Source organism: Mustela erminea, chromosome 6 (genome assembly GCF_009829155.1).
Source record: "Mustela erminea isolate mMusErm1 chromosome 6, mMusErm1.Pri, whole genome shotgun sequence".
NCBI lineage: Eukaryota > Metazoa > Chordata > Mammalia > Carnivora > Mustelidae > Mustela > Mustela erminea.
Genome location: NC_045619.1, coordinates 10,142,855 through 10,264,855, shown reverse-complemented (window position 1 = coordinate 10,264,855; position 122,001 = coordinate 10,142,855). Strand labels below are relative to the sequence as shown.

General features: G+C 56.5%; 5 protein-coding genes across 7 annotated transcripts; all 5 read left to right on the top strand.

Moving 5' to 3' along the window:
* The first annotated feature begins 4,952 nt into the window (after positions 1 to 4,952).
* NOL12 (nucleolar protein 12) lies at positions 4,953 to 11,492 on the top strand. The gene is made up of 6 exons (XM_032346333.1): positions 4,953 to 5,109; positions 6,653 to 6,758; positions 7,084 to 7,132; positions 7,657 to 7,799; positions 9,413 to 9,510; positions 9,909 to 11,492. Exons 1-6 carry the CDS (start codon positions 5,027 to 5,029, stop codon positions 10,072 to 10,074), a joined length of 645 nt encoding a protein of 214 aa, XP_032202224.1. The 5' UTR covers positions 4,953 to 5,026; the 3' UTR covers positions 10,075 to 11,492.
* Positions 11,493 to 19,821: 8,329 nt separating this feature from the next.
* Positions 19,822 to 71,696, top strand: TRIOBP (TRIO and F-actin binding protein). 3 transcript variants are annotated; one of them, XM_032346332.1, is made up of 22 exons: positions 19,822 to 19,968; positions 24,430 to 24,569; positions 25,882 to 26,077; positions 27,063 to 27,231; positions 30,920 to 33,833; positions 38,459 to 38,573; positions 39,262 to 40,437; positions 43,022 to 43,099; positions 45,185 to 45,322; positions 54,291 to 54,347; positions 56,883 to 56,951; positions 57,077 to 57,166; positions 57,533 to 57,642; positions 59,108 to 59,633; positions 60,259 to 60,369; positions 65,378 to 65,525; positions 67,208 to 67,310; positions 67,862 to 68,021; positions 68,089 to 68,202; positions 69,192 to 69,278; positions 70,056 to 70,219; positions 70,973 to 71,696. In XM_032346332.1, the coding sequence occupies exons 1-21, from the start codon at positions 19,855 to 19,857 to the stop codon at positions 70,215 to 70,217; spliced, it is 6,777 nt and encodes a 2,258-aa protein (XP_032202223.1). In that variant the 5' UTR covers positions 19,822 to 19,854; the 3' UTR covers positions 70,218 to 70,219; positions 70,973 to 71,696. The 3 variants fall into 3 exon arrangements, with proteins under 3 accessions (XP_032202223.1, XP_032202222.1, XP_032202221.1); XM_032346331.1 differs by lacking the exons at positions 19,822 to 19,968; positions 24,430 to 24,569; positions 25,882 to 26,077; ... (4 more) ...; positions 43,022 to 43,099; positions 45,185 to 45,322 and adding an exon at positions 47,369 to 47,514; XM_032346330.1 differs by lacking the exons at positions 19,822 to 19,968; positions 24,430 to 24,569; positions 25,882 to 26,077; ... (4 more) ...; positions 43,022 to 43,099; positions 45,185 to 45,322 and adding an exon at positions 49,235 to 49,438.
* Positions 71,697 to 99,265: 27,569 nt separating this feature from the next.
* On the top strand, positions 99,266 to 101,497 carry LOC116592796 (histone H1.0). Its single transcript, XM_032346329.1, has one exon. It carries the CDS (start codon positions 99,577 to 99,579, stop codon positions 100,159 to 100,161), a length of 585 nt encoding a protein of 194 aa, XP_032202220.1. The 5' UTR covers positions 99,266 to 99,576; the 3' UTR covers positions 100,162 to 101,497.
* Positions 101,498 to 102,019: 522 nt separating this feature from the next.
* On the top strand, positions 102,020 to 108,074 carry GCAT (glycine C-acetyltransferase). Its single transcript, XM_032346326.1, has 9 exons — positions 102,020 to 102,301; positions 103,813 to 103,943; positions 104,981 to 105,082; positions 105,567 to 105,713; positions 106,219 to 106,373; positions 106,504 to 106,586; positions 106,780 to 106,951; positions 107,358 to 107,479; positions 107,750 to 108,074. The coding sequence occupies exons 1-9, from the start codon at positions 102,106 to 102,108 to the stop codon at positions 107,899 to 107,901; spliced, it is 1,260 nt and encodes a 419-aa protein (XP_032202217.1). The 5' UTR covers positions 102,020 to 102,105; the 3' UTR covers positions 107,902 to 108,074.
* Positions 108,075 to 111,144: 3,070 nt separating this feature from the next.
* Positions 111,145 to 114,238, top strand: GALR3 (galanin receptor 3). Its single transcript, XM_032345585.1, has 3 exons — positions 111,145 to 111,195; positions 112,112 to 112,489; positions 113,101 to 114,238. The coding sequence occupies exons 2-3, from the start codon at positions 112,131 to 112,133 to the stop codon at positions 113,867 to 113,869; spliced, it is 1,128 nt and encodes a 375-aa protein (XP_032201476.1). The 5' UTR covers positions 111,145 to 111,195; positions 112,112 to 112,130; the 3' UTR covers positions 113,870 to 114,238.
* The last annotated feature ends 7,763 nt before the right edge of the window (positions 114,239 to 122,001 follow it).

The window sequence follows — 122,001 nt, the reverse complement described above, 5'->3', positions numbered from 1 at the left end:
GTCTGGAAGCTGCTGGTTCTGTTACCATGGCAGAACCCTCATCCCGACATTGGGGAGAGGGGCTCAGGCAATGATGCTGGCTCAACTCCTGGCCCGTTCCCCCACCCACCCAGAAGTTTGTTCATTTGCTTATAATCGCTGTACCCAACCTGGGGCTTGAACTCATGACCCCAAGATCCAGAGTCACATGCTCTGCGGACTAAGCCAGCCAGGCACCCCTGTTGGCCAGGTTCTGTATAGGAGGAACTGCGGCATGGAGTGTGGGGGGGACATGCCAACCCCCCTCCCCCACAAGGAACTGGGTAGAGGCAGGCAGTCTTCCTGCTCCCAGAGGTCCCTTTCGTGCAGAGCAGAGGAGTTCAGGGAAACTCAGTTGGCCTGGGAGGAGGTCTCCAGGAGCCCCTCCTCTCTTGGATTCCAAAGAGGACATGCCTTGCAAGACCCACCACTCCCCCAGAGGGCATTGATTATTATTTTATTAAATATTTTTATTTATTTATTTGACAGACAAGAGAGGGAACATGAGCAGGGGCAGAGAGAAAGGGAGAAGCAGGCTCCCTGAAGAGCAGGGAGCCAGACGCGGGGCTCAATCCCCGGACCCTGGGATCATGACCTGAGCCAAAGGCAGATGCTCAACAACCAATCCACCCAGGCGCCCCAGAGGGCAATGTTTAACCCAGCCCAGCATACTCATTTATCATAAGTGATGGGACCTGGGATGAGGGCCAGGCAACCCGGCAGACTGACCATCCCCTGGCTCCTTTTTGCTTCCTGCTCCCTGTTCCAGAGCCCCTACCTCCCTGGGAAGCAGCCCCTAGACCTGAGCCAATGTTCAGGATGACTTAGTATGAAAACGTCCCACGGGCTCCCCCCAAACCACAGGGCACTGTCACCTGACGTGTGGAGGGTGGGAGCCTGGCCAATTTCGGTCTCCAGGAGAGCCAGCACTAGGTGGGACCTAGTGTGGGACCTGTGGGACCCAGGGTGGCGCTCCTCTACCCACCCCCCAGCCTTAGTTTCCTCATCTGTAAAATGGGGGTCGTTATTTGCACCTGGGCCCTTTTGGGTGGATAATCCCCATCTCAGTGGGAAGCACATCTCTAGAGGAGAGCCCAGGAGGATGGAGTGTACACGCTGGGAGCTACCCCGAGCCTCAGGCAATCTCCAGGCTCTCCCAGGGCGGGCCAGAGAGAAACGGCTTTGGAAGTCTGGCTGTGACGGAGCGCCCTCTGCTGGACGTCGGATAAAGTGTCTCTTGGACCTCCTTTCTCTGGTCCTCTTGGTTCAGCGCCACAGATTCTGGACAGACCCGTTGAACTCCCACAATACTCCAGGACTGGGAGGGACTACAACCCGGCAGAGGAAAGTCCTGGGGCAGAGAGGAAAGGAAACCACCGTATCTGGGCTCGAGTCAAACAATCTTGTGTTCAAACCCCAGCTCCATCCCTGTGTGCCCCTGGATCAGTTAGGAGAGAGCTCTCTGAACCTCAGTTGCCTCAACATCATGTTGCATGAATACTCTTATCTACCCCATGGGGCTGTTGCAAGGATTAGCTGAGATAAGGTGGAGAAATGCCCAGTTCCTAGCACACAGTAGTGAAGTAGGAAAGACGTTAGAGTTTGAAGCCAATGGACAAGAATTCTTGAGATGTCTTTAGTGCAAAAAAGGTGTTGGTTTTTTTTTTTAAAAGATTTCACTTTTTTATTTGACAGACAGAGATCATAAGTAGGCAGAGAGGCAGGCAGAGAGAGAGGAGGAAGCAGGCTCCCCGTTGAGCAGAGAGCCTGAAGCAGGGCTTGATCCCAAGACCCTGGGATCATGACCTGAGCTGAAGGCAAAGGCTTAACCCACTGAGCCACCCAGGTGCCCCCAAAAAGGTGGTTTTATTAAAGCACAGCGACAGGACCTGGGGGCAGAAAGACCTGCACCGGAGTCATAAAAAGTGGCCCACTATATACTTTCTAGTTGGAAGGGGGTTAGGGAAAGCTTAAGTCTCTAAGGAACTTGGAAGCAAGGTTTCCAGGACCTTGAGGGGGCTAGCTATTATTAGGAAAAAGGTCATTTTACTGTCTAGTAAAACCTTAGTCATGAGACTCTCCAGATGTATACCGGTGGGCCATATGCTTGGGGATGATTGCCAACACATATCTTGCGGGTTTAGAGATAAAAGAAATTTCTTTTTTTTTTTTTTTTTAAGATTTTATTTATTTATTTGAGAGAGCGACAGTGAGAGAGAGCATGAGAGGCGAGAAGGTCAGAGGGAGAAGCAGACTCCCCGTGGAGCTGGGAGCCTGATGCAGAACTCGATCCCGGGACTCTGGGACCGTGACCTGAGCCGAAGGCAGTTGCTTAACCAACTGAGCCACCCAGGCGCCCAAGATAAAAGAAATTTCTAAAGGAATTTTTATATGTTAAAGTAGACTTATAGGTGGGGGAAAGAGTTGGGCTAAGATTTTGTCCTTAGCAAAGTATTAACATTGAGTCCCTAGGGAACTGTCACTCTGCCTGTTCCAAGGACTTGTCAATGGGCTGTACCTAGTCAGCAAATTTAGTAATTTTTTTCTTGTGCCTTTATTTCCCACATCAAGTAGATGCTCAATAAACAAAGAAGTGATTCAAGGTGAAACCAATTCATAGAATTATTATTAAGATTTATTAATTTATTTGACAGGGAGGGGCAGAGAGCCAGGGACAGAAGCAGACTCCTGACTGGGCAGGGGTCTGACCCAGGGCTCAACTGGGGCTCCCTCTCATGACCCTGAGATCATGACCTGAGCCCAAACCAAGAGTCAGACACTTGACAGACTGAGCCACCCAGGCGCCCCCAAAGAGTGGTGGGTGTTTCAGACCATGAGCTGCAGTGTCTTTCTGGAGTCTGGAGTCTGGGTGTGGTCCCAGTCCCTTGGCTCCTCTCCTGGGGCAAGGGGATCTGAAATCCCCTGGGAAGTGTGAAGCAATGGTCCCTGCCTGAGGTGGAGGGCTTCACGCTGCACTGGGTGGGGGCTTTTGCACAGGAGGCCTCCCGGAGCGCTCTGCAACCCCCACCCCGGGGGGGAGGGCAGGCAGGCAGCGAGGGCTAGGTGGGCTACAAGGGCCAACCAACCGCCCAGAGCTCCCCGATCTCCCTAGCCTGGAAGCTCAGCGAGGGCAGCAGCCCGAGAACGGCTCCGTACACCGCTTACCTACTGGGCGACTTCCCCGCCTGAGCCTCCCTTTCCTCACCTGTATAACGGGCTTGGAAACAGCACCAGGAGGGTCAGTTGGCTGGCTCGGGGCAGCACGACACTCTTGATCTCTAGATGGTAAGTTCAAGCCCCACCTTGGGTGTAGAGATAGCTAAAAAAAAATAAAATCTTTAAAACAAAAGAAAGAGGGCTGCCTGGGTGGCTCAGTCGGTTAAGCCTCTGCCTTCAGCTCAGGTCATGATCTCAGGGTCATAGGATCGAGCCCTACATGGGACTCCCCGCTCAGCGGGGAGCCCGCTTCTGCCTCTCCCTCTGCTTCTCCCCCAGCTCCTGCCTGCACACTCCCTCTTTCTTTCTTGCTCACAATTTCTCAAATAAATAAATAAATAAATACCTTAAAAAAAATAAAACGAGAGAGAGGAAGGAAGGGAGGGGAGGAGGGAAGGCACAAGCACCGACCTCACAGGGCCCTTGTGAGGATTCATTGGAATAATCCACGGGAGACCCTGAGAACATTCCTCAGCACAGGAGGAGACAGACTAGTCCTGTAACCCCTGACAAGTTGCCTCCACTTTCTGAGAGAACAGGTAGGTCCCTTCTCTGGGTGCCTGGCACACAGTAGGTGCTCAATACATGTATACTTACTTATCTCCCGGCCCCAGTCACTTGTCCAAGGAGAAGGGGGGGGTGGTGCTTTAAGAGTCTGATAATCTTCAGATATTCCTACTCTCAGCCCGTTCTGGGGTCACTTCCTCTGGTGGCCCTCCGGCAGCCTCCTGGGCTCCCCGCGGGAGAGGTACCAACCCCTGCGCTGTAATGATCACCAGCTCTGCCAGACTGGCCAGTCTTTCAAGGCGAGGGCAGCTGTCCCACCGCAGCGTCGCTGCAGGGATGAAAACTGAGAGTGGGGCGTTCAGGCATACGATCCCCGTTACTAAGATTCCCCTTCAGGTGGTGGTTTACTGAATGCCTTCACACGCCCGCGCTCCTCTTCCGTAAAGGTTGTGTTATTATGACACCCCCAGGCCACACCGGGGGAAACGAAGGCACAGAGAGGGGAGATGGCTTGTGTAGCAAACACAAGTGTGGCACTTGTTACTTACACACAATGTTACACAACTCACGTGTCCTCCTCATCGTGGTTCTCACAGTGTGGTCCGTGGGCCAGGAGTTCCAACATCCCCTGACAACTTGTTAGCGTTGCAGATTACGGGGTTCACTGTAGACCCGCGGAATCAGAAACTCTAGGGTGGGGCCGAGCTGTCTGGGTTTCAGCAAGCCCTCCAGGGGATCCTGATAAACGCCGAAGTTTGAAAACCATTGTCTTGCACAACCCTACCAAAGTCACTATAATTATCCCTATTTTACAAATAGGGTAATTGTGGCCAAGCTAAGGCAATCAGTGCAGAACCACAGCTGTAATTGGGAGTACCAGGATTCTAATCCAGGGAGTGTGGCGCCAGAAATGGGTTCTTGGAGACCACTAACGATTTGACATCAGAATCCGAAGTACGATCAGCAATATTTGGCCATTTGCTAATAATTCCGTATGGCGCGGCTACTGCGTGCCCAGGCACCGTGCTAAACTCTGGGACGTCTCTTTCTCCGTTGCTGGCCTAGGAGGGGTACTGGGGTTAGGAATCACCGAGGAGGGTAGGTATCTGATTGTTACACTCAGAAAGTAGGCACCGGGAGGCGGGCTCCGCGGCCCCTTTAAAAGGCGGGGCCTGAGCAACGGAACTGAGGAACGTAAGTGCGACACGTGCCCGAGAGGCTAAAAAGGATACACCCGGAAGTTTCTGAGGCGTGCTGGAACCGCGCCGCCGGAGGCCTCGCCGCTATGGGCCGCAACAAGAAGAAGAAGCGAGATGGCGACGACCGGCGGCCGCGGCTCGTTCTCAGCTTTGATGAAGAGAAGCGGCGGTGAGTGTCAAGGCTGGAGCGGATCTCCTTGGGACCGCTGGCCGGGGCGGGCGGCTGATGCTCACGCAGAGGTCCCTTCCGGCCCCTCCCTCCCGGCGTGGCCCGGCTCCCCTCCGACATCCCCCTCCCCTGCGGAATGGAAGCGGCCGCGCTCGGCCCCCGCGCCCAGGGGATGGAATCGCCCGCCCCACCCTCCCTTCGCTCGGTCCGCGCTCGGGCTGGCCTGGCTCCTGCTGCGTGCGCAGCGGGAGGGCGGGTTTGGGGTCCCGGAGCTGAGGCGTCGACGTCCCGGACCCAGCCCGGCGGCGCCCCACGCGGTAGACTCAGCTGTTGTTGATGAATGAGGAGGGAGTGAGATGAGCGTCGCTTAAGTTGATTTATGCCCTCATCACACGTGTCCCGAGTTCCTTCGGTGTGTGGGTGCCAGATCTCAGGACGCCCGAGCTGCACCCCTAAGCCTCAGCGTCCGGTCCATCAGATGTTTCCCGCTCAGAGCGCCACTTTGCCATGTGGTAGTCAGCGAAAAGCCTCGTGTTGGGGCCCCAGAACCTTTGGAAATGGTGCGGCCAGCACTAGAGAGATGAGGAGCCCCGATCAGATAGGGGAGGGGAATGCGGGGTGCGGGGGCACCCACGGGCCCTACAGATGGGTCGGGGGCAGGTGTCCTGGGGAAATGTGGTGCCAGTCCAGTGGAAAGTTTGTGGACGTCGGGGTGAGGGTGTGCCTTTTTTTTTTTTTTAATTTTATTTTTTTTTTAATTTTATTTATTTATTTGACACAGAGAGATCACAAGTAGGCAGAGAGGCAGGCAGAGGTAGAGGGGGAAGCAGCTCCCCGCTGAGCAGAGAGCCTGATGCCGGGCTCGATCCCAGGACCCTGAGATCATCCATGACCCGAGCAGAAGGCAGAGGCTTTAACCCACTGAGCCACCCAGGCGCCCCGTGGGAGGGTGTCCTTAAGAGCCTACTAGAAGTGGCTTAATTGACTGGGTCAAGGAATCTGGCAACATAGAAGGGGCCCCACCTGTCCTGCCTACATACCTGGCCCTGTTACCTGAGGCTGAGAGCCCTGGAGGGAGGTGGGTGGAAGAGGCAGCATCTCCCTCTTTCTCCTGACCTTACACTCTCTATGACTTACGGCAAACAGCCTCGCTTCTCTGTGCCTCAGTGGCCCCATGCGTGAAACGGGGATCGGTTACCTACCACATAGGTTGTTGTGAGGAATACGTGAGGTAAGACACACACTTTTAAAAAAATTTATTTGAGAGAGCAAGGGAGCACACAGAAGCAGCATGAGTGGGGGTGAGGACGAGCAGAGGGAGAGAGAGAAGCCGACTCCTCGCTGAGCAGGGAGCCCGATATGGGACTCGATCCCAGGACCCTGGGACCTTGACCTGCCCAAAGGCAGACGCTTAAACGACTGAGGCATCCAGGCACCCCTGTGTACATTTTTGTACCGTACAGTATTAGGGGTTTTTCTCTTCCTGGCATGAGCCTTTCTTTCCTTGTGTCTCCTCCTGACTCTTCATGCTTCTCTCCTGCAGGGAGTACCTGACTGGCTTCCATAAGAGGAAGGTAGAGCGGAAGAAGGCAGCCATTGAGGAGATCAAGCACCGGCTCAAGGAGGAGCAGAAGAAGCTCCGGGAGGAGGTGCAAAGGGCGGGGAAGGGTGCGGGAAGGGGGGTAGGGAGGGAGAGAGAGTGTGTGTGTATAAAATCTGACTCTTAAGGGATTTGCATCCTTGGATGGCCTTAATAGGGGCGTCTGCAGGAATGAGGGAAGGCGTGGGGAACAGTCTGTACAGGTAGAATCATGGTGGGCCCTGGTCTGGGGAAGGTTGAGGATGGAATCTTCTGGTGTTTCACCAGGAGTCAGTCCGTCATGGTCTCACTCACCCTGGAGACGAGCAGCGCTCCTGCCTGGGGTTGGCAGGAGAGGCCACACTCAACTGTGTTCCCTTCCCTTTTGGTTTCAGCGACATCAGGAATACTTGAAGATGCTGGCAGAGAGAGAGGAGGCCCTGGGTAAGTCCCCTGACCTTGGGGGTCAGGGCAACAGGCCTAGGCTCATTTATCCTTTGGTGGGTGGAAGCGGAGAGGTGTGGGGGCTGGTCAGAAGCTAACTTCCCTAGCTCTAGGGGTCTTGGTGGTGAGGCAAGGGCCAGGGGTGGTCTTCACTGACCTCTAAAAGTGAGTGGATCAGACAGACACAGGGAGGACCAGCCTCTTGGTGAAGTGACCCTGAACAGAAAGCCCAGTTCTGGAGGCCTGGACGGACTAGGGATAGAGGGGAGGAGGCAGCAGCAGCTGCTGGGGTCACACCGGGTTTTTCCTAGATGAGAACCAGATGGTCTGAGGTCTCCCGGGAGCATCAAGGGAGGAGTTGAATCATTTACATTTGTCTGCAGGCCAGACTCTGGAGCTGGTGACTTCCTGGACAGTCTCCCATAGAGGAGAGGGGCCACTGCACTCTAGGGCTGGGCAGGGGGTGAGAGTCCGGTTACGTGCGCTCTGAGGCTGAGACCTGGTTCTGTGTCCACCTTGCGCAGAGGAGGCAGATGAACTGGACAGGCTGGTGACGGCAAAGACAGAGTCGGTGCAGTATGACCACCCCAACCACACAGTCACCGTGACCACCATCAGCGACCTAGACCTCTCGGGGGCCCGCCTGCTGGAACTGCCTCCACCAGAGGTGGGTATAACTTCCAGCCCTAGGGAAGATGGGTCCCAGGTGCAGACGGCCTGTCGGCAGTGCTGAGTGCTGCTCCCCGTTACGGGGATTCCAGTGCGAGGGGCTCTTTCCCTTCTGGGCACTCTTTCCGGCCTGGACAAAATCCCTGACCCTGGGGCTTGTCGAAGCCGGTTCTATGACTCAGCGGCTTTGGGCACATGGGCAGGTATCTTCGCCAGTAAGTTGGGAGGGGGTGCAGCGGCGGAGTCCTGGGTGATAACACCTGTCTTGTGGCATTGCTGAGAGTGTAAAAGTGGTCCATCCAAGGGAAGCACTGGTGATAGTGGTGTGTGGTGGTCACTCCAGTACGTGGGCACAGCAGTAACACGGCCCGGCCACGCACACGAACGGTGAGTTTGCAGCTGTGAATGGGGAGAGACTCACAAATTGCAACCAACATTTATTTACTTAAGTAGGCAGAGAGAGAGGGAGGAAGCAGGCTCCCCGCAGAGCAGAGAGCCTGATGTGAGGCTCGATCCCAGGACCCTGAGATCATGACCTGAGTCGAAGGCAGAGGTTTTAACCCACCGAGCCACCCAGGTGCCCCTGCAACCAACATTTAAAAAAGAAAAAAAGGATCCCCCTTTTATTTATTTATTTTTTAAGATTTTATTTATTTATTTGATAGGGAGAAACACAGCGAGAGAGGGAACACAGGAGGCAGAGTGGGAGAGGGAAAAGCAGGCTTCCTGGCAAGCAGGGAGCCCAATGCGGGGCTCAATCCCCAGACCCTGGGATCATGACCTGCGCCGAAGGCAGACGCTTAACTGACTATGCCACCCAGGTGCCCCAGGATCCCCTTTTTAAAAGCGCTCGGTGGGCCCTGATCGGGAGCCACGGAGCCTTCCAGAAAGGGCAGAGGAAAGCACTGCTTTCAGGTGAAGCAGCAGCGTGTTGTGTTGTTTTGCTTGAGTTGGTGTGACCCAGTGTTCCCCCTCGGTGGCGGGGACGAGCTGCTGGGGAGCATGAGCGAGGGAGAGGCTTTGGGAGCGCGAGGCAGTCAGCACTGCCTAATAAGCTCTCAAAACAGCAACAACAACAAAAACAAAATTAAAAGGTCTTAAAAGTTAAAAAGAAAAAAGGAAAGAAATAGAGCAGAATGTCACTAAAATAATCAGAAAGCCTCCCAGTGAAGTACCGTCTCTTGAAACGGTTGTTTCCGTCGGAGCAGCGTCCGTCTGGGTGGGGTGGGCCCTTCAGTCCCTGTCCATCCCCAGTCCACGCCAGAGCACGTCTCCTGCCACGGGGGAGCCCGGAGCCAGCGCTTCTGGCGTCCCTACTGCGCTCCCGCTCCTTCTCTATCTCACACTCATTCTTCTGAGTCCTCCTGGCCTCTGCAGCGGACGTGCGGACGCTCACAGCTGAAGGAAGGGCACGAGGCTGGGAAACTCGGCTCTTCCTGCGTCATCTCTGCTGCAGGGCTGTGCGTGGCTTGTCCACCGTGGTCTTCTCTGAGCCCTGAGCCAGGCCTCCAGGCAGCAGGACGTGCCCCTCCCTGGCAGAGCCGGGACAGCTGGTGTCAGGTCCTTTGATCTACCGCTCTGTGTGACAGTCCTTGTTCTCTGCTTCTTTAGCAAGGGACTGGCCACAGGCCCGAGGAAGAGGTGTCCTCCACGGAAAAGCCGACCAGAGCCTTACCCCGGAAATCCAGAGATCCCCTCCTGTCCCAGCGGTGAGCCCTGGCCTGTCCTCCCCTAGGCTTCTGCTTCCTCGTGACTGACAGTGGTGACGGGGCCGGTGGAGCCACCTCTGGCTGGCCGGTGGCGGGTGGCGGGTGGCGTGGGGCAGCGATTCTGCTCTGCCTGTTGAGTGTCCCTCCTCCCCAACAGTGGCCATCCATGGGTGTCCTTAGTGCCTGTGGTAAGGGCGCTTTTTATGAGCCGAGGAACGGGCAGGCCCTCTGGGATCAGAGCGGCCGCCTTTGGCATGGGTTTGGTGTTCCCGGCATTCCAGGCCTGTATGACTTCCTCCGCGAGTCAGGCGGTCCGTCGTCCTCCCGAACCCAACCTTCCCCGCACGCCCCGAGAGTAAATGCGGCCCCAGCCTCACCAGCCTCGCACCCTCCCACAGGATCTCTGCTCTCACGGCGTCACTGCACGCACACAGCCGCAAGAAGACCAAGAGGAAACGTCCCCGACGGGCCCCGGACTCCACCAAGAAGCCCCCAAGTGCCACCCGTACGAGCAAGACCCAGCGCTGCCGGCTGACAGGCATGGCCCGGCACGGCGCAGAGTGAGCCCCGAGAACCAGGCCGTGCCCAGCCCGGGCTGAAAGCTTGGCTGTCCCAGGAACCCAGCCCCGAGGGGGCGATTCTGCGGCCCAGGCCTGGGAGGCCAGCACCTGTGGCCCGGAGCTGGGACTCGGGAGGGGGCAGGCAGCTGAGAGGTGGCTGGCAGCTGAGAGGTGGCTTCCGGCGGGAGGAGCCTTCAGAGCCGAATCGTGGGCATCTTCCCATCTGTGTCTGCACGGAGCCGTCATCAGATTTGTGAAGCTGAGCACGCTCTTGGTCTTGTTTGTCCCTGACCCTGACGCCACGTGCCAGGGGCCAGCTTCTGAGGTGCATGAAATGGTCAGGCGAGGGGGTCCACCCTCACGGTCCAGCAGTGTCCGTGTGGGTGTGAGAAAGTGGTAGAATCCAGTCACCCCACCGCTGCGAGAAGCCACTGCTGGGCCGGGGGCAGGGGGCGCGGTGCCAGACTCCACCTTTTACTGGCTGCGACTCTGGGTTTGTCCCTTCCTGGCCTCACTGTCTCTTCAGCCGGAACTGAAGTGGTGGGAGCAGGTGAGTTCCAGGAGTTCTCACTGGTCCCCACCCAGCTGGGGACCAGTGAGAGACAGGAAGGTGACAGGAGAAGCTACATGTCCCACCTGGCCCCGGGGTGGGGGTGGGGGTGGGGCTGCTGGCAGGAGGGGAGCTGAAGTCCCAAACCCGGCTTCTTTCTGCTCAGCCCAGGCAGGGCTGCCGTTGGGGAGGCTCAGGAACAGGGGCTCCGTAGGCTGTGTCTCGGGGGGACTGGCACTCTCCCGTGTCACCATCCAGACCCGACATCTGGTGCCTGCGTGAAGGCCACACCTGGACATGGGAACGCGAAGCTCAGGGCGTATGGGTGGGAGACACTGTGACCTGGCCCTTTGGCTCTTCCACTGGCTCTTCCTGCTAGCTTCCCTCTTCTTGGGGTGGAGTGACTCGCTCTGCTGGGCTGCATCCCTCCTGGGCAGAGGCTGGGGCCTGCTAGCAAGCTCACCCGGTGCTTCTAGTGCTCAACCCGGGGTGGGGAGTGTGAGCCTTGCCCTCACCCGCCCCCCGGGAGCAGAATACATGCTGGGCCCAAGGGATTAGTGCACAGGGGTGGGCGTGGGTTTGAATCCTCACTCTGCCACTTGGCCTCTGTGTGGGCACTTTGCTGTGCTGACCTCTCTGGGCATATCCCCACAAGTAAGAAGTCAAGACACCCCCCTCCTAGGGCTGCCCCAAGGCTGCCAGGAGCCCTGAGCACGAGCCACCTCCTGCAGCCCCTGGCATCCCGGCCTCTGCTGACCCCTGCGATGGCTGACCCACAGCTCTTCTCCCGTCCCCAGTGCCACAGGGTCATTTACCATTTAGATCTACACGTTGTGATGTTTAAAAATATTAAATTCTCATTCGCGCTCTTCTGTGTGCACCGTCAATTCTCATAACAGCCCAAGGAGACTGAGTCTGCGATTTTGTCCATCTTGCGATCGGAAGTGGCGGAATCAGAGCCCTCTGGAGGACTTGCCTTTTCTCCCCGGAGCCTCTCTCTCCGTGCTCCACACCAGGATTCTTTCCTCACCGCTCTCCCATCTGGTGGGCCTCCTGGCCTTGGGGCTTCTAGGAACAGTGTAAAGAAGGATTCAGTTTAGCTGTATACAATAGAAAACAAATTTTAAAAACAACAGGCTTATATCAGAGGTTAACAGGGAAATAACTAGCCTGGAGCTGGGGGCATGGGGACTTGGGAGGCTGGGATGGCAGGCTTTTAGCTCTTTGTTTTGTGCCATTTTCAACCTGTGGCTTCCACCTCATGGTCCAAGATGGCTGCTTGAGCTCCAGCCGTCATACTTGCCTTTCAGCCAGCAGGAAGGAGGAAGGGTTGAAGAACATTTGACGCTTGTCTTGTGCCATGGATTGGGCAGAGGCAAAGACAAGGGGTAGGAGGAAGAGGGAGCTCCTGGCTATGGGGAAGGCTGGGTCCTGTGGTTCATTCTGGGGAACCATGTTCCCAAATAAGAATTGAGGGTTGTGTGGGGCACTTGGATGGCTCTGGTCATGACCCCCTGAGTCCTGGGATGGAGCCCTAGGGAATCTGCTTCCTCTCCCTCTGCCCTTCCCCACTGCCCGTGCTCTCCCTCTCACTGGCACTCTCTCTCTGCCTCTCAAATAAAAATCTTGGATACAAGCAGCAGAGTCTCCCGCAGAAGCCTGATACATAAGGAAAGGACTGTCATGACCCAGCTGTACGGAACCAAAGCCACAGCAGACACTCGCTTTTCTGTTCCTTGGTTACTGTGGTGAACTTCCCCGATGCTACTAGAAGGAGCAGGCCCTCTCAGCTCGTAGAGGAAAGACCCTCCCGGTAGGACAGGATGTATTTTCAGGTGGCTGAGTCCTCCGCAGGGGGATGAGTGGGGATCCTGCTGGCCCTGCCCGCCTGGGCCCAGAGCTACAGAGAAGAGGGTTCCATGCCAGGGAAGCTGAGGCTTTCCTCCTCTCCGAAGTCCCCCGGACCTCAGAGGCTGGGAGCCACCAGGTTTGAACTGTCGACCTCAGTGGCTCTGGCCTGGGGTTCCCAGTTCGTCCTGAGCTGGAGACCTTGCTGCCTGTTCCGTTGTGAGCGTGAGCGGCGCCAGCATGACAAAAGTCTCCCAGGTCTCAAGCTGACACCTTGCAGATGTCAGAGACAGAGACACCCTTTAGATGTTCACGGGCTGCTCACGCCTCGCTCTGCCTGTGAGCCACCTCCTCAGAGAAGCCTTCCCTGACCCCTCCTCCAGCCCTGGGAATCGATCCTTCCCAACCCCTCCCCACATGGGCTCCAGTGATACTGTGTTTCCTTCTTGTGAACACTGACCACATCTGTAACCCGCTTATGTCTGTCCCCTCTGTCCCCACTAGCAGACCATGAGCCTTTTTTTTTTTTTTTAAAGATTTTATTTATTTGACAGACAAGAGATCACAAGTAGGCAGAGAGGCAGGCAGAGAGAGGAAGGGTAGCAGGCTCCCTGCTGAGCAGAGAGCCCGATGTGGGGCTCCATCCCAGGACCCTGGGATCATGATCTGAGCCAAAGGCAGAGGCTTAACCCACTGAGCCACCCAGGGGCCCCCAGACCATGGGCCTTCTGAGTGAGAAGTTGGGTCTCTCTGAAGTTGCTGTGTCTGCTCCTGGCACAGGGCCCATCTCCCCATAGGTCCTGAGCCGGTCCTGGCTGAGTGACATGGGACCCAATCCCCCACCCCACAGGTGCTCCCAATAACCCTTGGAATAATCTGTTCTAGAATTTTCTTGGCTGCACTGCCATGTTTGCCTGTCTGCAAGCTTCTGAATCTGTTTTTTCTTTTTGTCTTTCCCCTTCCCTTCACCATATATCCATCTGTCCTGGGCGAACTCTGCCCTCTCCCTTGCACCCTAGTTAGCACGATTGCCAAATAACAACCAAGAGAAAGCAGATGGGAAAGTAATTTATCAAGCACTTCTCATGTGCCGGTCACATTATTAACTCAGAAGCATTGCAAAGTGGAAATTACCTCCATTTGACAGGTGAGAAAACTGAGTCTCCACTTACATAATGTCAGAAGTTATCTGTCACAGCTAATAAGACATGGTCCTTGCATCCCACGGAGGGACAGACACATGGACGTCCCTCTGGAGGTCAGGGGTTCAACAAAGTGTCAGAGAGCAGGCATCCTTACAACCCAGAGGCAGAGAGGAAGGCATCCAAGAAGGCTTCCGAGAGGAGGTGAGCCTTGATCTGAATCTTGAAAGATGATCTGGGTTGGCCAGGCAGCTGAGGGAGGGGATGGGCAGGTAGAAGGCCCTGGTGAGCAAAGGTGGGGAGTAGCCAAAGGTGGGGAAGCCAAAGGTGGGGAAGCAGCTGCAGAGGCCTATGGGCCCCAGACCCTGAAAGGCCTCAGACTTGAGCTGAGGACCTAGACCCTTATCCTGTGGGCAGTGGGAGCCCCTGAGGTGGGGCTGGGGAGTCGCCAGGGGCAAGTCAGGGTCAGTGATTGATTTAGAGAGATCTCCCTGGTGGCAGTGTGGAGGCTCCAAGACACGGTTGTAGTTATTCCAGGAGAGGCTGGGAGGCCCTCCTTTCATGCAGGCAGCCATTCACTCTCTTGCCAAGTATTTATTGAGCACCTCTGAAGTCCCAGTCACTGGGGTACATTGATGAGCAAGAAGGGGTGGTCCCTGCCCTCCAGCCACTTATATTTCATGAGCTGTAGCTGTAGGGACTCAGTGGAGGAGAGAGGATAATGGTAGCATTTATTGAGCACTTACTGTATACCAGCCACTCTTTTTTTTTTTTTTTTTTAAGACTTTATTTATTTGTTGCGGGGACATGGGGGGAGAGAGAGAGAGAGAGAGAGAAAGCGCACGCAACCAAGTAGAGTGCCAGGCAGAGGCAGAGAGAGAAGCAGGCTCCCCGCTGAGCAAGGAGCCCAATGCAGGACTCAATCCCAGGACCCTGGGATTATGACCTGAGCTGAAGGCAGCAGCTTAACCGACTGAGCCACCCAAGCATCCCAGTATACCAGTCACTCTTTACAGGGTTTAACTCTGAATTCTCACAGTAACCCCACAGGCTACGCAACTCCATTAAGCCCATTTTGCAGTTGAGGTACATGGAGGTGGCCCCCTCAGGAAGCAGGTCACTCCCTAGATACAGACATTAATACTGTCTGGCGAACAAGCTGAGTTTTACCTTCGAGGGGCGCCCTCACAAGGTCCAGAATGGGAAAGACACCCCAGGAGCCATGTGGGTCCTGCACAGGATCTCTGCTCAGTGCAGTGAGACCTTACTTAAGGCTGGGGAAACCAGGGAGGGCTTCCTGGAGGAGGTGGCATTTAAGTTATCACTAAGGGAATGAAAAATCTGTGATTTACCATTTCAGAAACACTGCATAGGATAGAAGGCCTGAACATTAGTTTGGTTTGACTCACAGAGTATTTAAAAACAGCTTGACTAGAGGCACGTGGGTGGCTCAGTCCATCGAGCATCTGCCTTTGGCTCAGGTCATGATCTTGGGGTCCTGGGATCGAGCCCCACGTCGGGCTGCCTGCTCAGTGGTGAATCTGCTTCTCCCTTTCCCTCTGCCCCTTCCCCTACTCATGTTCTCTCTCTATTTCTCCTCAAATACATAAATAAAATCTTAAAAGAAGAAGAAGAAGAAGAAGAATTCTGTGAAAGGCAACGATTCTGAATGTTTACCCAATTTTTTGAGGCGAAAACCAAAACCAAAATAGGTTGACTTTGCCATATTTTCAGATGTTGCGATTTCATGCGGAAGTTCGGGTTTCTGGCTTCTTCAGTAAAAGTAGGCCTGGCTGCACCCGATCACCACTTCCCAGTGTCACCGTGCGCTGGAGTCAGCCCTGGTGACCCTGTGAGACACTTGGGCCTTTCTGCTTCTGCTCTGTGGGGCCACCGCCCCCCCCCCCCCGGCATGTCTACCTGGCCCGCACACAGCGTGGGATCCTCCGACAGGCCTGTGGACATGGTGGGCTGGGAGGAAACTGAGGTCAGAGGGGTGGAGTGGGGCTAGAAGTGTTCGTGATGGTTCAGCCACCACCATCCCACCCGCGAATCCTGGCCACGGGGAAGAGCATGAGAAAAGGTGCAGGTGAGCAGGCGCAGACCCTGCAGGGAGCAGAAGGGGGGGTGGCGTCACCAGAATAAATGGTGACAAGGGTGACACACTGCCCTGGCTGCCTTGCGTCCTTAACCCTGAGTCATCTGAGCCACCCCACAGGACTCCGGGAGTGTGTTTTTTAGACCAGGCTCTGTCAACAAGTAACTGAGCAGCTTCGGGCAACTTGCTTCGGCCGTGAGTTTCACTGCTGCATGATGCGGATGGTGACAGCTGTCCTCTTCACAGGGAGGTGTTGGGAGAAACCCGACTGTGTACGCAGAGAGGCCGGCTTTGCCCCCTCGGGGGAAAAGGAGGGACTGTTACCCTCAACCACTCTTAGAGCCACTGTCCCCCCACCCCCAAGAGGGCGACCTCTTCCAGTAGTCCCCGGAGCTCCCCGGCCCCTCCTCCTGCCTCCTTCCAGTCATCCCTCCACTCTGCTGGCTACTGCCCACCTCCCTGCTGTCTCCTCCTGCCCTCAGGGCCCAGCCAGGCGGCTCCAGAGCTAGGGGCAGCCCTCGGGACAACCCCTGGCTTGCCCCTTGACTTTTCCCTTCCCCTCTCCCCCTCCTCAACCTCACCACTTGGTCCCCCTCTACCAGACTGTTTATCCCCCGGGGCCGGCAGCCTCACTCCCTCTCCCCCAGGGCTTTGCTCGGATGTCACCATCTCAGCGAGGCCTTCCCTGCCCCCCTTATTTCAAGTGAAATACCCGCCCCACACCAGCCACTTCCACCCCCCTTCCTGGCTTCGTGGTTCTCCTTAGCACCTCTCGCCAGCCTTCATACTCCATATCTTGCTTATTTAATCTTGTTTGGCATCGGGGCGCCTGGGCGGCTCAGTGGGTTGAGTTCCTGACTCTTGATCTCGGCTTGGGCCCTGATCTCAGGGTTGTGGGATGGAGCCCCGAGAAGAGCCCCACATTGTACTGGGCTCCCTGCTGAGCGGGAAGTCTGCTTGGGATTCTTTCTCTCCCTCAGCCCCTCCTCCCCCTCCCTCTCTCTAATAAATAAATAAATCTTTATCTTTTGGGGGGTCTGTTTGTCTCCGCTAGAATGTAAGCACCAAGGAATCACGAGATTCAGTCTTTTGTTCACTAAGTATCCTCAGTACACATCTAAGTAGGAGCTCCGTAAGTATTTAATGAATTGAAACGTCAAGAGGGCCACCCTGGGTTAGCTCCAGGTTTTACTGATTGGTGGGAGCAAGAGGGTGGGGGGATGTGGCTAAAGTGCCCCAGCCGTGTCCTGACCCTCAAACTCAAACCAAATGTCTAACTCACACCAGGTTCAGAGAGGTCAAGTAACTTTCTCAAGATCACACAGCCAAGAAGTGCTAGCTAGATCCAGATGCCAAATCTCAGTCTCACAACTTCCTGTTTTGCTCACGGTAACTGGGATCAAGCCAAAAGCTCATTATCCTTGCTACTAAACTTGCTACTAAACCCATTCCATCCTGGGCCAGGATGACCTGTTCAGGGGCTATCTCTTCCACCGGTCAGTGGGGTTCTCATCTCAGGAGGCACATTTTATCCATGTTGCCATCTCCCCAATGCCCAGCAGATATACGTGTGAAAGTTTGAATTAGTGAATAAAGATGTTCTGTGGGGCTAGTGGAGTCAGACACACCAGGGTTTTAGTCTTGGCTCTGTCTCGTACTAGCTCTATGACCCTGGCAAGTTAATTGTCCTTAGCTGTAGTGAAATGAAGATCTTGGTACTTAACTCTTTGGGTTACTGTATCCCAATGAATGTGAAGATTTTAGAACAGGGGCCAGTACATAGTACAGAATAAATGTTATCTTAAAAAGGGGACAGATTTAAAAAAAAAAAAAAAAAAGGAGAGTTGCACATTTTGTGAGTGAGTTCTGCATCAGTGGAAGCGAGCGAATGGAGGCTGAAAACCCCTGGGCATTTCGTTTCATCCTGGCAGGTACTACTACTCTTCCCATTTTATAGATAGGAAAACTGAGGCACAGAGAATTTAAGTCTCTAGCCCAACATTTGGAGTAAGGCCAGTGCAGGGAACTGTATCGAGAATGCACCGGCGGGAAAGAGATCAGAGGGAGCCAGACCCATCACTGCCAGCCCTCTAAAGGGTCCCTTGGGAGCCCTGACCCAGCAGCGGCTCAGGCTAGACGTGCGGCGGGTCCCGCGCTCAGAGGCATCTGGGCGCCGCCCGCCTCCGCCCCGCCCCCTTGCCCTCGGGTTGTCCAATCCCGCAGCCTTTATGTAAATGAGGCTCCTAGATCGAGCCTATGCAAGAGCGGCAGGGGAGTGGTCTTCGTCCACCTCCCGGGCGACGTTCTGATTCATTGTTAAAATAGAAGCTGTGACCCCCAGCACCCCACCCCGGTACCCCCTGTGTATGGAAACCGGAGCCGAGGTCAGTAGTACTGCGCGGCGGAAAGGGGGGACGGGGGCGGGGAGAAGACGCTACTGGGGTAAGGTAGAGGGGCGAGGCATACGGAGAGGGACTGGGTGACCCTCTGGAGAGGTCCAGGAGTCCATTCTCCGGGTGGGGCATGAGTGTCCGCCGAAGGTTTTTCATTGTTACAGCCACACCTAATGTGCATTTTAGAGGATTCTGCCAATTGGTTGGGGAAAAGGAGAAGGAGGAAGCGGGAGCAGTGAGGGACACGTGAAATAGAGCCCCCAACAGCCCCCAGGGAAATGAGCCGCCCTCTCTGTCTCAGGCGATGGTCCTTTATGTGGTCAGAGCAGGAAAGAACCGCCCAAGCTGGGCGGGACCGGTGCGCGCCCCGTTCCACCGATGGGGCAGGGTCGTCGCGGGGAGATGATGGCCCAGGGAGGATTAAGGGGCCAGTGGGTACCCCTCTCTCTCTCTCTCTCACACACACACACACTGGCTCCTGCCACCTCCCCAGGTCTGATGGTGGAGAAGCTGGGAACCTTCGCCCTGGCTGCCCCAGGGGAGGATGTGAAATTCCGCAGGTCTCAGCTGAGATTGGCCACCAAGGCCTTATGTCCTGGTATGCTTTGGAGGAAACTCACCAGGTGAGGACCGGTGTGTGGGCAGATGACCTGGGGGCACCTCAGGGTGCTTGGGGTTTGGGAATATGAGTTCATCTTCTGCGCCACTTGCCTCCTGGGGCTCTCTGTGAGCAAGGAAGCATCTTCAAGTCACTCTTTTATTGGGGTCTACCCCTTCTCCCCCATCCCAGAGCCCTCAGTGGCCTCACCCAGATGGGAGGGCCCCATGCTCAAGTCAGAGCACCAGGGCTCCTTTTTGGCTAAACCAGGCTGCCTCCTTGCTGTGTGACCTGAGGTGGTTCACTTTTGGCCATGACTTTGTCCTCAACTCTGAAAATATCTGCTGGCCTTTTGCTTCACTCCCAGCGTTGCCCAAGGAACTTGTGTGAGCTGGCAGTGTGATCCAGTGCCCCTCATTTCCACCTCCGAGAGGGTGGGGAGGGGCACAGACCTGGGCTGGAATCCAGATCAGCCCCTGGGACCTAGAGCAAGGTGTGGACTCTCGGTGAGCCTTAGTTGCTTCGTCTGAAATTGGCTTTGAATTCATCTACAATGTGGTAACTTTGAGACCAGGGTCCTCAAACTTTGGGGTGCATTACATCGCCTGGGAAACTTGTAAATGCACAACTGCAGACCTCCTTCAAGAGATTCTCACTGAGTGGCTCTGGGGAGGAAATTGGGAATATGTTTTTATTTTTATTTTTATTTTTATTTTTTTAAGTAATCTCTTTGCCCAACTTGGGGCTCAAACTCACAACCCCCAGATCAAGAGTCGCATGCTCCACTGACTGAGCCCGCCAGGAGCTCTAGGAATGAGTATTTTATGAGCAGCTCAGCTGAGTCTAATGCAGTGTCCTTGGAACACACTCTGAATAGCACTGCAGTGATGACTAGAAATCTCGGGACAAGTGCTTGGTAGAGTGCCTGGTGCATAGTAGGTGCTTAATGAGTGTTTACCAAGTGAATGAATGAACAGCTACATGAATGGATGGATAACCTTATTTCCTTAGTCCTTATCTGTCTGGGGGCAGCTAAGGCTGGGTTCTGGGGGACGCTGCCAGCCAGTTACCTGGGCCTTGCCCTCTCCCCCCGCCCCATTCTTCCTAGGTCCCCCCATAGGATCGCAGGAGCTACTTAAGCCTGACTTAACCAATATGCAGGAAGACACTGGGAATGCCCCGTGTGAATACTCTGAGGTCAACGTGCTTGCCCAGAGCTGCTGTCAAAGCTGCTTCCACCCCGAGGAGGCCCACAGACCAAGGCAGGAGGTAGGCCAGCTTTCCTGAGAGGTTGTGGTGGTCTGGGATGGGGATGTCCGTGACAGGCTGCGCCTTGTGGGCCACTAACTTGTTGCCGAACACAGACACCAAACCAAGAGGTTCTGCCCTCGTACAATGAGCTGGTGAGACCACGTTGTGTTTCCCAAGTGCAAGTCATTCTCCTTCTGCTTTTGCGATTTTTTGCCATGGCCTCATGTAATCTAGTACTTGTTTTATTCTCCTTCTTTTTTTTTAGATTTTATTTTTATTTATTTATTTGAGAGAGAGAGAGAGCATGAGAGGGGAAATGTCAGAGGGAGGAGCAGACTCACTGCTGAGCAGGGAGCCTGATGTGGGACTTGATCTCAGGACTCCAGGATCATGACCTGAGCTGAAGGCCATCGTTTAACCAACTGAGTCACCCAGGCGCCCCTTATTTCATTATTCTTAAAATAAACACCACTCCTTTTTTTTTTTTTTTTTTTTAAGATTTTATCTATTTATTTGACAGAGACCACAAGTAGGCAGAGAGGCAGGCAGAGAGAGAGGAAGGGAAGCAGGCTCCCCAGTGAGCAGGGAGCCCGATGCTGGGCTCGATCCCAGGACCCTGGGATCATGACCTGAGCTGAAGGCAGCGGCTTAACCCACTGAGCCACCCAGGCGCCTCAATAAACACCCTTTAAAAAAATTTATACTAAAATAAAACTTTATGTCATCACCATAAATAGGAGACTAGAAGTATATCCTTTATATAGAAGGTGAAAAGGGAAGAAAGAAAAGGAAGAAAATCAGAAAGGTTATTAAATTCTAACTAGAGAGTATTGTCAGCTGAAGGCTTTAAGCCTGAGTCTTGCTGTCTGTCTTTATTTTTTTTTAAGATTTTATTTATTTATTTGACAGACAGAGATCACAAGTAGGCAAAGAGGCAGGCAGAGAGAGAGAGAGGAAGAAGCAGGCTCCCGGCTGAGCAGAGAGCCCGATGTGGGGCTCGATCCCAGGACCCTGGGATCATGACCTGAGCCAAAGGCAGAAGCTTTAACCCACTGAGCCACCCAGGCACCCCACTGTCTCTCTTTAAAAAGAGAGACTGGGGGCACCTGGGTGGCTCAGTTGGTTAAGCAACTGCCTTCAGCTCTGGTCATGGTCCTGGAGTCCTGGGATCGAGTCCCTCATCGGGCTCGTGTTTCCACCGGGAGTCTGCTTCTCCCTCTGACCTTCTCCTCTCTCATTGTCTCTCTCTCAAATAAATAAGTAAATAAAATCTTAAAAAAAATAAAAAGAGAGATTGGTAGGTGTTAGGGAGGCATTAAAGGTACCCCAGCATCTACGGGAGACTTGTCCCTAGAGGTACTGAAAGAGTGAAAGGGGAGAGGTTTTCTCACTTTGCCATCCTCGTGGTCTTAGGCCAAGCCCCGCTGTGTGTAAACCCAGAACTCCAGGTACAGAAGCTACAAGAAGCATGGGAGTGTGAGTCTCCATGGACCCCTTCAGGCTTGATACCCCCCCTCCCGCCCATGGCTCCTTCATTCCCAGCGGGTCCCAAGGCTCCTCCTGATCCTGGCAGGCAGCTCCACGCAGGATGTTAGGCTCCACGAAGTGGTCTTCGTAAGGAAGATCCTGTTAGCTTCAGAGCCAGGCAAGCCAGAGTCCAGGCCTAGGTTTGCCATTTACCAGCCGTGTGACCTGGTTCTTACTGTCTCTGGCTTCCCTCTCCTAACAGGGGAAGTGGGGCAACAGAGCCTTCTCACTGTGGCACCGTTTAGTCCAAGGACATGTGGCTAATTCAATACACGTTAGTTTCCTCTCTTCCTCCCTCCCGACCCAAAAAATAAACCTGGGAGAGAATTTTCTACACGTCCTGATCCCTCCAAGAATAGCTCTCTCCCCTTAGTGCCAAGTTCAGAGAAACATGCCCCGCCAGTCCGTCTCTGAGGCCTGTGCCCTTCTGCAGCGGGTGGGGAGACGCCAAGTGTGGAACGGGGAGAAATTTGGATTCAGACAGGTCTGAGTTCTAGTGTCAGTCCGGGCTGAGACTTTAGGCCAGCTCGTGTGTTCGCACATAAGGACCAGGTGCCTAAAATGTGCTAACCAGGAATGTGCAGACGTGGGCCCAGGTCCCAGGGCAGCCCTGAGGCTTTCTCTAGCTCCCCTAGGAGTCTGGGTGCTGGATGCCTCCCTTCTCTGCTCTCAGCAGAGCCTCCCCCAGGCCAGGGTGGTGAGTGGTTATCCCTGGAAATCAGGAAGCCTGGACCAGACCACAGACAGGATCTGTAGAGGGAGGATGGGCTAGGGGGGAGGGTCCTGCTGTCTGCCAGGCACCACATATCCCTTTTCAATGGATTTATTCTTTTTTTTTTTTTAAGATTTATTTATTAATTTGAGAGAGAGAGAGAGAGAGAGAGAGCATGAGCTGGGGGAGGGGGAGAGAGAGAATCCCAAGCAGACACCCCACTGAGCTGGTAGCCCGACCAGGGGCTTGTCATGGGGTTCTTCCAGGGGTTCGATCCCAGGACCCTGAGATCATGACCTGAGTCCAAACCAAGAGGTGGATATGCTCAACGGATCGAACCACCAGGAGCCCTTTCAATGTATTTATTCTTAAACGTATTTAACATTCTATTGATTCAACACTAATAAAATTCTATTTAATGTCTTCACATTATTTATTATATTGGAGATGTGCAGACCAGGCACTGTTCTCCGTCCTTCACAAATGCTGACCTATTTAATCCTCCTGACGTCCCTAGGAGGGATCTTATCATTCCAGTTTGGGAAATGAGAAAACCAGGCTCAGAGAGGGAAACCACCAGGCTGAGGTCACCCAGCTGGGAAGTGGAGGCGCCAGGATTGGGCCCGATGTCTGTCTGAGGCCAGAGCCCGTGCTGACCCGCCAGACGGGAAATCAGAGCCAGGGACTGGCCATGGGGCTGGCTCAGGCGGGCAATAAGCAGCGATGGGGGCTGCGGGTGGAAGTAGGGAGGAGGTGCCGAGACAGGCTGGGGGTCCTCCTTGGGTCCAGCTGGGCCGGACCCCTTGGTGGTACCCAACCAGCTGCTTCCTCGCTCATGTGGCAAGGTCCCCAGGGCGGCCAAGGCGCCAGGCTGGGCTGTGGATCTGACACCTCCCGCTGTCGAGCTGTGATCAGAATCTGGCTCCAGGGCAGGGGGCGAAACTGAACCCGCACGGGCCTCCTCTGGCTTGGAGGGCCCTGCAGACACCCTGGGCCCACTCCTTGGCACCGTCCAGGGGTCCGCTCACAGGGGCTTTCTCGGAACTCAGGGCACCGGTGCCCACCCTGCCCTGTGGCCGGGCTGTGGCCTCAGCCCTGAGCGCTGAGCTCCGGGGTCCCTGGGGAGCCCGCGCCCAGTCTCCCCCCGCACCCCACGCCGGGCTCTCAGGTGAGCGGCAGGGATCATGTTCCTGCGGTTTCATGTCCCGCATTGTTCTTGGCTGGGCCCCGGCTTATGAAAGAGTAATGAGGGGCCCCTGCTCGCAGCCGGCCCCCTCTAAGGTTTCCGCTGCCTCGGCTGCCGCCGCCACGGCCCAGAGTCGGGGCCTGGGAGGGCGGCAGCGTGGGGGCCTGAGCCGGAGCCCCCCGGGGACGAGGGTGCTGACAGCCGCCAGCCGCCACCGCCAGAGCCCGCCGCCCAGGTAACCTGAGAGGAGGCGGGGTGCAGGGTGCCTCGGCCACCGGCTCCCACCACCAGGGAGGGCCCGCCACCCCGGCGACGTGGGGAGGAATGGGGGGGCCCTCCCGCAGGTGAGCTGCCGCCGTTCCCCCCGGGTGAGCCCAGCAGGTGCCTCTGCAGGTGTGGCCTGGCCGAGGGCGGGCAGGGGAGAGAAGGGCCACCGACTCAGGGCCCCACCTCCACCCCCAGGTCCTGGACCCTCCTGCGCTGAGCCCCCTGTGTCCCCCGCACCCCCTGGAGCAAGGCCAACCGCCCCTTCTGAGGTCTAACTTTCCCGTCCCCTCAGACTTCCTCTTTCTCCCTCAGACCCTTTCCTGAGCTCTCCAGGTGGGCTTCGCCCCTCCTCCTCATGCTCTGCCCTTGACCTTGTCTTCCCGATGCAGAAGACCCGTTTGGGCCCCTTTGTTTCCTTCACACCCTCTGGCACACACGCACATGCACCGACACACATGTGGAAATAAGCTCATGTGCATTAATGTGCTCCCCCGCCGCCTTGCAGACACATGCACATGTGCACGTTTGCACACCCACAGGCCTTTCTACGCACACCTACCTGTACACACACGTGTGCTTGCACACACTCTGTGCCTCTGCTAGCCCCTGGCTTGGGTCCCCAGAGGCGCTGCCGGCCTGACGGACAGCTCTCCTTGAGAAGCCTGAGATCCCAGGAGGAGATGCCCGGACACTCTTCTCCGTGGCCTGCTGGGGGGAGGGGCTGCCCAGGGGGAGGGGAACCCCCACGTGGGCCAGGAGCTGCCTCCTCTCTCCAACTCTGCCCCAGGAGCCAGGGAACCCTCCCAGTGCTGAGCCGCCTTACTGTGACCTGCCTCGCCGCCCACCTGCCTCTGAGGACCCTCCCCGTTCCTCAGCCTCCGGCTGCCCGTCGGTGGTGGGCCTGGGCCTTGGGCCAGGGCTGCAGAGGTAGGTAGAGCCGCCGGGCTTGGGGAGGGGCTCCCTAGAGGAGGATGCCCTCACCCATGCCACCCTTCACCCTTTCGTGATGGTGGCGGCCGCGCGCATGGGTCACATGGGTGGGTCACGCAGCCTGGGCATGGGCCAGCAGTGGGCATGGTCCTCAGGCCTTAGCTGAGTCTGCCCCGGGGAATGGAGCAGCCCAGCACCCATCCTTCAGGGGGTAAGGTCCTCGGCCCGCTCACATTTCCTGGTTCCTTTGGTACAGCTTTAAAAGATCAAACAGGTGGGCGCCTGACCGCGAGGTGCTCTGGGCTCTGGGATTCCCTCCACTCCAGGCCCGAGCTGAGCTGAAGTCACGGTGCCTTGGGAGGGCATGGCCGAGGGCCCAAAAACCTGGGTTCCAGCCTCAGCTCCATTCCTGATGGCCTAAGGGAATAAGTGAGTCCCTCCTTGATGCCTCAGTTTCCCTGTTTATCAAATAAGAGGAATTGAATCAAATCAGCTTTGCTTTGGGAACATGTATGCCTCACAGACAAGTATTACTTAAAAAAAAAACGAAACCAGCTCTGCTATTGAGTTTGTTTCAGAAAGGCCAGGATAAACTAATTTGAATATCTTTCTTGCAAGACTTGTCGGAACCTTTAGTTTGCTAGCAGGCCTTGTGCTTTTGCGTAGGGAGGTAGAAGTGTGCCGTGCGTCGCAAACTCATCTGATCACAGACCTCTTTTGGGGGGCCCTCATCCCTTTCCATCTTGTAGGTTGACCTGTGGGGACACTGCCATCTGCCTACCTGGGCCTGTGGCCATCCTGACTGCCTTCTCTAAAGCCCTCTCTAAAGGGCTTTCTATTGCCACTCCCTCCCTTCGCATACAGACTAGTGACCCTGTCATTACCCCCGGAGCTCTGCTACCTCCTGAAGCCCCGCTTTAGCCCAGTACACTTGTCATCTCACTTTTACTGAGCTGGGGGTGGAGGGTCCCACTCCTGCTCCAGTGACAGAGGATTAGCTCTGGGATCACAGGTATGGTTCACCATGTGTAGCTCTCCCCCTTCCTAGCTCTGTGACCTTGGCCAGTCCCTTGAGCTCTCTGAGCCTCAGTGTCTTCATCTGTAAAATGGGTGCCATGACACGTATTTCAAAGGGACCCTGTTACAACTGAATGAGGCTGTCCGTATGAAGTGCCCAGCACAGCGAGGCCTGAGTGTTTGCTCCCTCCTTTGGTCTAGTGTGAGGTGTGTGTGTATCTGCCTGGGGATATTGGTCCCTAATTCCCCTGACTTTTTGGGGAAGAAGTCATAGGTCTGTCTCTTCTCCCAGGGGTCCGTCAGCAGGGTCCTCAGCAGAGGTCCCCACCGCTGCCTCCGGGAGCCAGAGCCAGGAATTGGAGGCAGGACCCTCTCTGGAGGATCTGGCCTCCTGCCTGGGTGGCAGCTTTGACGAAGGCCTTGACTCTGGCACCAGCTCCAGCCCTGACCACGACACCCCTGATGATACCAGCGACTCGTCCTCCGTGGTGAGCTGGGGAGGGCAAGATCGCCCCTCCGTGCCAGCCCTGGGGTCCCACCCAGACCTCCAGACAATCCTCTTGCACCAGGGAACTGGGCCACGGCCCTCGGAGACTTAGCCGTCTCCTCGGGCCGCCTGGACCAACTGCCTGGGAGGGGCAGGGGTCTCATCCATGAAAAGACTGAAGGAGTATCAATGGGCAGGGAGATCCGCGTCAATCACCAATGGGGTCAGGCTGCCAAATACAGCGGGCCGGGATGTTGGGCGTGTTGTCCAGAGCGAGGATGAGACTGGTTCTGGGCTTTGTTCTGGCCACACACCTCTGAGCTCCATGACCTGCCCTGGCATAGATCTCTGGGGGACAGGGGAGAGGGAGCAGGCTGGGGAGCCTAGGCTGGGGGCCATTTGGCTGGGAGAAGAGAAGATTCGGGAACTTCCTGGGGGTATTCTCCCCTCAAAGGGCTGTTGCAGGGCAGGAGAGGCAGGTTATCTGTGAGACCTCCGAGGGAAAGTGATGGGACGGCAGGCGTGGGCTCGAGAAGGCTCACCACCTGCTCTGAGGTAGGGACTTTCATGGCCCCATTCCAGGGCAGGAAAACTGAGGCTCAGAGAAGGGAAGCAGCTTACCCGAGGCCATGTGTCTGGGAAGCAGAGAAACAAGGCTTTGAACCCACTTCTGTGTGCATCCTGGGGATGTCTCTGGGGACGCCTTTCTACCGCAGGGAGTCCAAATGCCCTGGGTTCAAGTTCCCTCCTGCCTAAACCCTTTCCCAGCTGCATGACTTCGGGCAAGTTCTTAGCTCTGACGTACATGCCTGCCTCAAGGGTTGATGGAAGATTAGCTAAGTTCAGCAAAGAGCCCCTCGGGGTCCTGAGTATATAGCAGGTGCTCCTCAATGTCAATGCCTTCCCCCTTATCTACCTATCTCCTGCTGGGAGCGCAGGTCCTAGGGGCTCCAAACACGCTTTCTCCTCCCTTCCCCCTCCCGCAGGACTGGAACACTGTTGCAAGGCAGGAGGAGGCCCCCAGCTGGGACGAGCTCACCGTGATGATCCCGAGGAAGCCCCAGGAAGGGCTAAGAGCTGACAGTGCCCGAAAGGCTCCATCTCTCCTCACCCGGTCTCCCGTGGGAGGGGATGCTGCAGGCCAGAGAAAGGAAGGTGAGTCCTGGCTAGGCCAGCTTGGTCACTGTGACCACAGGTGTGGTGATGGCCTGGGGCCTGGCCAGATCTCCCTGGCCATCTGGGTCCTCCGGCACTTCTTACTTTGGTGACCTGAGTAACAACAGTACAGTCCCCATGTAATTATGGAGCAGCCACAGTGTGCCATGTGACCTGCTTTAAATACATCATCTCACAACTGGTTGGTTAGGATCAGGTTGCAACTGACAGAAACCAACTGAAGATAAATGAAATGACTCACAGAAGTAAAAAAATTAGGCAGCTGTGACTAAAATTAGGCAGCTCTGACTTCAGGTATGGCTGAATCCAGGTGTTCAAATAGTATGAGAAATCGGGTCTCTGCTGTGTTTTCTTCTGCTTTGGCTTCCTTCTCAGCCAGACCTTACTCCTGGTCTTGGCATGATGAGCCCCAGCAGGACTAGGCCATATCGTACCTACAGATCAGCTCCCAGGAAAGAGGGTACAGTCTTCCCAGTAGGGTTTTCCCTGGGACCCAGCGTGGGTCCTATGCCCAACCTGGTAATCAGGGATGGGGTCAGACCCCAGCGCATACCTCATGGCCTGATAGTGGGGGAGGAGATTGCCTACAGGAAATCAGGGGGATTGTTTGCAGAGAAAAGGAAAAGGCCACTGGGCAGGCCAAGCCCCTAGATGCCCTTGACCCATAATGTGAGCCCGGTATGGGTGATGGGAGCACATGGAACATGGGAGTCCTGGGGGAGAGAGAAGCCTAATGTTGGGGGGCACCCACACTCTGACCCTCCCTCCAAACCTGTTTCTCCTGCTGTCTGTTCCATGTCACCACCATTCTGATGACTTAGGCCCCAAGTCTTGTGTTCACCTGATTTCTCCATTTCTTCACCTTTGCATTCAACCCGCAGTTCTGGTTAGCTTCACCTGCAGAGAACACCTCAAATCTGTCTCCTTTTTGCCATCTGTACAAGTACTCCCTGGCCAAGCCACCAGTGCCCCTGCTGGGATTGTCACCAGAGTCCCCTCCAAGCCTCCGGGTTCTGCCCGGCCTTCTGGGTCCATTCCCCTCAGCAGTTGGAGCCATCTTTAAAAACGCTAGGGGCACCTGGGGGGGCTCAATTGGTTATGCATCTGAGTTTTGATTTCGGCTCAGGTCATGTTCTCAGGGTCATGAGATCGAGCCCTGCATTGGGCTCCGTGCTGAGTATGGAGCCTGCCTGAGGTTCTCTCTCTCCCTCTGCGCCTTCCCTGCTCACATGCATGTGTGCTCCCTCTCTATCTCTAAAAAAAAAAAAAACAAAAAAAACAAAAGCAGGAATCAGATCTTATCACTGCCTCACCCCCATCGCCTGGCCCTCTCAGGCCCTGGGGAGAGGGTGCGTGGGAAGAAGTAAGATCACAGAGGAAAGAGGGAGCCAAATGTCTCCCTGGAGTGAGAGCGGCTAATAGGCAGTTGGGATTTTGTATGACATATCTGCTTTCTTGCTTCTCATGCAGGGCAGTGGGGGGGGGGGGTTGCCCGTCACTCTGAGCCCTGCTTGATCAAAGGTAGCCTCAGAGGGACAGGCTACACAGAGTCCCAGCACATCTGTAGAGCCTGCCCTGTGTGCACATAGGGGCGCTGCGGGACAGAAGTCAGATCCTGGGGGGGCGCTGGGCCGAAAGGGATGCTCGAGATGGGCAGGCAAGGAAGAAGGGTGGCGGGGATGGTGACCCAGCGGTGAGGCCCTGGGAGCTGTGGGAGCCCTGCTCGGCCAGCCCTGCCTCAAAGGGCGAGGCAGACGCTACAGGAGGATGGAGCCTTTCCAACGTGCTCAGCACTTCCCTCAGCCTAGGAGACGCAGTGGAAATCGAGAAGGCGGGCCCCCCCGATGGAGCAGGGATGCCCTTAGGGGTGGCCAGAGCCTCACCAGCCTTGGGAAATCCCCGGATTTTCTTTGAAATGCCGCTGGGAGGCCCTGAGGTTTTTGCCATCTTTGATTTAGAGATAATTTTGGATTTATAGCAGAATGGCAGAGAGTCGAGAGAGAGTTTCCATGATACCCGTTGCCCGGTTCGCCTAATGTTGACATCTTACAAAAGCAAAGTCTGACTACCAAAATTAAGAAATGAACATCGATAGAGCACCGCTGTCTAAACTATAGACTTTATGTGGGTTCGCCTGTCTTTCCCACTAATGCCCCTCTGTGGTCCTGAGCACCCATCCAGGACCCCCACTGCGTGGACACACCGTGTCTCCCAGTCTCCTCCAGTCTGATAGCTTTCTTGTCCTTCCTTGTAAGCAGGGGCGATCTAGCTGGGCTTGCTTTTGGAAAGGATCTCCCTAAATGGGACAATGATCCAGGGCCCCCAGAGCAACCATCTAGTCAAGGGATGCAGGTGGTTGATGGGATTGGGGAGGCTAGGAGAACAGGATTTGGAACAACATGGGGCGTCAGTTCATCAGACAACAACGAAAACCTGAAGTGCTACTCTGTGCTTGGTTCTGGTTCCTTGCTAGGTGCTGGAAATTCAGACTTCGGGGACAGCAGCTCAGAAAGTCGGGAGGAAGCAGAGCTTTCCAAGCAGAAGGGAGGCCATCTTAATCATGGCCTTTATTTTATTTTATTAAGATTTTATTTACTTATCTGAGGGAGAGAGAACGTGTGAGAGAGCTAGCCCAAGCTGAGGGGGTGGGGGAGGGGCAGAGGGAAGGGGAGAGGCAAACTCCTCACTAAGCAGGGAGCCCAACACGCGGCTTGATCCCAGGACCCCAAGATCATGATCTGAGCCGAAGGCAGACCCTTAACCCACTGAGCCCCACGGGCGCCCCTTAAGCAAGACCCTTAATGAAAGCAGTCGTGGCTCCTTCTGGAGGAGGCCACTGTACTCTTTACCCCTCTCCTGAAGCTCTGGCCCAGGGACATGCACACAGCTGGGGGCCACCCCATGCTGGGTGACCAAGGGCTGAGGGGGCTGGAGGGCGACTGAGGTCATGGTGGTCCGTCCCTGGGGATGGGAGTTGGAAGGGGTCCCTGTTTAGGGCAGTTGCAGTAATCTCTCCGACCAGGGCTGCTTACACTGTAATATGCTTGCAAATTACCAGGGAATCTTCTTAAAATGCAGATTCTGCGCAGTGCTCCCAGGGGTGGGCCCTGAGAGTCTGCATTTCTAGCAAACTCCCAGGTGAGGCCTACAGGTTCACAAAAGCCCATCCCAGGCTCATGGCAGCCCTGAGAGCCTCTGGGCCAGGAGCCTGTCTGGGTTGAGGAATGGGAGCTCTCTAGAGCTATCGCACATGATGAAACCTCATTAGAAGAGATATTGGAGGGGGGTCACAGAACCCCTTTGCAGGAAGTAGGCTAGGGAAAGGGAAGTTGCTAGGTAGCTGCCACCAGACCCACCTCTCCTGCTCTTGGGTCACATGGGCAATTGTCTGAACCGCTCTGGGGACCCCCAGTCTATGTGCCCTTCCAGATCTAAGAGCCTACGTCCCAGTGACCAGTCAGGCGGGGTTTCCATTTCCAATTCTGAGCCTCAGCTTAAGAGAGGCCTTGGAGCTTTCTCCGATCGAACTTGCTCCAAGGGGTGGGGTCACTTGGCCTGGACAGCGGATCCTCTAAGAAGGGGCTCTGGGCTCTGCCTTCCTCATCTGTCCCAGGGGTCGTGTGTGAGGCCCCTCCCCGTACCTTGAACCAGCCTCTCCTCTCTCCAGACCCCTGCAGTGGGAGCCGAAGTGCCGGACAGCACTGGGCGAAGCTCCGGGGAGAAAGTGGGCACTTCCTGGAGAGGCATCGGTCGGCGCTAACCCAGGTTTCCCGTGCGACACTGCCGGGCGGACCTCGTGGTGCCAGCCCCCAGGCTTCCTCTCTACATCGTTCTGCCCAGAAGGACGCTGCCCAGACTGCTTCCACACAGGTCGATACCCCCCGAGCCTCCTCTCCCACACAAATCGCCCAACGGGAGAAGCCCAGGACCTCGTCCACCCAACAGGACATCCCCAGGACCGCCTTCACACAGCACAACACCCCCAGAGCCTCCTCTCCCTCAAGAATCACCCAACGGGATGACCCCAGAACCTCCTCCATCCAACGGAGCAACCTTCGAGTTTCCTCTCCCACCAGAACCACCAAACAAGACAACTCTAGAACCTCTTCTGTCCAACAGGACAACATTCAGACTTCTTTTCCCACGTGTACTTCTCAGAGGGACAATCCCAGAGGCTCCTCTCCCAACAGAACCACACCGCAGGACAACCCCCGGACACCCTGTCCCCAACGGGACAATCCCAGAGGCGCCTCTCCCAACAGAAGCACCCAGCGGGACAACCCCCGGACACCCTGTCCCCAACGGGACAATCCCAGAGGCTCCTCTCCCAACAGAACCACCCCGCGGGACAACTCCCGGGCACCCTGTCCCCAACGGGACAATCCCAGAGGCGCCTCTCCCAACAGAAGCACCCAGCGGGACAACCCCCGGACACCCTGTCCCCAACGGGACAATCCCAGAGGCTCCTCTCCCAACAGAACCACCCCGCGGGACAACCCCCGGACACCCTGTCCCCAACGGGACAATCCCAGAGGCGCCTCTCCCAACAGAACCACCCCGCGGGACAACCCCCGGACACCCTGTCCCCAACGGGACAATCCCAGAGGCGCCTCTCCCAACAGAAGCACCCCGCGGGACAACCCCCGGACACCCTGTCCCCAACGGGACAATCCCAGAGGCGCCTCTCCCAACAGAAGCACCCCGCGGGACAACCCCCGGACACCCTGTCCCCAACGGGACAATCCCAGAGGCGCCTCTCCCAACAGAAGCACCCCGCGGGACAACCCCCGGACACCCTGTCCCCAACGGGACAATCCCAGAGGCGCCTCTCCCAACAGAAGCACCCCGCGGGACAACCCCCGGACACCCTGTCCCCAACGGGACAATCCCAGAGGCGCCTCTCCCAACAGAAGCACCCCGCGGGACAACCCCCGGACACCCTGTCCCCAGCGGGACAATCCCAGAGGCGCCTCTCCCAACAGAAGCACCCAGCGGGACAACCCCCGGACACCCTGTCCCCAACGGGACAATCCCAGAGGCGCCTCTCCCAACAGAAGCACCCAGCGGGACAACCCCCGGACACCCTGTCCCCAACGGGACAATCCCAGAGGCGCCTCTCCCAACAGAACCACCCCGCAGGACAACCCCAAAGCTTCTTGTATTCAACAGAACAACCCTAGGACCTCTTACAGTCAACGAGACAATCCACAGTCTTCCTCTCAGCGGGACAGCCCTGGAGCATCCTCCCCTCGATGCTGCACGAAACGGGACCACCCTGGACCGTCACCTCCCCATCGCTCCGCTCAACGGAACAACCCCAGGAATTCTTCACCCCATCGTACTAACAAAGACATCCCCTGGGCCTCCTTTCCCCTCCGCCCAACCCAGAGCGAAGGCCCCCGAACCTCTTCCCCATCTCGCTCCAAGCAAAGTGAGGTTCCCTGGGCCTCCATTGCCCTTCGGCCAACCCAAGGGGACAGGCCTCCTCAGACCTCCTCTCCCACTAGGCCAGCTCAGCGCGACCCACCTCTGTCCTCCTCCGGATCTGCCCAGCACAGCTCGCCATCTCAGGCTGCGTCCTCCTTCCGTAACCCGGGCCCCCACAGTGCCTCCCGGACCTCCTCACCTCTGTACCCTGCTGCCCGCGGGGCACCCCAGACCTCTTCGGAGCCCTCCCAGCCTCCGTGCTCGGTCTGTATTGGGCATCGGGACGCCCCTCGAGCTTCTTCACCTCCTCGCTACTTGCAACATGACCCATTCCCCTTCTTCCCAGACCCCCATGCATCTGAGACAGAATTGCCCCACCACACCCCCCCCTACATACCTCCAGCCGTGTGCATTGGACACCGGGATGCCCCCCGGGCTTCCTCACCCCCCCGCCACACCCAGTTTGACCCCTTCCCCTTCCTCCCAGACACATCTGATACTGAGACTCAGTCCACCCAGCACGACCCTCCTCAGCTCCCGCCACCTGTGTGTATTGGGTACCGGGATGCACCCCGGGCCTCCTCTCCGCCACGCCAGCCCCCAGAACCCTTCCTGTTATTCCAGGATCTTCCCAGGGCCAGCACTGAGAGCCTCGTCCCCTCCACAGACTCTCTGCACGAGCCCCCCCACATGCCCACCCCCGTGTGCATCGGGCACCGGGATGCGCCCTCCTTTTCATCCCTACCACGCCAGGCCCCGGAGCCCTCCGTCTTCTTTCAGGATCTCCCAGGGACTAGTATGGAGAGCCTGGCCCCCTCCACTGACTCTCTGCATGGCTCCCCAGTGCTGCCTCCCCAAGTGTGCATCGGGCACCGGGATGCACCCCGAGCCTCCTCCCCACCCCGCCACCCCCCCAGTGACCTAGCACTCCTGGCACCGTCACCTCCGCCAGGCAGCTCAGGGGGCTCCCGGGGCTCAGCAGCCCCTGGGGAGACCAGGCACAACCTGGAGAGGGAGGAGTACACCATGCTGGCCGATCTGCCCCCGCCCAGGAGGCTGGCGCAGAGGGAGCCAGGGCCCCAGTGCAGCAACGGCGGCCGCACCCGCAGCCCTGGCCGCGCGGAGGTGGAGCGCCTCTTCGGGCAAGAGCGCAGGTGAGCTCAGGGCGGGGCCAGCCAGGTGGGCTGGGGAAGAGGCTCCGTGGCAGGACAGGTGGAAGCTTCACAGGTTTAGGTGGCAGATGGAAAGGGTTCAGACCCCCACCGTGCCACTGACTGGCTGTGTAACCTTGGGCAAGTCACTTCCCACATTTTAGGAGGTTTTTTTGGACAACGGAGTGATACTGTGTGTAGCCTAGTGGTTAAGATCAAAGGCCAGGGTCAGGCGGGCTGAGTTCAAATCCTGGGTCAAACCCACTCCAACAAACTATGTGACCTCGAGAAGTGATTTAACCTCCCTGAGCCTCAGTTTTCTCATCTGTAAAATGGGGATAATGTTAGTACAGTAATTTCAATAAGGTCAAACTCTCAAACCCTTTCTTTGATCCAGAATCACAGGTTTATTTTTTTTCCTTCTTACTGAGAGAAAAGGAAGTACTTATGATTTTTTTCTGCTTTAAAAAATTTAAAATTTTAAATTTAAAAAATTAAAAAAATTTTTTAATTAAAAAAAATTTTTTTAATTCTTTTTTTTTTTTTTTTTTTGCTTTAACCAAGAAAACTCATGGGTCACCTTGAACTTCAGAGAACAGAGATGTCAGTTTAAAATGAATGACCAAAGCCACATATTTTAACTAAGAGAACTCCCAGAATTACAAATTTTGTAGAAGTTACATGTCATTTTTGTGAGACATGGCAACAGTGTCAGAAGTCCTTTCCATGTGTCCCACAGTGACCTTGGTCAGCAGGGACGCACAGGTGGTTTATGACCCAGAGCGTTGGCTTTGGCATAGCTGTGGGGAGGGAAAACATTTTCTCCTGATCTGGCTGAGATTCCTTTCTCTGGAGTTGCAGCGTCAAGAGTTTTCAAGAATCGGGGCTGGAATTCCATGAGTTAAGGTTAAGAGAACCCGAAAAAGTAGGTCTGGAAGTCTCAAAACTTAGGGTGTATAATTCAGTGCATTATAGTGTATTGACTGAGACGCAAAACCTCATTTGAGAACTTTCCACCACCCCAGGAGTGGGTCATATTTTGCATTCCAGAATTTTTCTGTTTTCCTTGGGGCAATGTTTTCTCTTAGATTTGAATCTACTAGAGCAACCTTACCTCTGATTCTTCAAATTTCCTTCTCCAGTTAAGTTTTATCCATTTACTACCATCCAGGTGAAAACCTGTGGGGTCTCCATCATTAATGTAATTCTCTCTTTGGCCTTAAAAGAAACCACACATACACACACATTTAAAAAAATTTTTTAGTTAATATATACTGGGTTATTTGCTTCGGGGGTACAGGTCTGTGAATCATCAGGCTTACACATTTCACAGTACTCACCACAGCACATTCCCTCTCCCTACCGCCCTGCCTCCAGCAACCCTCAGTTTGTTTCCTGAGATTAAGAGTCTCTTATGGTTTGTCTCCCTCCCTTGTTCCATCTTGTTTCATTTTTTTCCCTCCTTACCTGCCATGACCCTCCACCCTGCCTCTCAAATTCCTCATATCAGAGAGATCATATGATAATTGTCTTTCTCTGATTGACTGACTTCGCTCAGCACAATACCCTCTCGTTCCATCCACGTTGCAAATGGCAAGATTTCGTTGTTTTTTGATGGCTACGTAGTATTCCTTTGTACGTATCTACCACATCTTCTTTATCCATTCATCTGTTGATGGACATCTGGGTTCATTCCATAGTTTGGCTGTCGTGCACACACACACATTTGAATTTTCTTAGGGCAGCTTTAGGTTCATAGCAAAATTGAGTCGAAAGTACAGAGATTTCCCATTCAGCCCCTACCCCACCTGTACATGCAGCATCCCTCTCCCCAACCCTGACTACAACAGCCCCCGCCAGAGTGGAGCGTTTGTTATAAACCCTGAACCTACATTGACACGTCATTATTACCCACAGTCCGTACTTTACAGCAGGACTCCCTTCTGACGGGGCACATTCTGTGTGTTTGGACAAATGTATAATGACATGTATCTACTGTTATGCTGTTACACAGAATATTGAACTTCCCTAAAAACCCCCATTTCTTTTGTCTTTTATGATTACTATTTTTGGTCCAATATCAATTTGCTTAACTTCGATTTTATCTGCTAATTCAGCGGGGACACTAAAGGTCTTTAAACCACAGTTATATTTTCTTCTTCTTCTTTTTTTTTTTTTTCTTATGGGGATAACTTTGAGAGAGAGAAAGCATTTATAATAGAAGTCAGGAATATGTTTATAATCTTGTTAGCCACTTAATTATTTTTCCATAGGTACTTATATTCATTTTATTTTACTCTTTTTAAAGTTGTTTACCTTTTTAAAGCTTTATGGTAGTATAATTGATAGACAAGAAAAATTGCATATATTTCATGTCTACATTTTGGTGAAGTAAACTATCTACTTTTTAACCAAGGCTTTATAACTCTACTGAAGACTTAAAGTTTTTTTTTCTCATGTATGGCACTTTTTCCAAATAGAAAAACATTTTCTGTCTGAAGATAAAATTTTAAAACCTATTTAAATATCTGTAAGGGACTGAAAGTTTTGAGTGGGTGGCTAGAGGACCATGCTTTTATGTTCTCCTATATATCAATTCAACATGTGTTTATTGAGCATCTACTCTGTCTAAGCATTGCGTAACTGAGCCTGGAAAATTTCTCTTAATGGGCTATCACATTAAAGCATTAGGCGTTTTGGCTTGAGGCTGCATTTTTCTCCCCTAGATGCCTTTGGAACCCCTTATCTTAGCATCATTTAAATACTTAGTAATTTCTTGAATTTAAAACAGAGCCTTCATGGAATTTGCTAAACTTGATGACTTTTGTTCTTTTTAAAAGATTTTATTTATTTATTTGACAGACAGAAATCTCAAGTAGGCAGAGAGGCAGATAGAGAGAGAGGGGGAGGCAGGCTCCCCACTGAGCAGAGAGCCCGATGCGGGCCTCGATCCCAGGACCCTGAGATCATGACCTGAGCCAAAGGCAGAGGCTTTAACCCACTGAGCCACCCAGGCACCCTGCCTTCTGTTTTTTAATACCCCCTCTAAGTAGAGTAGAGACCATCCAAACCTCCAGAGGAAACATGTTTCCTTTGCCACACCAACACTGAGGAAGAGGCAGCCCAAGGGGACGGGCTTCTCCTTTGGCTTCTCAGAATGTTCTTGAATCCTTTCTTGATTCCACATAGGGGAAACTTCTCAGAAGGGATGAGGGTTGGGCAAGCTGGGGTTTATACGGAGAGTGCTTCCACGCAAAAGATCACCCATGCTCCTGTCCGCCCTGCACCGAGTGCTTTTCTCTATTCTCCTCCCCAGCCGAGTCACGTTTGGGGCTTTCGCTTTGTGGAGCCTCCAACATCTGGTTCTGGGGAAAACTCCCTCTGAGGCCTCAGATCTCCCAGAGCAAGGAACCCCCCTGGTCTCAGATAGATCAAAAATGGAAGCGGATCAGGCAGCACTCAAACACAGAAGCCCTAACTCCAGGGGAGAGAAATTTGGTTTCTTGTGAGTCTTCTGCTCAGAACTCAAAAGAAAAACTTGATATTTTAAAAAATATTTTATTTATTTATGTGAGATCGAGAGTGAGCGAGCATGAGCAGGGGGAGATGCAGAGGGAGAGGGAGAAGCGGACTCCCCGCTGAGCGCAGAGCCCGATGCGGGGCTCCATCCCAGGACCCCGAGATCTTGACCTGGCCGAAGGCAGATGCTTAGCCCACTGAGCCACCCCGGTGCCCCTATGGGTCTGATTCACGGCTACCCCAGTAAGCAGGACAATGAACTGGAACGAGGGACTTTTTACAGCTTAGAGGTTGGATGTGGCAACAATGCCCGGAGTCCAGGCGTCTTAGAAGTGACATTTGCATGGACAGTTTACGTTGGCCTTTCCGGGAATGTAGAGGATGTTTCTTCCTTCTGATCTTGCTCAGAGCTCTTTTACCAGCAGCTACGGTGGCCTGCGATGTTCAAGGCTAAGTGCTAGAAAGCTCTTAGTTAGCGAGGGGGAGGAAAGGCGAGCCTGGGAAATCCCAAACTCACCATGTGGACAGGAAAAGGGCAGTGAGAATGGGATATGGGGGCACGCAACTCTCTACATCTCCCCTCCCACCTCAGGGGGTGCATGGACAAACTGGGACGGCCAAGGGCTTGGCACCTGGAACATAGGAAGTGCTCAGTTAGTGTTTGCTGTTACGATCATGTGTGCAGAGTGCCTGGCACACAGTAGATGCTCAATAAATCTTAATTCCCAAAAGGTCCAGTCTAAACTTTGTCTAGGGGTGAGTGGTGGGCTGCTCGTGGGGTGGTGGTCAGAAACAGTAAGTATTAAGTGAGACAGGAGGTAGTCGAGGCCAAGGCTAAGCGCCCCCCCACACACCTGTACTTAAATTTTTCCCCACTTCATCGCCCTCCGAGGTAGATAGATTAGAGTGGTCGAGCATCCTCATTTTTCAGAAGGGGAAACTGAGAACCCGAGAGGATCATCCCTTACTTGGGGCCCTTCGATGTGGTCATGGTGGGGCTTCCCAGTCTCCCACATCTCCTCCTGTTGTGGGCGGGAGTAGAGGAGCAGGGATGCTGGGAGTGGGACAGCCCCAAGGTCCCTCAGAGGGGGGGCTGCGTTTGCTCATAGGAAGTCCGAGGCACCGGGGGCCTTCCAGGCCCGGGACGAGGGGCGGTCGCAGCGGCCCAGCCAAGGTCAGAGCCAACTTCTCCGAAGACAGTCCAGCCCTGCCCTCAGCAGGGAGGTGAGCACTGCCAGTCTGCCCCGGGGCCCCTGCACCCCCGAGACATGGGCCACTGCTTCTCCTCTCCCCCAGGGACCAGGCAGGGGTCTTGGGAGGGGAGGTCCTTTTGAAAGGGTCAGAGTTCCCATCATGGACATCCAGCTTCCTGTTCTCCCAAAGAGCCAGCAGCTCTTGGCAAAATTGAGAAGGACCCCACGTTAGTCCTTTGAAGATAGCCCTTCTTCAAGGGCTTAGGCACCTGCTATCTTGAGGCGTTTTCAGGGAAAGCTCTGGATGCGTCATTCCAGCTTTAAGGGCTTTCTCTTCCAAGGTGGCGAGTCGTATTTTTAAAGAAACTCTTAGAGAGCAAGGCCGACCCAGTGGAGTGGGGTATTGGTGGTGAAAATCCTGGAACCTGATAGCGCAGGTCGGAATCAGTACCTTGGCCCAGGGGGTGCGGGGGAGCAGGAAAGTAAGCAGCATTTTAAAGATCTCTTTCTGAAAGTGAGGAGACGGGGTGAAAGGAACGAGCTGACCCCCCTAGGGAGGGAAATCAGGGACCCTAGGTGCTTTGCGACCTGCTGTCCTCCAGGCTGCTGCGGAGACACAAACTGCCTCTCCCCAGGCCTGGTGAGGACCAGTCTGTCCTACAGAGGGGCTGCCCGGTCAGGGTCCTGGAGCCTCACCGAGCCCCTCACCTCATCCTCAGGTAACCAAGCCCCTTGCGAAGCAGGCAGAACCGGCCCGGCGGAGTCAAGCAGAGCCCTGTCGTCCCAGGAGCCCTGAGAGGTGGCCTGAAGGGGACCGGCGGCTCCAGGGGAACTCGCTGCCCCCAAGGACATCAGCCAGGACCCCTGAGAGGGAGCGGCGGGCAGAGAGACCTCTGGAAAGTGGCCGGGCAGGCCCAAGACAGACTCTGGGGGGGTGGCGGAGTCAGGAGAGGCCTCCAGGAACCCAGGGCCCTCACAGACGTCTGGAGAGAGGGTGCAGCAGCCCGCAGGAGGGCCCAGGCCTGGGGGGCTGGCAAGGACTTGGGGAGCCCAGCCAGGGGCTTGCCAGAGCCCCAGAGGGAACTTGGAGGGGCCCTCTCAGGGAGTCCGAGGAGAGCTGGGAGCAGCAGGGTGGCCCGACTGGCCTCAGGGGGCAGGCAGAGGCCTGGGAGGAGCCCCCCGGGAATGGGTTTCGGGAGGCCGCTGACAGGCCCGCTCTCAGAGGCTGGGCCAGCCTGCAGGAGCTGCCCAGTGCCCACCAGACTAAGAGCCCCCCAGAGAACTCCAGGGTAGGCCCAGAAGAGTTCTTGAAATCCCAGAGGCCTGAGATACCCACTACCATGGGCTGGGGGGCTGAGGGAACGCGCCCACCCCTGCACAGTCCTGAGAGGCGATCCGAGCTCGACTGGAAGGACCTTGTGGGCCTTCTCGGGGCGCCCAGAGAAGGGGCCTGGGGCCGGATAGAGGAGTCGATGCTCACCTCCCACCTTCCCAGGTTGGACTGGGAAGGCCTCCTGGAGCTCCTACGGGCCCAGCTGCACCACAAGGACCCAGCTGGACACTGGGGTCCCCCGGTCCCGGCTTCAGGGGGTCCCCCGGCCCCGGCTTCAGGGCCAGAGGTGGGTTCCCCAGGCACAAATGGCACCCCGGAGCTAGAGCGACAGGGCCAGCCTGATGGCTGGGAGGAGTCCACCCTGGTCAACGGACAGAGCCAGAGCGCTGGGCAGTGGCCCGGGAGCTCCGCCCAGCCGCCCAGCCCTGCCTGCACCTCCACCCAGTGGCCAAAGACCAGAGTGACGAGGGGACCAGAGACCTCACCTATGGCTGGTCTGGAAGAGATGGGCCAGCTGGGGAGCAGGAGCCCTACAGAGGGTCCCAGCTTGCCAGAGTGGGAGGTAAGTTCATCTCCCGTGCAAGGGGCAGCCTGACAATCTGCCCCACCCAGACAAGTATCCTTCGAAAGGCCTCCCTCTGGCTCCTGCACACCCTCCGAGGCTCAGCCCTAACCCTCCCTTCTGACCAGCACTTTCCCAGCCCCCAAACTGGGCAGCAGTGATAACGACCCACACTCTTTGATGAGCGGCATTAGCTCCCAGCTAAGCCCGGGTCTGAATGTTTTCTAATATTTTCCTCATTTAATCTCCATAGCAACCTGATGAGAAAGGCACCGTGTATTCACAGATCAGGAACCTGAGGCCCAGAGAGCACACAGCTAGTGAGGGCTGGGGCAGGCAGGCAAGCAAGGTGCTTTGCCCAGGGCGCGCCCCTTTCCATGCTGCCCAGGCTCTGCTTCCTGTGGCCTCTGGTGGCTCCCACTTGACCCTGGCTGGGACCGCAACCAGTGTGGTCAATTCCCCTCCCCCACTGCCCTATTCAAAGTTCCTCAAAGTCCAGACAGCATCACTTAGCCCTCTCTGGCCCCTACAGCTTCTCTTAGGCGCAGGGAAGAGGTTGTGCCAATGCTGATTGGGTTGAGCCAAGAGCTAAGCCCTGCTGTTTAAATCAGGGCACGTGTGCAAGGTAGGCCCAGGGCCTGGCACAGAGTGGGAGCTCACTAGGTCCCTTCCCTGCCTCCGTTGCCCCAGCAGCAGGGACCCTCTGCCATTGCCTGGAGCCTCTACCTGAAGATGGTGGCCAGGGAGGGTCCCGGAGGCCAGAACGGGGCCTCAGCTCCCTGGAAACACAGCACATGCTTTGGGGCACCGAGCTTCTCTTGCCCTGTAAAATGGGACCAGCTGCTTCCCATCTAGCCTTCGCAGGGGTGGTATGGAGGCTCTGCCTGATCACCCAAACTCCCTCACTTCCTGATGTCCCGCCCCACGCCACCGCCTTCCTGGACGACAGGGAGGGTTCATGGTGTCCTGGGTTCTGAGCCTGGTGCTTCACACCTTATGCCTCCCATGCCTCCACCTGAGAGAAGGCTTGGCCTCATCCAGCATTTACTAGGGGTCATGCATGTATCAGTTGTCCCCAGTGTCCAAAACCCCGGTTTTTAACTGCCATGTTGTAAATCCTCAGAGCACAGGACCCGCCCGGGAGCCCCTTCCGCTGTATTTCTCCGAGGCTTTTGTCTGCTGGCTCTCCAATCGACTCAGTGCATGGACAAAAGAGTTGCAGGGATGAACCAGCTTGGTCCTGCTGTCTTGGCCAGAGGGAGTTCGGGGAATTTGGAGCCCCCCAAAAGGGGGGGGCTGTCAGGCTAATCAGGGAGGCAGATGGACCCCAGGCAGCTCGGGGAGGAGGGGTGCTCGGTCGCAGTGGATGCTGGGACACGGCTGCCTGGCCCCGCTCTACTGGAAAGATCCTTCACCTGTATTTGCTCAGTGGTGAGGCCTCGGGAAGTTAGCCATTGCCTCCAGGGAGGGGCGGGAGCAACAGGTATTTAAGGGCATTTCACGAATGACATCGCAGAGGTATTTACCAGGTTGCTGGGGTGCCATTTGGTCCCCCTCTTTGCAAATCCTTGGCCTGACCTCCCTCTGGCCTTCCTCCCACCCCATATTCGCTCTCTCTTTGTGGAGCTGTTGGCAGAGCTCCGCGGGACCATCTCATCTCCCTACCTTTGCACGGGCTTTTCCCATTGCTTAAAATGCTCTTCCCTTCCCTCTTCAGTCACCAAACACTCGTTCATTGTTCAAGTCTTAGACCAGGTGCGTTGCTCCGAGATACCTTCCCTGAGTACCCACCCCGCCTCTACATTGGTAATGCTTTCCTTCTAGGCTCAGTGGTTCTGCTCCCCTCCATCTGGCCACACTCAGTTACCACTTCCCCCATAAGAAAGACGGGCTGCATGGGGGCGGGAGCTGCGCCTACTTTATCTCTGCCCTTCTGGCCCCTGGCTCAGGACGTGACACAAAGGAGGAGCTCAACTCGATGGATGATTGATCAGGGAATCCATGAACCTTGAGTGCATGCAAGAAACAAATGGAGGGTGGGTGGGTCATGGGTAGATGATGGATAAATGGTGGACAGTGGTTGTGTAAGTGGGTGATGGACAGATAAATAGGTAAATATACTACATGAGAAAGGGCTGTTGGGTCGAATGTTGGGTGGGTGATGGTGGAACAGGTAATGGGAGTTGGATAGATGATGTTGCTTAGATGACAGATGGGATGATGAACTGATGGAGGGATGAATGTGAGTAGAAAATAGATGGATGGTGTGTGGAAGGGTAAATGTGGCACATGGATGACGGGCGATGAATGAATGTTGGAAGATGACGGATGGTTGGATGTTGGATGGGTTGAGAAAGGCTACATGGATGGAGGAAGGATGGATGAGTAGGATGATGGATGTTGAATAGGTTAGTGAGTAGATAATATAGGGGTAGACTTTGGCTGGTTGGATGGATTATACATGGGTCTATGGATGTTGGATGCTAGATGGGTGTTGGATGGATGGATGACGAGTGGTTGGATAAGAAGGTGGATACAGTCTGGGGAATAACATGGGTTAAGCTGTGTTCTTTCTTATCTCCAGTTCCAATCAGAGGAGCCCGAGGAGTCAGAACCAAGCAAAGGCCAAGACTCACTGACCGACCAGAAGCATGCAGACTCGGTAGTTGGGTCATGGGTGTGGGCTCATAGGGAGGTAAAGGGAAGGGAAATCAGGTTGGAGGGCTGAGGTCCTCTGATGAGCTCTGGGATGGTACAGACCAGGGTTGGCTCCACCGTGGGGTCATCTGTGTGCCTGGTAGGGCCTTGAGAGGAGGGGCTCCAGAGGTTCTGGGTCGCAGAGCCATCTTTGGGCCTGAGGTTCTGCTTTTGACTTGCAAGGATGCCCTGAAAAGTCACTCCTCTTTTCTGGGCAAATGGCAGTTTGACCCCGATGATGACTGAAGGCAAGGCCCTTCTGGTTCTGGAGGGCTGGCCAGGCAGGGAAGAGGGGTAGAGATTCCAAGAGCTGGAGCCAGAGAACCACTGAAGAGGGCTGAGGAGGTGCTGCTGTCCTCTGAGCCTGGATGGTCTCCAGGGCCCGGGGCGGTTGGGAGAGATGTGTGCAGGGGGCGGGACCCAGCGAGCCTGCCTGGAGGCCTGGCAAGCGGCTGGAGCCCATCACTGTGCCCCGCCCCTCCCACAACCTGCCAAACAGACTGTTCTCATCACCCTCAGCCTCCAGAGAGGTGAGGTCAGAGCGGACAGCCTGGAGCAGTGGGAGGCAGGGCGAAGGAGACAGACTGCTTGGGGCTGTGCTTTCCTCATCCTGCCCTTGTTGCGCTGTTTCCTTGCTGCCGCCGGAGAAGCTGATTGGTGGTGGTGGGAGAGGGGGAGGCATCTGTCTGGCAGCCTGGAACCCCCTGGTCTGGCCCTGGCGCTCATCAGAGCTGGGCGGGGGCGGATTCTGTCCCTCCCCGTGCAGATGAGGGAACGAGTCATCCCAGGTCACAGAGCGAGGCAGAGGCTGACCTCCAGCTAGAAGCTGGAGCTCGGGACCCCCATCCTGCAGTCCCTTTGATTGCTGGTTCTGTCCCGATTCCTCACGTGGCCTCCCCCAATGGCAGCGAGATTTTCATGGCTTTGTGGCCCGTCTCCCCGTCTGTGACACGAGAGGGGACAGAGGACTGGTCACTAAAGGTGCTTCTAGCTCTCACAGGGGCTCCGGCAACTTTGCTCTTCCTCTTTCTGGGTTATTTCTTCATACTTCCTGGGGCCAGAGTTTGGTGAACAAGGAAGAAATAGCCATCTAGGGGTCCCCCAATAATCTCCACCAACGTGGCAACCTCTCAGTATAGCCCCAGGCAACCAGGACTGGACAGAGCCGATGCCTGACTTGTTCGCTCATTCGTTCATCCATTTATTCATTCATCCACGTACACTTAACCAGCACCTTCTGTATGCCTGGGTGTGGGCCAGGAGCCAACTGGATGCATGGAGCTCCTGGTCCAGTGGCCAGAGCTGTGCGGGGGGAATGTGGTGGCAAGGTGGGGGAGCAGCCCCTCCCCCAAAGCCATCCTGGGCCTGTGCTCTGATGCTTTAGGTCCCATTGCCAGATGATCTCTTGCTTCTGAAAAGTGGGGATACCTGGACTCTGTCCTTCCTCTCTGCCAGTAAGCTGCGCCTCTGCTTCTCTGTGGCCTGTCTCCCCAAGGATGTCTGCAAAGGGGCCGCATTTGGGGGGCCTGCCAGGGGTGGTTGCAAAAGTCTGTGACTCATTCCTTTCCTGGGGGAGAGAGGAAGGCAGATGGGGGGGTACTTGTGTGACCTTTTGGTTACCGTGGGGAAGATGGACCCGGAGTTCCCACGTCTTTAGGTATTTCAAGAGAAGCTGGAACTATGCAATTATATGTTAATCTCCTGATTCTTTAACATTGGAACCTAACGCAAAATAATCTGAAAACCCTATGCAGGCTGAACACATGGCAGGGGTCTGCACGCCCCTCCGACTGGACACCGGTGGTCTGACTTTAGGGTGAAGGGCATGTGTCCAAAGGCGCTGAGCCCCAAGAACCCTATCAGGCGAACACCCCGTAGTGTGAATGAGTTAACAGGCTCTTTCCTTGGCAGCTCTGTGAGACGAGAAAGATGGGGGCCCTGGGCCTTTGAGGTGGGCGTGGCAGAATAGGCAGGGGAGACTGTACTCAGGGACCTGCCCCCCATCCCACCAAAAGGACCTGGGGGGCCAACACTGGACCCTGTTTGACAGGCAGACAAGAGGCCAGCGGAGGGCAAGGCTGGGAGCCCACTCAAGGGCCGACTGGTGACCTCATGGCGGATGCCCGGGGACCGTCCCACGCTGTTCAATCCGTTCCTGCTGTCCCTGGGGGTCCTCAGGTGGCAAAGGGTAGGCTGGCTCCAGTGGGGTGGGAGGGATGAGGGCGGGAGAGAGTGGGAGGGGAGAAAGGACGTTGGCGTCAAGAGAGGGAGAGTGGGGGGTGGGGGGTTGGAGGCGCCTACGCCAGCAAGGAGAGATGGAAGCAGAGTCCTAAGGCCCCCGTGGTCTCTACGAGTGACTGCGATTTCCCACTTCCTGGACAGGACTGGGGCTGTTTTTGGTTTTCGGGGTCAGGTGGGATTGAACACACAGCTGAAAGCTCCCAGTCAGCACCTGGGCCCAGGGGAGCCAGGCTGAGGGAGGAACGGAGAGAGGGGTGGCCTGCGGGGGGCTCTGGGATTGCAAAGTGTGTCTCAGACCTGGGCCCCAGCCTGTTTCACAAACATCTGGCATTACGTAAGCTACCCGCTGCCCTGAGAGGCCTGTAAACACTCGGGCCTCTGGTTCAGGGTTTCCTCAAGGGCGGGGAGGCGAGGCAGCTGTGACCCACTCCCTCCTGCCCCCTTCACAGCAGAGACAAGCGGCCTGGCCTCCCCAGGGACCACTGGCAGGCTCGAGGGCTCTCTCTTCTCTTAGTGACAGGCCGACTCTTGTACTCTCGTTGGCTCTGGGTCTGGCACTAGGCTGGGCACCTTAGGGACAGGACACCCATTTTGCAGATGATGGCACGGAGGCTCACGGAGGTGAGCTGACTGGCTGGCGTTGCATTGCTAGGGCTTAGAGGAGCCAGCCTCTTGCTGATTTTCCTCCTTCCTAGATGAGAGGATGCCTGCCGCGAACCACCCCAAGCCTCAGTGGCCACATCTGCGTAATGGGGAAAAGTCGATAGCGACTCTCAAGGCTGCAGAGAGAGCTCAGGGAGATCCGGATGCACAGAGATGGGTGGGGGGGCATGTCCAAACACTACCTTTCCCAGCCACTGCATGATTGCCTCTATGCGGCTTTTGGTGATCAGACAAACATGTTAGCCGGGCACGGTGGGACCTTCAAGCCCTGGGTGAGATGATAACCAGCATGTATTGGGTGCCTCTGTGCTCAGTTCTGTGTCCCGTATGTGACATGCCGTGGTCATGCCGGATCGCGTGGACTCCTCAGCACCAGGCACGCTAAGTACGGTGCACACTGTCCATTTTACAGATGAGAACATGAAGCTCAGTGAGGAGAGAGACCGTTTGTTCTAGGTCACACGGGGGCAGAGCTGAGATTCGGTCCCTGCTCGCCTTGACCGCAGAGCCCTCCCATCTCCGTGCTTCCTGCTCTCTTCCGAGCTGCTTGCAGCCCTGAGAATCTTCACGGATTTTCCCCATTACACAGATGTGGCTACGGAGGCTCATGAGTTGGCAGCCGGTTTCTCATCTGGGAGAGAGAACAGTCAGGAGCGATGGGATGGAACTGCCAGCAGGGACTCCCAGACAGTTCCTTAGAGCGGCTTCAAACATCTCTTGGGTTGGAGAGTGAAATCGGTCCCAGGTCAAGAGCCAGGAAGCCCAGGCTTGAGTTCTGTCTCTGTCCCTAACGTGTATGGCTTTGAGCCATCATCACCCTCTCTGAGCCTCACGGTGTTATCCTCAATCGAGTAACAGTTGGAGATGGATAACCCTGCAGCTTGGTGGTGGCCCTGGGTCCCCGGGTCTGTGCCATCTCTGTCTGAACAGGACAAGCTGTGGCAAGGGAGTCATTCCTTCGTTTGTGCATGCCTTCATCGGACCTCTGTTTACTGAGGACCTACTGTGGGCTGAGGCCCTGGGCTGGTCTCCAAGATAGTGGCAAAAACACTCTTGTCTCTGCCCACGAGAAGCTCAGTGTGATGAGGACACTGACGCGGAACTGGTAAGAACACAGCGTGGTCATCCCTTTAGTGGCCGGATATACAGACTAGCAGGGAGCACCGGACCAGGAGAGTCTCTGTGCTGGAGGCACTTCGGCTTCCTTTAGACTGAGACCTGGAGGGTGAGGAGTCATTTTCTGAGCAAACAAACATTTGGAGAGACGGAAGGGAGGGGCAGGAGAGAGAGGGAGAGTGTATGTGTGTGTTGGGGCACAGAGGACAGGAAGAGAAGTGTTCCAGACCCGGTGGGGAATGCATCGTGTAGTCCCATCCGAGGTACAAAGGACCTGACTTATTCTGAGAATTACCAGTGGCTCCATGTTCTGTGTCCCTGGCATGTACAATATGTGTGTATAATAATGGAAGACAACAGGTAAGGGTCCGATTATGATGGACGCTGACTGCTTGGCACAAGTAGGCAGAGCTGATCTACTAGCACCCGGGAGGTGTTGAACTTGGAGCAGGGAAGTGATCTGACAATCGCTGGGTTGAGGGTACTACAAGAGGAGTCCCAGAGGCCAGGAAAGCAGCAAGGAGGCTGGTGCTATCAGGGGCCACTGGGCCAGAGTGCTGGTGGCTGGGGAGGTCTTCTGTTTATTCATTCACTCTACCAAGGACCAGACGCCTGAGTGAGGTACAGGGGCAGAGTGGGAAGACTCAGCATGTGGAGGCAGAAAGGCGTGTCTAAAGGAAGATAGGCTGGTTTTCAGCCTCATTCCTTAAGGGTGGAGGAGAGGCACCCAGAGGGAAATGCAGGGAAAAAACTTCAGCTCCCTGAGCCTCTGTTTCTTTATCTGTGAAGTAGGGAGAGTAATTCGAGTTTTGTGGGTTTTTAAAAGATTTTATTTATTTATTTGACAGAGAGAAACGCAGCAAGAGAGGGAACACAGGCAGGGGGAGTGGGAGAGGGAGAAGCAGGTTTCCTGCAGAGCAGGGAGGCTGATGCAGGGCTGGATCCCATCTGGGATCATGACCTGAGCCCAAGGCAGATGCTTAACGACTGAGCCTCCCAGGCGCCCCGAGAGTAAGTATAGTCATGACAGCAATAATTTTTGAACTCCAAACTGAGATGGAAGAAAATTTAAAGGGCAATTATTCCAAGCTCTCCTGTACCCCGCCCCCAAACGTTAGCTAACTAGGGCTAAAGGGGTTGTTCTAGGCGCTTTACTTAAATTAACACTTCATCCTTACAGGAACATCACGACAAAAGAGCATTATTCCCTTTTACAGAGGGTGAAGTTGAGGCCCAGAGAGGCCGAGTACCCTGCTGAAGGTAACACAGGGTTTGAATCACAATTCAACAAATTCCACCGCTGCAAGGCTCAGAGGAGCTCCTGCAGGCAAAAGGCCTCTTACAACCTGCCAAGTGCTGGGAATGTGAGAAACGGGTGTAGCCCACATCCAAGAACCCAAAACCGGGTTCTTAAGCCCAGAAAGACCGGCTTGGGAGGAGGAGCCATTTGGGGAATGCCCTACCGTTCCAGAAGTCACTTTGTGCTTAGATTACGTGCTAGGAATCCCGTCTCTTCTTACTGTGACCTTGGGCAAGTCGGCCCACCTCTCTGAGCCTCTCTTTTCTCATTACTAAAATGGGGACGGGGACACCTCCCTGTCAGGTCTTTGGTGAGGCAGAAACTAGGTGACACAGGTAACGAGCGGGGCTGGGCGAGGGGGACCCGCTGAGCTGTTAGGACTGGGTGCACTGCCCACGTCTCCGTCAAACCGAGGGGCCGAGCCGTTAGTGGACCCATCGCTCCGTCCGGCGGCTCGCGGGAGCCAAAACAGGGCGACTGGTTGCCACACCCGGCTGCCCCCGCCCGGCACTCCAGCGCCCGGGCCGGGCCGAGTCACCTGCACGTTGAGTCCTTCCTTCCTCCCTGCGCGCCGGCGGCCGGAGTCCGGCCCCCCGCTCCCTCCGCCCCCTCCGCCCCCATCCGCCCGCCCGGACCGCCCTCGCGCGCCCGTCCCGTCGCGGCAGGCCCCGCCTCCGGGCCGGCCCGCGCTCCCATTGGTCTGCCCGCGGCCCCCGCCGCTGTTTGTCCTGGCTTTCTCGCCGCCCATTGGCCCTCCCAGGTCCTCCCAGGAAGTTTGAAAAAAAAAAAAGTTTTATGGGCGGATGGAAGGGGCCGGGGCAGCGCCGGGGAAGGGAAGGGCCGGAGGAGCGGCGGCGGGCGGCCGAGAGGGGCGGCGGCGGCGGCGGCGGCGGCGGCGGGATTCCCGCGCTGCTGGGCCCGGCCCGAGAGCCCTTACCACCTTCCTGCCTCCTGCTCCCGCCGCCCCGGGGCGCCGCCATGACGGTGAGTGCCCCCGCGGGGCAGCCCATCTGCGCCCCAGGCCGGGCGGAGAGCGACGGCCCGAGCCAGAGCCGAGCCGTTCCCCTCCGGGACACCCCCTTCACTTCCCGGAGGCGAGAGGAGGTCTCGGCCGGAAGACAGGGCGACCCCAGCAGCACAGGCCGGCCGACCTGCCTCAACTAACCCCCAATTTCTTCCTCACCTTTCCGGGCGAGGAGCCAGGGCGACCTCGACGCAGTGGGAACTCTCTGTCCTGGGCAGCCCCTTCCGACCCCCCGCCCCCCCGCCCCACCGCAACTTTAGCTGGACCAGTCGCGGGCAATTTGGGATGGCCGTTTCCCACCTCCCCTCCAGCTCCCTTGCGTTCTCCCGAACTGCCGGACCGGTAGGGACTCCCAAGGCTCCAGGCAGTGGGAGGGAACGAGGATGGGCCTGGTTTGGGTCTGGGGTCTCGTCCGGGGCTGGAGAGAGGCGCTCCCCGGCTCGAATGGGTCGCACAGAACCATTCGAGGTCTGGGAGGGCTGCCTACCCGTGTGGGCGCTGGCCCGAGGTTGGGTGGGTGAGAAGGAGCCGCCTCTTTGCGCCCCGTCCGGGAGCCCATGCTGGGATTTTTGAAGGGGCGCTGGGGCCTTGGATGGGGCAAGTCCACGAGCGACGTGGGGGACACGATGGCAGAGATTCGCCTTTCTCTTGGGGATGGACATTACCCAAGTCACTACCTGTACCTTAATGATCACATCGGGCCCCACAGCCTAGTTCACCATTATTCCCATTTCACATTTGGGTAAATTGAGGCATGAGGGATGAGGGGTGGTGTTGCCCTGGGTTACCCTGAGCGTAAAGGAAGGAGTAGCCTCTTTCCAGGTCAGTCTGGCCCCTTGACCATGATGTTCTGGAAGGGAGGGGCGGGGCTGCTTTTGGTTTCTGGCTAGCGCCTTAGGGAGGCTCTGACAGCCTGGACGGGTGGGGTGATGGAGTGGAGCTGGGTGTGTTTGCGCATGCGCACCTCCCCTTTCCTCGGCTAGTGGAGACCCTGACAAGAAGTGGGCTGGGCTGCTGAGGGTTGGCCCTAAGGGCCCCTGCCCCTGTGAGTGTGATGACCTGGCCGCTGCTTGGACTTCCTCGGCCTCCGCACATCCTGCCACCTCCCTGCTGGCTCTTCCTGTAGTCAGCAGCCTCCCTTTGGTCAGTGAGCAGAGAGGGATGTGGGGGGAGGCGCTGAGTCAGTGTCCTGGCCACCCACCCTCAGGCCCCCAGGCCCTGGGAAGGATGTTTGCATTTACTGCGGGGTGCCTGCCAGACCCTGAAGTGGGTGCTTTCATGTTACCAGAGTTGATCCTTTAAGGTCGATGATTTTAACTTCCCATCTAACAGATGAGAACGCTGAGGTATAGAGAGGGGAAGTAACTTGCCCGGGTGACATAACCAGTTAGATAGCCCCAGTTTTCTTTCTGGGGCTAGATAGAAATGTACTGTTGCCTTTCAAGGGGAAGCGCATGGTGAGGGGGCTGCTTCAGGCCGCCTGTGGGGGGTACTTGGAGGGACAGCATATCCCTGCGGTGGGAGGGGGCTTCCAAAGGAAGACACCCTCCCGTGATTGGAGGATTTTGTCAGATGGAAATGGACTGGGGGAGGGAAGAGTGTAGACAGACACCTTGGTTGTGTTTGGGGAAAGGTGAGAACATAGAAAAGGGGCCTGGAAAGGAGGGCTTCAAAGGCCAGGAGAAGCAGTTTGGGCTTTGATCAGGGGCACTGGGGAGCCAAGAAAAGTTTTGGAGCAGAGAGATGGCTCATGATCTCTGCTGACAGCGTTTGCTGGGTTCATCATGGCTGCCTTCATGCCTGAGCCTGCCCCAGCCTGGTGTCCCTCCTGTGTCTTCTTCACACCCTTTCCCTCTCTCCTGACCCCCAGCCCTGAGCTCAGAGATCTGTAGGGAGCATGTGGTAAAGTTGCCGTGAATGGGTAAAGCCAGGCCTGGAGTCCAGATCTGCCCCACCTCCTTTAGCTTTCGCCCAGTGCAACCCTGCCCTTGGAGCCTCCTGCCTTAGCCACTGCCTGGCATCAAATTATATACCTGTCCACTTGTTTATTGTCTGTCTGTTTCCTGAGTTCCACCAGGGCAGGGGCCACATCTCCCCTTCGCAGCTGATTTCCTGGCCTCAAACAGTGCCCGGTGCTTTAAAAAAAAAAAATGTTTTTCAACAAACATTCCCTTAGACTGGAGGGTGAACAGGCATGTCCCTAACGGTGAGTTGCTCCTATTCTGGCCTGCGAGGGATAAGTGAATGGCTTCGAGACCATCACAAACACAGCAGAGGCTGCAGGAGGGCACTTTCTGGCATGGTGTGTGGTGTGTACTGGGAAAGGGGCCACGGAAGTGGCAGTTAAGCTGGGTCTTAAGGCACGAGTAGGGGTTTGCCTGGTCCCGGGTGGAGGAGGAAGCCTGGTATTTCAGCAGAGGACATGGGCTGGTGTGGAGGGCCTGGAGTCCTGATGTGTTGCCGATCAGAGAGCATATGTGGTGACGATATAAAGATGGGGTTCCCTGTGCAAGGGGGATGCCGGCTGGACGGGTGAGCTGAAGTTTGTGCGCTGTCAGGCAGCCAGACCTCGTTTTGCAGCCCCCTGGAGGTTTGAAGCAGACTTGTGACACTTAGGCATTTTTGAGGGGGTCTGCCCGCCAAGCTTGTGTTTAGAGGGGTCCGTGTCAGTGATCCAGGCAGGTGGGAGGCTGTGCTGACCTGTGGCCGTGGCCATGACCCAAAGGAGGAGAGAGCTGGTCGGTACCCCTGGAGGGACAAAGGGCAGGTGAGCTTTCTCAGGTGGAGGAAGGGTGGCTGGGCCCTAGAGGCCATGTGGGAAGGGACAGCAGGAGAGGTCTAGGCTGGCAGACCTGTTGACCCTGGACAGGGGTTCCCAGGTTACTGCAGGACCTTCCCTGTCAGTGGATTTAAAAACTCATGTTGGCAGCCTCCTCCCCCTCCTGAGGTCAGTGTGCTTTCTAGCACCCGGGGTGGTGAGCAGCTTCCAGAAGGTCACTGAGCTTCTCCATGTGTAGCTCATTCAGCCCTCTCACAAAGCTTGGGGGAGTGCAGGACCTGCCCCCCAATATGTGCTGTGTTAGATAGCGGGGGGTCAGGGAGGAGATGTGATGTCCGCCCCACCCTCTGCTTTCCAGGCAGCGCTTGGGGTCCCAGCCTGTCATCCTAGTTGCTCTCTCCTGGAAGCTTATGGCCAACCTCCCAACCCTGGCCCAGTCTGATGGGCTGGGTGGTCCACTGGTCCCTTCCCAGGAGCTTTCCCCTGGACCAGCACAGGGGTTGAGACCAGGAAGGTAAAGGAGGGTAATATTTATTCAGCAGACTTTTGCTGACACCCAGTCACAGCATGCCAGCCTTGGGGTCACTGGAGGTCCCCATCTGAATGGAGGTCACCCAGGTGATTTGGTGGCCCCGAGTGTAGCTGCCAGTCTTCGGTCTTAGTTTGGGACTGTCCTAAGCAGCCTCTGGCACTGGTGGGGAGCAGGGTAAGGGCAGATGGAAAGAGACAGGACGAACACAGCCCCAGGGTTTCCCAGCTCTTGAGAGCAGAGCCCGGGTCCCCTCCCTCATACAGGTAGGCGGGGAGGGGCTGCCCTGCAGGGGTGGGGATGCGGGCCTGCGGAGATCCAAGGGCTCTGGCCCCACAGCTCGGGCTCTGGATGGCTCCGGATGGCTCTGGATGTCCAGGCTGCTGGCACAAGCCCCTCGTGGGCCACTTCCTCCACCTGCAGAAGAGGAGAATGGGGAGGAAGGCGGGTCAGGGGAGGTAGCCAAGTCAGGTGGCTCCGGTTACCAGCTGCTGTCTCTGCTGCCCACCCCACTGAGCCCCGCTGCAGGCTCCTTCCACGCAACCAGCAACCAGACACCTTGGCCTGGTGAGGCCATGATGCCGGTGCTGATAGGTGGGCTCACGGCCATGGCAACAGGTGGCCGCCTCCTTCCTGCCCTGCAGCCTGGCCCGCCCCACTCTCCGCCCTGCCAGGGAGCAGGGGCTGACACTCTGCTGAGGGGACCAGGACCTACAGAAGTCTGCGCCTGGGCCAGGAGGGTCTGGTGGCTGGAGCCCATCAGATGGGCGTGGCCAGAGAAAATGCCTGGATGAGTGGCTGCTTCATCTAGGCCCTGGGTGTGGGGGGGAGAAAAGGGGGTACCTAGCCCACAGCCCTCTGTGGAACATGCTGCAGCTGGGAGCCCCCAGACCCCGGGCCCGCATCCCGCTGGGCAGCACCCACCAGGTGGGGCTTGCTAGGACTGAGGTACCACCTTCCTGGTCCTTCCAGAGATCTGGAGGGCACCAGAGGATCTCTGACCCTAGCCTGGGCCTGACTCCCATCTTTCAGGGTCTCCAGGAGGCATGGAAAGGGCAGGCTGGTCAGAACACGGGAGAGTCAGTGAGTGAGGGATGAACACACGAAGGCGTTTTCCTCGTGGGCCTCCCGGCCTCTTCAGTGAGGGCAGCTGGACAGTTGGCTTGGCCCTTCTGGTCCAGGCTGTTCTCAGTGCTCTCTGGCGTCTGTAGGCAGAGCCACTCTGTCTCTCACTGTTCGGTGAGGAGGTAGGCTGGTTGCAGGGGGAGCCTGGACATCTACGGTGGATTTCACCTTGCCTGCCCTCTTGGCTCTCAGAGACCGTTGGGGAAAGGGGCCAGGTCTGCCTCAGTGGCTGAGAGCCTACCTGGAATTGGGGGTTACCTGGGTCCTCAGCGCCCCCATCTCCTGGTCTCTCTGGGGGGCAAGATGAGTGCCCACTCCTCCCCAGTTCTGGTTGGCTCTCCACCAGCCCTAAATCACCTGCCTGCTCATCTTCCCACAGCCCGATCTGCTCAACTTCAAGAAGGGATGGATGTCGATCTTGGACGAGCCTGGAGAGGTAGGAGGGCTGCAGCGAGAGTGGAGGGGGTGGCCTGGGCAGCTTCGGGGCCCCAGTAGGCCCCTGGGGGCAGCCCAGCAGGCTGAGCTGCTTCCACGGCTTATCCACGCCTCTGGATAGCCTGGCCTCTGAGTGGAGGGGGGCCAGGGGGGCCCAGAGTGGGCACCGTGAGGGCGGGGGTTTCTCGTTCAGTCCCAGAGGGCCTTGGGCTGAGGACGTGGGAAGGCAGAGGCTGTGGTCATCTCAGCCTGCTAGAACAGTCCACAGGCCTACAGGGCCTCAGGACTAGAGACCTCCTCGCCCCTCATCCCCATGTGTCATCGAGAGGCCCTGGGCCCTCTCCCCTCTTGACGACGCTGGCTGAGTCTGGGATGGAAGGGCTCCAAGAGATCAACTGTCCTGAGACTGCGGATTCCCAAGGCCTCAGCCATGCAGGAGCCTCTCCCTCCCCACAGAAGTGGGCCTCAGAGGACCAGCCTGGGGCTCCATTGGTCGATCCAGAGCTTCCTCTGGCCTCAGGAGCCACATCTGTGGAATGGGCATGAGGGACAATGACGATTCTTTCCAGGGTGGACAACAGGGTCAGGGAGGTCGAGACATGTAGGGTCCCTGACAGAGCTCAGCCAGTAACCCTTCCCTTTGTCTAATGCGTCCATCCTTAGAACGAGGAGGGACAGCGGCCTCTCGCTGGCTCTGCCCTTTCAGCTGCCAGGCTGGATGGAGTCTGGGAGCTGGAACTGGCTTCCTGCCCACTCAGCCCGGGAGGGGACGGCTCCCCTCCCCTGTCCTGCATGCGCCCGTGGCTCGGCCTGCGTGCAGCCCGCATGCCTGGGAGGGCTCAGAGCCAAAGGGAATCTCATTGTGTTTCCTACCCACATGTTTTATTCCCTCCAGCCCACAGCCTTCCGTTCCTGCTGCCTGCTCGCCAGTCGGCGGCTGGCTGTGCTCCAGGATCACACAAGGCCTGGCACCCTGCCAGTGACCCTTCTCAGCCTCCCCACCCAGGGTCTCTGGAGGGCAGAGATGATGGGCCCCACCCAGAACTGGCCGCTGCTCATCTTCTTTCGCAGGGTTTTGGAATGTCCAAGCTGGAAGGGCCCTGGGAGTTCAGCCAGCTCAGCCCCTGGGTACACAGACAGGGGACAGGCCCACATCTGAGCTTCCAGCTCTTCTGGGCCTAGTAGCCCCTGCAGTAGAGCCAGGCCTAGAACTTGGGCTGCCTAAGGCCACGGAACTCCATCTGACTCCTATCTCAGCCATTGTAAATTAGGCCAAATTAGGCAGGAGCCAAAGAGACGATTTGGCACAGAAGCCCTGCCCTGCTTTGTAGAGGCACAGTTCAGGTCCTGAGTGGCAACTCAGGCCATTGCTAGGACAGTCCCCAGTAACCTAGTGCCTGACCCTATGCTAAGTGCCATGAGAGACATACAAGGAAGGGATAGATACTTCTAACCTCACAAGAGGGCTTAGGAGACTTCTTGTTAGTCCCGCTTGCCAAGCCAAGAAGAATAAAGCTCAGAGAGGTCAGGATACCTGATCAAAGACACACAGCTAGCAAGGGATAAAATAATTGTAACCTAGGTCTCTTGGATGCTAAACCCTATTTCTTAGGAGAGGCTGTGTGCAAAGAAGTCGGAAGTGTCATTCTGGCACATCCTTGAAAACTTGCCATCTTCTTAAGGAAAAAACACTAAGTATTTAGCCTTAGACTTGGGTAGAGTTTGTTGGTGTGGGGGAGCCCCTGGGGGGGCGAGGACTGGGTGGCATGTTCTGACCCTGGGAGTGGGCGGACTTCGACTGGCATTCCAGCCAATGGCCAGAAGCCCAGGGATGGGCTGAGCTTGGAGTATTTAATAATGAGCTGTTCTGCCACCCCTCCCCTGCCCTCCACGGCCTGCCTGCCGGCCTCACCCCACTGGAGCAGACAGGCACTGCAGAAAGGGGCCCAAGTCATAAATGTGCAGAGAATATCCTCTCACAAGCTGAACACGTGTGTTACCAACACCCGGCTCAGTGAACAGAATAGGACCCACGTTCAGACGCCTCCCCCCAGGCCACCTTCCATTCACTCTGAGACACTTGACCTTGGCTACTGAGGTGACCTAGAGGGGTCTAGGGGAAGAGACATGTAAAGTTCTGCTCCCTGACTTGCCAGGCGAATGACCTTACACAGGTCACAGCCCCTTCCTCATCTGCACTGGAGGGATTGCGTGTAGGAACCATGGTGATCTCGATGGAGAGGGTCAGGAGGGCTACAGGACTGCCAGCACATCAGAGAAGGGCTCCCAGAAGGATAGAGAAGGTGTCGGCACTGAGGAAAAGCCAACCCATTTCATAGATGCGGCCCCTGGAGGGGCCAGGCTTCAGATCTGGAGTTTCTGTCTCTGCTCTGTCCCCTGCCTCCTGGGCCATCAGCAGGGCAGAAGAAGGTGCCGTCAACCCAGGACAGCTGCAGAATGGTGCTCACACCCCCGTTTTGTCATCCCCCACCCCACAGCCCCTCTCCCCTTGCTCATATTTCCCTCTCCTTTGCAGTGGAAGAAGCACTGGTTTGTGCTGACGGATTCCAGCCTTAAGTACTACCGGGACTCCACCGCTGAGGAGGTGAGACCGAGTAGGGGCATTCTCTGCCCCTGTCAGGTGCTGGGGGGCCCTGGAAGGGGATCGGGGTGGGGGGCCCGGGGCGGGGCAGTGGAGGGCGTGGACCATCGTGGGCCTCCCTGCGGCAGGCCGATGAGCTGGATGGCGAGATCGACCTGCGCTCCTGTACGGATGTCACCGAGTACGCCGTGCAACGCAACTATGGCTTCCAGATCCACGTGAGCCTCGTGCAGCCGGGGTGGCATGGGGGGGCAGAGGGCGGGCTTCGTGACCGGCTCCTGTCACCTGCTGTCCCGGAGGTGGTCCTCAGAGCCGGTCAGAAGCTCTGCTGCCAACGCCTGGCGTGTCTGGGGAGGCCCCAGAGATCACAGGTGGCGGGGGAGGGCGGGATGTTGGGGAGATCCTGGAGCCGCCGGTGGAGGGAGCTTTGGCAACCCCCCCCCCCAGCTCCTCCCTGGGGCAGGACCTCAGGTTCCGTCCTGCGGGGAAAGGACCACCCTCCATGGGGCACGCAGTGGCAAGGGAGCAGGGGTGGGGGGCAGGGCTGGCCATGTGGCAAACCTGCCTGTGGGGTGGACTTGCAGACTAAGGATGCCGTCTACACCTTGTCGGCCATGACCTCGGGTATCCGGCGAAACTGGATTGAGGCTCTGAGGAAGACTGTGCGACCCACCACGGCCCCGGATGTCACCAAGTATGTGCCAAGCCGGCCTGGGACCTTGAGGGAGGCACCCACCCCTGCGTCCCTGAGTGGGGTTTTGGCACCCAGCTGAAGGCCCCGTGGTTGTACCTCCGGGGCCTCAGTTTCTCCATCAACAGAATGGAGAGAGGCAGTGAGCATTGTTGGCACTCACCCGGAAATACTTGGAGGATCTGAGGTTTGCCTGCCATCCCGTTGTGGTCCCCACATCCTGAAAGGAGGGGAGGGGACCTTGACTCTTTGGAGAAGATGCCAGTGAGTCAAAGGCCCCCGAGAGGTAGCCGACTGTCTGGAAGCTGTGGGAGCCGTGTCTAAGCCTGTGCTGGGGAGAATGTGTGGTTAGGTCATCTGGGTGAGGTTCTCACCCCACCCGAGGTCACCGTGCAGGGGGGTAGGGGGACTGGGCTGCTGGGAGAGCCCACACACAGTATAAACGCTCGCTCCCTGCAGGGGGCTGGGAACCACAGCAGTTGGATAGCACGAGCGGCGTGTGGTGGTGGGGGACCCACGTCTGAGCCCCACTCCTGGGCCAAACTTTAGCTATTCTACCCCAGGTCAGTGACTTCCTTGTCTGAGGGTCCGATTTCTCATCTGTTGTGCTGAGCGTGACGTCGGCTTCATAGGAGGGATGTGCGCAGAAGCCCCCTGTGGACTCGGGGGCCTTCGCGGCTGGACTTTCAGTTAGTCTGTAGGCCTGGCGGCTCTAACAAAGAAGCCCCCCCACACACACACACACAAAGAGGCAAAAATAAGGGAGCACTTGCTTTCTGTCTCTAGAACAATCCAGAGGTGCATGATCCAGACCTGGTGGGGCAGCTCCGTGGCCCAGAGCTCACACCTTTGCGTCTGGCTTGGTTCTCACGGAGTCCCAGCCCGGAGTCCAGCCAGGGCATGGCCCGTCCTTTAAAGGGAACCACACCCCTGGCTAGAATGTAGTCACGGGGCCCCGCAGCTGCAAGGGGTGCTAGGGGCGGGGTTGGCTGGCTCACTTATGTACCCCGCTGTTACTAATGGAGCAAGGGGAGGCCTGCCGCAGTCGGCGCTCCGGTCACCGTCCGGCTCCTCACCACCATTCACCTCGTCTTCCCTCTTCTCCCATGAGCCCCTGGGGCCCCGGACCATGCCTTAAACCACACTTCTGGTGACGATTCTATGACCAGCACTGGCCAAGGGCCCTGGTTGCTTTGCACGCTTGCCCTCCCCGGGACCTCGTGTCCGTCCTGTGAGCGGCTTTGTGGGCCCATGTTACAGATGAGGTCCCTGGGGGCCCAACAGGGAACCCAGCTCTCCTGGTGCCTCTGCTGCTGAGCGCGGGCCCTGGAATGGTTGCCAGGGTCTGTTAGTGACGAAGCCCAGGTCCTAACCTCTAGATGGGGGTCCGGCCCTGGCCGGGGGTGGGCAGCGGGGCACTGTGCTTCACTCCATCCCCTGACGAGGCTCTGCTGCCCCCCCCCCCCAGGCTCTCGGACTGCAACAAGGAGAACGCGCTGCACGGCTACAGCACCCAGAAGGGCTCCCTGAAGGCGGGAGAACAGCGGGGGGGCTCTGAGGTCATCGGTCGGGGCGGCCCGCGGAAGGCGGACGGGCAGCGGCAGGCCCTGGACTACGTGGAGCTGTCCCCGCTGACGCAGGGCACCCCGCAGCGGGTCCGCGGCCCAGCCCGCACGCTCGACCGCCCGGCCAAGCAAGAGGAGCTGGAGCGGGACCTGGCCCAGCGCTCCGAGGAGCGACGCAAGTGGTTTGAGGCCACGGACGGCCGGCCCCCGGAGACCGCCGCTGGCGAGGGGCCGCGCCGGGGTCTGGGCGCCCCGCTGACTGAGGACCAGCAGAACCGGCTCAGTGAGGAGATTGAGAAGAAGTGGCAGGAGCTGGAGAAGCTGCCCCTGCGGGAGAACAAGCGGGTGCCTCTCACCGCCCTGCTCAACCAGAGCCGCGGGGAGCGCCGGGGGCCCCCAGGTGACAGCCACGAAGCCCTGGAGAAGGAGGTAGGCATCATCGCTGGCCTCCGGGAGCCCCCTCGTACCAGCACCCCACCTATGCCTGCGGTCACACTGTGGCATTTATCTGGCATACCTAGTGAGGGGGAGCTCAGCCCTGATTCGCTGAGACCGCAGACTCTAAGAAACTGCAATCTTCTTTCCTGGACCTCGGTGTTTCTTGTTTTGGGGCATTTTTTCCTTCTTCGTTTTGTCCTCAGCAACCACAGAGAAAGGAAGAGGGAGAGACCACCTATTAAGCACCTTCTGTATACCTCCTCCTCGGTCTCCTTTACCTGTATTGGCTCCCTGAGCAGTCTCAGGGTCCCAGAGGGTAGACCTTGTCACAGTTGGACTGGTGGGAAACTGAGGCTCAGAGACCACCTCCTACGTAATGGGATCAGTGTCTGTGACCACAGTGTCCTGCTCCCAACCCTGTTTAGTCTTCTCTGGGACAAAGTTCTCTTGGGTCACTGACCTGGACATCCAGGAAGCAGCTGAAATGTCCCCTTTACCTGCATTTCCACCACCGGCTGCTTCCCCTGCTCAAACCAGGGCTCCTCACTGCCTCCCAGCTTCCCTTTCCCAGCTTCTGGCTTCTCACTGACCAACCCCCACCCCCACCCCCTTATAGGTCCAGTCTCTTCGTGCCCAGCTGGAGGCATGGCGTCTTCAGGGAGAAGTTCCACAGGGTGCACCCCAGTCCCAGGAAGATGGCCACATCCCCCCAGGCTACATCTCGCAGGTGAGGCCAAGGGGCTGTTCGGTGGGGGCTGCGGGCAGGCTTCTGGTTGCTGAGCTTTCGGAGAACAGCCAATGTTCTGGGAGTGTTTTGACACCCATGGGTGTCATTTGACCTGCAATGTCTCATTAAAAGTGCCCCTCGGGTAGACGTGATCACTGTGCCCATTTTTCAGACAAGCCACTGAGCTTATGGGACTGTGCCCATTTTACAGACAAGCCACTGAGGTTATGGGACTTGCCCGAGGTCAGCTGAGCTGCAGAGGTCAGAGGTGGGATGTGAGTTCGGTTCCGGCTGACTGCAGAGCCCGTGTGTGAGCTCCCCGTGACACTCTGCACTTGGACCCCTTCTCCCATACCGCCCAGGAAGGAGACCCAGTGGGGAGTGGGATCCCCAACGGGCAGGCCTCCAGGGTTGCTGCCTCAGGCCAGAGAGTTCCCGCTCGTGCCTGTCAGGCCAAGACCCTACGGCAGGTGGCATGCAGGATGTGGGACCCTCTGGTAGCCTCCAGGGGACACTCGGTCTGCCTGGGACAAGTGGTTCTCAGATAGGGCTGATTTTGTTCCTCTGGGGACATTTGGCCATGGCTTACTATCAATTTTACTGATATAAAGGACATTTAGGATACAGTGTACAAATACAAAATATATCCCTTTCCTTGTGAATTCCATATATAGTGAGCTGACTCGTGTCAGAATACTTTTCACTGGTTTTTCCGAATGCTTGTATCCTCAGCTAATTGGCAAACAAGGATTGTTCTAACGTGAATGTTGCTTGACAGTTTTGTTCACGTCATTGAGTAAAATGTGAAGACATATGTCAGAACTTTACTTGGTCAATGTCATGAGTAACTTCTTGACCGAACTGGATAATAGTTTTCTTTTGAGAAAATTCCGTTTAGGAGTATGTTCTCAGGTTTGTGTTCTAGTTCCAGTGTGATGGTTAAAAATTTGGCAGACATAGGAGTTTAGTCTGCATTATTAGCATTTTCTCAGCCCTTGCTAACGTCCAGACAATCACAAAACGATATATCAAGCCCTGATTTGTGATGTTTCCCAACTTCCATGGTGTAAATACTCCCGCTGTGGCTGATGTCCCAAAACACCGATATGGGAAGAGATACGTGCACAGAATCGTAGAGCATTTCCACCAGACAAGATGCAGAAGATGTAAATAAACCTGAAAGCACATGGGTGCCCCGGCTGGCTCCGTCCGTGGAGCGCGGGACTCCTGATCTCGGGGTCCTTGAGTCCCAGCCCCCACGTTGGGTGGAGAGATCACTTAAAAATAAAATCTTAAAAAAAACAAAAACAAAAACAAAACACAAAAACCTCAAGAGCATAGACAATAATAAAATGCAGTGAAATAATTAAGAAGTGATGAATTTTGAGTATCACCTTTGTTTTCCGTAAATTATAAGTTTATATAATTTAATTTTTTAAACGACTTCGCTTAACAAATATGTGACAGAGTTGTGAAGAGTAGACCGTCGGTCGCCTCCAGTCAGCACACCGTTGCCTGAAGTAGAAGAGGCTGCTGGGGTCCTGGGCTCTGAGCGCGGGGCCTTCTAGAAGTTTCAGGGTTGGAGGTGGCTGTGCGGAGCGGTTTTGGGGTGGGGGCACGGGCTGGGGCAGAAGGTGGAGGGCTGGTAGGTGTCTACAGTGAAGACGTCCAGCAAGCTAAGGATCTGGGATCTCATTCCGCAGACCTGAGGGGGTTTGGGGTCTGACAATGATATCAGGAAAGTGGTGTTGGCGTGGAGGGGAGTTTGGGAGGGGGCAAGGGTGATGTCAGGGGCTAGGACGGGGGCTGGGGGAGAGAGGGCTTCAGGAGGGTGTGTGCAGGGAGAGGTGAGGACTGGGTGACTGAGCCCAAGGAAGACAGTGGGAGCCTCCCAGGGGCCCTGAGTCTGGGCCACTGTGCAAGGCCAGGGAGCCCCATGGGGCTGAGTGGTGGGTGGAGTGTTCAGGTGAAGGGAGACCAGGGTCAAGGGGAGTTGGGACCTGGCTGGGGGAGGGGAGCTAGCTTTGGGGGTCACCTGATGTGGAGAAGGGTAGGTGGGAGGAGTGGGTGGGGCTTCTTCAGGCTGGGTGAGGCCCCACATGCCCCTGGTACCCCAGGCAGCTGGGACACCCTCAGAGACCCCCACCCAGAGGGCTTCAAAGTATACTCGGAGCCCCTGGACGCCCCAGGAGCTGCCTTTCTGGGTGGTCCCATTCACAGCCATCGGTATCTGGCATCAGAGCAGCCTTATCTGTCTGTTTTACGTTGGAACCTACATTAGATTTCCTTTGGGAAAAGATTTCTCACTTAAATGAAGTTTGGAAAGCACTGCTTTGATTGCTCAGCTTATGGATGGGGAAACTGAGGCATAGGAAGTGAGACCTTCAAGCTAGAGGCAGACCTGTGTTTGCAGTCCAGGCTTCCTGGTCCCCAGTGGGCCACTGGGCACACAAAGGGCTGTCAGCCATTTCATCCCGTTAGGTTGGGATGGGCAGGGGTGCAGATGGAATTGGGGGGTGCAGGTGAGAAGGGATAAGAAAACAGAGCCAAAGACGGGTAGAGGAGGGGCCCCAGAGGTGGGGGCGCCGGAGAAGAGGAGCTGAGCCATCTCTATCCCCTCCGACCCGGGAGGAGGTGGCTGGGGATTCAGGGGACCCTGGAGAGGTGACTGCTGGGGAGGGGTTCGGCACCTGATATCTTCGTCTGGGTGGGCGCCCCTCTTTCAGCTTGTGGAGCTGACCACATAGGACAGTAGCTGGGGTTGGGGGGGGCTGTTCTGGGGCTTTGCCGGCCAGGGCTCCTGTGTCTCCTCTATGCCCCCCTCCCCCAGCTTCCTGCAGAGTAACGGGCATTTCCTGGTCTACTTGGATCCCTATCAGAGGTGGCCGCTGGACACCTCGGGCCCTCCTGAAGGTAGATCAGAGAGAGCCGCACTGGGCCTTCTAGGAGCCCCTCCTTCCTCAGGGGCTGGTTCCTGCCTCTGGACCCCCTGTTAGCTGCCAGGTCGGCCTGCGTCATTGGGCCCATCTCTGTAGGTGGGCTTATCTTAGGGACCCTCATGAGTTGGTCTTATGGGCCTGTTTTATAGAGGAGGACACGGAGGCTCCATGGGAAAGGGGCTCATTCACGTTCACTCTGGTACAGCGAGGACCAGGACCCGGTGTGTGAAACTCCAAAGCCATGTTCCCTTGTTCTGACTGGAGGGGGACAGGCGTCACCTGTCCCCCCACTCAGAACACCTGGCCCTTCCCCCAGACCGGTCCTTGTAGCCCCCGGTGCAGCTGCTGGAGAGGTGGGGGTCAGTCCCCCCCACACCGCGAGGTACGCTGTGGCCTGGGATATATTCTCTTATCTGGCTCTCGGCTTCGGTTTCCTCCAGGGCTCTTCCCCTTTCCTTAGTGCTCTTAAATCTCATTACATAAAAAATACGTTTATGTCTTCAAAAATTCAATCCAATCAAAAGGTTAGAAATGACCACGGGGGCTCTGCTTCCCCTGCCTGCTCTGCCCCCTCCAGGGTTCAACTTGCTCCCCATCGGAGCACATCCCAGGAGTTTCCTGTTGCTGCTGGAACAAATCACTGCAGCTTATTACAAGGATGTATTTTGTCGTGGACTTGAAGTGGGGTAGCTTAACCAGGGTCTCGCTGGGCTCAAATCCTTTCCACGGGTTCTGGGTGGGACCTGTCTCCTCACCTTTTCCAGCAGCTTCTAACCCCCCGCATTCCTGGGCTCCTGGCCCCATCTGCAAAGCCCGCAGTGGAGAGTCAGGCCCCTTTACTTCCCATCACTGCCCTCCTGCCTCCACTTCCGCATCCGAGGCCCCGTGACTCCACTGGGTCCAGAGGCTAATCCCTGATAGTCTCCTTATTTTAAGGTCAGCTGATTAGCAACCTTAATGCCCGGCTTCCACATAAGGTGACACATTCAGAGGTTTTAGGGAGTAGGACATGGGCATCCCTGGGCACCCCTGCTGTACCCCCACGGCGTCCCCCACACGTTCCGCTGTGTTTGACGCGTGTGGACTGGGATGTGTGCCTCTGTTGTTTCGGTGAATGGGATCACACAGTACGTGTTGTCAGAAACAAGCTTGAGTCACCTAACTTTGGGACACCTTTCCACAGCTGTCCACGTGGGCAGCTCTGCCCTTCCCCATCTGCCCAGGGGCCTTTGTAGGGTTTGATCCCATCATTTATTTAAGGGCTCCCTTGCTAGGTATCGTTTCTGGTTTTCATCTCTTACCAACCTTCCCGTAGGGAATACCCCTGTCTGAGAATCTTTGTACACATGTGACTTCTTTGCAGTCAATGGGGGGTTACTAAAAATGTGGTGACAACACCCAACTGCCCCCCCCCCACTCCACGCAACTGTCGCAGGTGACTCTCCCAAGCAGTGTGTGTATCAGTTTTTTAAACACTTGTCGGCCTTGTCTACAGGCCGTGTGTGATGTCACCAGTGTCAGCTCCCTCAGCACCTGCCACCTGTCAGGCTCTGGTCCGGACCCTGCGGGGCTCCAAGCTGGATCAGGTCTTCCTTGTCTTTGGAGAAGACCTGCGGAGCCAGGGCAGAGGCTGTCCAGAGATAGAGCAGGGAGGACATTAAGCTGGACTGCAGGCCAAGTCCATTACCCTGGAAGAGAAAGTTACAGAAGAACGTTCCAGGCAGAGGGCTTAGCCTTAGCCAAAGCTCAGAGCTGTGACCATGCCACGAATGATTTCTCCTAACTGGAGTTCCTTGGTGGGGAAAGGCCTGGCCTGAGGCCACGAGGGTCAGACACAGGAGCAGGGATTTGACCCCGTGGGACAGGAGCCCCTGAAGGACTGGGAAGAGAGTGACAGGGTGAGGTTTGTGGATTGTTGGAGCAGGGGCAGGTGTGGTAGGTGGGGCCCAGCTCCAGAGAGGAGAGGTGGAGAGGACTGGCCCGGGGCGGGTGTGACCCTGAGGCTGGGGAACGGCCACCATCCTGGCAGTGGGGGCAGCTCTGGGACCCAGCTGGACTCCTGCCCGCAGGAAGCGTGCGAGCGCAGCCTGGCCGAGATGGAGTCCTCGCACCAGCAGGTCATGGCGGAGCTGCAGCGGCATCACGAGCGCGAGCTACAGCGGCTGCAGCAGGAGAAGGAGTGGCTCCTGGCCGAGGAGACCGCAGCCACGGCCTCAGGTGAGGACCCTGGGCCCCACCAGCCTCCTGCGGCGGGTCCGCACTGAAATCGGGGAGGACTTTTTAAATAAGGTGGGGGGAGTCTAGGGCCAAACTTGGGGAAGGGGTCTAGGAGGGGGTGGAGCCCCCAGAACTGGCCTCTGCTTCTACATGAGAAGGGGAAACCGAGGCAGCAAAAGCCCCCCTGAACCCCCACGTCCTCCTGGGTTGTAGCTCCTCTCCCTCAGGGGCCCACAGCCACTGGGGATCTCACCCTAAGGTGCACACCCACACTGGGCGCCAACTCCATGCCCAGGTGCGCACCATTTGCTGGGGCACAGACTGCTCAGCTGGGGCCCTGGGAGTGGGGAGGGCTGGACCCTGGGGAGGGCAGGAGCAAAGCTGTGAGCTGTTGCTAAGCCATGTTCCCCACGCAAGCACCCCTAGCTCTTTGCGCTGCCTGACGGAGGGATCCCATTTCACAGATGAGGAAACGGGGACTCAGGTTAGTGACTTGTCCTAGATGGCACAACTTGGAGACGGCAGAGCGGGAGTTAGAACTCAGAGCACCCTGACTGCAGAGCCGGGCCCTGAACCCCACCCTCTGCTCTCCCAAGCCAGAAACAGGAACGCCCGAGATGTTGAACATCTCCCTCCCTCCCCGTGTTCCCTGCATACCTCCCTTGTGGGTCTGGCACATCCCAGGAACTCCCGTGGGGTTTCCAGAATCACGGCAGTGATGAGAGAAGTCCCTTGATCTAGAACTTTCCACCTGCCAGCACTGAGCCACGTGCTTCATGCACTCAGGCCCACAGCCCCTCATCCCAAACCCTGGAGCCAGTGTGTTCTGCACTTCAGGGAGATAACCTAGTACAACCATGAGATATCCTTCCCAGCAGAGTCTGGGCTTTTCTGTGAAATCTAGTGCAAAGGTTTTCACCAAGAAACTTCTGAGTCCTGCTTAAGTGGGCTGTGAATGACCACAGATGGCCTTGTGTCTGTTCAGGTCAGGGTTTGCCACCGAAAGAGTTATGAAAAACTTCCAATGTTCTGAGCCTTTGGATTTTAGAATTATGGATAAGATTATGGACGAGGGCGTGTTTAATCCTCCCAACCACCCGTGTGAGTGTGAAAACACTTGGTCCTTGGTTGCTGGCAGTCTGGAAAATAAGCCAGCGGGAGCTCTCTGCTCATCCGCTCTGGGCCGGGCGTTGTTCTGAATCTCTCTGCACAGCTTCCGTAACCCACAAGAGAAGGTGCTGTTGTTCACCCCGTTTTCCAACAAAGGACCCGAGGCATGGGGGGGTTAAGTCCCTGGTGAAAGGTTGCCGCATTTGTACCAGCTGCAGTCCTTGTGTTGAGAACGATCATCGGGCTGGGCCGGAGAGCTTGGTCCAGGCTCTGCAGGGCTGGTGGGCTGTGTGGGGTCCCACCCGGACGTCAGTGACAAGAGGTTCCAGTGGTCAGATACTGACGTGTCTCCCCAAGGCTGTCCCATCCCAACAGACCGTGATTCGTACCTTCCCTCGATAGACAGGCTCAGAGAGGTCAAACAACTTCCCCAAAGCCACTCCGTGCCTGATACAGGCCGGCTCAGTGCTCTTTGGCCCTGTCTGCATGGTCTGGGTTGGGGCTTGGAGGAGGTGGAGCTTGCTGCTTCTGACCCCTCCCCAAGCTCCCCCATGCCCTTGCCCTGCTTCTAGCCATCGAAGCCATGAAGAAGGCCTACCAGGAGGAGCTAAGCCGGGAACTGAGCAAGACACGGAGTCTCCAGCAGGGCCCCGATGGCCTTCGCAAGCAGCACCAGTAAGATGGCACCCGGACTCCGGGGTCTGCGGGCTGGTCCTCATTCTGAGCTAGGGGCTGCCCACCCTGGTGTCGAGGCAGGAACCTGTGCCGAGGTCCCTTGACAGAGGACATGACATTTTGCCCCCAGCTGAGACTCCCGATCCAGTCACCTGGCACAGGGAACAGCGGCAGGGGGCCCTCAGCCAGACCCCCATGCCAGTGCCCCGAGATAGTTCCTTAGGTCCCCTCGTTAGGCCCCTTGGTGTCCAACTGGTCTCAGGCAGCTTCTGGTTCATGTCCCCTAGAGCTGGGCTGCAGTACCACCCTCAGCCAGTAGGTGTCCCCACCACAGAGGATGGTTCTGGAACGTTAGGGCTGCAGAGGCCTTTGAGGCTTAACCCCTACCTCGTGGAGGGGACTCCTGCTACCCAAGGAGCCTGTCACCAGTTCCCAGCCCCGCAGCAGGCTGAAGGCAAAACTAGAGCAGGGAACATGAAGTCCGGAGCTGCTTTGTGTCTCTCCTGAGCCGAGTATCACGCCATCCGTGCCCTCCTCTGCCCCCGGGACAGGTCTGACGTGGCGGCGCTGAAGCGGGAGCTGCAGGTGCTGTCGGAGCAGTACTCGCAGAAGTGCCTGGAGATCGGGGCCCTGACGAGGCAGGCTGAGGAGCGGGAGCACACGCTGCGACGCTGCCAGCAGGAGGGCCAGGAGCTGCTGCGCCACAACCAGGTGAGCCCGGCCCGCGGTGGGGGGTGCGGTGGCTGTCCTCCCTGCACTGACCGCCCATGCCTCCCAGGAGCTGCACGCCCGCCTGTCAGAGGAAATCGACCGGCTGCGCAGCTTCATCGCCTCGCAGGGCACCGGGGATGGCTGCGGGCGAGGCAGCGAGCGGAGCTCTTGTGAGCTGGAGGTAAGCCTACCCCCATGCCAGGCGGCCTGGCTGCTTCTCAGCCCCCCGGCAGGCTGGCTGTGCCCTGCAGCAGGGAATGGCATGGCTCCGCCAGCCCAGGCCCCAGGGAGAAGCCACTGCAGCTGGGACGGCCATCCGTGACAAAACCCTCCTGCCAGAGTCCAGCCCTGCCATCCGGGGCCTGCCACCCAGCTGCTGGTGGCCACGACAAGTCACCCCACCAATCTGAGCCCCAGGAGCTCATCTGTAAAAGGAGGCTAGCATCCCCCTTACTAGGAGAAGCTGGAGTAAGAAAATGTGTGTGATCCCAGGATCCCCTAGTATTTTATTTTATTTTATTTTACTTTATTTTATGAATATTTATTTATGGCCTTACTCTGTATTTGGAACGTCTGGAAGGCCTTCATATCTGTTAACTCATTGAATCTCTGTGACAGTCATACAAGGTAGATATTATCACCGTCCCTGTTTGCAGATGAGGGCACTGAGACGTAGGGAGGTCAAGTGCCTTGCCAGATCTCTCACAGCTAGTCACGGCGGAGTTGTGATTTGAACCTGGCAGTCCAGCTTCGGTGTCAAAGCTTTTAAGCCTCCCCAGTCCTGGCCGAACCTGTGTCTGACTTGGTCAAGTCAGGATAGCAAGCCCTGCCCCTTGGGGTTTGGGGAGGGGTTAATGAAGTATTTTGTAGGGACGCCTGCCCTCTCTGGCTCCCTGAGGGGGCTACACTATGGTCACCCTGTTTGCCCTCAAGTTGAGGGCGGGGTGCTGTGTTAGGACAGCAGCAGAAGTGATCATGAGACACCCACTTGCTAGTATGGACAGAGGTGAGACAGCAAGGAGAAATCAGAGAGGGCTTCCTGGAGGAGCCTGGCCCTGGGGTGTGGTGCATTTTGGTGCAGGTTGGGAGTTACATTCTGGGGGCCTGAAGCAGAGAAGTCAGCTCTCAGGGTGCTGTGGCCCTGGGTCAGCCCGGTCCCCATGACCCTAGGTGCTGCTGCGAGTGAAGGAGAACGAGCTCCAGTACCTGAAGAAGGAGGTACAGTGTCTCCGGGACGAGCTGCAGATGCTCCAGAAGGTAGGGTCTGACTCAGAGCTGGTGGACAGGAGCCCTCCGGATCCACCTCAGTGCCCCATCCCTAGAGCACCCACTCTGCCAGCTGGCCTTCTCCCCTCTCATTCATGGCTCTCCTGGTGTCCTTTCCCTATTTATACGTGTCCTTGTCCCTATTTATAGACAAAGACACTGAGGCTAAGAGAGGGTAAGCAACTTGCCCATGGCCACACTTGGCTTTATTTAGTCAGCAGATACTTAATTGAGCACCTACTGTGAGCCGGGCACCGTGCTCAGTGCTGGGGAGACAGCTGTGAATGAAAAAGACCCAAGGCCCCGTGCAAGGGCACCCACGCTCCAGTGAGGAGTGAGCCGTGTGGCGGGCAGTGGGAAGGGCCAGGATTTGGGCCCAGGGCTGTGTCCCTGTGGGTTTGGCACCCCCAGGTGTTGGTGGCTCTGGGAGGATGTGTGAGTCACACTCACAGAAGGGGCCCCAGCCCCAGGTTCGCACCTTGGCCACTCATTTCCATGTGGTCTTAGACAAAAGCTTCCCCTCCCTAAGCCTCAGCTCCCATCTTGAGGGATGACTGATCTTAAGTGATGCTAAACGCCATCCCTGGGCCATGCCGGGAGGGTGCACCCGGGTTGGGGGGCTGCCGAGGGAGCATCTGGAGGGACTGGGCCACCGGGGCGTGGAGGAGCCTGGAGGCTTCGTGCTGGCCGGCAGGGGCACGGTGGGCGTGGGCCCAGTAGGCAGGAAAGGGGCCTCCGCACCCTCATGGCCCTTGGACGCCCTCCCAGGACAAGCGCTTCACCTCGGGGAAGTACCAGGATGTGTATGTGGAGCTGAACCACATCAAGACGCGGTCGGAGCGGGAGATCGAGCAGCTGAAGGAGCACCTGCGCCTTGCCACGGCCGCGCTGCAGGAGAAGGAGTCCATGCGCAACAGCCTGGCTGAGTAGAGGTGAGTGCTAAGGGGAGGGGAGAGGAGGGGTGAGGCTGGGCCGAGCTGGGGGGAGGCCTGGTGGGGCACTGGGCCCGGAGCGGGGAGCTCGAAGCTCACCCACACCTGACTCGTGGCGCCATCTCCCCTGGGACTCTCCCTTGCTGTGGCCTGGGTTTCCCTCTCTGTAAGCAGGGACGGTGGCACTAGCCGCCGGGGGCTGGGGGGCTGGGAAGTGGACCTGGGCGTGTTCTTCAGAGGAGGGCAGTTCCAGGGGCCCGATCGTGGCCATGTGTCCCCCCGCCACAGCAGGCACTTAGCGCAGTGCCCCGGCCTGCAGCCTGCCGAGCCTGTACCCCTTGTCAGGGCCCCCTGGGGACCCCAGCAAATGCGGCTTGCCGGCCCCACCTTCCAAGCTGGTGGCATGGCCCATGTCACCGATCAATGACGGCGTTCCTTCCACCGAGTTCCACGCCGCCGATGTCACGATCGGGGCTGGGCCCGCCCCAGAGACAGTCTCACGGCCATCCTTGATGTCCTAGACTTCAGAGCTTTCTTACGCTGCCTCTCCTGATGCCAGATCTGCCACCGGGGCTTCTGCTTTCGGATCGACCCCTGTGGACTTCCTGAGGCAGTCGGGAGAGGCTGCCCTGGGGGTCAGGCTCGGGAGGGAGAAGCCCAGAGGAACAGGAGCAGGTCTGGCCAGGAGCAGATCAGCCTTCCGGGCCACCATGCTCGGCCTGAGCCCGCAGCTCCCCAACTCTTGTCTTCCAGGTCCTGGTGGCCCAGCGGTGCCAGCAGACCCTCCCCCGGCCTGAGGGGACCAGTCAGTCACCCTCCTTCCTGCTGGATGGAAGTCAGAAGCCAAGCTTTCTCGCCACCCTCTGTGGGCCGCACATGCACTCATACCCACCACACACACACACACACACACGCACACACACGCACACACACATGCACACACACATACACACACACTCTGCGTATCTGAGCGCGCCCCTCGCACTGGGTCTTACCTTGCACCTTCTTCAGGATTTTATATGTGAAGAGATTGTTATATAGATTTTTTTCCCTTTTTTTTTCCAAAACACGTGATACTTTGAGAAAAGCAATTCCTGGAGGCCATGTGCCTCCATCACTGGCCCCCCTCTGGCTCTAGCCGCCTGCCCGGGCTTCTGGGCCCGCGGGCCTGCCCCAGGGGCAGGGGCCTAGCAGACGCCCAGCAGCGGTTGTGGCAGGGTGGACTCTGGTGGGAGAGGCAGGGAGCCAGCCGCCCTCTTCCTACCCTACCTCCCACTAACTACTTCCTGCCCTGAGGCGCCCCACACCGTGGGACTCTGGACAGAGGGACAGACGGGCAGAGGGAGCCGGCAGCTGTCCCTAAGTTCTCATCTCCTCGTCCGGGGGTGGGGTGCTGGACAGGGAACTGCCCGAGCCGCCCCATGAAGGCTTCTCTCTTGCTCCATGAGCCTTCTTAACTTAATAAAATGTTCCCGCAGCTCTGGTGTCCAGGCTGGCTGGGGCAGGGTGGGTTATGAAGGTGGGGGCCTCACCACCCACGCCCCCCCAGCGCTCCACCCTTCCTGAAGGGAGGCGTGGGAGCTCCCAGGGCGGAGGCGAGAATCGAGTTTGTCCTCTCCGCGTGGACCACCAGTCACAGCCAGGTCCCCGGGGAGCCGGTTAGAAATACCAGGTCCGGACCCCGCGGTGATTGATGTGCGTCTCTGTGTCTGAGAAGGCCCAGGGTGGGCCCTGGGCCCAGGCCTCAGAGAGAGGTCGGGAACCAACCAACCCGCTTTGTCCCTGATGGGGCAAGTCACACCCCCTCTCTAAGCCTTCACTTGCTTCCGTGTCAGATGGGTGCCTTTCGGGCCCAAGTCCTATGTTGAGGTTGTGCTCAGAGGTCACGGCCAGCCCCAGGCAAGGTTGGGGGGTTGGTGGACGTGGCCGCCCCAGGCCCACCAGGCTGGAAGCCTCCTCCCAGGGCTGCCAGCTGTGCTGCTTCAGAACCTTGGCCCTGGTTGTGAGCCCTGGCAAGCCCAGGCCAGGTGGTGCGATCTGCAGGGCTGTGGCCAAGATGGGATGATGAGTGACCCGGCCTTGCCTGCCCCTCACTGCCTTTCCTGGTAGTCCAGGCTGGGCCCTGGGGGTGCTGATCAAGGACTGGCCTTGCCACCACCGAGGCCACAGACACAGGTTGGGGCCCACACTCTGGGGGGTCCCAGAGGCTGTGGGCACCCCAAGAAGACCCCGACCCATGCTGGGGATAGAAGAGGGCTTCAGGAGGTGACTTTAAGATAGTTCTTTTCTAGGTAGAAAAATCCAGAAGAGCATTTCAAGTGGGGGAACAGCATGAGCAAATGCCCTATGAACATCCCCAGTGTGTTCAGGGAAAGACCACAGGGGCGCAACTATGTAGGCTATGGGGAAAATGTACCCCTCCCCCAGCCAGTGATGAGTTTATGAATGGGCCTGCGGGGTGGTTCCAGTCACTGAGATGCTGGGGGAAGCCTTGAGTGGGGGTGGAGGGCTGGAGGGGGTCATCTGGGAAGTGTTCCTTGCTCTTACAAGAAAGGGAGTCTCTCCCAGCCTTTGGACGGTTTTGGGTGAAGTTCCCATATTGCTACCATTCTGCCTTGTTGATCTGCTAAAAATGGCCAAGTAGAGGGGCGCCTGGGGGGCTTGGTCAGTTGAGCGTCCAACTTGATTTCGGCTCAGGTCATGATACTGAGCCCTGCATCGGGCCCTGCGCTCAGGGTGAGAGTCTGCTTACGACTCTCTCTCCCTCTCCTGGCTCTACTCCCACTCACCCATGCTCTCGAACTCTCTCAAATCTTAAAAATAAATAAATAAATAAAAATGGTCAAGTGGAAGGAAGGACCGGGACCCTGAACCTTCAAGTCACCCGGGCTTGGCAATGCCCCCTGTCTCGATGAGAGAAGGAGCATCCCTGAGCCACTCGGAGAGGGGACATCTGCCACCGGCCTCCCCAGGATCCAGACAGTTGACCCCAGAGCCCTGCCCATCCTCACCATGCTCTGTTGCCTCCCACCAGCCCTCCTGACGTCCCTCGGCTACCATCCTCTGCCTCAGCCCCACTCGCGCCTCCCGCTCCCCCACACCTCCCGGGCGGTGGCCACATCCCCCTCGGTGACCGCCTCCCACCCACCCACTCCTCCGTGGCCCGGACAAGCTAAAACATCAGACCAACATGGGGAAAGGCATTCCACCTCAGTCATTTAAAAACAGTGGCCCAGCAGTCCCTCCACTAGAGCAACGACAAGGGCCCAAACATACGGAGCGTCCGCGAGGGTGTGGAGAACCAGAATTCTCCCGCACTGCCCGTGGAGGTGGTCTGACGGCTGGGGGAGCCTGGCGGTCCCTTCAGGAAGGGTCGCAGACGTCCACCCATCCCGTGACCTGGCATTTCTGTGCCAGGGGGGCACAGATGCCCCCAAGAGAAAGGAGCACTTGAGTCTGCGAAGTGACTCGTACAATGATACTCCTATTAGCTTCACAGTAGCCCAGGTTGGAGAACCAGGCAAATGTCCAAATGAATGAGTAGACTGTGGGGTAGTCCTCCCTCAGGATGCTACATGGTAATAGAAAAGAACCCGAAATATGGGGATGAATCTTCCAGATCATGTTGAGAAGAAGCCAGACACAAAGGAGCACGTGCTGTCCGATCGCATTTGTGTGAAATTCAAGAACGGGCAAAGCAGTCACTGTGGTGATGGGCATCAGAACACTGGGGACCTCTGGGCCCAGGCAGGGGAGGACATGGGCTGGCATTGAGCACAAGGGACGTTTCTGGGGTGCCAGGAATGTTCTAGATCTGGGTGGTGGTCACAGGGGCGTAGATGCATGTAAAGCGTCCCCTGCTGTATGTGTAACAGTTCATGCATTTGACTGTGTGTGACTCATGTCTCAGTGGGAAAAAACCCAGTGACCTGTCACACAGGGAATTTGGGCCAAACCTTGTGGTGGGGCTGCGGATGTGGTCTCCGGCAGCCAGGCACGTGCTGCAGGAAGGGCAGAGGCAGAGGTACTAGACAAACCTGCCCTTCGAACCCCAACTGCTGCCTCCGGCGGGCTGCGGGAACCTCACTGAGTCACATCCCTCTCTGGGCTTTGTTTCCCCATATGTTAAATGGGGACAATAATGTCTACCCTGGAGGGCTGTTCTGGTACTAAATTACCCAAGGTTTCAATGATCTATTGTGGTTTAACCAGTTACTATAGACTTCATGGCTTAGAAAAGCTTTTTTATGATCACTCGTGGTCCTGTGGATGGACTGGGCTCAACCGGGCAGTTGTCATGGTGTCTTTTTTGCAGCTGTGTCCAGTGGTGACTGGGCTGGAGTCATTTGAAGGCTCCTTTGGGTAGGACATCCAAGATGGCTTTTTCCCTCATAAGTCTACAGCCTCAGCTGGGCGGCTGGGACAGCTGGTGGGGTAGGGGGCACTTGACAGCTCTCGCCCTTTCTCCATATGGCCACTTCACGTGCCTAACTTGGGCTTCCTCACAGCATGGCAGCCTCAGGGGCAGTCTGCTGTCTGATTTCTTACACGGTAGTTGACTTTCCTGAAAGAGAGTTTCAAGAGACCCGGGTGCAACCTACAAACTTCTTATGACTGAGGCTTGGAAGTGTTCTGGTATCACTTCTATCACATTAGCCAAAAATAGGTCATAGAGGGGTGCCTGCGTGGCTAAGTCGGTTAAGTGCCTGCCTTCTCTTTAGGTCATGATCCCAGAATCCTGGGATCAAATCCCGCCTTGGGCTCCCTGCTCAGCAGGGAGTCTGCTTCTCCTTCTCCTGCTCCCCCTGCTTGTGCTCTCTCTGTCAAATAAATAAATAAAATCTTAAAAAAAAAAATAGTCACAGGACCAGCCCAGATTCAAGGGGAGGGGACAGACAGTACCAGGGCGTGAATGCTGGGAGTGGCCCACTGGGTTCCATCTTTCTCCCCGCCTCCCACTTCTCCCCCCCCTCCATCTTCCACTTCTCCGTCTCCGTAGAGTTCTGTTCTTCCGTGCAGCCCTGTAATTCTGGAGTTCCCCGGGGTCTGTCCCCAGTCTCCTGCCGCCTTCTACCTGTTCTGTGACAACCTTGACTGCAGTTCTCAGATGCGCAAATCCTTGCCTCTTGTCTGTCTCCAGCCCAGATCTTTCGCAGGAACTCCAGACCTGAGCAGCTTCAGTCTCAAGGCCAAGGCTTTTTCTTCCCTCCAACCCGCTGCCCTATGGTTAGTTACAAGGAGCCACAGTTGGCACAGAGGATGCAGCAGACCCGACCTGAGAGGTCAGGGGAGGCTTCTTGGAGGAGAGGGTGCTGGAGCTGAGCCGAAACTAGTGAGGCTAGGAGGCCAGAGAGCATGTTCCAGGTCAAGAGAAAGCATCTTCAAAGGCACTTAGAAAAGTAAAGACCATTCAGGGGCAGGACGGGTCGGTTTGGCTAGAAGGATGCATAGAAGAATTCGAAATGAAGCCAGAGGGGCAGGCCAGGGCTCGAATCTGATTGCAAAGACAGTGGGAACCAGGGGTCCGGTGCTCTAACTTGATTCTTAACCCGGTGGGGAGCCACAGGGAGCAGCGTGGAGGACAGGACTCCCGGGGCGAGCAGAAGCTAGATCCACAGCAGCCAGAGGATGCAGGACTCCAGGACTGAGTGGCCAGCAGGGGCTGGGGGTCAAGGCCCACAAAGAGGCCACGGAATTTTGTCGGGCCACAGAAGGTGGGAAGCTGCATGGGCTACAGGGTGCTGTCAGGGAAGACAGAGTTTTGTCACTTCCTTGACGCCAATGAGTCAGACCCTGCCTCCCTTTATGGAGCTATAGTCACCCAGCCACACCCCATTCGGGGCCCTGCGACCCCCATCCACACTCAGCCCCAAGGACCTGCCACTGCTCTGATGGGAGATTGTCACCCCACAGTGGCCCCCTCAGGAAGCACTACTGGTGCGGAACACACACCACCCCCCCCCCCACCACCCACCCCCGCCGCCAGCCTCTTTCTTCTCCCAACTGCCCCTGCTGGAGCCTGGACTCCCCTCCCTCCTCGGAGGCAGGAGCGAGATCTCAGTCCGGGTCCCCATCCATCGGCAGCCAGGCTCCATCGTTCCCTCAGTCCCAGCGCTGCCACATCTGGCAAGTTCCATAACTTTTCTGTGCCACCTCCATGCTTTTCTGTGCCAACCAGTAAGTTGGGGATCGTAGTGCATACCTCCCAGAGCTATGTGAAGATCCGAAATGAACAAATACAGGGACAGGGCCTCGTAGCCCAGGACAGATGGTGCCCAGTGCTCTCACGTGCTGGTCGTCACTGTTACGGGGGTTCAGGAGGAGTCACCAAAATAATGGGAAAATGCAGGGCCCAGGGCTTGGAACACAGTGGATATTTGAGAAACAACAGCTATTATTTTATGGTTATTAGTCGGAAGCCAGCTGGATGCCCCTGTGCTCCCCAGGAGGTCTGGTTAAACTTGGTCCAAATCCCAATTCCAAGGCCCGTGAGAATCCAGATCTCTGCCTTCTGTTTTGGCCGGTTCCCACCTGTTGCTTTTCAGGGTTTGCTGAGACTTCCTTTCTCTCAAGGCGAGATGTGTTACCAGGTACAAGGCCAGACCCTTCAGTGCAAAAAAATCCTCTCGAAGGGTGTCCTATTAAGAAACTCAAAACAGCTCGCCATCTCGACCGCTGGCAGGTGGGGGGCCTCAGGTGGTCTGGGGGGAGCCCAGCCTGGCCAGCGGGTAGTGCCTGACGCCTCCTCTGCGCTGAGCCCCTGCCCCTCGCTCCTGGATGCAGCTGGGCCCCAGTCTCTGGCTCTTCCCCTCCTGTCCGACCCACACCCCACAGCACGATCTTCCTAAAACAGGGAGCCGGCTGGCTGCTGTTTGCCTTCACGAAGGCCTCCGCAGTCCCCTCCAGTCTTGGCACAGGAGCGCCTCAGCCTGCCCCAGCGCCTCTCTCTGCCCCTTTGGGCTCCGGGCTTCCCCACGAAGCCGCCCCCATCTCCTGAGGACTCCCAGCCGCGCACCCAGCTGTCCTCACTGCTCCACACATGCCTGCCCACTCCCCGCCCCTCCCCTGCTAGAGTCCGGACTCAGACTGGTCATCATCTGCCACCTCTGGGAAGCCCTCCCAGATACCCCAGAGGGGGCTCAATGACTGCTCTGGCTTCCACAGCTTCTCCACTTAATATGTTCTCTCCGCATGGCTCTCCCAGACTGTGAGACTCCCCGAGGCCAGGGTCCAGCTCTGATTCTCTTCGGTTTTCCCAGGGCCCTGCACAGAGCACATGGGGTCTCGGCTGAATGTGTGTGTGTTGACTGATGGACTGACCGATGGATCAGAAACAAGTGTCTACCCAGCCGGGCGCCCTCTAGACCAGGCACAGCCATGGCCTCGGCCTCCCTGGCATGCCAAGTGGCGACGGGCTGGGTCTCCTCATAAACCAACTGGGAAGCCTGGAAGCCAGCCTGAGAGGCCGGGAGCCGATGGCGGCTTCTGGTACCTCAAAGGGCTGGGGCGGAACTCTGAGTCATCCCTGTCATCCCAGCGTCCCGTCTGGACTTTACGAGGGCCCCCGCAGGGCTCGAGGGACCGGCTCTGACAGAGCTCCTGCCGGGAGCAAACACTCTGGACGGCATCCCCGTTCCTGCCCACGATAACACTTTGAAGTACCCACCGCTGTGCCCATTTTATAGGGAAACTGAGGCTCAGAAAGGGGACATGACTCATCAAGGTCAGTAATTCCGTGGTTCACCTCTTGACACATCTGTCTCCAGCCCCCAAATCTCCTGCCTCACACGGTCCCCCCAACAGTGATAACAGCTGCTTCTGGCGGATGCCCGGCTGTGTGTCCGGCCCTGTAACAAACATTCTGCCTTCCTGATCTCTTTTCTTCTCCAGAACAGCCCAGCGAGACACGACTGTCCCCACTTTACAGTGAAGGGGACCGGGACTCAGAGCACCAAAATGAGTCACCGGGTCACAGAGCTGGTCAGGTCTGTGGGTGTCGTTGCACGGGGCGGGGTCTTCCTGATCTGCCCGAGGTCTTCTCCTTGGAGACTGCCCAGACCCCTGAGGCTTTGGGTTCCCTACTTGGGTGTAGGTGTGGGGACAGGTCTGGGTGCACCTCTGCTGGGCTGACTTGGATGGCTATCCTAGAAGAGCCGAGCAAGAGTTTTGTCCCATGGGGGCCAGAAAGGCTGGAGACCCCCCGGGAAGGGCAGGGGGGTGTTCCCACGGTGGTCCCGTCACTGGCTGGCTCTCACGCCCTCGCCATCCTGCAGCTCTGGACCCACCCTAGGTGCCATGGAGGGTGCCAAAAAGCTCCTGCAGGGTTGACCTCTATCCTCGCTCCCTCCTCTCCCACGCCAGGCCTGCCCAGCTGGGTAGGGGGTAGTGTGACTAGATACAGCCCATTGCCTTCTCCAAGCTCCTTAAGGCCGGTGGCCATCTCTGGGGCTCCATCCCCTCTACCAGCGCAGGACCAGGAGCCTACCTCCCAAAGATGGTCACCCAGGCCTGAGTCCTGGCCTGACCCCTCGCTGGCCCTGTGCCCTGAGTCGAAGCCTCTCCCGAGCGCGGCCCTGCTGCGGAGTGGGACAGCCAGCTGTGCCGGCCAAGCGAGACCGAACAGTGGGTGCCCCTCACCAGCAGGGTGACACAGATCCTCACGCTCTCCTGCATCCTTAGGGAGACAGGGGCCAGGTTCCTCCAGCCCCAGGCCCGGGGTGCCCCAGGACTCGGGCCCCAACGTCTCCCTGTCACATCTTCCCTCACTCGTTCAGTGACCATCGGCGTCTGCACTAGAACACGCAGTAGCGCGCTGGAAGGAGGCAGCGTTCTAAGTAAATTCACCACCACATGAGCCACGCGGTCACGAGCCCGTGAGGAAGCTCTCAGATGCTGACCCGGCGAGATCTCCAGGATGAACTGTGAGGGAAACAAAGGCAGGTGCCCAGCAGCTGTGGGATGTGGCGCTATGGGTGTGAGAAGGGAAAGACGGAGGCACAGGGGGGCATATGTGTTTCTAGATGTTTAAAACCTCTCAGGGGCTGGGGGGGTACACACACACACACACACACACACACAGCGAGCAAACCCACTGGGAAGGGGGCCCCAGACATACAGGAGACGGGCATAGCGGTTGCCTCGGGGGGTGGGGGAGCGGAGGGACCCTTATTTCAAGATGATACGCTTTCATAGATCCTGAATTGTTTCTCGGGGGCATGCGACACCTACTCCAAAATCAGTAGAAGTTGGGGCTCCTGGGTGGCTCAGCCGGCTAAGCGTTCATCTCAAGGCTCAGGTCATGATCTCAGGGTTATGGGATCGAGCCCCCCACCCCACCCCGGTTGGGCTCTGTGCTCTGCCGGCATCTGCTTGAGATTCTTGCTCTCACCTCTGCTCCTCTTCCCTGGACTCCTGCTTTCTCTCTCTTTCTCATGTAAATAAATCCTTTTTTTTTTTTTTAAGATTTTATTTATTTATTTGACAGAGATCACAAGTAGGCAGAAAGGAGGAAGCAGGCTCCCCGCTGAGCATAGAGCCCCATGCGGGGCTGGATCCCAGGACCCTGAGATCATGACCTGAGCCGAAGGCAGAGGCTTTAACCCACTGAGCCAGCCAGATGCCCCTAAATAAATCTTTAAATAAGTAAAGTTTAAAAAAATATATGGAACAGCCCCAAAGGGAGCTCTGTATGGGGCAAACAGAGTTGGAGCCTGGTTCCGCGTGTCTCTGCTCCCGTCACTGAGCCTTTGAGATCCTGTTTCCTGCACACGGGAGATGGGGTTGATGACTGGGACTCGGGGAGGTCGGGAGGGTGTCACTCCTGCACACACGGCTGCCACAGCCACCACGCCCACGGACTGGCAGCTGTTGTCATTACCGTCAACGTCATGGTCGGACCTGTTCCTGGCACCAGGTGACACAGATGTGAAGGGACACACCCTTACCCTGCTTGAGGACAACAGCGCCAGGGAGGGCCGATGACGCTCCTGATCCGGCTGGAGGAGCCAGGACTGGACACAGGCAGAGGCGACACACGTGAGCCTGGTCTCCAGAGATAAGTAGGCAGGATCCGGGGACAGAAGGGAGGAATTGTTTCCCAGGCTGGGGCAGGGAGGGGGAGAGGGGACAGGCTGGACACAACTGTAGCCACACCACACAAAGAGAGTGGACACGTGGTTGTGAGCACCTGTATGCACGTCCAGCCCGTCCCACACATGGCCCTTGCACTGGCCTGCGGGGGCTCCTGGGGCTCGCAAGCAGGTTGTGCATGGAGGGCGGAGCACCGTAGGGTCCACACCATCCCAGGGACTGGGGACAGACTTCAGCCGGCCTGTGTGACTGCAGGCAGGTCACTTAACCTCTCTGTGCCTCAGTTCCCTCCCCTCTAACCTGGGGATCCTAACAGTACTGACCTCACAGGGACATCGTGAGGTTTCCATGAGGCGGTTCCCCTACGGTTCATGGCTGTTCACTGGTCTGATTTCTAAGGCTCTTATTAACACATTTAAAGTACTTAATAATATCGTAGTATCACTACATCGTATGTTCGTGTTTCATAGTATATGTTCATGTTCTCTTACGCACATGCCAAGTGTGCACGTATTAGCTATCCACACAAAAGCCTCTATGCACCCCCCATACATCTCATGCACACCCACATGCGTGAGTGTGTGTACTCGTGCACACTCACTCCCTCACACACATACTATCAGGCACACACACATGCAGACACACATATGTGCATGCACACACGCACCCTCTCCATGTGTTCACGCTGCCTCCGCCCTCTCCTGCCGAGCTGAACGTCCACGCAGAGCAGTGGGAGAGGTCGTCCTCCGTGTTTCCCCAGGCTGAGCCCGGCCAGTCCCCCAGGCTCCAGCTGCCTTCCCAGACCTACTGAGAAGGGCGGACCCAGACTGATGCCGGGGATGGCATTTGAGACCTGCTGGGTCAGAGGCTGCTGCTCTGGATGGAGAGAAGACTCCAGGATTCAACGGTGTGTTTTAGCCAAGGAGCCCCTGGAAGGCTAGCACAGGTGTCCCTGCACACAGCACAGCTTCTGGTGCTGAGCAGGAGGCCTAGCTCGTGGCAAGAACTCTATGGAAAATAGAGTTGCCTTGGGATTGTCCATTTCATCTTCATCTTCCCTCCGGAGCTGTGAGTTTTGTGAAAATAGGGCTCACGCGTGACTTGTCTTTGTCCCCAGGACCAGCTTCTGGCAAAGAGTGGTCATCAATGAGTGGATTAGCTAGGGTATAGTTGATTGTGAGAAGAAATGACAGTAAAAAAGAAAGATTTATTTTACGCAGAAAAGTCTGAAGGGAGGGTTCCCAGGCTGAGCCACAGTGTCTGGGATCCAGGCTCCTTCTATATTTACATCTAGGACCTAGACTCCGTCATGCAAAGCCTCCCTTCACAAATGCACCTCATGGTCCAAGATGGCTGCTCTGGTTCCATTCAATACATCTGCATCCCAGCCAGCAGACAGAAGTGAAATGAAGGAGGGACAAAGACTTAAGCCAGCTTTCTCTTAAGGAAGCTCTAGTACAACGCTTCCACTTACATTCCTTTGGTCAGAACTTGGGCACATGGCCACTTCTGACTGCAAAGAAGCTGGGAAAGGCAGTCTCCACTTTAGGTGGTCATGCATCAAGATAAACCTCTGACACTGTATCACTGCTCCGAGGGGAACACGGATCCTGGCGCCACCATTATCAGGATTTGCTAATTCAGCTGTCTGAGATGCAGAGGGCACCTGGGGAATTCTTTGTCAGGCTGGAGACGCATCAACAGTAGTCAAAGAAGGAGGGAGCCTAGGGGTAGCCCAGCACGTACGCCTGTGCACAGAGGGGCTGGCAGGAACTCTTGCTACCCAGAGCTCAGAGGAAGAGTGAGAAGGGCCAGATAATGGCGAAACACTCTCTCCTTAGGATCCAACTTGTTTTGATTCTGACTTTGGCACCTGTCACCTGTGTGCCGGTACCTTCTCTGAGCCTCCACTACCACGTCTATAAAACAGAAAAAGTCGTCTCTTCCTCAAAGGAAGGTCATGAAGATGTAGTAGTGTCATGAACACAGGGCTCTTAAACCCTGAGGGGACCCTCAGAAAATTCCTCTGGGGGAGCAGAATGGGGTTCCCCGATCTGGCAAATCTTGGGTAACTGAGGTGGGGCTTTGGCTCAGCCACCAAGGGTCCTGGAGTTCTCAGAGTATAACAGAAACCAATTTTTTTTTTTAAACAGGGAACTTGAATTTTTTTTTTCCTTTGGCAGAGACAGATCACAAATAGGCAGAGAGGCAGGCAGAGAGAGAGGAGGAAGCAGGCTCCCCGCTGAGCAGAGAGCCCGATTCGGGGCTCGATCCCAGGACCCTGAGATCATGACCTGAGCCGAAGGCAGAGGCTTTAACCCACTGAGCCACCCAAGCACCCCAGAAACCAATTTTTTTGCCACTTTTAATATAACTTAATATTATATATAAAATAATATATAATTATATAATATAACTTTACTATAACGTTTATTATAGTCCCTGTGAGTTTAAAAAACTTATTTACTATACACGTGAGCTACGTGACTTTTTGAAAGTAAAGATGAGCAAATGAGCTAAAAGAAAAAAGAATCATTCAAAACCCACCACCTGGAGCTAAACGTTATTCATTTGTCAAATATCGTGTCAGTCTGTTTTACGACCCTATGTATATACGTAACTACTCACGCTTATACACTTCTTTTAATGTATATACTTTTGACAGGATTGCACTACACACAGGCTACTTCAAAACCTCAAAATGAGGGTTACCTGAGGGGTGCAGTCAGTTAAGTGTCTGCCTTTGGCTCAAGTCAGGGTCTGGGAGACCAGGATGGAGCCCCTAGCCTTGGGGAGTCTGCTTCTCCCGCTCCCTCTGCCCCTCCACGCGCCTCCCCAACTTGGTCTCTCTCTTTCTCAAATAAAGAAAATCTTTTTTTTTTTTTTAAGATTTTATTTATTTATTTGACAGACAGAGATCACAAGTAGGCAGAGAGGCTGGCAGAGAGACAGGAATGGAAGCAGGCTCCCTGCTGGGCAGAGAGCCCCATGTGGGGCTTGATCCCAGGACCCTGGGATCATGACCTGAGCCGAAAGCAGAGGCTTTAACCCACTGAACCACCCAGGTGCCCCTTAAATAAAGAAAATCTTAAAAGAAAAATATGCAGTGGTGGATATCCTTGTACACAAATATTGTGTGAATTTCTCCTTATTTCCTTAGGTTAGATTCCCGTATGTGGGTCTCTCCCCATGTTTTAAAAATTTTGGCCTCTCGGGGCACCTGGGTGGCTCCGTGGGTTAAGCCTCTGCCTTTGGCTCAGGTCAGGATCTCAGGGTCCTGGGATCGAGCCCCGAATCAGGCTCTCTGCTCAGCGGGGAGCCTGCTTCCCCCTCTCTCTCTGCTACTTGTGATCTCCGTCTGTCACATGAATAAAATTTAAAAATCTAAAAAAATAAAATAAAATAAAAGTTTTGGCTTCTCAAACAAACCAATTTCAGAAATAAGAAATTCCTACATTTAAAAAAAAAATTAAGCAAAGCCATAGGGAACAGAGCTTTGGATCAGCAGGAGAAATCCACTGCTCCCACACGGAATTGACATAAATCATAGCCAAACGGAAAGACACTCAACACGTCTGAGAGTCTCTACAGCCTTCTTGTGGGTAAACACATCGTTTCTGTCCAGGAGTCTGAAATCCCAAGAGTGAGGACAACAGCTAACATTTACACCATGCTGACCGTGCGTCAGCACTCTTCTAAGTGATATACATGTGATACACATCATATGATAGTATCATTTTTAAAAAGATTTTATTTATTTGACAGGCAGAAATCACAAGTAGGCAGACAGGCAGGCAGAGAGAGAGGGGGAAGCAGGCTCCCTGCTGAGCAGAGAGCCCAATATGGGGCTCGATCCCAGGACCCGGAGACCAAGACCTGAGCCGAAGGCAGAGGCTTTAACCCACTGAGCCACCCAGGCGCCCCTATATATCATTTTGTATATATATAGAGATAGATAGACCTATCTATATATATGATACACATTATGTTGTATACATACCCAGGCGCTCCTGTTTCTTTAGAGATCTGTCTATTTATTTGAGAGAGAGAAAGGGAGGGTGCGCACGTGCACACGTGCGAGCCGGGGCTGGGGGAGGGGTAGAGGGAGAGAGTCTCAAGCAGACTCCCTGCTGTGCGAGGAGCCCCTGCGGAGCTCGATCTCACCACCCTGACATCATGACCGGAGCCAAAACCAAGAGTCGCACACTTCACCAACTAAGCCACCTAGGCATCCAGCAAATCGTGAGTTTTTAAGAGAGCACCTGGGCCCAGAGAGGGTTAGAAAACTACTTTGGAGGAGGGCGCCTGGGTGGCTCAGTTGTTAAGCATCTGACTTCTGCTCGGGTCATGATCCCAGGGTCCTGGGATCGAGCCCCGAATCGGGCTCTCTGCTCAGCAGGGAGCCTGCTTCTCCCTCTCCCACCCCCCCTCCCCCCGGCTTGTGTTCCTGCTCTCGCTGTCTCTCTCTGTCACATAAATAAATAAAATCTTTAAAAAAATAAAAATTAAAAAGGAAAGCTGCTTTGGGTACACAGCAGTTCTGGGGGCTTTGCCCACCCTGCTTGCCTTCCACAGGGTGTGAACCCCCTTAGTGCCCATGGGAAATTGGCCTACACCTTTCTAAAGCCCCAAGCTTGCGCCCACTCCTTCCTGCGAGCAGGGCTTTGCTTTCTACGAACACCTGCTGGGCTCGGTGCCAGCTATTAGGGCCCTAAGTGGGCGTGACCCTTGCTGGCTAGCCGCCAGGCCTGGTGCGTGGGCCTGCTTCCACCCGCGGCATCCCCACCTCAGCTCCAGATGCCTTTGGCCGCTGGTGATGGTCAGGGCTCCAGTTCGTGGATCTGAGTGTGGTGCACGGGGTGGAAAACAGTATTTGCTTATCTGCCTACATGCTTTTTGGCTGTAAGAGATTGTGATTCTACTCTTCTACATTTTAGAATTCTAGTATTAAGAAAGATCTCTAATATAAGGGAGTACAGATTTCCCAGCTTCCATAATTGGATTATCTGGTATTCTTGGGATTCTAGGAGTCTTTGTCTTTTATTCCCAAAAGCTGGGGTGAAGGAAGGCCATGGCTCCTTCCTCCAGGCAGTCAGGAAGTGGGCGTGCCTGGAGGACACTCAAACAGCGGGGGGCAGCTGGCTTGGGGCTCTCAAAGGAAAGGAGCCGTGACCGTGTATTTTGCCATCTTTTCCTGGAACCTCTGATCTTGTTTTGTGTGTTGCTTTCAGATGCCGGAGGCCCCCCCGACCCAGGCCCCTCTCCTTATCTCCTTCTTCAGGCGGGCTCTTGCTTCTGTGAGGGGCCCCAAGGTCAAGCTCAGCTGACTGCTTTGATAGCAGAGCACGTGTCCTGAGGTTGGGAAAACAGCTGGTGCCGATGTTGGTATTACAGTTTTTTGGGAAATAAAAGAGAAACACAAATGGACCTTCCATGGGTCCCTGGGCATCATCAGCAGGCCCCACATGCTGAGGGACAGAAGCAGGGCCTCCTCCAGGGAACCCCCACCACCACCACCTCCAGAGCCTTCCATGACCTTCTGGGCTGTGACTGCCCAGCCAAAGCTTGTCCGTGGTGGGAAAGGACACACACCCCAAGCACTAGGGGAGATGGAGGGGCAAGTCCAGCAACGAAATGGCCCCAGAGCTGGGCTAAGGCAGGGACTCAGGCAAGACCCCGGGCAGAGCCACGATTGAGAGCCACTGTCCTTGACACAAGCCAGGTGTGAGTGCTGAGCTCCGGGACAGGGTTGCAATTTGGCCTCATCCTGAGTCTGATGTGGGGGATGAGGGGTGGTTAGAAAGAACTGTTCCAGGGGTCCGGAATGGGGCTCTAGGGTGAGGGAGGCAGCCCATGGCAGGAACCCCCAGAGAGGGTCCTGCGGGGTGGGGCTCTAAGGACCAGGGAGAGCAGGAGTGGGGAGGGGCGGCGGCCTTCCTGGCACCCTGCCTCTCTCCCGCAGGTATAGGGCTGAGAACAGGCACCGCGGCTGGACTCGGCCTTGAACACTGGTCCTCCAACTTACTCTCTACATTTTCACCCTCCATATGAGCCACTAGAAGAGGGCAACAAACACTTCCCCATCCTTTGCCCCAGCTCACCAGCTGTCGAAAGTCTGTCCCCTTGTTTCCCTCCTGTGGCTCTCTGTCACACCTGTGCCCGCATACATACGCGTTGCGGACATCATTACACTCTCTCTCAACCCTTCCAAGTTCATCTCCGACATAAACAACACTGTCCTACGTCATCACCATCTGCGGCTCGTGTAGGAACTCGAACCCAGGTACTAGAGGCTCTAAAACGCAGCCCGCATTCAAATTTCCCCCACCTGTTTCCGTGATGTCACTTAGAATTGGTTCTTTTTAGAATGCAAGCTCCAGGGGCGCCTGGGGGGCTCAGTTGGTTAAACGTCTGCCTTTGACTCATGTCAGGATCCCGGAGTCCTAGGATCAAGTCCAGCACTGGGCTCCCAGCTCCATGGGCAGCCTGCTTCTCCCTCTGACCTCCCCTCTCAGGCTCTCTCTCACTCTGTCTCTCTCTCTCAAATAAATAAATAAAATCTAAAAAAAAAAAAAAAAAAAAAAAGACCTGTAAGCCCTCTTCTGTATGCCACAGATAGTTTCCATTCATCATGTTTCCTCTGGAGGGTTTTTTTTTCTGTTATTTTGTGTCTTTTCATGTTATGTATGTTTTTGGACATTATGAAGTTTCTGTTTTCATTATAAAATATGTGCTTATCGTTTGCCAAATTAAAACAATATAGAACTATCTTAAATCACAAGTTTAACAAAATAGAACTGTATAAAAGTAAGAACTAGGGGGCGCCTGGGTGGCTCAGTGGGTTAAGCAGCTGCCTTCGGCTCAGGTCATGATCTCAGGGTCAGGGTCCTGGAATCGAGTCCCGCATCGGGCTCTCTGCTCAGCAGGGAGCCTGCTTCCCTCTCTCTCTCTCTGCCTGCCTCTCCATCTACTTGTGATTTCTCTCTGTCAAATAAATAAACAAAATCTTAAAAAAAAAAAAAAAAAAGTAAGAACTAGGGCCGTCTGGATGGCTCAGAGTGTTAAGCCTCTGCCTTCGGCTCAGGTCAGGATCTCAGGGTCCTGGGATGGAGCCCCGCATCGGGCTCTCTGCTCAGCGGGGAGCCTGCTTCCCCCTCTCTCTCTGCCTGCCTGTCTGCCTACTTGTGATCTCTGTGTCAAATAAATAAATAAAATCTTAAAAAAAAAAAAAAGTAAAAACTAAGAGCCACCATGACCCAGGTCCCCTTGTCAGAGGAAACAGTCTGTAATAACATGAGGGTAAGTGCGCACACCTCCTGGCTCACTTGCCCGGCTTGGAGAACCACGCTGGTTCACGCTGCGCGGTTCATTTTTTTTTAAACCAATCTCTCACGCACCGGCATGCGTTTATTGGTAAGAAGCCCAGTGCCTCCCTCTTGAGGTTTCTTCCAGAATAGTCTGAGAGTCCCAGGGGATCACTCAGTCCAGAGGCCAGTCTCACTTCCATGGTGCCAAGTCCTGCCTGCCCTTGCGCCCCAAGGTTACAGCCTGCTCGTTCATACCAGCGTCTGTCCTCGCTCTTGGAAGTGGGAATGACGCCAGAATGGGTGGGTCCGCTGTGGCCACTGGCCCAAGCCACCCATGGCGTCTCCCCCCAACCCCTCCCCCATGAGGCATTGTGAAATGCCCAGCCTCTCGCCCTGGGCTCTGGTCATCTGGCCACACCCCTTTTCCCACAGAGCAAATTCCCTCTTTTGAGGCATAAGTGGTCAGGACTGTCCCAATTCAGATGGTGGCTAATCTGACCCACTGACCTGCTCAAGGGAGAGCTTGGGGACCAGAGCTCATCCCTCCTGAGGCTCCCCCGGGGCAACAACAAATTTGCCGGCCTCATTCCCAGATTAAGGGAGTTAAGAGCATGGGACCAGACCCGCTTCGGGAAAGTTCCTTCCCCATCTGTCCAAGGAAGTGAGAACAACAGCGGAAGATCCAACGCACCAGGACCAATGGATAGAGCCCTTAGTACAGTGCCCGGCACACAGAAACTCTCGATAAGCGTGAACTATTATTTTATGCCTAATATACATGGGAACTCTCCAATTTCTCTGTTCTATAAAAATGAGACACACACACACCCCATTTTTCTTGGCTTGCTTTTCTGAAGCACACCGTAGGCACTTCCCATATCTGCATGGGGGAGCCTCTGCTCCCGGGAGAGAGGTGCAGAGCCCTCCAAAGGATGGCGTCCACACAGCGGATTACACCATCTCTGTGAAGTCAAAAGCCTCGGTCTTTTCCTTGGTGATGTTGCCCATTGCATTACATCTTAGAAAATTAAAGTCTGACTGCGAAGCTGTCACCTGCATTTTTTTTTCCTTTTTAAGTAGGCTCCGTGGCCAGTGTGAGGCTTGAACTCATCATCACCCTGAGATTAAGGGTCTTATGCTCTGGGGCTCCTGGGTGGCTCCTTTGGTTAAGTTTGTGACTCTTGATGTCGGTTCAGGTCAGGATCTCAGGTCATGATCTCAGGGTCGTGGGACTGTGCCCCACGTTGGGGCTCTGCACTCAGCGTGGGTCCACTTAAGAGTCCTTCCTTCTGTCCCTACCCTCCCGAAAGAAAGTGAAGAAAGGGAAAAAAAGGAAAGGGCAGGGCAGGGAGGGGAGTTGCATGATTTACTGATGAGCCAGCAGGCACCCCATCCCCTGCACTTTTGTTCCTTTGTCCTGTGAATATTTGTCTTTTTCTCCATCATTTGGCTCTCAGTCCCTGTGGGGTTGCCCATGTTCTCCTCCTTTGGAAAAAGCTAGGGAGAGGTCAGCTTCCATAGCAGGAAGAGGGAGCGGGAGAGCTGTCAGGGCAGGAAAAGGGAAGGCCAGCCAAGCAAGGGTCCTAGTCTCAGCACCCCCGGCCGCCACCATCTCGGGACCCATCCTTGCTTCTGCTTCAGGAAACTGGGAGTCTATCTGGTTCTTCCCTCTCCCCTAACCACAGCCCCTTTAGCAAACCCTGCAGACTTGATTCTCCTAAATAGTTCTCACACGTGCTCCTTCTTTCCCCTTCCAGGCCCCTCTTTAGTTCAGTCCCTGCCCAGCTGAGATGGCCCTGGAGGGCCTGACCACCCTCACTCGGCCCTTCCCCAACGCACCATCCGTGCTGCAGCCCGTGGGAAGCAGCCAGCACGAGCTGGGACAGCGGAAGCTCCCCTTATTACTACTCCTTCCTGTTGGCCCCAGGACACTTGCTCTAGAAAAGTCACCACAACATTGTCTGGAAAGCAAGACCCAAGAAACTGGAAACAACCCAACTCTCCGACCAGTACAGTAGCGTATGAGTTTCTTGAGGCGGCTATAACAAATTACCCCAGATGTGGTGGCTTCAAACCACACAACTTGTTACCTCACAGTTTCTGGAGGTCAGAAGTCCAGAATGGGTCTCACTGGGCTGTCAGCAGGCATCTGTTCCTTGGAGGCTCTCGGGGAAGAGTGTCGCCTTTCCCAGCTTCCAGAAGCCTCCAGGAACCAAGCACTCCAACAGAGGCAGCTCAGAAGACCCGTGGCTCACAGACGCCCTGGGTTCTGTCAGGTTTGGACATTTGGAAGATGGGACAAGTGTGGGGGACGGACAGACCTGAGTTCCTACCTGAACTTCCTCCTTTACAAATCACTAATAATACCCATTATACAGGTTTTTGTGTGAGAGTTAAGTGTGAGAGCGTGTGTGTGTATGTATGCACCTGGGATTCAACAGATGTTCATCTCTGGAAAAGAAAGAAAGAACGAAGATGAAAGATGGGAGGGAGGAAGAAAAGAAAAAAAATTGTTCCAAACTCGGAGGCTTGTGGGCTCTTTCCATCTTAAAGTCTGCAGTGACGGCTAATCCAGGCTAATTCCCATCTCAAGGTCAACAACCTTAACTCCATCTCCAACCTTACTTCCTCCTTGCTACGTAACAGAACCCATACACAGGATCCAGGGATGAGGACATGGACGTCTTCGGGAATATTCTATCACAGGAGAACAGAGACAAACTGTGGTCTTTTCCTCTAGTGGAACAGAGCATAGCCTGGGACGGATTCCCTGGGCAACTGATCTCACTGAACACCTACGGCCCCTTCCTTGGCAAGGCCCTGTGAGGGAATCCCCAAGTCCCTGGCGAGGCCTGAGAAAGCCACCAGCAGTGTGACTCAGATGGTCAAATCACAAGCAGGGGCAGTGGGACAGAGAGAAGCAGGCTTCCCACTGAGCAGGGAGCCCCATGTGGGGCTCATTTCCAGGACCCCGGTGTCGCAGCCTGAGCCGAAGGCAGATGCTTAACGACTGAGCCACCAGGGTGCCCCTATTTATCAGCTTTAAAAAAAAAAAAAAATCTGTCATTGTTATGAATTCCTTTCTCATTCTAAATATAGTTTTTACCTAATATTGTATTCTAATATTATATATCTTTAAAAGGACCTCCCAGATGGTATACACTTCAGGCCCATACAACCAGAATGTGCTCTGACCGTAGGAGCAAAGATGAAGGAACCACGGGGACTGGCCCGACGGGGATGACTTCAAAATACACTGAGAGAGAGAAGCAGGTCACAGTGACACCTTTGTATGCGGCCCCCCGCCGGGCACAGCTAAGCTATAAAGTGTGTGGGGATGGGTACATATATGGTGAAACTACAGAAACCAGAGAATTCTTTACATGATTCAGGATAGAGGCACGGCAATGCGACCAGGGAGGGGAACAGAGGGCACTTCTGAGGGACTGGTAGGGTTGAGAAAGGGAACCTGAGAGATGAAACACACTTCTGTTTCCCTATTACCTTTAGAATTGTGTACAGATGTTGCATACTCTCTTGTATGAATGATGCGCTTCATAATTTAAATTTGTGTTTTAAAATAACTGGATTGGGGGCACCTGGGTGGCTCGGTTGGTTGGGAGTTTGCCTTCAGCTCAGGTCATGATCCCAGAGTCCCAGGATCGAGCCCCACATCAGTCTCTCCGCTCAGTGGGGAGTCTGCTTCTCCCTCTGACCCTCCCCCTTCTCGTGCTCTTTCTCTCTCAAATAAATAAAATATTAAAAAAATAATAACTGGATTAACTCTTTAAAGAAACTTAACATTTTAAGCTTAAAATTCTGCTGTGGCTTCTCAGTGTGCTTAGAACCAATCCATGCCCCTTGCTGTGGCCCAGATGCCACGTGCTCCGGGGAACCATCCGTCCCTCTCCAGCCACAGGGCCCTCTGGCCCTCCCCTGCACCTGCTCCTGTGTAAACCGCGGGTCACCCCCTTTCACAGCCCCTGCTGTTTTCCTGCTTGGAGCTCAGCACAATGCTAATGCAGTGTGGTCAGTCCTGCCTCGCCCTCCACGGGACCCTGGGCCTTGAGAGGCCAAGCACAGGCTCTGTTCCGGCACCCCTTGGACCTCCCCGACTTCTGAAGGGCTTCTGAAGGGCAACTTATTCTTTTCTTACCTTTCCCCAGGGTAGAAGTGAGACGGGCCAGGCATCGCTCTCTGACCTCATCTGGGGTGCAGCAGGACAAATTCTCCTCTACTCTTAAAAGAAGCGTGGATACACCCGTTTTCATAGCAGCGTTATTCACAACAGTCAAAAGGTGGAAGCAGCCCAAGAGTTCATCAGCGGATGAATGGATAAACAAAATGCGATACACACGTACAATGGAATATTGTCCAGCCATCAATAATGATTATTATCCAAAAGGAAGGAAATTCGGACACAAGCTACAACATGGATAAACCTTGAGGACATGGCACCGAATGAAGTCCGCCACAAAATGTTGTATGATTCCCCTCACACGCGGGACCTGACGGAGTCAAGTACATAGAGACAGAAAGTAACATGGGGGCGGCCAGGGACTGGGGAAAGAGGACAGGGAGTTGTTTAATGGGAACAGGGCTGTGATTTTGCAAGATGCAAAGTGCTCTGGAGGTCGGTTGTACAACACTGCGAATATACTTGACGCTACAGAATGCTTAGAAATGATTAAGATGGACGTTTTTATGTTGGGTGTATTTTACCACGATTAAAAAATAAAAGCAGGAAGTACCTGGGTGGCTCAGTGGGTTAAAGCCTCTGCATTCGGCTCAGGTCGTGATCCCAGTGTCCTGGGATCCAGCCCCGCATCGGGCTCTCTGCTCAGCAAGGAGCTTGCTTCCCCCTCTCTCTCTGCCTGCCTCTCTGCCTACTTGTGATCTCTGTCTGTCAAATAAATAAATAAAATCTTTAAAAAATAAATAAATAAATAAAAGCAGGAGAAACGTGGAAAGTAGTGAGCATCACCTTAAACTAAGAAGGATTTCTCAACAGCAAGAAAAATCTGCGGACCCTTCCTTCCCCATGTAATATGGATAATCTGTTTAAAAGAAAGGGATGCATCGTTTGTTCAATGAAATCATGTAAAGGCTCCCTGACTTAAGGACAATGGTGATAAATCTATTCACTTGGTGAATTTCCCAGAGAAGGAAGGATGGCTACCAGTGATGTGACAGGGCCCTTGTCCCCTGAGCCATCAGCCTGGCCCAAGGACCTCATCCATTGCTCATTTCCTTCTGTGTGTGCTCTTTAAAAAGAAGCAGCTGAGCAAAGTGGTAGGTTCTTGATGTCAGATATGCCTCCGTTTGAAATCGGCTCTCCCATTCACTGGCTGTATGACTTTGGGCATGTTACTTTACCTCTCTGTTTCCGTTTTCCCTATCTGTATACTGGGGACAGCCACAGTCCACCCCTTAGCACTGCTAGGAAAGATTTAATGAGTCTAAAATTAGGCCAGTGCTTGGCACATGCTGTCAACATGCTGGCCATCCCAGGGATAGGACTCATCTGAGCTCACACTGGGGTGGTTAATATCCTCTGAGTGGCTCTGATAAGAAAACTCCTATATTCTGCTGGGGACCGACAGGACATGCGAGGCAGGATCTACCCCCCACCCACAGCCAGGGAACTCCCGACCTCGAAGTCTTCTCTGACTGTATCACAATTTGTCCGCCTTGGCACTCTGGACATTGGGGCTGGATAATTCTTTGTTGGGGGCTGGGGGGGCTGGGCTGTGCCTTGGAGGGCCTTAAAGGACAGGCATCCCTGGCCTCTATCCACTAGACTCCAGAAGCAGCCTCCCACTGGGACAATCAAAACTGTCCAGACGTGGTCAAAGGTCCTTGGGGACACAAAATTGCCTCCATCTGAGAAGTACTGAGCTAAAGGGCAAGACAGGGGAGGCTGGGAAGTCAGCAAAGCCTCAGGGAGGAGACACTCCAGGGGCTGAGCCTTGAGCTTGGCTAAGATTTCCAGAGGAGTGTGTGTGTGTGGGGGGGTCATCATTCTGTCCTGGCTCTCACCCCACCTCCCCAGCATTTTTGGCTGCCTCCTCTTCTGCCCCCTGATCTCAGGGGCTGTGGACTTCTATCTCCACACTTCCCTTGAGAATAGCAGCTCTTTGCTACAAATCCTTCCAGTTCCCCATGTGCAGAAGCAATCTCTCTCCTGGCTCTCTGACTCTTCATCCAGCTACCTCGGGACACCTTCACCCGGAGCCCTCCAGGCTCTTCAAGTCCAATGTGGCCAGAGTTGCCCTCTCCCCTACCCACCACAGTCCATATACTGGCATCTCTATTGGTACCTGTTTGCTCGCCCTCATCCCTCTCTCCCAGAGACTTGGTGGGTTGACCTCTTAAATGTCATTGAAATCCAGCCCCTCCTCTCCATCCCCACAGCTGGCATTTGCTGCCCCGAACCTGTCTGATAGCACACTATATTTACATATAGGTCACCATCACGCTGCAAAAATGCCAACCCTGGGGGCACCTGGCTGGTTCAGTGGTAGACCTTGTGACTCTTGATCTCAGGGTCCCGGAGTTCAAATCTCACGTTGGTGTAGAACTTGCTTACTTACTTACATTCATACATAACATAAATGCCAACCCGATCGTGTCACATGCACTCCTTCCCTTGCACAAAAACATCCCATGCCCCCTCTGCGCAGCTGTGAGGCCTGGATCGCACTGGATCTCTGGATCTCGGCCTGAGCCACTTGGTCACCTCACTTCTGCCTGTACAGTCACCTACGTGCCCGTGGCCACGCCTCCACTCCAGTTGCTCCACCCACTTCCAGAGTCAACGCCCCTTTCCAGTGAAAATCCTGCTCCTCCTTCAAAGCCTGGCTCCTGCGTCCTCTGGGAAATCTACCGGCGTTCCCCAGCCTCTTGCCAAGGTTCTTATTTACTCTTTTCCTTGAATGAACCATGTTTGTAAGCTGGGAGCTGAACCTGTGGCCCGAACACCCTCCCACCCTAGGCCCCCAGCCCTACCTGAGTCCCAGAGAGCTGGAAGGGCTATAGTAGATTCTCTGGTCAACCTTCTTCATTCTCCAGATGACGGGGACGTCCCTCCCATGGGGGCAGATGATGGCCTTTGTGGCCCTGGCTGGTGGCATTGGAGAGGTTGGCCTCGCCTGCCCCACCCTGATACTCTTTCCTTCCTCCCTGGCCTTCGGGACACCCTCCTCCCCGGGTTTGCCTTTTAACTCGGGTAGTTCCTTCTTGGTCCCCTCTGCTGGTGCTTCCTCTTCACTCCCACCTCCTGTCAGTGTCCCCAGGCGGGTCCTTCTTGCAGTCAGCTGTCCCTCTGATCCTGTCCTTTAAATGCCCACCGTCTGCTGACAGATCCCAGATGCGCATCTGAGACCTCAGACTCTCTCCCTGTAGGGTCCTCCTATTCACCTGCTTTCCCCACATCTCCACTCATCCATCTGGGAGACATCTCCAGCCTAACCAGCCAGACCCCTCCCACCTGCTCACCTTCAGTCTTCCCAGCCTCAGTCCACGACAGCTCCGTCTCCTAGTGTTCAAGCCAAAGTCCTTGGGGTGCCCCTGGGACCTGACCACTTCCCATCCCCTCCACTGCTGTCATCTGGGTCAAATTACCATTATCTCTCACCCGGATTATCACAACCACCTCCTCACCCTGCTTCTGTCTTTGCCCTCTGCGGCCTCTTCACCCAGCAGTCAGAGTTAACCGGGTCTGACTATTGTCTGTGGGTCCCCTCATGTCCTCCTCCACTCAAATCTCTCCCATGACTCCCATCTCATTCAAGTAAGACCCAAAGTCCCACAAACCCCATCTGACCTGTGCCTCCTTTACTTCCCCAGCCCTTACCTTTTTAAAATTCATGTCCTTCTGCTGTCCTTCTTAATTCAGCCACCTTGTATACTCCTGCCACAGGGCCTTTGCACCAGCTGTTCCCTTTGCTTGGAAGAATTTTTCTCCAAGGATAAGAATACCTTCTTCCCTCACCTCCATTGAATCTTTGCGCACATGTCAGCTTCTTAATGAGGCCTTCTCTGACCACCCTGTTCAAAATTGCCAACCACCTCCTCTTAGCAATGTCCTTCACCTTCACCTTCCCCTTATCCTATTCTAATTTTGTCTTTGCAATTATGGCCTTCCAATGCACTGTAATTGACTTCTTTATCTGGTCTATTGCTTATCTATGTTTTCAACTAGAATGTCAGCTCCACAAGCGCAGGAATCTCTTATCTCTTATTCACAGCCATATCCCGGTGCCTACCCCAGTGCCTGGGATTTAAGGTTCTAAAGCCCGGAATAAGTGCATGTCTTGCAAGGTCTCATGAGACCACAGGTGGTGCAGTGGGAGTCCTTGGCTTGGGAGTGTCACCCTGCCACCCACCTTCAGGCTGACCCACCTTGGACAAGTCATTCAGTCATTTTAGACCTCCTCTTTGAAAAATGAGATGTTATGTGTGTACCAAGGGCTTAATAAAGGCTGGCACATGCAAACATAGGAACATTAGAAAAACTTGACCCATGGCATTCTAATGCAATTTACACTTTTCCGTACAGGATTTCATTCCACCCTCCCATCAACACCAGAGGTAGGTAGGACAGATGGCCTTTTACCCTTTTACAGGTGGAGACACCGAAGCCTTTCTTCACAGGTGGAAAAACAGCTGGGAGCCCTCTGCCCCTCCCCGTGTGACTGGACAGATGATGTCTGACCCCCGCCCCTCGCCGGGGGTGGACAGGAGGTTCTGAGGTTCAAGAGGGTCCCGAGTGGGAGGGGGATGGGAGAACCGTGGGAGGACTCGGCGCCAGGGGACTACATTTCCCAGGAGGAGTTGCCCGCCGCGCTGCGGCTCCCGGGTTTTTAAAGGGCTCGCGTGAAAGGCGCGGGTGGGAGGGTGGTTAGTTTCGCAGTCTGCCCGCCGGGAAATAGCTCGGCGCTTGGTGCGGACGGAGAGCGGTCCGCGGGGGTGCGGGACCGGAGTCAAGAAGCCCCCAGGCTCTGCAGTGTCAAACAAGGGAAGTGAGGCCAAGCCAATCTGGAGACAGGCTTTCCTAATCTTGTCCGCTTGATCTCGGACTCTGCTCCCAACTCCCTGCCCCCTCCCTTCTCCTCCCAATTCTCTCCAACTGGGGCGGGGGGGGGGGGGGGATTGGTTGGGATAGTGAATCCCGCCGCGGGACTGGACGTGGGCTGTCTGCCGGTCTGCCGGCGGGAAGCTCCCGCGACTCCGAGGCGACCCCTCCCTCCATTTCTGGCTTCAGTTCCGGGAGAGAATTTACAGGTTTCTGGGATGGGTAGGGATATGGGATGTGAGAGCTACAAAATGAAGGGAAGACCTGGGGGCGCCGGGAGTTGAGCCTCAGTGCGCCCCCATAGCCATCCTTCCGAATCCCGCGGCTTCCACGGTAAAATGGGGACGGGGGCGGGGGTTGCGGAGTGATCACGGTGGCTGCCTCCCCCAGGCTGGAGGCGCAAAGAAACAAGAAACGTGGAGAGCAAGCACTTTGCAAACTGTAAGGCGCCGTGTAAATAAAATTGTTTCATCATCGTGCCAAAGGATTCATCTAGTCCTTATTTTAAGACGCCCAGGGCCGTGGCGTGGGTGTGGGGGGTGGGGGGTGTGTACCCATCTCGGACCCAGGGGTGGCTATTAGAATGGCCTATTTCCCCCTCCAGATTTTAGTGAGAACCCGAACTGTCTTTGTAAATAACTAAAACAAATCCACCAAAATGTTGTGTTTTCAAATCAGGAAACTTCGGGGTAAATGACATCATCCAAATAAGAACCTTGACCTTTTGAACTAACCTGGCCCTTGGTCGCTTCCCTTCCCTGCCTGTGCCACTAAGATAAGCCGGTGAGAAGGCATCTGATAGCGAGTCTCAGGCCTCCCTCTCCCGCCACCCCCCCCCCCATTTGGATTAATCCATCCCTTGGTGTTTGTGGGGGAAACCTATTAATTTCCCTGGCCTCAGAGACTCCCCAAGTCCAGTAAGAACCCTTCCCCCAACCGCAGCTACGACCCCCCATCCCCCACCTAAACCCTCCAACCATCCCCCCTCCCCTCCCCAACAGCCAGTGTCTGCAAACAGCACCCGGAGCATAACAGAGACACGTTCATCATTTTGACCAGCTATAAACCCCCACTCCCAGGGTATTGTTTAAATGAAGAGTGCCCTGCCTCTTTACTTAGGGAATAAAAAAAAAAAAGCGGGCTTGTTGTGGGAGGGGGTCTTAGGGAGGGAGCATCCCAGAATCTCAACCCAGGGTCCCTGCCAAGCGGGCCCTGCACGTGATTAGGATGTGTTTTATAGACAAGGGGTCCCAGGAACTCTGGGGTCCCTTCTGCTGGCCTCTGAACCCCTAAAGTCCCTCGGAGGCCCTCAAGACTCCCTTCAGACGGTGACACCCCTTGTTCACTTGATCTATACCTGCCAAGCAGCACGGAAAAGAGGTATACGTTTTAACAAAGACATCGCATCCTCCCAGCAAAATGGCGGTGGTCCCGGCCACCGCTTCCTGAGAAACTGCACACTTTCCAAGGATTAGTCAGGACCCAAGTAACGCGACCCCCTCCTCCACCTTTCCCCCAGAGCCCCGTTTTTCCAAGTTCCCAAAGCACTCAGGGCCTCTCTTCATCCCAGGGGCCCCCAGGACAAGTCTCTTTTTGGAGACTTTGGGACAGCTCCTCCATTGCAGACCCCTCCCCCACCGACTTCCAGGGACCTTGGGAGGGTGACTTGACCCCCAGGCTGTGCCTCAGGTGTGGGGACAGCAAGGGTCAGCCTCTGAGACCCCCCAAAACGCCCAGGTTGAAAGAGGCAAATGAATGAATTCCGGATTAGGATATATGGGCGATGTGGGGGGTCTCTGAGGAAAAGAGAGGACTCGGGAGACCCCTCCTCATTCCCTCGGGGGTCCCAGGCAGTAGTGGGGGTCTGGCCTCAGGAGAGAACCGCCACGCAGAGGTCAGGGGGCAGGCTGGGGGAGAGCCGGCAGAGGAGGGGGAAGGGACAAAGTTTGAAAGTGCCCTTACAACTCTTCCAGGGAAAGTTTGCTTAGGGGCCCCAAGGACAGAGAAGGGGTAGAGGTGCGGGGGGCCCGGTGGCGGGATGACCCCCGAGAGGTGACGGGACCCCGGGGGAGCGACCCCTCCCCCCAGTCCCGGCTCGGCCCGGCTGGGAGTCGCCCGGCTCTGGGCAGCGTGTGTTAGTTGGGGCCGCTTTCCAGCCGCTCCGCCGGGCTGGGGGGTCCCGCCGCTGGCCGGGAGCGGGCTCTCCGGTAGCCCCAGGGGGGAGCTTTGCTACGGGGGGTTTCCCGCACCCGGGCTCCCCGGCCCCGCAGAGCCAGCCCCCCGCAAAGGGGAAATGTGCAGGCGCACCAGCGGTCCTCGGCGCCGTTTGGGGCGCGTGGCGGGCGCGGGGGGCGGCGGCCGGGCCGGCGGGATGCCCGTCCGGGGAGCCCAGGGAGCCAGGCAGCGGTCCCGGGCGGCGGCGGGGAGCGGGAAGGCCCGGGCCGGGGGGAAAGGTCGGATTTGCTCGGCGGAAGAAACACAGATGGCGGCGGCGCGGCGCCATTCCGGGCCGGGAGCAGGCAGCCAGCAGCCCTGTCCTCACCGCGGTCCGCCCGCCGCCGCTAAATACCCGGATGCGCCGCCCGAGCGCCAGACGCGGAGCTGGGAAAGGGGAGGCAGAGGAGGCGGAGGCAGAGCCCGCGCTTGAGCCCGAGCCCGAGCCGGGCGCCGAGACCGAGCGACAGAGCGGCGGGGCTGGGCCACGCAGAGGCGGCCTGGCGAGTTCTCCCGCGACCCGAGCCAGGTCCCTGAGATCCGGGCCCCGGACTGGCCCGGGAGTCAGGAGGAGAGCCAAAGCAGATCCCGAGTAAGGCTTTCCTCGGCCTCCGACGAGGACTGGCCCTTTTGAAGGCGCGTCCTCCAACAGCTGGACCAGACAGGCCACCATGACCGAGAACTCCACATCCACCCCTGCGGCCAAGCCCAAGCGGGCCAAGGCCTCCAAGAAGTCCACAGACCACCCCAAGTATTCAGACATGATCGTGGCTGCCATCCAGGCGGAGAAGAACCGCGCTGGCTCCTCGCGCCAGTCCATCCAGAAGTACATCAAGAGCCACTATAAGGTGGGTGAGAACGCCGACTCGCAGATCAAGTTGTCCATCAAGCGCCTGGTCACCACTGGGGTCCTCAAGCAGACCAAAGGGGTGGGTGCCTCAGGGTCCTTCCGGCTGGCCAAAAGCGACGAGCCTAAGAGGTCAGTGGCCTTCAAGAAGACGAAGAAGGAAGTCAAGAAGGTGGCCACGCCAAAGAAGGCAGCCAAGCCCAAGAAGGCTGCCTCCAAAGCCCCAAGCAAGAAGCCCAAAGCCACCCCAGTCAAGAAGGCCAAGAAGAAGCCGGCTGCCACACCCAAGAAAACCAAAAAACCCAAGACTGTCAAGGCCAAGCCGGTCAAGGCATCCAAGCCTAAGAAGGCCAAACCAGTGAAGCCCAAAGCCAAGTCCAGTGCCAAGAGGGCCGGCAAGAAGAAGTGACAATGGGGCTTTTCTTGTGGACACTCCTGCCTGTCTCCTATTTTCTGTAAATACTTTTCTCTTTTCTCTCTTGATCTTCATCTGCAGTCCTTTGCCCCTTATTTGGATGCCTCAGAAATTAGGGAATAATCCATTTTTCCTTAACCAATCGTGCAAGGACAGCAACCACAAATCTCATCTCTAATGATGAGAATGTACTTAAATATTTTGTTTCTTTGACTTGTTATTGATCTACTTAATGGGTTTAGGGACTTGGGTGTGTTTGTGTGTTTTGTTTGGTTGGATGGTTTGTTCATTAGAAAGGTAAAGGGGCAGGAGGGAATGGGCAAGGCCGCTCCTCGGACTAGAAGAGGGGGAGCCTGGAAATGGTAAGGTTTGTAGGAGTAGCTTTAAGGTGAGCCAGCCTTCTCTAGGTTGCACACCGCTTGTGAGAGTTCCAGAACTTTGGTGGGGAGAGGGGAGGGGTGGCAGCAGCTGGATGGCAAAGGAGGGAGTGGGGAAAAAAAAAAAAAAAAACCCTCTCTAGGCTGACTTCCACCTTCCAATACTGAGCGGTGGGGGGTCCAAATGCAGTTTCCTTCTCACTGTTCGAGTGCTCCTGTGGCCTCCCTATTGTCCTAGGAAAGGGAAGGGGGGTGTCCGAGTGACAGCTGGTCTGAGAAGCTGTCTTAGCGGCTTCTTTCAGTCAGCTGGAAACTAGCCATTAGGGGGTTTTGTGGCTTCAGAAAGTCTCATGTTAATCGGGAGTGGAAACTTTGGGGGAAGGGTGGGGACTCAGTCAGCCAAGTGCCTCAGTGTGCCCTCTTAAAAGTTGGGTTTTTCCACACAATTGGATTGTATCATAGGAGGACTTCTTTCCTTTTCCCCTGGTTTTTGGTTCCTCCTGTGTAAGGAAGATTGGTGGTGTGGCCTGGTGGCCTGGTGGGGCTCCAGCCTTGCCACCTGCCACTTAAAAACCTCCCGACCTCTTTACTTTTGAGTCTTATAAAAGTAGCTGTAGATGGGGGACGGGGGAGTGGGCGGGGAGTGGACAGTAAGACATACTGCAGTCGATTTTGAATTGCTAAGTAGTTTCACAGAGCTAGGTCTGTGTGTACGTGTGTATATGTATATATACATATCTAGAGCTAGTACTTAACGTTTCACGCCCGGGAGCTGGGAGAAAAAAACTGTACAGTCGTCTTTTATTTTTAATAATATGGGAAAATACGCACTTGTGCTTGGTCCACCCCCCTCCTTTTCTTTTTTTTTTTTTTTTAAACAAGTGTTATTTGTGCCGGGCAGAATTTGCTGTCTTTGTAATTTTAAAACTTTAAAATAAAATTGAAAAATGAAACCTGAGCGGTGCATTTTTTCCCCCTTACTTTTAAGGCTGGAGGCAAATGCAGAGCAATCGGCTAGGGGAGCTGGGGTGAAATCCTGGGGTTGCTTGCACCTGCGAATGGGGGACGGTTCCAACAGATCGACAGGAACCGGGAAACGGGACTGAAGAGTGCAGAGCGTGCCTCAGCCTGCTCCTAGGGTCTTGCCTTTGGGGTACAGGGTGCACCCCCTTTCTTTCCGGGCGCTGGGTGTGTAGGCAGGGGCTGGGAGTACGGCGGGGGGTCTGGTGGGCTGGGCCCTGGGACTCGCCACCCTCCGCCAGGTAGCGTCCCCTTCCCCCACAGGGAGCGCTCCAGTCTCAGTTTACACATCAATCTACTTCCATCCTCTGTGGGTCACGCCAGGCCCCTCCCCCCCAACCCTGGGCCCACCTCCCCCCGCCCCATCCCTGGGCCCGCCTCCCCATCCCTGGGCTCGCCTCCCCGCCCCTTTAACGGCCCTCTCGCTCCGATTGGCCGCCGAGGCCCGGCCCCCGCCCACCCCCCAGGCCACGGGACAGCGAGTCTTCCGCGGCCCGCGGGACTCCTGGCTAGCTGGAGCGCTCGGGCGAAGGTGGGCACCATGTGGGCGGGTCGCGCGCTCCACGCCGCTCTCTCCGCGGCCCCCCGCAGCCGCCGCGCGCAGTCGGCGCTGACACAGCTGCGTGGCGTCCTGGAGGAGGAGCTGGAAGCGATCCGCGGCGCTGGCACCTGGAAGAGTGAGCGGGTCATTACGTCCCGTCAGGGGCCGCGCATCCACGTGGACGGCGTCTCCGGAGGTAACTCCCCCTCCTCCTGGGAGTCTTCGGACCCGGCCGGGTGTTCGCAGACCTTGGTTCCAGGCTGGAATGGAGGGCCGGGTGGCAGGGGGCCGGGGAGGGGGCAGTATCTGCTCTCGTAGCCGCGGGCACCTTTCCCAATCTCTCAGGCTGACTTGACGGCTTCCCAGGGTTCCCTGGAACCTAGTTAAACCTGTTTCCACGAAGGGAGGTGATCTGCTGTGGAGTGCCTTCTTGACTCAGGGTAGGGCTGGAGTGAGACCCGGTCCTGTGAGAACGTGAGAGAAAAAGAGAGACACCCAGCTGGCTCCCACCTGGCTGCTTCAAGGACGCGGGTGGGAAGGAGGCAGTGAGAAGCCCTGCGGTTCTGGAGCTGTCGCCTGGAGCTGGTCTCCACTCCCTGCTGCACGGGGACTCCTGCGGACCTCCAGCGTGGGAAGAACTAAACCCATTGTACAGACAGAGAAGCTGAGGCCCGGAGATGTGGAATGGCTTGCCCAAAAGCCCCTGCCAGCGGCGGGCAGAGCTGGGCTTTGGTCCAGGTTCTCCCTTACATTGGAGCTAGAAGGTCAGCCAGTGGGTCAGAAAAGTCAACTCGCTGCCCAGAGTCACAGCGACAGGGAGGCGGCCGGCTGCTGCAGGAGGCACACCACGAACTGACCCACTGGGCCTTCCTCATGTCTGTCTAGCCAGTGGTCACGGCCTGTCTTGTCCGTGCCAGGCCCCAGATGGTGCTGCTTATAAACAGGCTCCCAAACCCGCTTTCTGCTCAGGAAATAGGCCTGGGATCCCTGGTGCTGTTGTATTTATTTGTAAACCGAGGTGCCCCAAAAAACTCTCTGCCTCCCTCCCCATCCTCCCCGCAACCCCCACCCCTGCCTGGGGGAAGCTTGGAGCAGGTCAAAACATGGGAAACGAGGAGACACAGGTTCTCCTCGTGGTTTTGCCCTTTACAGGCCTCAGTTCCCCCCTCAGGTCAGCTGTGTTCACTTTGGGCTTTATAAGTCAGGAGTTGAGGTCTCAAGGAAACCCCCACACCCACACACTTCAGACAGGTGGTGCTGTACCAGGCAGCAAAGTCAGCTCTTCAGAGTCTGAGGACCACACTGGGCTGGTGAGCCTGCTCACTTACCCACAAGGGAACCAGGGCCCACATGGGGCTTTGCTGGTGGTGTTCAGGGGCAGGAGAAGCCTGTGAGGTAGGGCTACGTTCCTCATTGGGTACAATGTGATTCAGAGCCAGAGTCTAAACTTCTTATCCTTCAAGGCACCACTCTGAGGGGCCTTTCCTGACCCTCCCTCTCCTGTACCTGTCGGATTGGGTCCCTCCCCAGGGCCCCTAGCTCCCCATCCTGGCCTCTGCCCCACAGTGGATCATACTGTGTGGTAGTTGCCTTGTCAAGGGCGAATCCAGGTTCGTTTCCTGTCTGAGTCCCCAGGGCCTGGCACAGACACCTTTCCAGGCCCTTTCTTGCCCTGAGCCGCCGTGTCTGTACCGTCCTCCACTTTAGGAATCCTTAACTTCTGTGCCAACAACTACCTGGGCCTGAGCAGCCACCCTGAGGTCATCCAGGCAGGTCTGCAGGCCCTGGAGGAGTTTGGAGCCGGCCTTAGCTCGACCCGCTTCATCTGTGGGACCCAGGTACACAGTGGCTGTTGGGGGGAGGGGGGGGGGGGTGCCTTGTCCCCAGCGTTGGGCACTGACCCCCAACTGCCTGCTTCCCATAGTCAACAAGGCTGGTTTAGCCAGCTCAGCTCATCCAGGGCCCTGGGCCACCCTTAGCCTAGAGCTATCCACCAGAAAGGCCAGCTCAGGCTTCTGTTGTGTTGCAAAAGAAACTTTCCAGTCTCCCCAAGCATCCCTCTCCCCCACCTGCACGCAGAACTGCTTAGAACAGTGCCTGTCACGTAGTAGTGCTCCGTAAACATTGATTATTTTATTGTGTAAATGTTACAAAATAAATACCTAGATGGGAAACTTACAGTGCTTACTGTGTATCAGGTACTGTATTAAGAACATTACAAATATTAACTCATTAATGCCCCTAACGGTCATAAGTGGTAGGGGATATTCTTGTCTCTTACAGAGATGAGGATGCTGAAGCCAGAGAAATTGGGTGACTTCCTCTAAGGCACGCAGACTGTTATGATAGGAGTTTAACCCAGATGGCTTGGCTCCTGACTGCTGTGAGATTACTACCCATCTTCTCAGAAAGGGGATGGTGAAATGAATGTCGGAAACAGGACTCCTAACCCCCAGCCAGGGCCCTTTCCAACAAAACCCTCACCCTGATCGAACAGCTTTCAAATATAAGAATTTCAGGCCCAAATAAAGCTACATAATCCTTTTCCTTGCCATTACGCAACCAAAAAAGGCACTTACTTTGATGTCAGAAAGACATCTTCCCTTGCCATCATCCCGCATAATTCATCATTAGACCTCCATTATAGACGAAGGTCCCACCAGGTAGGGGTATCTAGCGAGCCCCTGATCCCTCGGGGAGAACCATCTGCCAGGTTCCTGTTGGCTCTGGGGGAACCCACGTGGTGAAGAAAGAAGGGAGAAGCCAAGGCTGCAGGTCCTCTGTGCTGAGTCTGTGACTTTCTAAGCCTCTGTCCCCAGAACTTGTTTCATGTGACCCTACAGGCATTAACACCCGTTTCACTCTGTTTCTGCAGAGCATCCACAAGGATCTAGAAGCAAAGATAGCCCGCTTCCATCAGCGGGAGGATGCCATCCTGTATCCTAGCTGTTTCGATGCCAACGCTGGCCTTTTTGAGGTTTGGGGGGGGTGGGGGTGCACGTGGGAGTGGTGGGGACTGCTAGGCTATGGGGGAAGGCTTGGGAGTGAGCAGTGAGGGGAACCTGGCAGGATGTCAGTGCTGTCCCTAGAGGCTCCAGGGCCCTTTTCTTCTGGAGGCTAAGCTTGGGCCAAGCTTCTTCCTTGCTGCAGGAAGAATCCTGGGACCTGCAAGGGACCAGCTTCCAGGGCACTGGGGAGATAACCTACGTCAGTGAGAAGGTCGGAGTTAGCCGGGGCCGGGTACTCGCCAAACATGTTCTCACCTGCTCTCACAGGAGCTGGGCCCTGGTCCAGCCCAGGCCTGGAGCCCTGAGGACCCAGATAGAGGCAGACAGGGGCTCCGTGCCTCCCTGCCCGGCAGAATGCCCTGGATGGCAGAGAAATTTTGACTCACGTAGACATGGGGAGGGAGAACCCCTAGGTGGTTGGGCAGAAGCTCCACTCCAGCTGCTTTCTCCCAGGCCTTGCTGACCCCACAGGATGCAGTCCTGTCAGACGAGCTGAACCACGCCTCCATCATTGATGGCATCCGTCTATGCAAGGCCCATAAATACCGCTACCACCACCTGGACATGGCCGACTTGGAGGCCAAGCTGCAGGAGGCCCAGGTGAGGCGAGGCCCAAGGGTGGCAGAGGCAAGAACCGGGCTTATCCTCAGCCTCGCCCCTGGTGAAAGAACTAAGGCTTGGAGGGACCACTTTGCATTCCCAAAGAACATGAAAGTTTGAAACAGGATTTGAACCCAGATCCTTCTGCCCCAAGGCTTTCTTCCATTGTACTGAGCTGCCTTGACTTTTAGCCATCACCTTTCATGTGGCAGGCCCCGCTGGGCGTAAAGGTGGGATGAGCTTGGGGATAGAAGTGGTCCCACCCCACCCTCCCTCTCGCAGGGGAGACTGAGCTGTTCTCACTGGCCAGGAAGAGGTGGGCATGGCTCAGGGAGGCACAGATCAGGACTGGGATGTTCCAGCCCCAACACAGTAATGCTTACGTGTCGGCCTCTGTGCCAGATTCTGGGCAAGGTGAGCCCTTGGAGCCCTGAGCAGCGTAGAGAATGGGAGGATTGGCCCAGCTGGGGACACCAGCCATCACCTGTCTGTGGCTTCCCTACAGAAGCATCGGCTGCGCCTGGTGGCCACTGATGGGGCCTTTTCCATGGATGGCGACATCGCCCCCCTGCGGGAGATCTGCCGCCTTGCCTCTCGATATGATGCCCTGGTCTTTGTGGATGAGTGTCATGCTACTGGCTTCCTGGGGGCCACTGGACGGTGGGAGCATGCATCTCCTTGGGTTGGGCTTCTGAGGATGGGTGGGAAAGCAGGAAGCCAGCCCTTCCCCTAACCCATGGTCCCTGGGCGCTCAGGTAGCCAGTGGTGGCAGTGCTAGCTTCCCTTGCAGGGGCACGGATGAGCTGCTGGGGGTCACAGACCAGGTCACCATCATCAACTCCACGCTGGGGAAGGCACTTGGTGGAGCTTCAGGTACCTGCAGGGTCATGCCCCTGGGGTCCCCTTATCCACAGGCAGGGCCCTGGAGAGGTCTCAGGGCAGGTGGGGAGGGGAGGCTGGGACGGTACAGAAGAGCGCAGTGTGGACTGTCCTCCCAGGAGGGGCTCGGGGTAGGTGCTGGCATCTGGCCTCTGACTTCCACCCTCACCTCTGCCCTTGTCCTCAGGGGGCTACACGACAGGGCCTGAGCCCCTGGTGTCCCTGCTCCGGCAGCGCTCCCGGCCCTACCTCTTCTCCAACAGCCTGCCCCCTGCTGTCGTTGGCTGTGCCTCCAAGGCCCTGGACCTGCTTATGGAGAGCAACGCCATCGTCCAGACCATGGCAGCCAAAACCCAGCGGTGTGGTCCCTGGCAGGGGTGGGACAGGCTGGGGGTGGGGGAGCTGGTAGGGGCCTGCCCCCATGTGCCCACCCTCTGCCCATACCATGCCTCCAGCAGAATGCACTGGGACTCAGCCCTTTTAATCAAGGGCTGCCTGCCCGCCCACTTACCTCTTCTCTGTCTCCCTCTTCCTTCCATTTCCGGGTACATTACTCCATCAATGACCCTGTATCTCCCCATCTTATATTATCCTGTCTTTTCACTCTCTGGTTTGGTCCGCTGGTTCCTCTGCCCAGCTCCCCATCTGCATCTGGCTCTGTTGGTCCATCCTGCAGATTTGGGCACAGATCACGGGCCCATCAGGAGTGGGTGTGAACCCTCCACAGTCCCCTGGCTACCTGTGACACCCAGCTTGTGCCCACAGTTTCCGTAGTAAGATGGAAGCTGCCGGCTTCACCATCCTGGGAGCCAATCATCCCATCTGCCCAGTGATGCTGGGTGATGCTCGGCTGGCCTCTTGCATGGCGGATGACATGCTCAAGAGAGGTGAGGCAGCCGGGACAAGGAGACCGGTTATGGGTCTTCAGAGAAAAGAGGAGGGAGCCCCTGCACTATGAATGCTCCCCCATACCCTCCCCCTACGACCCTCTCGAGACGAGCTGAAGATCCCAGGCCATGACTTACTTGCATGTCTGGGACACCTTAGGCAACTCCCTTGCCCTCTGTGACCCTCAGGGGAGTAGGAACCATGTATCATGTCTCCCAAAGCGTGTATGGCTTTGCTGAGCCCCAGGTTGACCCTTTCTACCTTACCAGGCATTTTCGTCATCGGGTTCAGCTATCCAGTGGTCCCCAAGGGCAAGGCCCGGATCCGTGTACAGATCTCAGCAGTGCACAGCGAGGAGGACATCGACCGCTGTGTGGAGGCCTTCGTGGAGGTGGGGCGGCTACATGGAGCCCTACCCTGATGTGGCTGGCCACGAGCAGAGCCAAGATCCCCCTCCCTCCATATTGACAAAAGGGCTCTTCGATCAGCCCGGGCCAGAGGCTCTGAGCCCTGTCAAAGTCCTCGGGCTGGGCTGGGGCAAGGCCCGTTCTTGTGGTTGAGAATGTCAAACAACAATGTGGAAACGGACTGACATGTCAGTGTGCTTCATTCTCTCTGGGCAGGCCCAGCCCTGTCACCAGTTGAAGAATCAGGTGGGAGCTGAAGCTCCTGAATAGGTTTCAGAGCTGACCACCTACCCTAGGTTAAGATGAGACGCAGGCCGTGGGGATAATGTGGGTAGTCCCCCTACTAGGGGGGACAGCTACCAACCCTGCAGGCCCTTTCCCACCCCACCCACCCCATTTGCTCTTCAGCCTCAGGGGAACACCTTGTTTTCTGCCCCCCCCCCCCATCCAAAGGATGGTTTACAGCTGCCCAAATAAGGAGGGGCTGAGCACCCAAACCTGCCCCAAAGGAAAGAACGTGGGTCACTATTAGAAAGGCCCCCGACAGTTTGGAACCATGTATTCTAGCCCATTTTGGTTCCTGGGCAGGCCCCTTCTCCTCTGTGTGCCTCAGTTTACCGCACACCAAGAGTAGATGGTACAGGGTAACTGGGCTCCTTCCATCCCTCTCGGTCCAAGGCCTACAGGCCTGCTGATCAGCCGCCAGGGGGCGCAGCGAGCTCAGGCTCCGGCTGCTGTTGCCCCGCCCGCGCCGGAATCCAGGCCTCGGCGGGCAAGGCTCTCGGTAGAGTTGATTTGCTGCTGCCAGGGCCCCGTCCACACTTGTCCCCAGAAAAGTCTCGCTGCTCCCCTAGTGGACACCCTCCTGTAGTCGCTGTCCCTGGTCCTTGTCTTTTCATCGCCGTCCCCACTCAGCTTTATGGGCACAGGGCAGGGGCCCAGGCGGGGTAGGTTCTGACTCACTCGGCTCCAGCCTCACTGGGGTGTGGCCTTGGGAAGCTGGGACCTCGCTGGACGTAGGGCAGGGAGGATGAAAACGCCCTTCTTCGTCCACAACAGGGAACTAGGACCCCCTCTCCGTGTCCTCGAACCCCCAGCCCTGCCCTTAGCCTGGCTGTCGGGATGAATGGCCTGGGCCAGCTGCTGCGATCCTAACTGGGATTCTAGGAATCTTAGCTTGTGGTCGGAAGGAGCTTGAGGCTGGGGTCCAGGAGCTTCACGTGCTGGGAGATGGCCGCCCAGGGAAAAGGGCTGCTGTGGCCACAGCAGCAGCTGGAATACCCGAGAGAGCCGCAGCCACGCGGTCGTGTACCTGTCGCAGGCGCACCGTTGCAGCAGCAAGTGCCTAGGGCCTGGCACCAGCTTTGCGCCCAGCCAGCAGCTTGATGTGCGTGATCTGCGTAGGCCGGCGGATTACACGGGGTGGCCCCAAGCAGCCACCGGGCAACGCATTCCAGCAGTAGGTGTGGCGTGTCCGGCAGAGACAGAAAGCCGCGCCCAGGTCCACCCGGCAGTGGCTCAGAGCACGCGCCGGCTCGTCCTGCGACTCCCTGACGCCCCCCGGCGGCTGGCATGGGCAGCTGCGTTGCCCCGATAGCGCGCCCCGCGGTCTGTCAGCTCGCGGCTGTGCAGGCTTCCATCCGCGGAGGTACAGAAGGGCTGGTGGGAAGCACCCGCAGGGCGCCGCGGGCACTCTGGGCGCACATGCTGCGGGTTGGACGCGTGCTGGTAGTGGCCCGAAGGCCGTGGGTCGGCCGCACCTCCACTTCCAGAGACCGCTCCCACGGCTCACGGTCCGCGTCCTCTGCGTCCGGCTCTGGGTTCAAGGTTGCGGCCTCCAGGAGCAAGAGAAGGAGGGGGCGCCAGGGACGTGCTGGACTCCGGCCTTGGCCTTGACAATGCGGTTTTTCCTGCCTGCCGCTCGCCAGCCCTCTGTGGTTGCCTCGGTCCTCCTTCCCTCCCTCCTTCCCTCTTTCTCCCTCCCCCACTCCCCCTGCTTATGTTCTCTCTCTCGCTGTGTCCCTGTCTAGTGAATAAATAAAATCTTTAAAAAAAACAAACAAACAAAAAACGAAAAAACCTCTGAGCACACAGGAAAATCCCAGGGCTCTGGGAGATGTTAGTCCTAGAGTTTCTTCCCCAGTTCTTGGGCCTTAAATGCAAGTCCTGGCTCTATCAGTGTCCCAGTGTCCCCTCAAATTATTTTCTCTTCCCTTTCACGGACTTCCTATTAACATTCTCGCCTACCTCCCAGCTTCTAGAAAGACCACAAGCAGTCCCTACCATCCCTTCTCTCCTTAAACTCATTGCAGACTCTTTTGCCCCCAGTACACTTGTCCAGTTTACAAACAACCTCACTGTTATGAAATCCAGGGTACCTCGCCCCCCCTTCCCATCCCTGACTAGTCTCTCTAACCCTCTGGAGGCATTTGGCCATGTGGCTCACTTCTCCAAGAGTTCCAGGCCAGAACCCCACGCCTGATTGAATCACACAGCCATGAACCAAGACAGACTAACCTCTTTGGCTTCTGCCAGCACAAGAGGCTCATAATGGATCAGTCATTAAATCACTCCCCCTCTGTCCATCCTTTTCACGCCAGGCCAAAATAAACCAATTACAAATTAAATGGGCAGATCATGTCCCTGCTCTAAAACTTTCACTAGTTCCCCATTGCCCTCAGGCTAAAGCCAGACTCTTTGGATGGACCCAAACACCCTCCATCTCCAGACACACTGAGCCTCTGGAACAAGCTTAGGAAAGTTGACGGGCCCCAGGATTTTCAGGAACTGGGGGAGGAGTCCAGAAAAGAGACTCCTATTCTGGTTTCCTAGCCTGGAACACCCCATTCAAGATGAGGAACCCCTTCTGAGCTTGGATTAGAGCCCTCCTTGGGGCAGAGAGAGGGAAGATGGGGAGTGAATCATTAGGCTGGAGGTGGGAGTGCCAGGAATGGGCTGGGCCCCGGGCACGGAGGGGTTAACTCCAAAGCGAATCTCGGCGAGCGAGATCAATGGGTTACTTACTGCAGAAAGAGGCAGAAGCAACGCAGGGAGGCAGAAAAGAACCAGGCAGAAGAGCATGCCCCCCGGGGGAAATCAGGGACCGAGGAGGAGGTGGCCGGTGGCTACTCCGGAGGGAGCGCCCAAGTCTGGCTCAGCGGAGGAGGTGCCTTAAAGGAGAAGAGGGAGCAGCGGGAGGCAGACCTGCACCTACAGGGAGGTGCCAAGGGGTAGCCGCTGAGCCAAGAGGCAGCCTCAGTCTGGCCGGTTCACCCAGGACCAAGCAGGGCCCAGTGCCCAGAGCTGAGGTGGGTGTTACCCATCCTGAGCCTCAGGGGGCTTGCTGCATGCTGGGGGTTGGGGGGGCGCAGATACCGCCTTTCTTCCCTCCACCCTGCCTCCCCTCCATGCTCCTAATGTGTCCCACCAACCCAGAGGTCCCAGGCGAGCAGGGGGATCCACAGGTAGTAGCTGATAGGGCCGAGGGATGGAGCAAGGGTGAGAGAGGGCACGGAGGGCATAAATGCGCACGCACGCACACACACACGCGCACAGTTACTCGCGTGGGGGTCGGAGGCCCCACCTGTTACAGGCTGTTAGCTGAGCGCTCCAGCCTGGGAGTCAGGGTACCAGGCGGCAACAGCCCCAGGTCTTCCACTCAAAGTGTGATATTAGCCTCCCATGTCCCCTCTCTGAGCCTCAGTTTCCTCTTGTGCGAAAAGGGGGGGGCAGTGGCCTCTATGGTTTTCCCAGCTGTGCCACTGTGGGGCTTTCACTAAACCGGACTTTACGATGACTCAGGGATATCACCCATGTTTTGCTGACTTTGACCCATGTCCGATTCTCCCCCTGAGCTTCCAGACCCTGCGGAGAAGTAAGGTCCTTCTATCAGCAACTTGACTTAGGCTCGCCCCTCCCCCACCTTCAGGGTCCTCAGCCCATTCTGCTGGGAGGTATCCATCGACTAATCCTTTCTCAGGGGGGTGTTCCCTAGGAAACTGAGAAACCCACCTCAGACACGTAGGCAATTGTGCCGGGCTTGCAGAAGTGGATCTCAGGGAGAACCTATGGCTGTCACCCTTCTCCCACCACCATTCCTCCAGGAGCTCCCCGCGCCCAGGAGACATGGCCATGCCGAGGCCGGGGGGCCTGGATGGAGACCCCAGGGGTCGTGTGACCAGAGCCCGGAGCTCCTGTCTGAGGACTCCAGCTTCTTTCCCTCAGGTGCCCATCGGATGGGAAGATGGCTGATGCGCAGAACATTTCGCTAGACAACCCAGGGAGCGTGGGGGCCGTGGTGGTACCCGTGGTGTTCGCCCTCATCTTCCTGCTGGGCACCGTGGGCAATGGGCTGGTGCTGGCCGTGCTGTTGCAGCCCAGCCCCAGTGCCTGGCAGGAGCCGGGGAGCACTACAGACCTGTTTATCCTCAACCTAGCGGTGGCCGACCTCTGCTTCATCCTGTGCTGCGTGCCCTTCCAGGCCGCCATCTACACGCTGGACGCCTGGCTCTTCGGGGCCCTCGTCTGCAAGGCTGTGCACCTGCTCATCTACCTTACCATGTATGCCAGCAGCTTCACGCTGGCCGCCGTCTCCGTGGACAGGTGCGCTGGGCCTGGGACCTGGCTGGGTCTGGGCTGGGGAGGGAAGACCTAAACAGATTCCTTAGGAAGGAGAGCTTGGGGGACCAAAAAGGGAGAGGATGGCAGGGAGAGAAGGAACAGCTCTCCGGCCCCTGCCAGTCTCTGCGCACCTGTAGAGCCTGCTCCAGCGGACCATCCTGCCCCCGACCTCCCAACTCCACCGTGAGCTTCCAGAAGACATCTCTGTGTCTTACATGCCGGCACAGAGGCTGGAACGTAGTAAGTGCTCCGTAAGTGTGACATGAATGGCAAAAAGAACACATGAATGAATCCATCGGTTACTTTATTACCGCCCACACCCAGCCTAGGCTGTGGTCATACCTGTTTTCGCCGTTCCAAACTTGGGGTCCAATCCAGGCTTGGTGACCTTGGGCAAGTCTCTTCCCTCTGAGCCTTGATCCCGGCCTTGCTAGGGGGTGCCAGGCGCTGCTCCAAGCGCTGGGCGTGTTACTGCCCTCTACCCTAGCCGCCACGGGGCAAGGCAGGTCGCGGGTCCGCAGATAGCGTCCCCGCGGGGAGTGGGGGGCGCGGGGCCCTGCCGCCCGCCGCGCTGACCCGGCGCCCGCCCGCAGGTACCTGGCCGTGCGGCACCCACTGCGCTCGCGGGCCCTGCGCACGCCGCGCCACGCCCGCGCCGCCGTGGGCCTCGTGTGGCTGCTGGCGGCGCTCTTCTCCGCGCCCTACCTCAGCTACTACGGCACCGTGCGCTACGGCGCGCTCGAGCTCTGCGTGCCCGCCTGGGAGGACGCGCGCCGGCGCGCCCTCGACGTGGCCACCTTCGCCGCCGGCTACCTGCTGCCCGTGGCCGTGGTGAGCCTGGCCTACGCGCGCACGCTGCGCTTCCTGTGGGCGGCCGTGGGCCCCGCGGGTGCCGCGATGGCCGAGGCCCGGCGCAGAGCCACGGGCCGCGCGGGGCGCGCCATGCTGGCGGTGGCCGCGCTCTACGCCCTCTGCTGGGGCCCGCACCACGCTCTCATCCTCTGCTTCTGGTTCGGCCGCTTCGCCTTCAGCCCCGCCACCTACGCCTGCCGCCTGGCCTCGCACTGCCTCGCCTACGCCAACTCCTGCCTCAACCCGCTGGTCTACGCGCTCGCCTCGCGCCACTTCCGCGCGCGCCTCCGCCGCCTGTGGCCCTGTGGCCGCCGCCACCGCCACCGCCACCGCCGCGCCCGGGCTCCCCCGGGTGCCCGTCGCCGCGTCCGCCCCGCCGCCTGCCCCGGGGACGCCCGGCCTCGCGGGAAGCTGCCGGCGGGCGGCGGCCGGGCGGGCGATCCAGGGGAAGGGCCTGCCCGCGCCTTAGAGGCTGGACGACAAGCCCCGTCTGCCCCAGGACCGGAATGAACCTCATCCGCCTCCCCTCTGCGCGGGGGACAGTCTGTCTGCCATTCCCCTTCCCCCAGGGTATGGCGCCAGGCAGGAGTCCTCCGAGGCGAGGAGGTGCACTGTCTGAGCTGGGGCTCCAGCCCGGTGGACGCCCCTAGGCCGTGAAAGTGGGTCCCCCCATCCCGGCTAAGCGCAGGCTCCCCGTGCCCGACAGCCCCCAGATTCCGGCCATAGCCAGTCTGGCTCCAACTCAGTCAGCGGTTTCCAGGCCCTGCTTCCTCCACCGCCCTTCCTCAAGCCCCTTTCCCCATCCAAGCCTTTCCCTGGGTAATGTAACGCTAGCCAGCCGCTAATACAGCAAATAGTTGTGAAGGATTCACTGTATATCTTATGCGGTGCTACATTCTTCAGTCTAATTAGCAAAGCAGCTTTGCAATTTAGGATTAGTTCCATTCCTGCAGTTGGAGAAATCAAGAATCAGAATGAGTTCGGGATTTGGGGCACCCGGCTGGTCCAGTCAATGGAGCGTGTGACTTTTGACCCTCAGGGTTGTAGGTTCTGAGCCTGTTGGGTGTAGAGATTATTTAAAAATAAAATCTTTAAAAACAAACAAAAAAGTTCAGTGATTTGCCCAAGGTCACATAGCTAGTGTCTGGCAGAAGTTGGCTGAAACCCACTGCTATTTAACTTTGTCTGCTCACTGGAACGGGCTTTACCTCTGGGGCCTCTGTTCTCAGTTTCTGTGTTTTCCAAGGATTTCCTTGGTCCTTCCTGATTCTGTATCGGCCCTCTTCCCTAAACCAGCAGCTCCCCACACTTTGACTGGATGCTCTGGAAACCTCAGAGAGCTCCCAGTCCCCTCCCTTAGGATAGTTCTGTTTAGCCACTCAGGCCAGCTGATGGCCTTATGAGTCCTGATGGCCTTCCCCAGCCTTCCCCAGCCACCCGGTCCCATGTCCACTGTCTGACCCAAACCCCTTGCATTATTCCCTCAGCCACTCGCTACTCCTGGCTCAGTGAGACACAGACCCACACTTGGGTCCCAGCCAGCAGCCCCGGCATCCCCGTGGCCCCCTCCTTCCTGTCCATGCACACAGCGGGGTAGTCCGTGGCTGTGGCAACCTGCTAATGAACCAATAAATCAGTCTCAGTGGTTGGAGAGCTACCCACTTCCCTCCCTCCCTCCCCCCACCCCACGCCAATAATATTTATTAGCTCAGGCTGAGGCCTGAGACCTTTCAGCCTCCTTGTCTCCCTGGCACACCTCCCAGCTGCTGGGCACCCTGGGAAGGCCCCTCCCGGACACCAGGCAGCTGCTGAGTCCACCTCACTGCCTGCCACCTGCCGCAGACCCCGGGGTCAGAGTGTCAGTCACCCTTCACAGGGGGAGGCTGAGACGGGCTGGGGAAGTGACTGCTTTGAGAGCCCAGCGCAGGGGCCTGACCCCAGGTCCAGTGTTCTCTCTGCTGCATCTCTGCCAAGGTTCCCGCGGCTGGCTCTAGCCACAACGGTGGGAGTGTTTCCCGGATGGCAGGCCGCCCACGCGGCCTCTGCCTCCGCATGGCGGTCGCTCACTCCTGCACTGGCTCCCCTGTGCCTCGCAGACAGGAGATACTACCCCCATTTTCACAAGTGGAAACTGAGGCTCCAGGACATGAGGTAGGCTGACCAGAGCTGGGATCCGACCTGGGCCCGACAGAGGGCTCTCCTGGCAGGCCGGGCAACATGGGAAAACATCTAAGACCACCCAACAAAGTTCGCCACACCACACTGGTGAGTTCCTGCTAAGTAGAACAGGGAGCGACATCTCCTTGGGCCAGCTACCCTGCTGGGCTGTGGCTCCTTGTTCAGCTCTACGAGCAGGGATAGGCCCCAGACTGGGAACATCATCCATCCCAGACAGGTATGAGACAGGATCACCTAGCCAGGGAGGGGTAGAGCCAGTACGAACCTGCATGAAACCCCAGGACCGGGGTGAGTGGAGAGGGGCGGTCAGGGGAAACCTTCCACCGTGGCCTGGGTTTCTGCTCCCCTGGCAGAGGAACCGTGGTAGAACCCAGGCCCCTGGCTGGACTCCAGGGCCTCCTACTCCCGAAAGGAGTCTCTCCGGCCCACTGGAGGCTCTGATTAATGGAGGACAGAAGAGCCGGGACCAGAGCAGGACAGGACAGGTGTTTGATACACAAAATGGAGATGACCCTTCCCTTCCTTTTTTCCTTTACCCCCCCAGGCATCTGGGTGCCTGCCTTAAGCTATGCCATGAGGGGAGCACAGAGAGGGTCTGAGTCTGACCTGGTCCCTGTCTTGCAGGAGCTCCTCTGTCTAGCTGGAGAGGAAAACACCAAAAGAAGGAAAGACAGCGCTGTGTGGCAAGGCCGGTATGGGAGAACACATGGTTCTGAAAGGGCACAGAGGAGGAAACTCCTGCCTTCCTGGGCAATCCAAGCAGGAGTCCCAGAGGAGGTGGCAGTTCCTAAAAATGGCGAAAGGGGACTGCCAGCTGGAGCAGCAGGCTGTGCCAAGGCGGGCACAGGCAGGAGCAATAGGGGGCTTGTACAGTTGAAGCAAGCAGGGTGGGAGGAGTCTGGGGAGGCCAGGAAGGCGGGTGCAGTGAGAGCACATGGCCTCCTGGGCCAGCCGGGGGAGCAGGAACCTCATCCTTCGGCAGGCAGTGATGCCTGGGCTGGAAACACCAGGCTGGGAGCGAGCCTCTATGAGCCTTCGGCCAGGAACGCTGCCACCAAGGGCCTGGCCTGGGGCTGGGAAACTCTTTTGCCTTGGATCTGGCAGGAAGACTGATGGCCTGCTGCTGGGCTTGGGCTCGGCCTCGGAGACCCCTGGGTCTGCTTCAGGCGCCTAATGAAATGCTTGGAAGAGCAGATGGTCGTAGTATTTTGGCTTGGAGAGAAATGTGAGTCCTGTAGGGCCCCAGGCGGGCACTGGGGGCTGGAGGAGAGGCCGAATGTGCTCTGGCCATTCTCCGAGGCCCACGAGAATCCACTCAACCTGAGCCCCCAGCAGGATCTCAGGCTGGGCCTGGGGGCAGCCTGGGGGTCCCAATAGGAGTTGAGTTGTAAGGAGGTCTGAGCTCTGCAGTCCTCTCATCCTCCTATTGGTGCAAACTGCTCAGGGAGGGACCTGCAGTGCTTACGACCGAGCCTGTACTAGGCACAGAGTTCTTCTGAAGGAGGAAAAGGCAGAAGCATGGGGGCTTAGAGGAGCCCAGAAGGCCCTAACCCAGCTTAGGCAGGCAAGGAAGACTTCCTGGAGGAGCTGGTGCCCAACCCAAGTCCTAAAGTAGGAATCAGTCAGGGTAGATGGGGAAGGGAACGATGGAAGAACATGGGCGGGCACAGGCCACCTGGAGTCGGGCACAGCCACAGGTACAGAGGGGCCCCAGCAGGAAGTGAGGTGGGGACAGTCTCAAAGGATTCTGTCAGTCCTCTTTGAAATTGAGGCTGTAAATTGTCCTGAGGGCAACAGGGAGCCACTGAAAGGTGGTAAACAGAAGAGTAAAGAGACTTCCCCTTTAGGGAACTTTCTGGTTGCCAGGCAGGCTTTCCTGGGGAGGAGGGCAGAATGAGATGGGGGCAGGGCAGGGATACCAGTTAGGAGGCTGGTGGGAGATATCTAAGACGTTGATGGTGGGGATGTCAGGGTAGACGGGACGACGACTTACAAGGTACACTCGTTGGAGCTTGGTGACTAAATGTTGGGGGGTGTCCCAGCTGACATTCCAGACTTCTGGCCTGGGTTACTGGGGGTGATGGGGGGAATAATGGGGGTACATGTTTAGGGGGAACATGCTGAGACTGAGGGGTCTGGGGGGCACAGTGGGGGGGTGTCCACAGGGCACCTGCTACACTCAGGCCTTGTGCTTCGACCTGGAATGTGTCTCCTCTGCTTTAGAACTTGGAGATGGAGAAACGGAGGCCCCGAGAGATTAAGTAACTTGCCCAAGATCACAGAGCTGGGTCTACTTCAGGTCTGTCTGATCTCTGTTCCACGGTCTTTAGGGAGAAGAGGCAGGAAGGAGTTGGTTGAAGCGGAGGGAGGAAGTTGAAGGTGCAAAGGTGACCCCCCTCCGACCCAACTCACCACCCTGTGTAACAGCAGTAGCCGGGGCCGACACTCAGTCCTGGGCAGGGTGTGCGAGGGCAGGGCCCAGGCACAGCGGCTCAGCCCCTCACCCTGCTTCAGGCTGGCAGGAACGGCATCATCCATCAACTTCGAGGTGTGTACCTGGGGATGAAAATACCAATTAACTACCCCGAGACTTCCTGCTAATGAACACCAGTTCCTTGGGCCTGACTCAGGGCTCATTTGTGAGCTGCCAGCCAGATCCAAGAAGGCACGAGGCCAGAGGAACAAGCTGTGCACAGGCGGGAGGCAGGGGGGCATGGCTTCTGGCTTAAGTGGACAACACTCTGATTTACTGAGGCATCTGCTTGATGCCACGTGGTGGCTCAGGCTCTGTGCAGGGATGATCCAGGAGCGGGAGGCAGGGCGGTGTGCAGGGCACGAGCTCAGAGTTCCTGGGATGCGGGGGAGGGTGCTGGCCTGAGTGTCTGATGGGTGGACGTGCACGGTTGACAGAGTGGTTGGTGGCAGAGTGCAGAGGTCAGGGCACCCGGGGAGTCAAATTTGAACCCCGGTTCCTGCAGCTCATGTCCCTGAGCTCTCTGTGCCTCGGGGGCTTGCAGAATTGAGCTGTCAGAGCCAGGTCCCATTGGAGGCAAACCACCCTGGGTGGCTCCCCAGCCACTGCCACGTGTTTGTGACATTGCCAGCAATGTCTCCAGTCTGGTCTCCACCAAAGCCCTCACAATCCAGCCCAAGAGGCATGACTTACCCACTTCTGCCCCTCGGGGTGAGCCGACAGCCAAGTCCCGCAGTGACGCGTGCCACCCTCCCAGGCTTTCAAAGTGGGGGAAAGTCACCAGGCTGGGATGGACTAGTCACAGGGACAAGCATTCTGGTCCCTTGGCTGGGGCTTTGGGAAGGACTCTTGCTTCCCTCAGCCTGGTTCCTTATGTGGAAAGTGAGCTGATCATATCTCCCAGATGCTCGGAGGCCCCTGTGTCGGCTTAAGGGCCAGCCCTGGAGAGGCAGGGTTGTAGTTCCCTTTGGGACCCAGAACTGGGCAGAGCCAGGGACTTGGTTGGGATCGCCCAGGCATCAGACCAGCTTCCCAATCCCCTCTAAGCCAGCCTTGGGCTCAGCATCTGAAGCGGTCTGGGAAGCAGGAAATGACTTTTCCCAGGAGCTCATGGTGCCTGCTCTGGGTAAGAATGCACATGACCTCTAGTGTGGAGGTGGACATGGCTTCTGCCACCAGGGCAAATCTTCAGATCTCAGGACATCTGTAGCCTCGTCCCTTCTCCCTCTCTGGCCAGCCTCTCACCCTCCTGGGCCCAGCAGTTTCCACGGTTTCCGGGACCCACAACCAGCTTCTGCCTGTCCTCCAGCCTCCAGGCCTGGCTCACGCTGTTCCCTCCACCTGCCCAGCTCTCCCATCACCCTGGCCCCTGGAACCACATCACCATGAGAATGGCCACTGGGACAAGGGAAGGAGTTACTGTCCACTCTCCCCCCAACCCCAGCCGTGTGATAGTGGAGGCAACCCCCGAGATCATCAAGGGCCCCTCCAGCCTCGCCAACTCAGACTGTCCTCTTTCTCTGACCTCTAGTGACCAGGTGCCTGCTTTGTCCACCAAGACCATGGTGTCATGTGCTCGGCAAGTAAAGGACCTGACCCTCCCCTCATGGGAACAGAGATGTTCACTCAGTAAGGTCCAGCACTTCCTACCAACTGTGCCCCAGGGGACACTGGTGACCACTGGCACTTTGGAAACCTTGGCAAAGATCATGTCAGCCCTGGGCTGGGCCCCACACACCAGCTCTCTGACCTCAAGCAAGTTCCTTTCCCTCTCTGAGCCTCAATTTTCTGTATCCATAAAATAGCAGCGAAGTATGTTGGCGACCTAACATTTTATCCCAAGCACTGAAGCAAAGGACTTGAGAAAGGGCCTGCTGGCACCTAATAGGAACTCAGCAAACGTGATCCCCCTCTGTTTTGGGAAACCCTGCTTCTGAGAAGGCTCTAACATCAGGCATGGTGGGAACAGCATGAGTTTGGGGGTGGACCCAGGCACCAGCCCAGCTGCCCAGCCGGGTCACCCTGGCAAACCTGCATTTTCTCTGCTATCAAAAGCAGCAGTGAGCCTAGTGGTCTGGAAGGTTGGTTGTGAGAACCTGGGGCTATTCTCCTGTAAGCACTCCCCACTGTTTGCCAGGGACTGTGTCCTTCTGTTCATGGCCACACTCCCACCAAGGGCATAGCTGGTATCCCGTAAGTGTTTGTAAGTGTTTGTAACCCTGAAACGTGAGATCTAAAACAAAGGACCCTGACCAGAAGGTGAAATCAATGGAGGTGGATTTCTTCTTCTTCCTGCCAGCCCCATATCCTCCCCTTCTCCTGCTCCCTCCACAGCCACCCCAATTCAGTAACTCCCAGAACAGCTAGGAACAGAATTAGCCCCTCTATGGATGACCTCGAGGAGTTCTCCATCCTGCCCCCGCCCAGCTCAGCCAGCTTAGGGCCCACTAGTGTGCTTTTTGACTCACTCCAGTGTCTGGAGCAGACTTTAACGGGCTGGCTGTCCAGACAGATTTGGGGTGGCAGGCATTTCCTGCCTGGAAATGGGGTAAGACGAATTGGCTGGCTGCCTGGCTGTCTGGCAAGCATTCGATGAATGGCTTATACGGCTGGGGTTGGGGGGAGAGTGGACAGTAACTCCTTCCCTTGTCCCAGTGGCCATTCTCATGGTGATGTGGTTCCAGGGGCCAGGACTGGGTGGCACCATGGGATAGAGGGTGTTGCAGGGATGTGTCCTGCTTTCCAGGTGGGGCTGGCTTGGTCCAGGCCACGGACTTGTTGGGAGTTAGCCAGTGAGTCTCTGTGTCAGACTGTTCTAGAAACAGCTACAGTCATCTCAGGGCAATTTCACAAAGTCCCAGCAGCCCCCACCCTCTCAGCTCTGTCCATGCAAAGCAGCCTGCTCAAGGGCATAACCCGTCTCAGAAGTACCCAAGCTCAGAAGTACCCAAGTGGTCCCCAGAGTGTCCTTGACCTTACCTATCTGCTACCAAAGCTCTGTAGCAAGAGTTCCTAACTTCTGATCGTAGACCCTGCTGAGTGAAAGCTATGGTCACTTTTGTCAGAAACACGTGTACACTCTTCACACAAGGTCCTGCACGGCTTCAGGCGGATCATACGTCTCTGAGGGTGTATTCATTGAACTCCTGAGACCTGAGGTTGAGAAACTGCTTCACATCTCCCCAGGTGATCAGTCCCAGGAATATGGTTACGGGAGGTCCAGAGAAGCAGGCCACAAGAGAAGGGGCCCACCGCCTTTGAGGTCCATTCCCTCCCACCCCTGCCTCGCCTTTGCCCTGACTTTCCTCTGCCCAGCCCCACCCCCAGGGCCACGGGCCAAGGGCCCTGTGTCCGGTACGGGAACCAGCAGAGCCCCTGCAGAGGAACTGAGTGAAAAGCAGCCCTGCCCCTGTACTTCTCTCTCTCACTCCCCTCTCTCCGGCCCCGCAACTCACGGGAGCTCCTCCCCCTCGTGGCTCCTCCCCTCAGTCGGCCGCCGCCCCTTCCCTCAGCCCACCACTCACTCGCGCATGGCCGCTCCCCGCCCCTCCCCCATGCACCACTCCTACCCCCCATACGCTTCTCTCCGCTTCCCCGCCCCAACCGAGTGCTCTATCCCTCACTCCTCCATGTGGACCGGCAGCCACTTCACTCAGCTTGGGCCCCGTGGAAACCGGACTTCCTCTGGCTCTCTGGCCCCAGTCTTGGCGCTAGCACCACACTTTCCCTCCCAGGACGCTGCCGAAGTGGTGGGGTTTCTCCTCTGAGTCTGGAAAGCAGCTCCCAGCCTGTGTCCCATACCTACAGAGACACCTTTCAGGGTCTGGGGAGCAGCTGGGAGCCATGGGTTCAGCTCCAATTGGATGAGGCTGGGCTTTGGGGGGCAGCTCCCCCCTGAAAAGTAGCCAGGATTCCAGTGTGCTCCGCGGGCACGTGGTGCTGGGCCAGGGTGCACAGGGACAGTGGCCTGGGGAGTCTGTCTGTACTCTGT

Coding starts and splice junctions, on each gene's coding strand:
- NOL12 (XM_032346333.1), top strand. CDS start 5,027: ATGGGCCGCAACAAGAAGAAGAAGCGAGATGGCGACGACCGGCGGCCG. Junction 6,759..7,083: donor AGAAGAAGCTCCGGGAGGAG/GTGCAAAGGGCG, acceptor TTTTGGTTTCAG/CGACATCAGGAATACTTGAA. Junction 7,133..7,656: donor AGAGAGAGAGGAGGCCCTGG/GTAAGTCCCCTG, acceptor CACCTTGCGCAG/AGGAGGCAGATGAACTGGAC.
- TRIOBP (XM_032346332.1), top strand. CDS start 19,855: ATGCAGGAAGACACTGGGAATGCCCCGTGTGAATACTCTGAGGTCAAC. Junction 27,232..30,919: donor TGCAGGCCAGAGAAAGGAAG/GTGAGTCCTGGC, acceptor TCCTCTCTCCAG/ACCCCTGCAGTGGGAGCCGA. Junction 40,438..43,021: donor CCAGCTTGCCAGAGTGGGAG/GTAAGTTCATCT, acceptor TCTTATCTCCAG/TTCCAATCAGAGGAGCCCGA.
- LOC116592796 (XM_032346329.1), top strand. CDS start 99,577: ATGACCGAGAACTCCACATCCACCCCTGCGGCCAAGCCCAAGCGGGCC.
- GCAT (XM_032346326.1), top strand. CDS start 102,106: ATGTGGGCGGGTCGCGCGCTCCACGCCGCTCTCTCCGCGGCCCCCCGC. Junction 105,083..105,566: donor CCAACGCTGGCCTTTTTGAG/GTTTGGGGGGGG, acceptor GCTTTCTCCCAG/GCCTTGCTGACCCCACAGGA. Junction 105,714..106,218: donor CCAAGCTGCAGGAGGCCCAG/GTGAGGCGAGGC, acceptor GCTTCCCTACAG/AAGCATCGGCTGCGCCTGGT.
- GALR3 (XM_032345585.1), top strand. CDS start 112,131: ATGGCTGATGCGCAGAACATTTCGCTAGACAACCCAGGGAGCGTGGGG. Junction 112,490..113,100: donor GCCGCCGTCTCCGTGGACAG/GTGCGCTGGGCC, acceptor GCCCGCCCGCAG/GTACCTGGCCGTGCGGCACC.